General features: G+C 39.0%; 2 protein-coding genes across 7 annotated transcripts; one reads left to right on the plus strand and one right to left on the minus strand.

Moving 5' to 3' along the window:
- Positions 1–2,756: 2,756 nt before the first annotated feature.
- On the minus strand, positions 2,757–16,481 carry LOC137614344 (AP-4 complex subunit sigma-1-like). The gene is made up of 3 exons (XM_068344118.1): positions 16,304–16,481; positions 14,508–14,669; positions 2,757–3,364 (listed from the first exon to the last, which is right to left on the minus strand). The coding sequence occupies exons 2-3, from the start codon at positions 14,643–14,645 to the stop codon at positions 3,071–3,073; spliced, it is 432 nt and encodes a 143-aa protein (XP_068200219.1). The 5' UTR covers positions 14,646–14,669; positions 16,304–16,481; the 3' UTR covers positions 2,757–3,070.
- A 1,280-nt stretch (positions 16,482–17,761) lies between these two features.
- LOC137614341 (striatin-3-like) lies at positions 17,762–97,075 on the plus strand. Of its 6 annotated transcripts, none has more exons than XM_068344111.1 (16): positions 17,762–18,019; positions 28,478–28,581; positions 31,908–32,066; positions 38,480–38,539; positions 39,656–39,776; positions 40,047–40,131; positions 40,434–40,519; positions 46,344–46,425; positions 76,590–76,720; positions 77,538–77,713; positions 77,871–78,040; positions 81,082–81,210; positions 84,216–84,383; positions 84,907–85,076; positions 85,825–85,990; positions 88,104–97,075. In XM_068344111.1, exons 1-16 carry the CDS (start codon positions 17,801–17,803, stop codon positions 88,271–88,273), a joined length of 2,196 nt encoding a protein of 731 aa, XP_068200212.1. In that variant the 5' UTR covers positions 17,762–17,800; the 3' UTR covers positions 88,274–97,075. The 6 variants fall into 6 exon arrangements, with proteins under 6 accessions (XP_068200212.1, XP_068200213.1, XP_068200214.1 ...); XM_068344112.1 differs by having other exon boundaries at positions 40,434–40,516; positions 77,535–77,713; XM_068344116.1 differs by having other exon boundaries at positions 17,764–18,019; positions 77,535–77,713.
- Positions 97,076–144,179: the final 47,104 nt, after the last annotated feature.

A 144,179-nucleotide genomic window follows, 5' to 3' on the forward strand; every position in this document is an offset into this window, starting at 1 on the left:
CTCCAAATTAAAATAAAGAAAAATATTAGTGTCTTCGTTATCCATCAGGCTTTGCCTCCGGGGTTGTATATAGCATTTGAAGACTACATGTCTCTACTACTACTCATTCTTAATGAAGTCTTCCCCGTATACTCATGAATTTGCTTTGTATCTGTACCTTTCCCAAGTTCAAGTTATAACATGCACATGCCTTTAATATGAAGTACTGTATATGAGAATTTTCTATTTACCAGCTGAATACTCAAACTTACAAATAAGCTCTTTCCGCTCGACTCAAACTGCTGTTTATTTTTCTAATTGCCATTTTAATCCAGTATGCCAACCAATTAGAAACCTTTATAATTTGCAGTCAGAGGTATTTTGTGACACCATCTTTTACCTTTGATGCCCATTACTGCATACACCTTCCCCATTCTATACACTCAACCACTGTGCCTTATACTTTGCCAACAATTGTGTTATCACAAAAAAAATGTTCAGTCCTTTGGGCTTCTATATAATTCTAAAATCTTTATACTCTGGATTATACAGTCATCTATGCACTAATACTAGAGATTTCTTTTGCAACTCCTATTACCGATACAATCAGTGAAGAGCTCTGGGCCCCTAATGGAGATAAACATACACACACATATTTATATACTCTGTATAATATATAACTTATAATTAATAGATATATTAGTGGCATCCGATAATCAAAAATAGCATCTCTCAGGAAAATTTATCTTTCTGACATGCCTACCTTTGTCTTCATTCCAAATCTTCTTCTATGCTGTTGAATCATTACTTGTATTTTTATTCTTTATTTATAACAAACGATATTGGTGTCAGAGTACTGATTAATAGGATTAAGGATAAAACAGAGAATGCAATCTTAGAAGTACAGGGTGGTTTTAGAAGAGGTAGGGGTTGTATGAATCAGATTTTTACAATTAGGCAGATATGCGAGAAATATTTAGCTAAAGGTAAGGAGGTGTATGTTGTGTTTATGGATCTGGAGAAAGCGTATGATAAGAGTTGATAGGGAAGCAATGTGGAATGTGATGAGGTTATATGGAGTTGGGGGAAGGTTGTTGCAAGCAGTGAAAAGTTTCTACAAAGGTAGTAAAGCATGTTTGTTCCAACACACAGACTTACCTCGAAACACTTTCATAGGAGTTACCTGGAACCTCCTCTCAAACGACCAGAGGTTTGTGTAGTTTACCCTACTCCCATTTTCTATCATGATACGCCTACCGGAGGAATACGATGGAGTGGTGAATGCTCGAGTGCTTGGACGAGGATTAAAACTGGTAGACGAGAATGACCATGAATGGGAGGTAAATCAGTTGTTGTTTGCGGATGTTATTTTACTGGTTGCAGACGCGGAAGAGAAGCTTGGCCGATTAGTGACAGAATTTGGAAGGGTGTGTGAGAGAAGGAAGTTGAGAGTTAATGTGGGTAAGAGTAAGGTTATGAGCTGTATGAGAAGGGAAGGTGGTGCGAGGTTGAATGTCATGTTGAATGGAGAGTTACTTGAGGAGGTGGATCAGTTTTAAGTAATTGGGGTCTGTTGTTGCAGCAAATGGTGGAGTGGAAGCAGATGTACGTCAGAGAGTGAATGAAGGATGCAAAGTGTTGGGGCCAGTTAAGGTAGTAGTAAAAAATAGAGGGGTGGTCATGAATGTAAAGAGTTCTGTGTGAGAAAGTGATTGTACCAACTGTGATGTATGGATCGGAGTTTTGGGTAATGAAAGTGACGGAGAGACAGAAATTGAATGTGTTTGAGATGAAATGTCTAAGGAGTATGGCTGGTGTATCTCGAGTAGATAGGGTTAGGAACGAAGTAGTGAGGGTGAGAACGGGTGTAGGAAATGAGTTAGCGGCTAGAGTGGATATGAATATGTTGAGGTGGTTTGGCCATGTTGAGAGAATGAAAATTGGCTGTCTGCTAAAGAAGGTGATGAATGCAAGAGTTGATGGGAGAAGTACAAAAGGAAGGCCAAGGTTTGGGTGGATGGATGAAGTGAAGGAAGCTCTGGGTGATAGGATAGATGTGAGAGCGTGCTAGAAATAGGAATGAATGGCGAGCGATTGTGACGCAGTTCCGGTAGGCTCTGCTGCTTCCTCCGGTGCCTTGGAAGACCGTGGAGGTAGGAGCAATAGGGGACTCGGCATTATGAGGCTTCATCTGTGGTGGATAACGGAGGAGGGTGGGCTGTGCCACCCTAGCAGTACCAGCCGAACTCGGTTGAGTCCCTTGTCAGGCTGGGAGGAATGTAGAGAGGAGAGGTCCCCTTTTCTGTTTCATTTGTTTGATGTCGGCTACCCCCAAAAATTGGGGGAAGTGCCTTGGTATATGTATGTATGTATGATATTGGTGTCAATGACCTTCGATGTCAGGATGTCGGAGAACTAAATCAATCAATCTTAGTGGTGCACTTTGGTTTTATAACGACTCACTTATTGTCCTGTGGTAGGACTTTTGAAGATTTACCAGCATTTTATATTACTTCAATTTACACTAGTATGGTACTTCTCTTATAAAGTAATTGCATTATCCTTAAATTTGCCTTGCTAAGAATTTTAGTATTTTCAGTGTTAGACTTTCGTAATTTTTAGAATCAAGGTTAAATCAAGTTGCCATTTCAAGCTTTTATATTATTTGACTTAGCGTGGAGAACTGGCTTTTTACTAAGGAAAATAAAATTTTTAAACAAAGTAAACAAATATATACTTTATTAAAAACAATATAAATATGAAGTAAATAAATACACTTTTAATTGACAGTTCTCATCAATATTAACAATTTACAATATGGTGATAGAAATGAAACTATCATACCTTTGGAGGAAAAATGTTTTTGTGTGACATTTACACAAATAAAGTATTTCAGTGGATCACTTTTCACACAAATTAGAATGTATTTCTTACTACTGTACAGAAAAAATCTGGAAAAAAGTCCACAGGGACACTATTATCACTTAAAGGGAATAATTTACAATTTGCTACACAAGAATGCAGTAATTATGAAAAACATGATTACAAAGTCATTAAAAATTAAAACCACAATTGTCTCATCAATACACTGTTATCTGGACATTGTGTCCAACATCTGGATAGGGCTTAGAGCATTTTTTATAGAAGTTTCAACAACTTCACCATCCACCACCATTTCCTCCAGCACCATGTGAAGTCTATCAATATTGAAAAGAACGTGACGCTCGGAAAACTTCCCAAAGTACCTATGGAGAGCATTCACATAGAGGCTGAGGAACTCGTACACCATGAGTTCATTTTCTGACTTGTCGGCTGCAACGATGAAGAGGCAGGGACCAAACCATCGAAAAATGAGGGTGAAACCTCCATCTTCCAGAAAATGACACTGGAAAAGATAGATAAATATAATTTCTACAGTACTGTAAAAACAATTAGATCACTTCTTAACATACTACAGTACTTTAATTATGAGCTACATGAAAATTGTTACTTGACAAAATTTTGTGACATGATGCATTTTACAAGTAAACATAACATTCTGAATAAATGTACGTAATTTAGTTTAGGCTGGAAATTACATGGAATTACTATCAGGTAGGGGATCTCTTGTATATTGTGTTCAAGCAGGATATACTAGAGTTGGCATTACTTAACTAAGGGACAGACCCTAGATTATCTGATGTCAGGGCCCTGGCCTCAATTAGGTGCCAACCAAAATCCTTAGCAACAACAGACAGATATGAATAAGGATATGTCTGAGGCCTTTGTCCTGCAGTAAACTAGAGATAGTTGCATTTGTTGTTTTTGTGTGCACACACGCACACTAATTAGTTCCATGATACCACTAAAACCGATGTTCGACTTGTCAGATTTTTGCCCTTTAATTGAATTAGAAGTTCCCTATACAGTACATACAGTATATTGAGCATAAAAAAGTACTTAAAATCTTTCATTTTTCAATATTAAACTTACCCGATGATCATATAGCTGCAACTCTGTTGCTCGACAGAAAAAACCTACGGGCGGAATACGCCAGCGATCGCTATACAGGTGGGGGTGTACATCAACAGCGCCATCTGTCAAAGGTACTCAAGTACTCGATGTCAACAAAGAACCAATTTTTCCTCTGTCGTGCCAATGGCAGGACCTACTAAATACGCCGTCCCTAACTGGATTTGTTTTCACAACGATTTGGTGAAGTACACTATTCCAGTTTTGAGCTTTCGCTATGCAGGGGTTTTATCTTCATTTCAAAACTTGAATTCGTTTTCGATAGATTTAATTATGGTGACGAAGAGAGTATGGACTCTCTTTCACTTTTAAATGGCCGACCCTTCCCTTAGACGGAAGTGTGTTTAGGTTTTTGGTAATTTTGCTTAACACGTTATAGATCCATTTATTTATATCTCTCCGCCTTTTTAGGCCTCTTCGGTTAACTTTCCAATTATTATAAACTTATAAAAATAAATTTTTATGTTTGTTTATATGCGACCTTTCCTAATAGTAGGCGGTCCTAACTTGGAACCGAAGTTAATTAACATTGAGCCCGTTTTATCGTATTTAACCTTTAAAGAATTTAATATTTTTTTTATTTTAATGTTTTATGGAAGAATTTCTTTGATAGTCTCGTACTGTTTTCAAAGATGAACTAACGTTTAGTTTTTAGTCTCCGCAGTTGTTGACGTTCAGAACGTTCAACTTGCGCTCTATCGTTACGATAGAGAGAGAGTGTATCACGGTTTCACTTTGCAGTAGAGTAAACCGATTCTAGCGTTTCGTTCATTCTTTCTTAGCTTAAAGAGTTTAAATTCTAAATAAAGGAACTTTTTATTTGGGAAACCTTTCAGTTTTTTCCTTTAGCAAATAACATGTTTTAACGATATATAATTGGGCTCTTCTCTCAGGTGCTAATTCAAGAGAGAAGAGAGAGAGAGATAGAGACGGAGGGAGAGAGAGGAGAATAAACGTTTCGTTCAAGCGGGTAACGTTGTTCTCGTTTTTTACTCTTCTCCCTAGTCGTTGTAGGGGAAGAAGGTAAAACGTTTCTAGGGTTTTATTCTTGTTCCCAGGCTTTATGCGGTGAGAGATTGTAAACGTAGTTTATTTGATCTAGTGTTTAGTCTCTTTTCCAGCCACTGAATTCTTTATCTTTATTTATGTTTTTCTGTTGCATTGTAAAACTGTTTTCGCAATGACTACCTTTTAATGAAGGATAGGATTGCGTGTTTCAGGTAGAAATCAGTTAAAGTTTCGATTTCAGTGAAATAAGTGCAAACAGAAAATCAAAAGTGATAAAGTGATATGCGCAAAGTGTTACAGTGTTGCGTCCGAGGGTTCGTCTGTTCGTGCCAGTTGTTCACCTAGTCCGGGACCTCTTACAAGCTCCCAAGCCCAGGGGAGAAGTAATGTCGAACGACTTATGGGTTCCACAGGCCTTGATCGACGAACAGACGTTTTTCCCTCCGTGGTTTCGGGCGTATCTACACACGTTTGCCGACGTGAGATCGCCCCACCCACACAAAGACGAGAGAGCCCATTTATTCCTCGTCTGCGGAAGAGGTTTCTCGTAAGAAACCATGGACCAAATCTCGCAGCTTTTAAGTGCAAGTCGGTCCCTTCCGCGCAAGTCCAACGGCCTAGGTGTAGCCACTGGGTCAGTTCGGACTCGCTGCAGTCATCCGACGACTGCACACCTCCCAAGAGAGGCAAGGTGGTACCGCAACAGGCAGTAACTCCGTCTGTTGCCGCACCAGCTGTTTTAGACCCTCAGTCACGACGGACAGTAGCTCCGTCTGTTGCCGTTTTTTGTAGACCCTAAGTGGTCTTTACTGCAGTCTATGCAGACTCAGTTACCTGCGGTTATGCAGGATTTTCGTGCGGAGAAGGTTGACACTGCTCTCGTTAGCCTACAACCTGCCACTGTTGTGCACCCAGCTCACGCTGAGGCTGCCTGCTCCCACACTCCGGCTGCGGAGAGCTCCACCTCCGATGCGCAATCGACCCTGCCAGACGCATGTTAACGTTAGCCGACGTGCGGCTCCCTCCGTTAACATGCGTGAGCTACCGCATCAGCAGTGGGAAGGTGGAGTCAAGCTGCCGTGTTTTGACGCGATGCGTTAGTTTCCGCAACCCACGGCAGTCCCCACCACGCACCACCACTCCGCTTTGGTTGTTGTCTGCTCCCACACTCCGACTGCGGAGAAGGTTGACGATGCACCCGTTTGCCTACAACCTGCCACGGTTGTGCGCCCAGCATGGCTGCCTGCTCCCACACTCTTGTTGTGAGAGCTCCTCCACCCATGCGCAGTCGACCCTGCCAGACGCATGCTGACTCCCACAGACACACGGAGCACTCCGTTGCCGTGCGTGAGCTACCACAAGCTGCCGTGTTTTGACACGGTGTGTCAGCCTCCGCAACCCACTGTGGTTACCGCCACTCACCCGCAGCAGACTAGTCAGTCAGGAGTTGAGGCTTCCCCACACAGCTTTGGTTGTTGCCAGCTCACAGACTGTCAAGCAGTTACATGACGTTGCCTTCTGGTCTGCTACTAATGCACCAGTGCTGTATGTCCTCACGCACCTGTTGTGGTTGACAGTTCAGTTTTTGACAGTTCACAGACTGTCAAGCAGTTACATAACGTTGCCTTCTGGTCTGCTGCTTTTGCACCAGTGAGACCCTCACTGAGATAACCTAGCTTTTCTCGGACATGGTTCCTGTAGATGAGAAAGTGCTGTTCTCCCTCCTTCTGATATTCCTTTGAGGACTCTGTCATTTTGAGAGGAGCCTTAAGCTGCTTAACCTCCTATGGACTTTAATTAAAGCATAACAAGGCTTCCAGGGATGGTAAATGGTTCCGCTTCAGTCGCTAACCCCGTCTTGCCACACCTGCTCCCATAGACCCTAATGGGCTTTGTTGCAAGACATGCAGTCCAAGCTTGTGTCCTTGTTAGAGGATTTTTTACGGAGAAGAACCTTCTAGCCAACAACCTTCCTACCGGTTGGTTGTACGCCCTGTTGACGCTGAGGTATCCTACTCACGTCCGCCAGTTGAGATGGTTCCTCCACCGGTGCGACCCAGTGTGGGTTGCCAGTCGCACGTTGACGTTAAGCGACTCTCGGAGGTGGTTGTGGACGTTCAGTGTGTCACTAGGAAGATGTTCAACAACCAGCAGAGATGACTTGTTGTCACGCAGTGCGGCAATCTCAGCAACCCTGTAGGGGGTTGACTGCACAACCCAGACAGTCTACACAGTTTCGGGTTGACGCTGTACTTCCTCGCGTCCCCATGGTTGACAGTTCACAGACTGTGCAGCAATACCATGATCTTGTGTCCGGCTCCGTCACGTATCCACCAGTGCGACCGCATTCAGCGAGTCAGACGTTGCCCACTCCGTTGCCGTTTCCTCATCAGTTTCGGATGAGGAACCCTCTGATGAGGACATTGCTGAACAAGACGATCAACCCCCAGCCCTGCTATCCATCCAGAAGATGCTGAAGAAGGAACACTGCCCTGTCAGGCTGTGGATGAGTCTGGTTAGGACACTGTCATCCGTGGTTCAATTTGTGTCACTTGGAAGACTACACCTCCGTCCTCTTCTGTATCATCTAGCTTTTCACTGGAAAAGGACTAGACGCTAGAAGCGGTCTCGATCCCGGTTTCCGGAAAGATAAAGTCTGGTCTGACTTGGTGAAAGGACTTTATCAACCTTTGAAAGGGTCTTCCCCTGACTGTTCAGACTCCCAACCACGTTCTCTTCTCGGACGCATCGGACGTAGGCTGGGGTGCGACATTAGGCGGTAGGGAATGCTCGGGATTATGGAACTCGAGTCAAAGGACAATGCATTTCAACTGCAAGAAGCTTCTGGCAGTACGTCTGACCTGGAAAAGCTTCAGGTCTCTCCTTCAAGGCAAAGTGGTGGAGGTGAACACGGTCAACACCCTGCTTTGACGTACATCTCCAAGCAAGGAGGGACCTACTCTCTGACATGGTACGAGTTCGCAAGAGACCTCCTCTCCTGTTCAACAGGTCTAGACTTTTCACTAGTAACGAGGTTCATCCAAGGCAACTCGAATGTCATAGCAGATTGTCTCAGTAGGAAGGGACAAATAATTCCAACATATTGGACCCTCCACAAGGATGTATGCAAGAGACTTTGGGCCACCTGGGGCCAGCCAACCATAGATCTCTTCGCAACCTCGATGACCTAGAGGCTCCCAATACTTTGCTCACCTATCCCGGACCCAGCAGTAGTTCATATAGATGCCTTTCTACTAGATTGGTCACATCTAGATCTATATGCATTCCCTCCGTTCTAGATTGTCAACAAGGTACTGCAGAAGTTCGCCTCTCACGAAGGGACAAAGTTGACGCTAGTTGCTTCCCTCTGGCCCGCGAGAGAATAACTCACCGAGGTGCTTCGATGGCTAGTAGACGTTCCCAGAACACTTCCCCTAAGGGTGGACCTGCTACGTCTGCCACGCGTAAAGAAGGTACTCCAAGGCCTCCACGCTCTTCGTCTGACTGCCTTCAGAATATCGAAAGACTCTCGAGAACTAGAGATTTTTCGAAGGAGGCAACCAGAGCGATTGCTAGAGCAAGGAGAACTTCCACCCTTAGAGTCTACCAATCGAAGTGGGAAATCTTCCGAAACTGGTGCAAGTCAGTATCCGTATCCTCGACCAGTACCTCTGTAACTCAAATAGCTGACTTCCTCTTATATCTGAGGAAAGAACGATCTCTTTCAGCTCCCACTATCAAGGGTTACAGAAGCATGTTGGCATCAGTCTTCCGTCACAGAGGCTTAGATCTTTCCAACAATAAAGATCTACAGGACCTCCTTAAGTCTTTTGAGACCACGAAGGAGCGTCGTTTGGTTACACCTGGTTGGAATTTAGACGTGGTTCTAAGATTCCTTATGTCAGACAGGTTCGAACCACTTCAATCAGCCTCCCTGAAAGATCTCACCTTTAAGACTCTTTTCCTGATATGCTTAACCACAGCTAAAAGAGTCAGTGAGATTCATGCCTTCAGCAGGAACATCGGATTCTCATCCGAAACGGCTACATGTTCTACAACTTGGTTTTCTAGCCAAACACGAGCTGCCTTCTCGGCCTTGACCAATATCGTTCGATATTCCAAACTTATCGTATGGTTGGAAATGAACTAGAAAGAGTATTATGTCCTGTAAGAGCTCTTAAGTTCTATTTTAAAAACCTTTACGAAGCCCGTCTGAAGCTTTATGGTGTTCAGTTAAGAATCCATCTTTGCCTATGTCAGAGAATTCTTTATCCTATTTAATCAGACTGTTAATACGAGAAGCTCATTCCCTTCTGAATGAGGAAGACCAAGCTTGGCTGAAGGTAAGGACTCACGAAGTTAGAGCTGTCACAACTTCCGTGGCCTTTGAACAAAATAGATCTCTGCAAAGTATATTCAACGCAACCTATTGGAAAAGCAAATCAGTGTTCGCGTCTTTTATCTTAAGAATGTCCAGTCTCTTTACGAGAACTGCTACACTCTGGGACCATTCGTAGCAACGAGTGCAGTAGTGGTGGGGGCTCCACCACTACAATTCCCTAATTCCAGAACCTTTTTAATCTTTCTCTTGAAATATTTTTGGGTTGTCCGGAAGGCTAAGAAGCCTTTCGCATCCTACTTGATTTGGCGGGTGGTCAAAATCATTTCTTGAGAAGCGCCTAGATTAGAGGTTTTGATGAGGACCTTTAGTATGGGTTGCAACCCTTCATACTTCAGCTCCTAGGAGTCGCTCAGCATCCTATGAGGATCGCGAGGCTCAGTAAGGAAGACGTACTTAAAAAGGCAGAGTAATTGTTCAAGTCGTCTTCCTTACCAGGTACTTATTTATTTAATGCTTGTTATTTTGAATAACTGCTAAAATGAAATACGGAATACTTAGCTCATAATAATGTCAACATGTAATGCTGGTCTCTACCCACCCCCCTGGGTGTGAACCAGCTATATGATCATCGGGTAAGTTTAATATTGAAAAATGTTATTTTCCTTAGTAAAATAAATTTTTGAATATACTTACCCGATGATCATAAATTAAAGGACCCACCCTTCCTCCCCAATAGAGACCCAGTGGACAGAGGAGAAAATTGGTTCTTTGTTGACATCGAGTACTTGAGTACCTTTGACAGATGGCGCTGTTGATGTACACCCCCACCTGTATAGCGATCGCTGGCGTATTCCGCCCGTAGGTTTTTTCTGTCGAGCAACAGAGTTGCAGCTATATGATCATCGGGTAAGTATATTCAAAAATTTATTTTACTAAGGAAAATAAAATTTTATAGGAACCAGGTACCTATGACGTAAAGTCGAAACCAGTGTATGTTGAACCTAGATAATAGAGGTATTGCTTTACAGTACTGTATGTTAAAATATAAATACCACATATGCAGTACAGTACACTGTGTACCTGTTTATAGAATATATACATGAAAAAAATTAATTTTTCTTCCTTTGCAAACACGAGTCCTTCAAAATATGGGAATTGTCTTCAGCAGAGAAGAAACTCGCACTGATATAGAGAAAAATAAGTGACAAGTGCAAGCGACTAATTCCGCCCACTCCTGTCAAAGATTCTTCACTTTTGACCTTCAACTCAGGACTGACGTGGTAGTTGAGGTGGGAAGTTTATCTATAAAATACTATGGTCAGTATAACAAGGAGGAAGAAAATTACAATACTTTTAAAATTTATTATTTGTTCCTACTCTTATACAAAACTTTCGTCCTTTAAAATGTCGACTTGCTTATTTGTGGGTAGGAAGTACCTCTAGAACCAAACTGGCTGGTTCTATTTTTTCCTGGTCTCATATGGTAGCGAGGTAGATGACCCCCATAATCTCCTATCAGTCTATCTTAGAGATGAGTAGGCTACTAGGTCCTGGCCAGTACTTGATTACACTGTATACCTGGTATTCGAGGTATCTGTTGATGAAGTTAACTTTCGCCCTGCAGGCAAGATGCAATCTGGAATGAAATACCTTGTGCAAGATGGCCAATGATTAGGTATTCATTCCACCATCTTCTCCCTTGTAAAGGGAGGATGGGGGAGAAATACTTCTTATAAATATATTTTAATAAGAATGGTCCCAAGAAATGTAACTTACCATCATGTTACTGTATGAATGCTTCATTGCCAAGTGAGGGGAATGGAAAGAAGCAGAAGAGCCAGTCACTCTACCTTTCCTCCAGACTTATATTAAACACGTCATAAACACTATAGCTGCCACCACAGGCACTGAATAGAAGGTTGTTTGGCACATGTCTGACTGCAAGATTCTTTTGGGTCTAAAGTGGGATTAATACTCCTAACTTCAAGAGCTCTTGTCCATGCTGGTACCTCAATCCCTTCAAAGGTTGAAGAGTATGCTCTTTGATGATTATCTCACGAACCTAAAAAGACTGTTCATGAAACCTCTTTATCAGTTCCAAAATTTTCAAGTCCTCTTCAGATAGCATAACAGCCTACTCGAAAAACAAAAACCTCTTGCCTTGATTACCACCTGACGCTTCATGAAGCATGGGGATGAATAAGGTTTCGCATCTGGAGTATGTGTCGAGGAGTTTGAGTTTGGTTACAAACTCGGGTCCAAACTAAGAAACCCTCTACCCCTCTGGGATAAACAAGAGTCTGTGCAACTGGGCTATTCTCTTTGCTAAAACTACTGCTAGGAAAAAGATAGTATTAGGAGTCAGAACTCTGTCTGATGATCATCTCAACAGCTCATATTAGGCACGAGTAAGAGACTTGGGAATACGTGTTGATTCCCACTCCGCTAGCCTGAGGTCCAAGGGTGGGAAAGACTACTAGAAGCTCTTCACAAGAATAAAGCTGCAACTCCCACAAGGAGGAGAGGTTTTGCTCTTTAGTTGAAAGACAATGCTGAGCAACAGCCTTCCACAGTCGTGACTAAGAAGAGCTTCTTGGCTAAGGTCGACGCTTAAGTCAGTAATCTGCACCAAATAGGCTAACAGATTAGGATATCACTCGGCTTATGGCCATCGGGGAGCAACCAGGTTCATCTGAAACATGACTATTCCAAAACCTGATTGCTGTACAAAATGGCTCAGGTGAGAGAGTTTGATAACTGTTCTCCCGTCCTCAGTAGACTTCTCCATTATTATAACTTGCTAAGCTACAACGCTAGTTGGAAAAGTAGGATGCTATAAGTCCAAGGGCTCCAACAGGGAAAAATAGCCCAGTGAGGAAAGGAAATAAACTACAAGAGAAGTAATGAACAAATAAATTATTTTAAGAACAGTAACATTAAAATAAATCTTTCATATATGAATTATAAAAACTGCCAAAAATATAAGAGGAAGAGAAATAATATAGAATAGTATGCCTAAATGTAACCTCAAGTAAGAGAACTCTACCCCCAAGACAGTGGAAGACCGTGGTAGAGAGGGTATGGCACTACCCAACACTATAAAACAATGGTTTGATTTTAGAGTGTCCTTCTCCTAGCAAGCTCAAGTTTCTTCTACCCTTACCAAGAGGAAAGTAGCCTCTGAATAATTAAACTGCAGTAGTTAACCCCTTGAGTGAAGAATTGAGAGTTGACTGTAGAAGCACAATCGTTTCCAACATTCCTTCACCTATGCAACAATGCTGAGGCATTTGTTGTTATTGAAGGATAGATACAAACTTTGTCAGTCTGCATGCAAGGGGCGGGATAATGGTCCAGAAAAGGTACAGTACAGTAATGAGTACATGTCTCAAAGGACACTCTCCTCCTAACTTAGCTTGACCCCATTCCCTGCCAGGTTTCCCAAAACAGTATCAGGCATCCCCTTACTGATGGTTGCAGTAGAAACAGGGATACTCCAACATAGGCATCCACTTCTACCTTTTCTCTGCCTCTCTTACTGAACTGGCTAGGTTGGCTTCCTTGAAAGGGCTGTAGTTGCACAGGATCTTATTGATGGAAGATACAGGTGGCACTGTTTGAAGTCTAGGGAAGGTGCCTTCAGATGGTTACAGGTGGTCTTGATTGGGAGTCTTGGAGGGAAAGTTCCCTCTAATGAAAGATGCAGGTGGTCCTGATTGGTGTCTATGGAAGGTTCCTTCTGATAGAAGATACAGATAGTACTGATCATGGGCTAGGTTAGGTTCCTTCTGATGGAAAATACAGGTGATCCTGGTCAGGGTCTAGGAAAGGTCAAGGTGATCTTTAACCTCACCCATCCTGCAGGCATGGCTACACCTGAAGATTTGTCCACCAACACTCTAACAGTGAGAGCCCTTGAAGGAGACTGGAGACTGTGGTGGTTCAGGGAGTACTGTGAAAAAGATCTTCACTAATCCATTTCCGCCTGCATATAACTCCTCGGCAAGAGTATCGTGGACCTACACACTGAAGTGCGCTGGAGCATCGGTACTATCACTGGACCACTAAGTTTGAGAATCATGACATCAGGGCATCCCTCTGCTCCAGTTGAGCAAGAAGTTTGTGGCTGGTTTGATGAAAAGGATCACAGTGCACCAGACAGCATGAGTCTGCTGTATTTTTTCAAAGAGTCAGGAGTTGATAACCCCGTCATCTTTTTGAAGTATGTTACGGCTACCGACTGACTGGAGGGTGGCCATGGCATGAAATCTCCATGGCAGCCAACTCAGAAACCAAAAAGGGCATGAGGTCTGTCCAAGGGAATAGGAAGAGGTGTTGTCGCAGTAAACTCTGTCCGTAGAACCTTACGGCCATAAGTGCGAGGAGATAATCTTGTTGGACCAACTACAGTATAAGAGAGAGTTCCTAGGACCAACTACAGTGTAAGAGTACTTAGATATACAGATCTGACTAACAACTCTCTGGCATTGTCATGAGTGTTGCTAAGAATGACGCAGGAAAAGACATAGTCTGCCCGGTCTTCAAAGAATACACCTGAACTAATGCAAGGCCATGCTCTAGACTTGAAAAAAGGGAAAAATTGTGAACAATCATGCCCCCTTGTTGTAGAGTGAGTGGCTCTATTGCCAGATTAGCCATAAACTGATGCAGTGTCCAGCCTACAATCCTATTTCTGCTATGTTCCATTATTCACACTAATCCAATATCAACCATTCAAACTAGAAAGTATGATAAAAAGATTAAACAGCCTTTTATAGGACACAACAGTATGACCATACTCGTTACAGCCGAAGACAAAAGTGAAGAGTCATTGACAGGAGATTGGTCGGGGTTACTCGCCCGAACTCACCACCTGGCATCAACTACTTCACTAACAATTTCAAAGGCCATTCTAGCTCCAATGAAGACAATTCCCATATTCCTAAGGATAATAGGTTTGTATATGCATAGGAACAAAAAATATACAGGATATATCTATATATACAGTATATATCTATAGATACTGTACAGTATATACAGGCTATATTTAAAATTACACCTGGAGCAACAGCAGAGAGCTTTTCATAAGAAAAATTACAGTTTAAATGACAATTGGCAACTTTTGATAATCTTTTTTTTTAATTAGATTTCTTAAAGAGCTACTTACGGAATCTCTATCACTATTCAAGCATTTGCCAACGACTCTTGCTTCGTTTGTTGTCCGTACACTTTGATGTGTGTGTACAAAATAATGAGAGAATTGTACATTTCCTTCTTTGGATGTTATGAGTAAATACTGCATCATTTTGGATACTGGTATAAAATTGCTCTGCAAATGGAAACAAAAAGTTTAGATCTTCAAAATAATAAATAAAATGATCTTAATAGATAATAGATATTGTCTTAAGCTACACTCCACCACTTAATATAAAATCACAGACATAAGGCATGTGGAAAATAAATACAGTACCCTATCTACTGTACCGTAGCTTATATTATAATACTGCTTAATACTGTATTTACAGAAAACTGCACTCTCATATACTCCATTACCTAAATTTTTAGATTTTTTTTTTTTTTTGCTTATAATGCATGCAGCAATATGTGAGAAAATAAAACCAAATCTTTAGCTATATTTGGTTACCTGAATTGAGACATCAACTTAAATCAGTGGATAAGAAAAACAAAATCTAATGAATTATATATTAATTCCTACAGGAACTATAACTTACAAACCTATTTTAATTTTTGTGACCTAATAAGCCTATAAACTAGATATGAAAGAGGCTATATTATCTTGAGCTTTCTTTAACTAACATAAATGCATGATATGAAAGAGATTGTGGTAAATCTTTATGCGTGCACTGTCCAATCTTACCGAACCGTCACTAGTAGACATTGGACCCTCACGTTTAACCTACAGAGGGGTGTCTTTCTTCTTAGGAAGGGCCACTGTGTTCTTACTCATAGTAAATAAAAGTAGTCGAAGTACATAAAAGTAGTCATAATTCATAGAAGTACTCATAGTACGTAGAAGTAGATTATACCAAAACTTTGAATGTATCATCTAAAAACCTTTCTAACCTATTCTTCGAAGTTGAAACATTTCAACCTTGCCCATTAAACTTAAGAATAACTTCAAAAGAAGCCTTTGTATATCAGCGGCCAGTTCCTCACGCCTTCATTAAAAATGGACATCAACTAACCTAAACTTTCCCCCCTAACCTAACCTACAAGCCGTGTCCTTACATACTTACCTAACGGGGGTGGGGGAGCTAACACGTCCGTGCGACCCCGTTACACTGCAGTATTCTTAGTTAGACATAATAATACATACAGGTGGCCGCTATCATACATAGACCCCTTTCATAATATTGTATATTAGACCAAGATCATTTTTTTACCATTGAGAAAATCAACTGGACAAGTCTTAAGAAAGTATTACGATATTACCTGCCTAGAGATTAAGACGTATGCAATAGAGTATAGATTACCTGCTAGTCATATTTAAGGGTAGTAACCAAAAACAGTATTATAATTCTGGTCAAGGAAACATTTACTAATGAAAATACTGTTATTTCTAAAGGAAAATTACCGTTTTCTTCGAAAATTACAATTAATTTGGGGGTTAATAAATAGTTAGTGAGATATACCCAATTATGTCGGCTGATAATGGGGTCAACCCATTTGGTTATGGGGTTTAGGGTGGGAAAAATATATTGGAGAAAACCTAATGGTAAAACAAACTTCATGAAGATCATTATTTTCTACATGAAAAAAAAATGTATTTTCTATTGAAAACAATTTCCCTGACCAGATTATAATTTTACCTCAAAAACATATCTTTCTGTCATGACAAGGTAAATTATACAGTATAGCAGAAACTTGTCTAATGCAGTATGGCACTTCAACAATTATTACCATAATTAAACAGATACAAGACAATATAAGAACTTATAGAACCTTTGTTATAAACGCAACGAGTTACTATTTCCGACGCAGGATCCTGCGTATATTTGTAATCGTTGTTGTCGTCGTATATTGATAGTATTTGATATCGTCGTAAGTTGTAAACAAACTTCAACCCATTTCATTCAGATGTTGGGCGGAGAGATTCGCCTTTCCATCGGCACCTCCTTGATTTTCTTCTTTATTCTAATTCTTTTACTTTCTACTCTCTTTTTTCCACATCTGATAAATATATTCTTTTCTTTTTTTTCTACTCCTTCTTTCTTGAACAGCACGTTTCCTATCATCATCATCTTTTCTCCTTCGTACGGCTGCTGTAATTGTATTATTTTCCTTCTTATCACATGGGACTTCGAGATAAGGGGTAACTAACCTATCATTCAAGTGAGCCGTGGAACGCGCTTTGTCGCACGGCTTACGTAAACATAAAATTATAAAACGATATTTTATCCAGTATTGTTTAGTGTCGTTACCATTGATGAAAATTCAACGAAAGACTGATCTAACGATAATGAAAGTAAAATGACATAATCGGATAAAGTACAGGGGTAACTAACCTATCCTTCATTGGATCTTGCATTAACGTTTAAGCACTAGATTGGAATATAATATCCAATATTGTCTGGGACCATTAGAAAATTAAATTAAATAAAAAAGTAATTTTGTTACACTAATGAATGTAAAATTGTTAAATATATAAGGCCTTAAAAAACTTCGGCGCACTTGCGGACCTTTTAGTGTTTTTCGGTGCGTCGTAAGTATACCTTTTTTTTTTTTTTTTTGCAGAGAAGACAACAGTTTATTTGCACCAATGAAAATTTTAATTTTCTTAAATATATTATTAGAAACTAATCTGAAATGTATTTCTTATCCTTTAGTGTAACGGAATTTGGGTAAAAATCCAACATTATGGTCAGAAGTGTCCATCTTCCAAGTTAAACCTTACAGGAAACAGTTCATTGAGCATTAGAGTTCCACCTGATAATAAAGCAATTAGCAATAATTGGATTATCTAAATGATTCTATTTCACAGGTGATTAATATATTGGATGAAAGTGGAACAGGACAGGAATGTGCATAGGTTTAGTGAGACTAACTATACAAAAATTATAGTAAAAATAGTAGCTATAATATTTATTGTTTATAAGAATTACTTTATACATTACTAATACTTATATTAAAATAGAACATAATTGAATATATAACAAAGAACAACTCCGCGTAATTGCTCGTGAGCGCTGCCTTTGCTGTTGACACTGCCCTCTGTTCCCATACTATTTTCCCCCTTCTAAAATTTTCAATATTACGAGATAGAATGCTATAATATAATATTTTAATAATATTCTAAAACAATAAAAAAATTTCTGTTAAATCTCAAGAGAATATAACCCCAAAAGCCGTTGAAAATGGCAAATCCTTCAGAAGACTGCCTCCTTGTGGGACCACGAAGCGAATAAAAGGCAGTATAGTGTTAGTAATGGCTGCCATGGTATGAAACTACCCACAACAATGGAAGAGGCGACCAGTCAAAACCAGCTGGGAGGAGGTAGTGGCTCTCCTGCTGGTGTGGCGGCCAATAGACAGAACCTCGAGGAAGCTAACCAACGTTTGCAATACTCCATCCCGGGGATATTACACTTTATCCAGCACGAATGGGCCAGGTTCGAGATGGAGCGATCCCAGTGGGATCTCGAGAGGGCAGAACTTCAGGTGAGATTTCGTCGCATAAATTACCCTATTGCCATCCCCTTTGCTACGTCATTTCTTCCTCTCTCACCCTTCAGGCCTGAGGAAGGTATTTTCCCCGGAAACCGCGAGTTTTGTGCCGGATATAGACCAAATATGGTGTCGTTGTGGGAAAAGGGTGGGTGTGGGTGGATCTCATTGATTGACGGTGATCAGCTGTTTTTAACAGTGTTGCCATATTCCATTCTATTTTTTTTACATAATGGCTTTAACTGCCTCCGTCCCTCTATGGCGGCAGTTATTAAGATTTTGTGCCGTCCATTTTGCAAATAGTGGAAGCCAAATACCAAATTTAGAGTCTGTCAATGTAGGATGAGACAGGACGTAGTTTGTGAGCCTGCTTGTGTTAGCCTGTGTTTACATTTGTGTCTTTACCATAGATTAACGAATTTTGGTATCTGAAGTTTTTGTTCAATGTTATTTGATGAACAAGTTACTGTTGTAGGCTTTTTGGATATAATGTTGGTATATTTGCTAATATTCTTTAGTATACTGTACTTTCTCTCATAACTTTTACATATATAATTTTCAAACTGGTAACTTTGTTATATATTCCGAGCATTACAATGGTAGCTAACCACTTCATCTTGTGTTTTCCATTCATATTTATGTAACAATTATGTGGAAAACTGGTTTGGGTAGGTAAGCACGGCTGATGCCCCACCAACCAAGTCTTCTTGGGGAGAAGTGACTGGGGCGGGTGCAAGATGCCATAAATAGGCATACAACCTCAGAAACTGTAGCATGTTAACGGTGATATCTTAGGTTAGGATATTTCTCTCTAATTTAGTAAAAGGTCATTGAACTTCCCTATATCAATGCGTGAGGCAACCTGTCCGCTGATCGACAAACCTTCCACCATTTCCTTTTTGGGGGCCTTTGTATATCAGCGGCCAGTTCCTCCCACATGCACCAACTAACCTAATCTTCTCCCCCCCCCAACCTAACCAACAAGCCATGTGCTTATCAACTTACCTAATGGGGGACTAATGCCCTCCTGTGACCCCCCTTACACTGCCGTATTCTTAGCCGGCCCCAATCTTACATACACCCCCCCCCCCCATTTTGTGTCTAGGAAAATGCCTAAACAAGTTATCTGTATAGGTTACTGATTTAACTAGCCAGAAATTGTCGTTATGCTTAAATCATACCGCAACCGGAAGGGAAAATACATATCCTATATATGGTGTGTATTATCGGTAACAATCCTTTAAATGGGAATGATGGTTATTCTCTAGGTTATTCGTCCGTTTTTCTTTCCTGAAGATCCGAATATTGATGTTAAAATTGTTAATATGTTAGACAGGCGTGCCATTTGTAAGTGGAAGGTTACCTTTTGGATATGGCGTAACTTGAGTTCTAATTACCAATTTCAAGTCATTTTGTTTTCTTCTTTTTTTAAAGTATTGCCAATAAGAGCTTTCTCCTGTACAGGTGGTAGTGCAGTTTTGAGGTACACTGTTGCATTACTATAAGGTTTTATACAGCATCTCTTCGTTTCTTGGCATCATGTATTTATCCTACTATACATGCCTTCTGTTATTTTAACTTAGTGTCAAACTTTTTAAGGGCACCAGCCACCCGTTGAGATACTACCGCTAGAGAGATAAGTGGTCTTTTGACTGGCCAGACAGTACTACTTTGGATCTTTCTCTCTGGTTACGGTTGATTTTCCCCTTGCCTGCACACACACACCGAATACTCTGGCCTATTCTTTACATATTCTCCTCTGTCTTTATATACCTGACAATACTGAGATTACCAAACAATTCTAATACACGAAAGGGGTTACTGCACTTGTTAAGGGTAGAAGAGACTCTTTAGCTATGGTAAGCAGCTTTTCTAGGAGATGGACACTTCAAAATCAAACCTTTGTTCTCTATTCTTGGGTGGTGCCATAGCCTCTGTACCATGGTCTTTTCTGGTCTTGGGTTAGAGTTCTTTTGCTTGAGGGTATAATTGGGCACACTATTCTATCTTCTCTTCCTCTTGTTTTGGTGAAGTTTTTATATTATTTTATTGTTGTTAGTCTTCAAATATTTTATTTTCCCTTGTTTCCTTTCCTCACTGGGCTATTTTCCTTTCTGGAGCCCCTGGGCTTATAGCATCCTTCTTTTCCAACTAGGGTTGTAGCTTAGCATGTAATAATAATAATTCTGCAACTGCAGGGTTTGCCCCAGTTGCACCTTGGCACTGAGAATGATCTCCGTGTACCTTACGGACCAAATCCCGTGGATTCAATCCGTAAGCTCTGGTGCATGGCAGCTATTCTGTAACGAGTGCAAATTGTTAGAAATAGCCGGTTAATGAATACCGGTACATTATAAAACTTCATCCTTGAATGAAATTTTGAATTGTGAAGATTTAACCAAATTAGAAAAGATCCCGCAAATAAGTTGATTGTAGAATAAGTAAGATTTAGATCTTGTAACAGCAAAAGATATACAGTACTCTGCATGTTTTTGATTGTAAGTATACAGTAATGTAAAACAGAATATTAATTTTATCCTTATTTTACCAATAGAAAAAATGGCAAAATGTAAACCACCCAACCATTTTTATAAAGCAAATTCAGTGTTGGAGAGAAACTTGACTACAATATTGTACGTTAACCCTTAAAATTCTTACAACATTGCATTCCCCATAAGAAGTGATTGAGGTGTTGGCAGTTTTGGGCATTTTTTTTTCTTAAGGGAATATAATTGTAAAGTGAATAATAATACTTAAAGGAAAATTTGAAGATTTCTACTGTATTCCAGATAATGAGGTATTTATTTGCACATTAATATTTTGTTTTTGATCAATGAAAACTAAAATCGCATACTTGTGGATGTTATGTACTCTCTGTATCTATCAACAGATATGTCCATATTAACTATAGCTGCCTTGTGTTTTAGAAGTGCTTGTGGAGTGTTTAATGTATTGAAAGGTTTATATCTGAAGTAGAACTTGATTCTGCTTTATATCCATCCAGAAGTAATCCATTTCGCTGATATATGGCTCCCCTGACAAAGACATAAATCTACTTAACACCAGCAGGATTTTCTTGACAAATGAATATATCCTTCAGATGTACTTACCAATCCCAGAGTAAGGAATAAGTTGAGCTATGCCAGTGCTTAAATGAAGGCAGGCACCCAGCCGTCCAGGCATACTGTAATATGCAAGGTTAGGATGAAATGAAATTCTCATGTTTTCAGGATAGAAGGCTGGGACGGGGGCAAAGCACCCTTGGTCAGTCTAAAGACTTGTCATAGATTAGGTTAGGTTGGCACACATCCCTGTAAACATCTTAGTTTGTGTTTTATTTGTATTTGCAGTATTGTAATAAATGACACATGAACAATGTATTTGTGTACCGTACGTACATGGCATTTCTGATGGGTATAAAACTCTAAATCGCTGGTTTCCCGTGGGGATCCTCCTTATTTATTATGCATACTGTTAATAGTTTAAAGTTGTATAGAAAGCTTGTAAAAAGTTTGCACAGCCAGTAATCAGTTTGAGAAGAATATGATTCATGTATTTTGTGAGAAATTTAGGTACTGTACCATATATTTCTGCGTAAAAGACACTCCTAAATCCTGTAATTCACCCCTGAAAATTGGGGGTCGTCTTCATTCCAAAATTCAAATCTTGAATTCCAAGTGATGTTTATTGGTAGTCTAGCCTTGGTCTCAGTGTGATAGCAACTCATACATGAAAAGATTCACAATATGAAATGAAATGATAATAAAGGTTATGTATTAATTTTTAGGTATAAATTATTAGCATATACTGTATCTCCATCATAATAAATACAGTAGTCTTTTCGAAGAATAAATCCATGTTAATGAAATCAGCTTTTTTCTATGCAACCCCAGGCTGAGGAAATGTAAATACTGTCAGTTGGTTCTAGCCACCGATATTGAGGATATGCTCACATGCGAAAAATAAAAAGTATTCTTAATATAATTTCCAAAACATATAACAGTTTTCATACAGTTTACAAACTGTTAGTATCATTTGAATGTGTAAATCCGTACATTCGTTCGTTTGTTCGTTCCTTGTGATTGGCGATAAAGTCTAAGAAAAAGTATGGTTTCCCCTTTAGATGGTGTTTAGATAAAACATATGGAATTGCCTTTAATCTCTGGAATTTTTAATACATTCAGTAAAATATTTGTAATATCTTTATCAAAAGCTATTAGCATCATTAGATATCACTTGTCCAGTCCACTTTTCTGCAGGTGTTGGCCTGCATGTGTCGCTTTTATGGTCTTGGGGAGGCCCTTTGCTCTCCTTCTAATGGAAGGAAAGCGGCCATTGACAGACCTCGTCTAGAACTTCCTTGCTTAATTAAGCCCTCAGAAGCCCTAGAAAAGGTCGACGAGCTGATCTCAGCGATAGGATCTCTAAGGGCAGGGAGATCCCCTAGATAATTCCTCTGGCTTTTTTTTTTTTTTTTTTTTTTTTTCTGTCAGTAGTAGTATTACCTCATCTTGGAGGCCTCCCCACCCATTCCTCTTGACCCCATGCTTTCCTCTTTGAATCCAGGCGTTCCTGTGGACCGTTTGGCAGCTCAGCATGTCACTTTTACTGCGATAGGGCCATGAACTTGGAGAATACGGCGATGGCCACTCTTCAGGCCTCTAATCCTTGAAAAATTTCGTTCCGAAAGATCGTCTCCCTGCAGTCCCTTCAATGGGCACTGAAGAGAGAATGATCGCAAGGCAGCAACTCTTCTATCATCAGTTCTGATAGGGGAGATTTCAAGACCTGATCTGGAATGGTGACTGGATGAGACTAACCTTTTAAGGGGCTTTTCTCTACTACTGCTCCAGTAGAACATTGTTTGTTCATGGACACAAAGGAAGGTTGGTGAACTCGCTTTCTACAACACCTAGCATCAAGACAATGGACCATCCAGGAATGTCTATACCATATCAACATGTTGAAGCATTGGACGGTTCTTCTTGTGCTCCCACACTTTTGCCCTCTTTAGACTGGTCAGTCAGTGGTGTTGATGCATGACAGCAGCACTGTAGTTGTATATATAAACAAAAAGGTGGGACTGTTTCTTTGTAGCTTTGCCGACTAGCAGTGGAAATTCACAAGTGGGCAGTGCTGAACTCGGCCACTCTGACAGCTTGCTTTCTTTGTAGCGGACAAGCTGAGCAGGAGCATGCAATCGTTGGGTCAGAATAGTCTTTGCATCTTCAGATAGTGAACAAGATCCTGACTTTGTGGGTTGTCCAACAGTCGACCTATTCGCAACCTTGCTAAATCGGAAACTTCCAATGTACTTCTCACTTGTGCCAGACCCATTAGTAGCGTTCGAGGACACTTTCCAGCACCCTTTGGACGGCCTTAATGTCTATGCTTTTCTGCCATTCTTCATGATAAGGAGTGGCTTGAACCAAATCTGGTCCACTCCTAACCTCATTTTGACGAGTAGCCCTGAATTGGCCCCAAATAGAATGGTACCCGGACCTTCTATTTCTTCTAATAGAGATTCTGAGAGAATTGCCTCCTTTCCCTGCCCTGTTGTGCCAATCACACGTACAGCTATTCCACATCTCGGTGGAATGGCTCCAACGTCACACAAGGAGGTTATCCACAACTTGGTGGAATCACTTCGACATCACAAATGGAGGTTATCCAGCATCTCTCCTCTCCTCTCCTCTCGGGGAAAGGCTTTTTGCGCAAATTTGCATTAGAGATGTGGGGCTACCTCTAGAAATCTTCATCTTCCATGTGTCATGCCAGGTGGGCCATTTTCTGTGATTGGTGTCATGGGGGAGGAGTTTTCCCACTCTGAGTCTTTATTCCATTGATAGCTGAATTTTTACTGTATCTCCGAAGAGAAAAGCTCTGCTCCTCATTACCAGGGAAAGTCTTATCATTCAGCCTTGTGCCAGATCTTTAGGCTGAAAGGAGTTGTATCCTTTTTGTTGGAACTCGCCATGCTTATACGGAATTTTAAGTATAGTAGTTCTGACCTTTGATAGGTAGACTAACTCCCTGGGATGTTACTAAGATCTTGAAATTCCTTTAGAGAGCACCTTATGAAGTGTTGAGGCTTTTCTTAGACAGGACCTTATCCTTAAAACAGTTTTTTTGCTTGCCTTAGCCTCCTCCAAATGAGTTAACGAGCTTTCATGGTCTCTCCTTTAGCATCGCTTATACCGAGTGCTAGAGACAGGACTTTCTCCTTCGTCCCTGAGTTAATGGCAAATACCCAAAATCCGTCAGTTCCCAATTCCAGGTTTTGTTTGTTTCGGGTAGTGAGCTTTTACAGTGGTAATTAAAAAACATGATCAGTTGTTTTTGTGTCCTCTGAGACACAGCTTTGAATGTACACATACACCACCTCACCTGCAGCACCTCTTTGTCCACACAGGGAGAGATAGGAAAGTTATTAACCGTAGAAAGTTGTTAACCATACCCATTCCCCACCCTCACATTCTGCTCAAGGTAGAGCTAGTGTTGTCAGAGAAGTGAGCACAACCCTATCATTCTGTAAGACACTGTAGCGCTGCCATCTTGAAACGGCAGACTACATTTACTGCCCATACCTGCGGGAATTGACCCACAGGTCCCTAGACAACTTTTTGCTGGGACCTATAATGGCTGCATAGCAGCCTCTCTTGGAGCACAACATCGAAACCCTGTCAGGTGGAATTGATTCCCTTGCATGTAATCCCCACTTATCCTGTAGATTTTCTGTTTTATAGTATAGAAATGTCATTCCCCACATGCCTACAATGGGGAGTGTGTTGTAACAAAGCAAGCCCATTGACATATATATGCCTCATTGTTACTACACACAGATTTTCTGCTCTACCTCCTTTATTGCATGGGGCTTGGATCCGCTTGTATTGCTAAACCACCGGTGCGTGAAGTGTAAAAAACCTTAACTCTGCACCACTTACAAAGAGTCCCAAGTTTTTGGTTGCCTGGGATAAGCACCAGCCAGTTGGAATAGGGACTTCCTCCCACTTAATGATGAGAGTTTGTATTTGTGTAGGAACAAATGACAAATTTGGAGTAATTAGCATTTTTTCAAAACTATACAAACCTGAGTCCATTACTCAGTCTTTCCTGCCATCACCTACCCACCAGAAAGTCCCGGTTGCAATCAAAGCGAGTGCTGAGTGAGAAAGTAAGAGACTAAGGAGAATTTAGATTCCTTAAGAATGTTCTCCCTAAAATGTGCCCGGTTGTGTATCCTATTAAAAAGATAGTTGAATTTTATAATTACCAAGTGTCTCAACACTTGATGCTGTAGTCATTTGTGAGGTTTTACAATATACAGTACTGTATAGTTATTTGCATTCCTGTTTTACATTTTGCAAAAACATTTTATATCATCAACAGTTGTTACTAAAATGTTTCTTCAGCCAAGTTTATTCTGTTGTGTAAGAAATATTACTTTGTTGCTATGGTTAGACATTTGTTATCTTGATTGACACCATGATACAGAATATCAGCTCAAGTTTTGTACCTATATTAGTTGGGTGTAGAAGTCTCTTCAAATTTATCATTTTCATTTCTCACCTTTATGGTATCAGTATTAATCTTATCTCGGCACTCCTTGTAGATAGCAAGAGATCAGATAAAAGCTGATAAGATTGTTGGAACGCTTGGTATCTAGAATTAGCTGGCATGGTGTTGTGATTCATGAACTATAAATATAAAACTGATTTATGAATGGACTTTGTCAGTCAATTTTTCTCCATTTTAGATTGAGTTGCATTTAATACCGATTTGAAATTTTAGCAGATAAATAGTTACTTGAACACACAATCAGTTGGTTGCTAATTAGTGATATGCCAAAGTTATTTCTACTGTAGTTCAAGACTAGCGATGAAATTTTCGGGTATATCATAGGAAATGATTTTCCCTCTTTGAAGGTGATTCTTTTATAGTGCTATTTATTATTTTACTTGTCCTTTCCTGAAGTTATTACACACCCTGTGTGCCTTCTGTATCTACTCCACCTACAGACATATGGTACTGTAAAGTATCTGTTATATGTTACACAGGTATTACATTTTTCATAATTCTGGCCATCCTTTGAATACAGATCTTCCCAACCTGTAACATCCTGCACATATTATTATTAGGTATTTGCTAAGCTACAACCCTAGTTGAAAAAGCAGAATACTATAAGCCCAAGGGCTCCAACAGGGAAAATAGCCCAGTGAGGAAAGGAAATAAGGAAACTACAAGAGATGTAATTAACTACTGAAATTCAATATTTTAAGAACAATAACATTAAAATAAATCTTTCATATATAAACTATAAAAACAAAAAAACAAAAAAAAACTATGAGAAATAAGAGAATAGTGTGCCTGAGTGTACCCTCAAGCAAGAGAACTCTACCCCAAGACTGTGAAAGACTGTGGTACAGAGGCTATGGCACTATCCAAGACCAGAGAACAGTTTGATTTTGGAGTGTCCTTCTCCTAGAAGAGCTGCTTACCATAGCTAAAGAGTCATTTCTACCCTTACCAAGAGGAAAGTAGCCACTGAACAATTACATTGCAGTAGTGAACCCCTTGAGTGAAGAAGAACTTTGGTAATCTCAGTGTTGTCAAGTGTATGAGGACAGAGGAGAATATGTAAAGATAGGACAGACTATCCAGTGTATGTGTAGCCAAAAGGAAAATAAACCGCAACCAGAGAGAAAGAATGTAGTACAGTTCTGTCTGGCTAGTCAAAGGACCCAATAACACAGTATCTCAACTGTGTGTTCAGTTAATTCTGACATTCTTCCCTTCTCCATCATAATATTCAATACTGTACTACTACAGATCTTTCCAGTCTGTACCAACCTGTAATTCGTACTACCCTGTATACTCAACGCAGCAAAAAGTGGCATTCTTGACTTTTTCCTTGATTGGCATTTTCATATTACATACCACTTCTGCTACCTTCCTCCACATTCTCCAAGCTGCTTTTATCATATTCTTAAAACATCAGCCTCACATTCTCTCCTGGCTTATATTAGATCACAAGTATCTAAATTGTTCCTCCTGTTTTATAACCAAGCCTATACTTTTATGTAGAGTATGGCTACGCCGTACATATCTTCCTTACTTCTCACCATAACCTCAGTCTCATCCACATTTACCTCCAGCCACCTCTCTCCAAAGTCTCTTACCATTCTATAACCCTTCTCTCTGTAAGTATTCCTCTTTTTCAGTGTTAAGCATTAAATGACTTCAGGAGGTGAACTTGCCATAAAGCGTTCTTTATTCTTCGAAAGATGATCTTACCACAAAGTGCTTCTCGTGCTTTGTAAGATAAACTTGCCTCAGAATGCTTTTCACCCTTTGAAAGATGGACTTGCCACAAAGCACTCTTCATACTTAGGAAGATGAACTTGCCTCAAAGTACTTTTCTTTCTTCAGAAATGAACTTGCCCAGGTGAAGTGACTAGGAAATGTCATACCTTTTCTAAGGTCACTAATAATAATGAAGGATGAAAGATTTCCATTGTCTGGGTTCAGGGGTTAATGGCCAAGATCTTGAATCCAGGTGGCCACGAGTGTACCCCCTTCTTCAGCTCTTTCTTATAAAGGTGATTAGCAGGACGAGAATGGCTTACCTTCCTGTTCTGGAAATTGAGTCCTTTACATTATATTTCAAGCCTCATCCACATGACAAGCCCTAGATGAAGGTCAAAGTGGCTACTCGGGTGTGCTAGTGCGGTGGGGTCTTCCCTGCCACCGGCCAGTAACTACCAAGACCTCATTATAAATCTAGACAGCCAAGTTCCAGCTATGCTGAAAGCATACTCCTCTTTTATAGAGGACTTCCAATTTTATATAGTTAGGAAAAATACAAATTTCTTATATAATTTGCGATTTTTATAATTTATTTTTCTATTTTATACCCCATTCTTCAAATTAATTTATTAGAAATTAACTGAAGTGCTAAAAGGGCCATGGGGTACCAGTGCTTAATGTTGAGCCTAAATCCCGTATTCCATTTCAGCCTTTGAAGTGTGTACTAATAATCCATGGTTAGCTTATTACATTATACTTTGTGGAGATTTGTGAAGACCTATGTATGATAAGTTCCACCTAGTTTCACTGATATTGTTGGTTCTGGTACTGTAGGTACAATCATTGTTTTATCTAACTTTTAATACTGTATTTTAAATAAAAGGTTTTTATGAACCGTTTGTCAATTATTATTATTATTATTATCATTTATATTATTATTATTATTATTATTATTATTATTAAAATTATTATTATTATTATTATTAATATTATTTTTATTATTATTATTATTGTTATTATTATTATTAATATTATTATTATTATTAAAATTGTTATTATTATTATTATCAAAAATTATTATTATTATTCTTATTATTATTCTTATTACTATTATTATTATTATTATTATATTAATTTCTTTTGCAGGCAAAGATAGCGTTTCTCAATGGAGAAAGAAAAGGACAAGAAAATCTAAAAAATGACCTAGTTAGAAGAATAAAAATGTTAGAATATGCTTTAAAACAAGAAAGGTGAGTAGAACTTTAAAAGTTATTTCTTGTGCAATACCACCCAAGTATTTTTTATTTTCTTTCCACCATCTCACATTAGGTTGATGAAACTTTTTTAGGGTAATTCAAGTAATTTTATTTTAATTTGATTTAAAGGGAAACCATTGCAGTTGATTCAATAATGATTATTTTAATGTTCATTCTAACTTAAAGATTATCAGTATTGGTTATACTGTGCTATAAGGAAACCATAAAGGGTTGAAACAGCACATTTCTTTTTAAGGTTTATTTCTTAGAGTTTAGTTTTGTAAAGCTTAACGATCATACTTTTTGATATAGAAATCATAAATATCCCCATCTACTAGATATATATTCTATGGCTGTTAGTTACCTTAAGATAATCCATTAATATACTTGAATATTTTATGACGTTTAATGTATAATCAAAGTATAGTTTGTATTAAAATTAAGGTTATTTGTAAAGAGATATATTTTCAGTGGGACATTTTAATTTAGTTATTAGTTTTCATTTTAGTCGCAATCATGTTAGAATAACAGTTGATTGCAATTGTTTTTTTCTGTTTTTTCTTTCAAATATAAATTAATTATTTAATCTTATATAAAAGAAATTTGATATTGTCAGTTTTTCATTGATACTGCAGTTATGTAATGTACTGTACTGTATTCCCTTTTCCTAAAATCTATGACGGTGTATGCATTTTGCAATAATTTTATTTCTTCTCATTCTATATCATTACCCTATTTACCTTGTAAAAGGTTGCCCTTTCCTCCAACTCCAGCCCCTCTCGTATTGTGTCAGGCACAGCTACAGCATTAATGTCATTATAGATGTTTGACATCATGACATGTTTTTTACTGAGTCATCCAGTAGCTATTTTGTCTGAGTGTACATGTGAGTGTGTGTGTGTGTTATGACAGATCAAAGGTAATGTGAAGCATGTTCTTTTCCCTTCGTACTGTGCTCTTTAAAGTCAATATTAAAGCTTTGTTTTCTCTTGACATCACAACTGCAGGTAGAACATCCCATAAGCCTTGGATCTCCCCCACTCCTGCTCCTGCCTCTTCCCCTCTTGAAGCTGCTGAGCTATTTTGTATTCCCTTGGCATTTGGATCGTTTTAGTCGAGGGAGATAGGGAGATCGCTTTGGGATTTTATCTCTGGGGGGGTGTTTTATTAATCCTCTAAAGATCATATGTTCTTTGCATTGATAGGAGATAATACGGGAGAAACTTGAGATAATTTTATACATTATAAAGATTGTAGTTTTTCTTTTGATGAGTAAAGTACAATAATGCTTTGTAAATTAATTACTACAACTTAGCAATATAAGTCAATAATAGCTTATGTAGCATACGGTATGGTTAGTTTATAAAAAGCAGTAAATGTGAGGTAATGAGGGTTTTTTTTTGCAAGTCAGTATCATTAAAATTGAAGGTTAAAGGTCAGTATGGCTGCTTTACTTCGTTTTTTTCTGGTGTATCTTGTTGAAATGTATTGCAGTCTTGTAAAGAGATTACGGTTACTAGATAATGTCAGTTACTGTTGTAATATATAATGGTCAGATGGTCTAAATTTATTGGGAATTTATTGATTACCTCTGCTAAATTTATGGATTCTTAAAAGTACTTCTCACAATGATGTGAGTTATTGAATTTGCAGTAATTTTAAAAATCTAAGTTGTAAGTTGCGGCCTACTCTTGGATGTACAATATACTAAGGAAGAAAATGAGACTGAAATTGGAGTGTAGAAATTATTATTGTAAATGAATTCAGGTTCTGGGAAAGAAAAGAAGCAAATAGGAAGGATTTAATGAAAATTGTAAACATTCAACTAAAGAAGCGTTTGAATATTTTTGTTGTCCCCTGTACTCCTTTCAAGGGAAATAAATAGTTTGAATAGTTTTGATGTCCCCTGTACTCTTTTTTAAGGGAAATAGATAGCGTTTGAATAGTTTTGATGTCCCCTGTACTCTTTTTTAAGGGAAATAGATAGCGTTTGAATAGTTATGATGTCCCCTGTATTCTTTTTAAGGAATATAAATAGTGTTTGAATAGTTTTGACGTCCACTGTACTCCTTTTAAGGGAAATGAATAGCATTTGAATAGTTTTGTTGTCCCCTGTACTCTTTTTTTCAAGGGAAATGAATAGCATTTGAATAGTTTTGTTGTCCCCTGTACTCTTTTTAAGGGAAGTGAATGCAGTACAGTTTTGTAATGGTAATTGAAGGGATTTTTAATATTATTTATAATTGTAAGCTGGATAATTGAATGAATGAACAAGTTATCATTTATACAGTATATATTCTCTCTCTCTCTCCTCTCTCTCTCTCTCTCTCTCTCCTCTCTCTCTCTCTCTCTCTCTCTCTCTCTCTCTCTCTCTCTCTCTCTCTCTCTCTTTTTTAATATTATTTATAATTGTAAGCTGGATAATTGAATGAATGAACAAGTTATCATTTATACAGTATATATTTCTCTCTCTCTCTCTCTCTCTCCTCTCCTCTCTCTCTCTCTCTCTCTCTCTCTCTCTCTCTCTCTCTTTTTTAATATTATTTATAATTGTAAGCTGGATAATTGAATGAATGAACAAGTTATCATTTATACAGTATATATTTCTCTCTCTCTCTCTCTCTCTCTCTCTCCTCTCTCTCTCTCTCTCTCTCTCTCTCTCTCTTTTTAATATTATTTATAATTGTAAGCTGGATAATTGAATGAATGAACAAGTTATCATTTATACAGTATATATTCTCTCTCTCTCTCTCTCTCTCTCTCTCTCCTCTCTCTCTCTCTCTCTCTCTCTCCCTCTCTCTCTCTCTCTCTCTCTCTCTCTCTCTCTCTCTCTCTCTTTTTTTAATATTATTTATAATTGTAAGCTGGATGATTGAATGAATGAACAAGTTATCATTTATACAGTATATATTCTCTCTCTCTCTCTCTCTCTCTCTCTCTCTCTCTCTCCTCTCTCTCTCTCTCTCTCTCTCTCTTTTTTAATATTATTTATAATTGTAAGCTGGATAATTGAATGAATGAACAAGTTATCATTTATACAGTATATATTCTCTCTCTCTCTCTCTCTCTCTCTCTCTCTCTCTCTCTCTCTCTCTCTCTCTCTCTCTCTCTCTCTCTTTTTTAATATTATTTATAATTGTAAGCTGGATAATTGAATGAATGAACAAGTTATCATTTATACAGTATATATTCTCTCTCTCTCTCTCTCTCCTCTCTCTCTCTCTCTCTCTCCTCTCTCTCTCTCTCTCTCTCTCTCTCTCTCTCTCTCTCTTCTAATATTTACCTGTTGTTTAATCTTTATTGATGTGTTATCTTTTCAGAGCCAAGTATCATAAGTTGAAATATGGCACAGATTTGGTTCAAGGGGATATGAATCCCCCATCCGAAGACGGGGGTGAGGAAGTACGGGTAGACACAGATGCTATTCTCTCAACCAATACAAACGTGTCTTGGAAGCAGTCGAGACAGTTACTGAGACAGTAAGTTTCCTCTTTTCTTCCATATTTGTTCCCACACTAACAAACCTTCCGTTGTTTAAATAGGATATCTCTCTCGACAAAGCTGGAAGGCAGCCAATGGATTGAAAGAAAATGCGAGGTGGCAACCTTACCTTCCCACTGTTGTGGGTCGGTGCGGGTTGGCTGGGGGTACCCCATCCACCTATCTCTACTCACAGCTCACAGAGCTGCCTCACTTTTCTCTTTTGGCTGGTTGAAATTGGACGTGTCCGCTCTCCACCTCTTCCCAAAGCTTGCCATTAGACATATGCGCTTCCTTCCTCTTTTGAAGTGTGAGAGTGCTCCTTCTTTTGACGCTCCCATGCATACCTGTCCTGGTTTTGAAGGTCGCCCTTGCAGACCTTCACATCCTCCGTGAACACAGACCCCCATCTGCTGTGTCCTGACTGTGAGGGGGGGTTGCTGTGAGCAGTTTTTGCCCTGCGACAAGTGTCGGGAGTGGTCGGCCTCCCAGTGGGAGAAGTTCTGGTGGCGCAGGAAGTAGAAAGCTAAGAGAGATCTATCTCCCCCTGAGTCTGCCTTCACAGGGAAAAGAGCTCGGGTTTCTTATTCCCGCAGCCCTGGATCGCTTCCCAAAGCTCCTCCTCGGCCACCTTTCTCTGGGAGTTGGTGAAGGATCTTCACAGCTGTTTGGGAGCCATTTTCCCTTGCAGATGTGCTGCAGGCCTGGCCATCCTTGGGGGTTTCTGCTCCCCTTTGAGGGAAACTTCTGCAACTCCTTCAGTGGGCGCAAGGAGAAAACCTTCCCCTTTGGCAACATCATCTGTCCTGAATCTTTGTGAAGTCCACCTTTCACCCTCTCCTGGCCCTTCCACGTGCGGACGTGATCTCTCTCGTTCGCCCTTAGAGTTGCCTCTTGCTGACAATGTCCTATTTCCTACCTAGGGCGACATCGCCGCCTAACCCTAACATAAACCTAGTTTCTTCCACTAGAGATGGTTCAAGTTCGCATGTGCTGCCCCAGCAAGCTGACGAGGTTAAGCAGAAGGATCCTAGCGAGCACAGTGATCCTCCTATGACAAGCGCTCCACCTGCTCGCCTTTCACTTGGGTGTGTGACGACATCCCGTCCTGTAACAGGATCACCTTTATGAGCTTTACGCTCGCCTGAACCCCGTTTACAAGGTTCAAGAGATTGTTCACAATCTAAGTTCATCCCATGGACATACACATGATAACACTACGCGCGCATGCCATAAAGACTGTAGTTCTTCGCGGCCTAGTCGTAAGTCTTCTAGGACACACCCTTGATCTAGGGCGCACCACTCAAGATCAAGAGCTTCACGCTCGAGCGCAAGTTCCACTTAGCGCTCCTCTAGAGACACACGATCATGATCCTCACTATCATGATCAATATCACAGGCTTTGTGCTGACGATCACGATCCTCACTATCATGATCAATATCACAGGCTTTGTGCTGACGATCACGAGCTTCACGCTCAAAGTCTCACGCTAAGCACTCTCGATCAAGATGATCATGATTGCGAGGCAAGCATTCTGTATCGCAAGCTATCCGCTCACGATCGAAAGGCCGTGACTCTAGAGGCTTACAATCTAAACGTTCTAAACGCTCTAGATTGAGGAGACCCTCTTGTAGAGGACATCATAGATGCCTGCGCTCTCCATTAGCACATGGCGCTACATCTCCTGACCCTCATTCCAATCGACCTCGGACTGGACAAGGAAATGAGATAGACCAACCCTTAGAGAAGCCTCTGTCAAGACTACCTCCAGTGCCTTTCAAAGCCTGGAGTGTTTTTATGAAGCATTTGCCTATGCAACGCCCCTCTATCAGCTCTACTGCATCCAAACGCCTTGGCACCCAGCTAGCAGGCGCCTCTAGCTCTCTTAGAGCACAGTCTTCCACTCTATCTTAGCCACTTCCATTTTGTACTCCAAAGGAAGCATTGTATTACAAGATCCAGAACGATCCTCGTCCTACCCAGACTCTAGACCGTTCCACTGCAGAGACTAGTCTCCTTGAGAGCCTCCTTTTCTACCTCTGAGGTACTCAACATAGAGCGAGGTGCAAGATATGCCATACAGGCTGCTTCGTGGCTCGATCTATGGTTCGGGTCTCTGGGCCACATTGTTCGTTCTGCAGGTCTTTCCAAGGAGACGATCAGATGGTCCTTGGAATCTTTCCTTCTGTCCGGTACCCGGACCTTGGATTTCCTTTCGCACCACGTGGTCAACTTGTGAGCGAATGCAATTCTGAAGCGAAGGGATACAGTGATAGTAAGATTCCACAGGCAAATGCCGAAAGTGGAGGTGATGCCTCTTCGGAACTCGACCCTTAAGGGACCTTCCCTCTTCAATCCCGAAGAGGTGGAATGAGCAGGTGACAGGTGGAGAAACTCCTCCAAGGATTTTCTCCCCATAGAGACATGACTCAAGGTTATCAGTCTTGGCCTTATGGGAGGGCTCTAAGACCACCCAGAGATCAGTCCAGATCTTTTCCGTCCCTCAACATCAAAGACTAAGGTGTCTAAGGAGCCCTTTGAATCCAAGGACCGGAAAGGTGGGAAGTCCTTCAGAACAAGGAAAGGTGGCAGGGGGGGGCGGCCATCTCCCAGGGAGGGTAATCCTTTCATCAGACCACCAGTGGGAGGATGCCTGCAACACCTCTGGCAGAGGTGGCATCATCACGGGTCCAATCCCTGATCGATCGCAGTTGTCAGTTCAGGATATCTCGTCCCTTTCAATATCTCCTCCTCTTCTGACTCGTAATCCAATTCCTCTAAGCTCATGTGCGAAGTGATCAGCAAGGGAGCTGGCCTTCAGGGTCGAAGACCAGACCATGCTGCAGAAGAGCTCTCTCCTAGAGTTCTCGGATAGGTCTCCAGGCTTCTACAGCCGACCTTTTCTGTTGAAAAAAGGTGACTGGAGGATTGAGACCAGTCATAGATCTCTCCCCCCTGAACAAGTTTTTCCTTAAAACTCCATTCAGGAGGGAGATGGCAGACATGGGCATTCAAGTAGTATGACCAATGGCTTCATGTGCACATTGGATCTCCGGGACGCATACTTCCAGATCCCAATCCATTCTTCTTCAAGGAAGTATCTAATGTTCATAAACGAGGGAAGACGCTATTAATTCAAGGTTCTCTGTTTCGGTCTCAACAGCACCCCAGGTCTTCACCAGGGTGTTCAGCCTAATGTCAACATGGGCTCACAAGAACGGCATTCATCTCTTAAGATACCTAGACGACTGGCTAGTTCTGGCAGACTCGAAGATGACCCTTCTTCATCATCAAGACATGCTAGGATCTAGGGATAGTGATCAATCTCAATAAGTCAAAACTGCTTCTATCACAGAGAATAGTGTACCTCGGTATGTTAATAGACAATGTCACACAAAAAGCCTTTCCATCAGACGACAGAATACACAGGCTGAGAGAAGGGGCTCGTCCCTTCCTCAGATGAGAAGACATGCCAGCCTGACAGTGGTTGTGTCTCTTAGGCCATTTAACCTCCCTGATCCGTGTTATTCCCAACGGTCGCCTCAAGGTAAGTTCCGTCCAATGGCATCTCAAGTCCTTGTGGGACCAGCCACCCTAGTACCAATGGGCCAGGAACAACTAACGGCTCTGCAACGGTGGGTGGCAGAAGAGAAGCTCTGCAAGGGCCAAGATCTTCTCATCCCTCCTCTAGATTTGTTACTCTTCACAGACACATCAAAACAAGGATGGGTGGTCACTTGCTGCACCACACGATCTCAGGCCCTTGGTCCGAATCCTAAGGTACCAGCACATAAAGCTCTTAGAAATGAGAGCTTGCTCAACAAGACCAGAGAATCCAAAAGTCTAATGATGACCCTCAAGCTCCGTTATGGCATTATGCAGAGTGGTTCTCGGACCTTCTGTAACTGGTAGTAGATCACCCGAGAGAACTTCCTCCACGTCCAGATATACTCCAATAACCACACGCCAACATCTATCACAAGAACGTCCAGTCTCTTTTGGCTTCACGCCTGAAGACTATCCAGCGTCTCCTCTCACAGAGAGGCCTTTCGCTACAAGCTGTGAAAAGAATGTCCAAACATCTACGCAAGTCCTCCATGGTAGTGTACCAGGCCAAGTGGGTGTCATGGAAGGGGTATCTCTCCCCTCGATACCACTACAGTATTCCTGTAATAGCGAAGTTCCTTATTTACCTTCGAGAGGAAAAACTCCTTTTAGTTTCGGCGGTGAAAGGCTATCACTCGGCCTTAATCCTAGCCTTTAAATTGAATGGAGTAGATCTTTCCTCTTCATTGGAGCTTTCTTGACTTATAGGGAGTTATGAGATCATTTACCCCCAGTCAGAGATTAGACCTCCTTGGAACATGGTTTGCATCCTGAGGTCTCTTAAGGGTCCTCCTTACGAACCACTACGCCATGCAACTGACCGTAAATTCACTTTGAAGACGGTGTTCCTACTCGCCTTAGCGTCAGCAAAGAGAGTTAGTGAACAACATAGTCTCTCGTACGACATCGCCCATTCAAGGGGAAGGCGGGAAGTGACACTCTGCTTCGTCCCTAAGTTTATTGCTAAGACTCAAAATCCATCTGTCACGGATCCTAGATTCGGGGCCTTCCAGATAGCGAGTTTCCGTACTGTAACCAATGACCCAGATCAACTGTTAATTTACCCAGTAAGGGGGTTTGAGGTATTATCTTAAACGTTCTGCAATAACGACTCCAGCTTTCAGCTTTATTTGTAAGCTTGGGCAGAACGAAGAGAGGGGTCACTGAGAACATGATCTCTTCTGGGATTCGTAAAGTCATCGAGTTTGCTCTCCAATAAGACCCTCCTCCAATTCAGCAACCTAGAGCTAATGATGTCAGGGGCATCAGCACATCCCTGGTCTTGAGTAGTTTCTCAAGTGTTACAAGTGGGTGTGTGGAAGCGGCAAACAACCTTCACCGCCCACTATCTCAAAGACGTTACCCACAGAAGGCTCGATACTTTTACTATCAGCTCTTTGGTGGCTGCACAATAAAGGGTTTGATACCTCAAGTTCCTTGGTGGACAAACAGCAGATGGTTGAGGGCATTGTTTACCCAGGCTAAGTCTGGAGTGAATGAGAGTGTCTGGCTCTCCTCTCTTCATTTTCCCTTCTCTTAGGGTACAGCTCCTTGGGTCCACTGCAGACTGGCTTCAAACCTCTGCAGGTAAGAATTACTTCCCTTGTGTATTTGAGTATACATAATAACTAATTATACTGTTCACTTCCCCACTGTTTTCTTGTGATGGATCATTGGGAACGCTCAACTTACCCAGATGTTCAGATGCTATTTTCTACAAACTCCTTTTTCTTTTGCGTAGGCCGCAATAACTCACACATTGTGGTTTATTAGCGAGGTGTTAAGGTGGACCTTAAGATACAATCCAACATTGTTCTAGTGCAACCCGTTTCAATGGCTAGCCAAAAGCCGGATGTCCACCCACCTAAGAGTGAGTCGTCCCATGTAAACAACGGAAGGTTTGTTAGTGTGGGAACAAGTAACAAATTTGGAAATAATTTGTATTTTTCCCTAACTAATACAAACCTTTAGTAAATTACAACAATTGTCCCACCATCACCTGTCCCCCTGAAGTCCTGCCTGCAATAAAAAAGTGAGGCAGTTCTGTGAGCTGTGAGTAGAGATAAGTGGGGGTTAACCCTCAGCACACCCTAGTGACCCACAACAGTGGGAAGGTAGGGTTGCCACCAAACATTTTCTTTTTCTATTGGCTGCTTTCCAGCTTTGCCAAAAGAGATATCCTATGTAAACAACTACAGCTTTATATTAGTTAAGGAAAAATACAGATTTTTTCCAAATTTGTCATATTTTTACACTTACAATAAATATTGAAATTTTAAGTGTTTATTGAGCCTGATTTTTCATTTTGATCTCTCAAGTCTTAAATTTACATGATCCTTAGATATTTGAGTAAAAGTTTGTCAGTTGAGCATTGTGGGATTAGTAAGTTTTTTTTTCTTGATCTGTGTCCTATGACCCTGAAGGTTTGCCTTGATTATAAATCTGGAACATTTTCCTTATAACATTTTTTTAGTTTCCCTCTTAATTTCTTAACTATCAAATTGAAGTTTGCCAAACCGAAGGTTATTTTTTATTTAAGTATCAATTACTTTTGTTATTTATCCCTTTTAATTCCAAATTTGAATTTTTATTTTTTCCTGGCCTTTAGCCTAATGTCAATATAATTTAGTATTTTTCTTTATATTTTCCATTTTTTGTAATCTTTTCTTTGTGGCCTCTTAATACAAACAAGAATAAACTCATGGAATATTTGTCTTCCATTCATGGGGAATTCCTGTTCAATATTGTTAATATGTTTGTTGTACTCCTGATTACTTTTTATTAAATGAAATTATTTTTTTTCAGGTATCTACAAGAAATTGGTTACACGGATACAATTATAGATTTAAGAAGTAATAGAGTAAGGTAAGTTATTTCCTATTTTTTCATTCTGTACTCGCAAACGTGTGGAAAACCTTGAAAGATTGTATGAAATGAAAGTAAAAAATTTTAATAGGCAAAATTAAGATATGGACTGTGTTCAATGATTAAAATTGGGAGTTGTTCTCATATGAAACAAACCCGTGTCCATTGATAGGAATATCTTATCAGTGTAACTGGAGTATGGTTGTTGAAAGTTCTTTATAAGGTGTCAGTAGTTAACAGCGGGGGCGTGAGGAAGCCCTGTGCCCCTGCCAGCACACACCGTTTCAATTTTAGCCGCAGAGATGTACAACACCCTGGTTTATGGTTATGGAAAATGCAAATTGCTTGAAAAGTTTTTGATTTTTTATGTTCTATTTCAAAGTTGTGTGGATTAAATTTTCCTTGGTTTCGTTGTCTTTTATTAGATGGGGTATAAATTTTGCATTTTTTTCTCTGTAATATTTGGAATGTAATTTCTGCATTTGTTTTTCTGCTAAACCTTATTTTAATGATGATGATCTTATCACTAATTTTATTAAGATTTGTTTATGCAATTAACCTGTTTTCATGCTGTTATTCAAGGCATTTACCTTATTAAATGCAGCTTGACAAAGCTAAAAGGGTGATAGAGTACTGCAAGTTGAAAATGCGTGTTGGTAGGGGTTGGTTTACATTAATACTCCTGGAATGGGTCTCAGAACTTTGGTCAATTCCTCGATTCCTTTACTGGCAAGAAGGAGAAGGTTTTGGGACATCAGATACAGAATGGAGACTCGAAATCTTGAAGGAATTGGACTGAAGGGCCGGGACCCCAAGATTCTGAGTCTAGCCAACAACTCAGGAGCGAACCTGAATGATGTGTGCCCAAAGGAGAATATTAAGAGAGATGTCAGTAAGGTAGACAGCTACCTACTTGAATGGATGAGAAAGAATGGGCATAAAAAAATTTGCTCAAGACATTGCTAGCACTATCTCACCAGGGAAGAAAAATGTTAGATTTTATTACATCTTACCAGAGTAGAAAAGTTTAGTAAATAAGATAATTATTTTCACAGTTAATTCATCCCTGCTTAGTTCTTGGTTTTGAAGTCGGTTATTTTAATTTTTTCTTGACAGGTCATTATTAGGCATTTCTGGAGGAGAAAATGAAGAAAACCATAACAACACGCCGGCCATGAATGGGTCCGATACGACGAAGCGACAGCCTGATCCTAACCGATGTTATGTTCAGAAAAAAGTGAGTGAATAATATGAATATTTTCTATAAGTATTTGAGAGAGAGAGAGAGAGAGAGAGAGTGAGAGTGTGAGTGTGAGTGTGTGTGTGTGTGTAATGGAAAATATTTAGATTAGAAAGAAATGTTAAAAGTCTTTTTCATACTGTATTTGTGAAGTAACTTTGATTACTGTAAAGAATTTTAAAATCTGCTTGTGAGTTGACATCTTGACTGAGACATAACTGGAAAATTAAAATTGAATATTTTCATTCACTTTCTATTTTTATGTAGGGACAGCCACCATCTACTTTAGAGGCACAGATTAGAGATGCGGAGAAAGCGGTTATGGACAATTTTGACTTTTTACAGCAAGAAGGTAGGTATTTTTTTCTTCGCTTTAGTTGAAGATTGTCAATGAGTTTAATTTTTTTTGTTTGGTTATGGTTATGGTACAGTAGAGTAATTAATGTTCCTAAACTTACTAAAATTGGGCTTTAATATGATTACCTTGTTAATTCCTGTTGGTCGTGTCGATCCCAAGATTGTGTTAATTTTTACATTGTTCTGTCTTGCATTTTTACGTTTCTTGGTTTTTTACATAAAAAAATGTCTGATTTTTATTCCACTTGATACTGAAGTAATGTTCGCTTGCCATAATTAATTTTTCCTGTTTTACAGGTATGGAGATGGATGATGACGACGATGTAGATGAGCCAGACGAAGATGACGATGTACATAGAATAAAGAGTAATGTAGCAAAGGTGGTAAGCAATCTGTGAACAGTTATTTGGGAGAGTGTTGTAGATTTGATGTACACCATTAATATTTTTTTTTTTTTAATGTCATTTTACTACAATGCAGAGGTTTGAAAATTTTCTTTAGTGGCTGTTTATTGGGAGCAGGAGTGTATATATTCTATAAGATCTTGCCTGTAATTGGTGGTCGCAGGTGCTCTTGATTACTCTCTTGTTTTGTTTCACTAGTGTTTCGCAGCTTCTCTTCCCTGAAGCCATTTTCCTTATTTCCTTGTATATTTAATGCTTATTATGGTATGAAATGAGAGTATGGGTGTTTCTTTATAACAGTCTTCAGAGATGTTCACTAGTCGATGCTAGCTCTATTAGTTATCTGAAATGTTGATTTCTTAGTTATATACAGTATATCTTTCAAGTTCATTATCATATGAAGTAGAATTTTCTATCTGTTGAGGTTGCAGAGGCTAGTTGCGTGTTTCCCAAGTCAGTTGTCTTATCTTTTTCTATCTTGTTTTACCCTGTCACCTCTCAGGAACAGGGAAGAATTCATTAATGTGGTTATAGAATTCCAAGTTAAAACATTACTCCTCTTACTCTTCCCAACACCTCGTTTTAAGATTTCTTTTTGAATTGTGAATCTTTTGAAAGATAGGGCTAGTTAGTGAAAATTTGCATGTTTACTAGGTTTTTTACCTTTTTGTGGTTCATGTCTGCATTATAGTCTCATGATATTACTTAAATTTTTGTTTCTTGCCCTTTAAATCTTAATTATATAATAAAGACATTCGGCTTTTAGTGATGCTTTCAAGGTTTATAAAATATATTTGAAGTCAAGAAAGCTAATACAGTAAAGATTATGTGCATTACTGTTTACCTAATATGTAGTACAGCACAGTAACCTCTTTTAGAACTTTAGATAAGTTAAATTAAATTAGATGATAATAAGGTTGCTTTGGTGTGTGAGGTGTTTGTTAACCTAACCAACTCAAAATATAATAGACCTTTGTTCCTACATTGATACAAACCCTCGTCCTTTATTAAGAGTATGATTTCAGCGAAGCTGGAAACTTCTTTTAAAATTTTATAACTAGGCGTTTGTAGTTACAGGCCGGTGGCTGGGAAGCCCCGTCCCCCCTGCCGTCTCATTGAGTAGCATATTTGACTTAAGCAAGTGATGTGTACGTACATACTCTTGGTGATAGTGAACTTGGCTGATAATTTTTCTATTCATTTTCATTGTGGCTCTCATCGTAGGGGTTGAGTGTAGCAAGAGAAGGAAAAAGAAGCCTAAGCAAGATATTTCTCCTCCAAGATCTTCCATGAAGTTGAATGGTTCTGGTAAACCCCTCTCTCCTTCCTCTCGTACTCAAGCTTCTGAACCCTCTCCTTCAAATCTCCCTAAGTTTAATGACAGAGAAGAACTGTAATCTCCTGCTAGTTCGGAGTGAGCCTGACATAACAACTTGGTGAGAGACAACACCCTAAAGACATTGTGTTCATCCTTAGGGTTGGAGGGCATCTCATCAGAGGAAAAGTTTGTTAGCTTTGGGTACCACTAAATCTAAAGCCATCTCCTGCAGCCCCAGCAGAGGAGAAGACCAATGTCATCCCCTCAGGTCTCCCCGAGACCTTGGAAGGTACTGTTGATGACATTCTAACCTTCCGCAGTTCTCTCGCCAGAAGGTGAATGAGCACTCTTGTCGGCTAAGAGTTGGAAATGCCTTCGGCCTCCCTCTCCACTGAGTCCGATGTCTTCAACCTCATCATCTATGAAGACAAAAAATTCATACCTCAATGAGGCAAAGAGGAGCTAGAACCCGCTGTATTTCCTAAGAAGATTGCCTCCGCAGCGAAAGTTTTCTCACTCCCTTCTTCAAAGATTGTCCTAATCTAAATCATCACGTTCTAGGACAAGAGATTCAGTACGCACGCATGCCATTGCTGTCGAGCTGTCTTTTTTTAGTGCACATTCTTTTGATTAAGTCATCGCAGGTCAGTGACATCCCTGTCTCTTTATGGTTGGAGGTTATTCAGCATCTCCTCCAAAAGAGGGGCTTTTCACAAGGAACTCTGTTTGGACTCTCCCCCTTGACAAACAAATGGTATATTTTCTCATCTTACATAGAGAGAAACTAGTTTCATTGGTGGAAGTCTATCCTCAACTTCGAGCTAAGTCGTTAGGCCATACGGCCTTGACCTCTCTTCACAGTTGGAACTCTCACTACTGATGACTTGAGGAGTTTTGAGCAATCCTCCCCTCTGAGAGACCTAAGACCACCAATTTGAGACAACAAAATCCCTAGCTCTTTGAAAAATAAAGCTCACATGAACCTCCGAGAAGGGCCTCTTGACATGGATCTTGCACTAAAAAGCATTTTATTATTAGCCTTGGCCTTGACTAAATGGTGTAGTGAAATCCACAGGTTGTCTTAAATTTTTATCTAATACTGAGGGTTGGAGGAAAGTCTCCATTTCCTTCGTGCCTGAATTCATAGAGAAGACTCAAATCCCTGCCAATCACAACCATAGATTTTGAGCCCTTTTCTATATCTTCATTCCGGGAAGCAACTGAGGATTCGAATGAATTGCTGCTTTGTCATGTAAGAGCGCTAATATGCTATCTGAAGTGCATAAAGCATTTTAGACCACAGTTCCAAAACCTGTTTATCTGTACAGGTAGGTGTAATAGGAAACTCTCAAAGAATACCAGCTCCTTCTGGCTTCAAAACACATCCAGAGCCTAGAATCATTGAGCAGTTAGTGACACGGCTTGTGCTCAAGAAGTGAGGGAGCTACTCTTAGCCTTCAAAAGGACCCTATCAGTATGGCAAGTTTTGGAGGGACAAGTCCAGAAGTGCCAGACGATCTTCACAGCCCATTACTAAAGGGATTGTGCCCACAAGTCTATCAACATGTTCTCTTTGGGACCTGTGTTAGCTGTTCAACAAGTAGTGTGGTATTTTTAGCTTCTCACAGGACAAGAAACATCATGTCTATAGTAACGTTTGCAGTATCAGTGTAAGTTGAGAGAGAGAATATCTGGCAATTTTACACTTCAGTGGCGAATGAAGTCCAGTTGGGTTCAACACAGATTCACTGGACTCGCTGGTCCCCATGGGACCCGAGCAGATGACGGACCTGAAATGTTGGGTGACAGATGAGAACCTTTGCTGAGAAGTTGACCTCTCTCATCCACTGGAATTGATGCTCTTTTCAGATGTATCAAAAGAAGGGTAGGGCCCCCATCTGCTGCACCACACGACCTCCGGGCACTAGTCCGAGTCCAAAAGATCCTAGCACAGAAACTGTCTGGAGGTGAGGGCAACCTTTTTAGCCCTGCAACAGTTTCATCAGTTCCTGACGGGTCACTCTGTGGTGTTGATGAGCGGTAGTGGCTTACATAAACAAGCAAGACGGTATCTTTTCTCAGCACCTTTGCCATCTTGCAGTGGAGATGCTAAGATGGGCAGAAGACAACTTGGTGTCTTATCAGCTCACTTCATTCCAGGCAAGAGGAATATGCTTGCAGACAACATAAGCAGAGTGACTCAGATAGTGGGTGCCAAATGGTCTTTGAATCATGTAGTAGCCAACAAAGTCCTGACTGTGGGATTCCTCAATATTGGACATGTTTGCAATGTCGCTGAACAATAAGCTCCCGCTGTATTGTTCCCATTTATTGGATCCCCGGGCTCTTTGGCAAGTTGCATTCCAACAACGGTGTGACATCGATGTTTACACCTTTCTCCTGTTTTGCCTGGTGAGAAAGGTGCTCAATAAGGCAAGATCGTCCACCAACTTGGCAATGACCTTCAACTCTGCCATGGCATCATGCAGAATGGTTCCTGGGATTTCTTCAGCTTCTGACAGAAGTCCCGAAAGAACTCCCTGCATGGCACGATCTACTCAGACAACCACTTGTGAACATCTATCACAAAGCTGTAGAGTCCTTATGTTTTCAGGCCTGGAGGTTATCCAGCATCTCCTCACGCAGAGATGATTTTTGCAACGCATGAAGATGATGCCCGGATACCTCTGGGAATCTTCAGTTGCCGTGTACCAGGCTAAGTGGACAGTCTTCTGTGGTTGGTGTCCGGAAGGGGTATCTTTTCTAATGATGCCACTATTCCCGCAGTAGCAGATTTCCTTGTGTATCTTTGGAAGGAAAAGCTCCTCTTGGTCTTGGTGGTCAAAGGTTATCGCTCAGCCTTGAGCCTCGCCTTAGGATTGAAAGGAGTTACACTATTTCTGCATCGTTGAAATTGTCTCTCCTCGTGCAGAGTTTAGAGCTTACTTGTCCTCAGTTGGAAGTTAGACCACCTAATTGGAATGTTGTTCGTTTTCTGTGATCTCTGAAAGGGGTGCCTTACAAACCATTACATCAGGCATCAGCTCTTCACCTGAGCTTAGACTTTTCCTTCTCAATTTGGCCCCGGCCAAGAGAGTAAGTGAACTTCAAGATCATTCTTATGACATCTCCCATTCAGTGGAATGGGGAGAGGTAATACTTGGTTTATTCCCTGAGTTTATTGCCAAAACTTAAAATCCGGGAGTAGCAGATCCTAGATTTGGGTCCTTACAGATTGAGTGTCTGTAATTTAACTGATGATCCGGATCAGTTGCTACTTTGCCCAGTGAAGGCCTTGATGTGCTATATCAAAAGAACTACAGGAGCTTGCCCTCGAATGTCAGCAGTTTTCGTCAGCACGGGAAAGGTCAAGAGAAGGATCACCAAGAACACGATCTCACCGTAGATTCGTAAGGTCATAGACTGGGCCTTGAATCCTGATCTTTCTCAGCAGATGAGGAGACCTAGAGCTCACGATTTTAGGGGCATTGGTAAGTCGCTGGCATTTGAGAAGAACTACTCTGTGGCGCAGGTCCTTAGAGAAAGTCTGTGGAAGCGTTAGACAATCATTATGGTTGATTCAAAGAATCCTACGATTTCTGAGAATTCTTACTTAGAGGAGTCACATTGCAAGTATCACACAATCACACGGATAGGTCAGGCCGCTAAAGCGTGCTGTTACATTGAGTTTTAGCGACGTGTGAGGGTTTTCCCCTTTATGCGTGCGTAGCACGGTTGGAAACCCCCAAGTAAAAAACCATCCAGTTGGTTAGTATTTCCATCTACCTTAGGGTTAAGTCTTCCTAATAAAGAGCGAAAGGGTTTCTATTTAGTGACGGAACAAAAGGCAAATTTAAAGTATTGTCTAATTTTCCTAACGGTACAGACCTTTATACAAATTTGCTCCGCCATCATCAAGGTCTGCCTGCAATCAAAAGTGACGAGACAGCATTGGTGTATGTGTGTGTGTGAGAGAGAGAGCAAGGTAACCAGTTCCCCCCCCCCCCACTAACTATCGGTGGGGTAGTTACATCTTCCTTAAAGATTTATTGCTTGTCTTCCAGCTTCGCCAAAAGTATATTCCTTAATAAAGAGCTCCAGGCTTGTTTTAGGAAAGATAAAGATTATTTAAATTTGATATATTTCTGAGCATTAGATACAGATATTGTTAATCATCCTTTGGCTAATTCAAATTTGGCCTAAATGTTCCCCTCAAAAATAAATCATATCACCCTTGTGTGTTCAAGGCTAGAATTAAGCAAATAAGAATTCACTTTTCATGTCTGTCAGTAATGTTATGAATCAAGAAATCAGTAAATTTATGAATAAAGTTTAGGTAAATTAAAATCAGTAAAGTTATGGATAAAGTTTAGGTAAATTTAAAATCATTAATGTTATGAATCAAGTTTAGGTAAATTAAAAATTAAGTAGCGACGTTGGACCTGTTTTATTTCTGGTTAACTTACACCACTCAACCCATTACAGACTTTAGATGTGGATGATGTCGACGGAGAAACAGAGCTTGATCACGAGTTTCGCTTCCTTCCTGAAATGGAGGATCCCTCTCGTAAGTATCAAGCTTCTTAAACTTTATACCCAGTGATGCTGTGAAGTTGTCCTTTTGCAGTAAGTTTTAAACTGATGTGTGCATATAGGTTTATTATTGTGAGGCTTACAAAGCAGGTTTATGATACATCTTGGATGCATTCCTTCCTGTTATGGCTTGTTGATAAAAAAGTGGATTGTTCCTCTATCATTGGATTGTCAGGATGGGGTGAAATCCGAGCTGTCCGTTGGAAACTCTTTGGGAGATTTGAGAATTGAAGAAAAGGCAAATCCCGTTTGTTACCGTAGTTTGAGTTTTAAACTTTTTGAGTTCTTAATCTTATGATTATTGTTTCCAAGTGTCCTCAGAAATTTATTTTATGCAATATTTTCAAGTTTGTTTTCATGAAATAATCTGTGCTTGACAGTATGTAACCTTCACACATTTTCTTATTTTATATTTAAACCAGTGAATATCACATGTACATAAGTAACTGATCCATTACTGCTTTAGTTCCAGTAATGTTTGTGTAGTTTTGAATTTCAAGATCAGTTCATGATAGGTTTTTTTAAAAACTCGCTGCCACATTCAAGGTTACTTTACCGTATGTTTTGTGCATCAGTTGTAGTGTGTTTTTAGTGTAGTTATTATTGCTTCTTAGTATTTAAAAAGATTGTTGTCATCATGGGGAGTTTGCTGGTAGTTTTTTTATTACCTGGTTAAGATAATTTTGTCAATCTAGTTTTGTATCTTTTGAAATATATAAGTTTCCTGTTTAAATTAAACTGCAAACTGTTTTTTTATTTAGTTATTCTTGGAACTGCCATAACCCTAGTATGTGCAATTATGGAATTCTTCAGTATTATAGGCCTCCAATTGCAAAAATGGAATACTTGGTACAGTATTGGCTAGTTAAACATTTCACTAAGCATATGGGTCAATAAAAGAAGTTTATGCAGATGTCCTTCATAGAAGACTAATTTTAGTAGTTTATATCTCACAAAAAGATATATGGCATAATTATTTTTTTGTGAAAGACCTAGAATCTGATTAATAAATTTGATGAATAACAGAAGGTCCTGTAAAGAATGAGACAATAGAAGAGGTTAGGCACAACGTTTAGGTAATTGTTGAGGTTGTGTGATTGTCAGGAGTACTGTATGATTATGTTGAAAAGGGAAGGTGATGTGCAGAGAGGATTTGATAGTCCTTTTTAACATAATAAACAAAGATGAAGTTGTGGTGCTATAGGAGGTATAGTGTTAGAGTACACCTTGAAAGAGAGAGAAGTGACCATGGAAAAGGTTAGGGGACTAAATGTCAAACTTCATGCCAGGCAAAGCTACTACATTGTCTTTGTAATGAGGCTAATGCAGAGATATGATGCTAAAACCCAAGTAGTTACATTATACATATATGGATCTTGGAAAGCTATTCCCCAGATTACCTAAATAAGCAAAATACTTACAAAATATTGGTTGCTGTTGATCCTAATAGAGACATGGCTTAATATAGTATCCAGTGCAAATTAGTCAAATGAAGGTGAACCCCTTTGGAAACTTTTAACGTGTGAATTTTGGTACGTATGCAACGCTTGATTCCTTCAAGGTAAATGGTGCTGAATAACCACCTAGATCCCCATTGCAGAGCTATAGGGCCCATGCTATAATTTCTGTCTTGCCCAGATCTTTTATTGAAAAAAAAAAGAAGAAATATCTGAACTACATGCAGCTAATTTGCAATTCTAGAAGTTAACCTTGACCTACATTTCACTCTTAGAAAGCTCATCTGGTCCATCTTTCTTTAGTTGCGGCAATAATTTTTTTACAGTCATACCTCATTAGGTTTGCAATTTGTTGCAAGAATTAATTCTTATCAAAATCACCTAGACACCTTCTAAACCCTTACAAGCCACCCTGTATTGCTGTTGATGCATAAAGTTTTTCAAGAGTTACTTTTTCACTTTCCAGCAAAACTACACAGTTTGATTTAGGAAAATGTATTTTTGAAAAAACTCATAAATTACCAACTTAATTCTTCTACAAAAAGTAAAAAGTTACTCGGCATAAGGTATGTCAGTAAGGAGAAAGTGTTTTAAAGTTTTTTGGAGGAGGGAAAAGTCTAATTGGAAAGGGATCTCTGGTAGTGGTATCACTCGCCCCAGTTTTAATACCGACACCCTTTAGGGGTGAGCGAGCTGGATATATTCCTAGAATTCCTTGCAACTTCTTTCTCTGGTATATTTAGCAGTATTTATACCTTTGAAATGTTGCTTTAAGGAGCATTTCACTGGGCGACACTGGTTCCTCGCCCAGAAATAGATTTTTCCTTTGGCAAAATCCCTTTTTAATGCATTTGCCTTTTTTTTTAAGATATTGTCCCCAGGTTTGGTATTCTGGTAAATTGTTGGGTAAAAGTTTGAATTCTCTTAAATTTGTTAATCTGGATTCTAATATTAATCTCACGCTCTTTGATTATCTCATTGAATAAGGTTTGTTTTCTTGTTCAGATCATCCTTTGCAGTTAGATACTGTATAAGCGAACTATATCGTCCTCTTCATAGGATGGGGCGTACAGTCAGTCCTTACAGGCTTGCCTTTAGTTTCATACAATTTAGTACCAGAGTTTTTTTTTTTAGAAGTTCTGTTCCAGCAGTGATCAAATTTTGGAATATCCTTTTTATATATAGTTGAATCTTTGGAACTTCAAAAAATTTTAACTATATGCAAGTAATTGTTTATTGAGTAGGCAGACAAGATTTAATCAAAGTCGCTTGTTTATCATGCCTATTTTTCATTTATATTTCTCAAAATGTTTATATCTTTATCAGTATTAATCATCATCAAATGTTCATGCATCTATTTTTCTTTTTATGGGTTTTGACATGAGTGTCCTGTTTTTATCTCTCTCTCCTGTGGTATGTCATTTTGAATTCTGATCAGGTCCTAAGCCTTCATCTGTCCTCTTTTTCCATTATTACTGGGGCCTTTAATAGATCACTGTCCTGAATCCTGATCATCCTCTTCTCATCATGCGTTCAAGTAATCTTCATCTCATGTTCTCACTTTTCATTTGTGTGATCATATTGTAATATACTCCACTCATTTATCTTAACATTTGAAGGTCAGAACATTTTCAGAATTCTTGATTTTCCTTGTCCATGCTTGTGATTCTGCTGCATAGAATAGTGCAGAACTATTTACCCATCATAATTCTTTGTGCTTTTTTCAATGTGTGTAGTGGTAAGATGTCCTTAGCCTTCCACTTCTCTTCTAGTTATTCCATACTGGTTTGTTTTCCATGCCCTGTGGCACATGGTATTCTGCTTTTCCAATGGTGATGATAAGATTAACTAATGATGTAAATTTAACGCCTCCCCAAATCCCAAGTGTAGGGTTTTGTTTTACCGGTATCCTCGGTCTTCTGAAGTTATTTCTCTTATTTACCCTTATTTTGTTTTTGTATATATTTCTGTCTCTTGAATACCCCCTGCCTAGTAAAATGTTTGTACATTTGCAGTACTATTTCCTTAATGTTTCGTTGTGTATACTATTGCTATATACTTTTGCGTACAATGGCCATTACAGTAATCCTTCGCAATATCGCAGTTCCCCTATCGCTCCTTTGATACTTATGTATAAAATATATTATGGGAAAGTCTGTATTAAGGATCCCTGATTATATCGCAGTTTAATATTTTCAATATTTTAATAATTCTTTTATAATAAGGTATCTTTGGGGCTTTAAAACTAATCAAGTAAATTACCGGTATACCACAAATACTCTTGTAACACTTGGGATTTCACATATTGTGTGAGCTCCAAATTTTCACCCATGAAGATTATTTTATCATTTAGCTTGGGCATCATGCAAGTTCCGTTTTTTGATGCTAAATAATAAACTAATCTTGTATTCTCCCTCTTTATCCCACATTCTTGTTTAATAAGTATAAAAAGCAAAAGAGAATGAGTGATACAAGTATTTTTAGTACTATTGCATACGGCTATAAACAACCGAGTGAAAAACAGCCGTAATGTTATGAATAACCAATTTAGAAAATAACAGTTGTTTTGCGTCCATTTCTGCCATTATGCTACTACCGTAGTTTTGACAAATGCTGCTCAGTAGAATATGGCTGTTATATCACTGTACATATAATTTTTTTCAGTTTATGAGAAGGTAAACAACGGTGCACAAAAACTGCCTAAAGAATTCGAAAAGAAAATCAGATTTCTGCAGCTTTGTAATCAAGCATCGTAAAGTTAATGACTAAAGTTCGAGCATCGATAATGGATGAAATACCTCTAAAATTCAAAATGCCCTTGAAATCAACAGTAAATGCAATGGAAATATATTTTTGCTAGAAACTGTGGTAAAAGAAAAATGATGCTTTGACAAATTCATTTTTTTTTAGCAAGAAAAAAGATATATTTCGATAGTTTTCCTTTACCAGCTGATTTGAAAAACATATACAGTAGTCTCGAAGAGCTTACAAATGTAAACACTGGGAAAGACATTTGTAAAGAAAATCATTTTTCAATATTAATCTTACCCGATGATCATGTAGCTGTCAACTCTGTTGCCCGACAGAAATCTACGGTCGGGATACGCCAGCGATCGCTAAACAGGTGGGGGTGTACACAACAGCGCCATCTGTGAGCAGGTACTCAAGTACTTCTTGTCAACAAGAACTCAATTTTTCCTCTGTCGTGCCACCGGCTAGACCTACTTGGATACGCTGTTGATTCTGGAGTTATTGTTCACGATTTGGTGATGTATTTGCTCTAGAGTTTAGCCTTCGCTATTCAGGAAGCTTTATCATTAGCTTAGCAAGCTTTTGGAATTAATTTGATTTAATTATGGTGACGAAGAGAGTATGGACTCTCTTTCACTTTTAATGGCCGACCCTTCCCTTAGACGGAAGTGTTGGTGCCGAAGAGAGTATAGACTCTCTCTCACTTTTTATACCCACCCTTCCCTTAGACGGAAGTGTGTTTAGGTTTTTGGTAATTTTGCTTAACAAAGTTATAGATTTATTTTATATCTCTCCGCCATTTATAGGCCTCTTCGATTAACTTCCATTTATTATAAACTTATAAAAATTAATTTTTATGTTTGTTTATATGCGACCTTTCCTAATAGTAGGCGGTCCTTACTTGGAACCGAAGTTAATTAACATTGAGCCCGTCATATCGTTTTTCCTGTTAAGAATTTATGCTATTTTAATTTTAATGTTTTTGAAAGAATTTCTTTGATAGTCTCGTACTGTTTTCAAAGTTGAACTAACGTTTTGTTTAGTCTCCGCAGTTGTTGACGTTCAGAACGTTCAACTTGCGCTCTATCGTTACGATAGAGAGAGAGTATTTCACGGTTTCACGTTGCAGTAAGAGTAAACCAATTCTAGCGTTTCGTTCATTCTTTCTTAGCTTAAATGGTTTTAATTCTAATAAAGGAACTTTTTATTTGGGAAACCTTTCAGTTTTTTTCCTTTAACAAATAATATGTTTTAACGATATATATAATTGGGCTCATCTCTCAGGTTCTAAGTCAAGAGAGAGAGAGAGAGAGATAGAGACGGAGGGAGAGAGAGGAGGATAAACGTTTCGTTCAAGCGGGTAACGTTGTTCTCGTTTTTTGCTCTTCTCCCTAGTCGCTATAGGGGAAGAAGGTAAAACGTTTCTAGAGTTTTATTCTTGTTCCCAGGCTTTATGCGGTGAGAGATTTTAAACGTAGTTTATTTGATCTAGTGTTTAGTCTCTTTTCCAGCCACTGAATTCTTTCTCTTTCATTATGTTTTTCTGTTACATTGTAATACTGTTTTCGCAATTACTACCTTTTAATGAAGGATAGGATTGCGTGTTTCAGGTACAAACCACTTAAAGTTTCGAGTTCAGTGAAATAAGTGCAAACAGAAAATCAAAAGTGATAAAGTGATATGCGCAAAGTGTTACAGTGTTGCGTTCGAGGGTTCGTCTGTTCGTGCCAGTTGTTCACCTAGTCCGATACCTCTTACAAGCTCCCAAGCCCAGGGGAGAAGTAATGTCGAAGGACTTATGGGTTCCACAGGCCTTGATCAACGAACAGACGTTTCCCTCCGTGGTTTCGGGTGTATCTACACACGTTGCCGACGTGATCACCCCACCCACACAAAGACGAGAGAGCCCATTTATTCCTCGTCTGCGGAAGAGGTTTCTCGCAGAAACCATGGACCAAATCTTGCAGCTTTTAAGTGCAAGTCGGTCCCTTCCGCGCAAGTCCAACGGCCTAGGTGTAGCCACTGGGTCAGTTCGGACTTGCTGCAGTACGACAACTGCACACCTCCCAAGAGAGGCAAGGTGGTACCGCAACAGGCAGTAACTCCGTCTGTTGCCGCACCAGCGGTTTTAGACCCTCAGTCACAACGGACAGTAGCTCCGTTTGTTGTTGTCTTTCATAGACCCTAGTGGTCCATGCTGCAGACTATACAGTCTCAGCTTGCTCCTTCATGCAGGAGTCTCATGCTGGAAGGTTGACAATGCACCTGTTAACCTACAACCCGCCGAGGTTGTGCGCTCAGCAGATACTGTGGCTGCCTGCTCCCACCCTCCACCTGTGAGAGCTGCACCACCGATGCGCAGTCCACTCTGCCAGACGCATGTTCTTGCTGCACCATCTGCTAACATGCGTGAGCTACCGCATCAGCAGTGGGAAGGTTCTGTAGAGCTGCCGGGTTCCAGCACTATGCGGCATTCTCCGCAGCCCATGCAGCATGCTCTGCATACCTTACAGCATGCTCCGCATACCATGCAGCATGCTCTGCATACCTTACAGCATGCTCCGCATACCATGCAGCATGAGCCGCATACCTTACAGCATGCTCCGCATACCATGCAGCATGAGCCGCATACCTTACAGCATGCTCCGCATACCATACCGCATGCTCCTCATCCCACCGCAGCCCCTCCCACGCTCCAGCACTCTGCTTTTGTTGTTGCCAGCTCCCACACTCCGACTGCGGAGAAGGTTGACGATGCACCCGTGGGCCTACACCTCCCACGGTTGTGCGCCCGGCATGGCTTCCTGCTCTCACACTCTTGTTGTGAGAGCTCCTCCACCCATGCACAAGTCAACCCTGCCAGATGTATGATGACTCCCACACACAGAGCACTCCGTTGCCGTGCGTGAGCTACCACAAGCTGCCGTGTTTTGACACGGTGTGTCAGCCTCCGCAACACACTGTGGTTACCGCCACTCGCCAGCAGCAAACTAGTCAGTCAGGAGTTGAGGCTTCCCCACACAACTTTGGTTGTTGCCAACTCACAAACTGTCATACAGTTACATGACGTTGCCTTCTGGTCTGCTACTTATACACCAGTGCTGTATGTCCTCACGCTCCTGTTGTGGTTGACAGTTCAGTTTTTGACAGTTCACAGACTGTCAAGCAGTTTCATAACGTTGCCTTCTGGTCTGCTGCTTTTGCACCAGTGAAACCCTCACTGAGAGAACCTAGCTTTTCTCGGATATGGTTCCTGTAGATGAGAAAGTGCTGTTCTCCCTCCTTCTGATATTCCCTTGAGGACTCTGTCATTTGGAGAGGAGCCTTAAGCTGCTTAGCCTCCTATGGACTTTTATTTAAGCATAACATGCTTCCAGGGAGGGTAAATGGTTCCGCTTCAGTCGCTAACCCCGTCTGTTGCCACACCTGCTCCCATAGACCTTGGGCTTTGTTGCAAGACATGCAGTCCAAGCTTAGTCCTTGATAGAGGATTTTTTACGGAGTCAGTGTGTCACTGGGAAGACGTTCAACAACCAGCAGAGGTGACTTGTTGTGACGCAGTGCGGCAACCTCAGCAACCCGATAGGAGTTGTCTGTACTACCCAGACAGTCTAGACAGTTTCGGGTTGTCGCTGTACTTCCTCGCTTCCCCATGGTTGACAGTTCACAGACTGTGCAGCAGTACCATGATCTTGTGTCCGGCTCCGTCACTCATCCACCAGTGCGACCGGATTCAGCGAGTCAGACGTTGCCCACTCCGTTGCCGTTTCCTCATCAGTTTCGGATGAGGAACCCTCTGATGAGGACATGGCTGAACGAGAAGATCAATCCCCAGCCCTGCTATCCATCCAGAAGATGCTGAAGAAGGAATACGGCCCTGTCAGGCTGTGGATGAGTCTGGTTAGGACACTGTCATCCGTGGTGCATTTGGTGTCACTTGGAAGACTACACCTCCGTCCTCTTCGGTTTCATCTAGCTCTTCACTGGAAAAGGACAAGACGCTAGAAGCGGTCTCGATCCCGGTTTCCGGAAGATAAGTCTGGTCTAACCTGAGGAAAGGACTTTATCAACCTTTTATAGGGTCTTCCCCTGACTGTTCAGACTCCCAACCACGTTTTCTTCTCAGACGCATCGGACGTAGGCTGGGGTGCGACCTTAGGCGGTAGGGAATGCTCGGGATTATGGAACTCGCGTCAAAGGACAATGCATTTTAACTGCAAGAAGCTTCTGGCAGTAAGTCTGACCTGGAAAAGCTTCAGGTCTCTCCTTCAAGACAAAGTAATGGAGGTCAACACGGACAACTCCCTGCTTTGATGTTCATCTCCTAGCAAGGAGGGACCTACTCTCTGACATGGTGCGAGTTCGCTAGTGACCTCCTCTCCTGTTCAACAGGTCTTGACTTTTCACTAGTAACAAATTTCTTCCAAGGCAACTTGAATGTCTTAGCAGTTTGTCTCAGTAGGAAGGGACAATAATTCCAACATATTGGACCCTCCACAGAGATGTATGCAAGAGACTTTGGGTCACTTGGGGCCATCCAACCATGGATCTCTTCGCAACCTCGATGTCCAAGAGGCTCTCAACAGACCCAGCAGTGGTTCTTTTAGATGCCTTTCTACTAGATTAGTCTCATCTAGATCTATATGCATTCCCTCCGTTCTAGTTTGTCAACAAGGTACTGCAGAAGTTCGCCTCTCACGTTGGGACAAAGTTGACACTAGTTGCTTCCCTCTGGCCCGCGAGAGAATAACTTACCGAGGTACTTCGATGGCTAGTAGACGTTCCCAGAACTCTTCCCCTAAGGGTGGACCTGCTACGTCTGCCACGCGTAAGAAGGTACTCCAAGGCCTCCACGCTCTTCGTCTCACTGCCTTCAGAGTATCGAAAGACTCGAGAACTAGAGGTTTTTCGAAGGAGGCAACCAGAGCGATTGTTAGAGCAAGGAGAACATCCACCCTTAGAGTCTACCAATCGAAGTGGGGAATCTTCCTAAACTGGTGCAAGTCAGTATCCGTATCCTCGACCAGTACCTCTGTAACTCAAATAGCTGACTTCCTCTTATATCTGAGAAAAGAGCGATCTCTTTCAGCTCCCACTTTCAAGGGTTACAGAAGCTTGTTGGCATCAGTCTTCCGTCACAGAGGCTTAGATCTTTTTAACAATAAAGATCTACAGGACCTCATTAAGTCTTTTGAGACCACGAAGGAGCGTCGTTTGGTTACACCTGGTTGGAATTTAGACGTGGTTCTAAGATTCCTTATGTTAGACAGGTTCGAACCACTTCAATCAGCCTCCCTGAAAGATCTCACCTTTAAGACACTTTTCCTGATATGCTTTACCAGCTAAAAGAGTCAGTGAGATTCATGCCTTCAGCAAGAACATCGGATTTTCATCCGAAACGGCTACATGTTCTACATCTTGGTTTTCTAGCCAAACACGAGCTGCCTTCTCGGCCTTGACCAATATCATTCGTTATTCCAAACTTATCGATATGGTTGGAAAGGAACTAGAAAGAGTATTATGTCCTGTAGAGCTCTTAAGTTCTTTTTTAAAAACCTTTATGAGGCCCGTCTGAAGCTTTATGGTGTTCAGTTAAGAATTCATCTTTGCCTATGTCAGAGAATTCTTTATCCTATTATTTTCAGACTGTTAATAAGAGAAGCTCATTCCCTTCTGAATGAGGAAGACCAAGCTTGGCTGAAGGTAAGGACACACGAAGTTAGAGCTATCACAACTTCCGTGACCTTTTAATAAAATAGATCTCTGCAAAATATTTTCGACGCAACCTTTTGGAAAAGCTAATCAGTGTTCGCGTCTTCTATCTTATGAATGTCCAGTCTCTTTACGAGAACTGCTACACTCTGGGACCATTCGTAGCAACGAGTGCAGTAGTGGTGGGGGCTCCACCACTACAATTCCCTAATTCCAGAACCTTTTTAATCTTTTTCTTGAAATATTTCTGGGTTGTCCGGAAGGCTAAGAAGCCTTCCGCATCCTGGTTGATTTGGCGGGTGGTCAAATTCTTTCTTGAGAAGCGCCTAGATTAGAGGTTGTGATGAGGTCCTTTAGTATGGGTTGCAGCCCTTAATACTTCAGCACCTAGGAGTCGCTCAGCATCCTAAGAGGATCGCTAGGCTCAGTAAGGAAGACGTACTTAAAAAGGCAGAGTAATGGTTCAAGTCGACTTCCTTACCAGGTACTTATTTATTTTATGTTTGTTATTTTGAATAACGGCTAAAATAAGATACGGGATACTTAGCTTCTTTGTTAAAATGTATGCTGGTCTCCACCCACCACCCTGGGTGTGAATCAGCTACATGATCATCGGGTAAGATTAATATTGAAAAATGTTATTTTCATTAGTAAAATAAATTTTTGAATATACTTACCCGATGATCATGAATTTAAGGACCCGCCCTTCCTCCCCATAGAGAACCAGTGGACCGAGGAGAAAATTGAGTTCTTGTTGACAAGAAGTACTTGAGTACCTGCTCACAGATGGCGCTGTTGTGTACACCCCCACCTGTTTAGCGATCGCTGGCGTATCCCGACCGTAGATTTCTGTCGGGCAACAGAGTTGACAGCTACATGATCATCGGGTAAGTATATTCAAAAATTTATTTTACTAATGAAAATAACATATTTCCGCCGCTTTGTAATCAAGCATCGTAAATTTACAAACTAAAGTTATCGTGCATTGGTAACAGGGATGAAATGCTTCTAAAATTCGAAATGCCTTTGAAATCAACCGTAAATGAAATGGAAAAATATATTTACTAGAAACTGTGTGGTAAAAGAAAAATGATACTTTGACAAATAAATTTTTTTAGCAAGAAAAAAGATATATTTTGATAGTTTTCCTTGATCAGCTAATTTGGAAAGCATAGACAGTAGTCTCGGAGAGCTTACAAATGTAAACACTGGGAAAGACATTTGTAAAGAAAATCATATTTCCGCCGCTTTGTAATCAAGCATCGTAAATTTACAAACTAAAGTTATCGTGCATTGGTAACAGGGATGAAATGCTTCTAAAATTAAAAATGCCTTTAGAATCAACCATAAATGAAATGGAAAAATATATTTACTAGAAACTATGTGGTAAATGAAAAATGATAATTTGACAAATTTTTTTAGCAAGAAAAAAAAAATATATCTTGATAGTTTTCCTTGATCAGCTAATTTGGAAAGCATAGACAGTAGTCTCGGAGAGCTTACAAATGTAAACACTAGAAAAGACACATTTGCAAAATTACTGCCAGATTTTCTCATACTGCATCAATAACGTTTTAAACAATTCCAGAAGACTGAAATTACTAACAGATATTTGCTCAGAAAGCATTTTATTATATAAAATATTATGCGATTAGTATCATCATTATTATTGGATACAATTAAGTAGAACATTAGTGTTATTAAAATCCTGTTTATTTTAAGTACAGTTTTACTTCTCAGCCAAAATACAATGACATAGTTTGGTCAATGGTATAGCCTGGGTGAGCAGTACATATGCTAAAAAGTGTTCAGATTAAAAAAGAATTCATTTACGTATATGTAAGAATGTGTCTACAGTAAATGTAAATTTGGGCTTAAGTGTTTCAAGAGAGTATAATGCATTTATATGAGTGTTTAGAAGGTTTACAAGAGCTTGAATTTATGAAGAAAATAAAAGATAAGAAGTTTGAAAGGTAATTGAAAAAATATACTGTAGATTTCTGTATCCGCTTCATGGCTTTTCAGCTAATGGAGGTTGGGAGTGGCTGGAACAGAACACCTGCGATAGATGAAGGATTACTGTATATTCAAGATTAATTTCATGCAAAGTATCTGTATTCATGTATTGTAAAAAGAATTATTTTTGGTCAGTTGGATTAATGCCTTAACCTGATAGTTCAAGTTCTTATCTTTGGAGTCTGATATTTGTCAAATTCTTATCTTTGGGAGATCAACCAACCTGGTGGGGTCTATAGGACACGTTCTTATTTTGGGAGTCTGGTATTCGGGTCAAATTCTTAGCCTGGAGTCATTCTGTGATGATTGGTAAATTGAACTCTGTTTTAGGTTCATATTTAGTCCTTTCAACAGCACGAGGCCGAGGCTAATTGGGTGTTTGTTTTTTCTATTTACAGTAGTTACAAAATCTCTCTATTTTCAGTTGTCTCTTGTCTCATTTGGTATAGAATTTAGTTTTTTTTAGTATCTTCTCTTGGATAATTTTTTTTGCCCAATTTGATGTATCCTAATTAATAACTGAATAGAAACCTTGTGGTATTTAGTTTTGCTTTTATTTTTAAAAGGTTTATCACATAAATTCATGACTTGAGTATAGAAGTTTCATCATCATATGGAAGTGAAACTGATCTATTGAACCGGAGTAAAATGTTAAGCTTAATTTTTCAATTCTCATTCACTTCAACTTCCAGAAATCAAAAAACTCATAATGCAACTACAGGGAGCATTTCAAAGCTTATACAGTACTTTATATGGATTCTTCTTCTTCTTCTTTGTCTACATCTTTTCCCACTTCTATGTGGGGTCGATGTTTCTGGTCAGCTTTCTCCATCTACCTCTGTCCCACACCTCATCACTGGTTAATCCCTTTATATGGATAATTTCTTGAAAGCTAGGCTCCTTTTGTGACTGAAAATTTTTGTGACACTCACTTTAGATTACACTTGAATGGTAAGCCTACAGTAATGTATTTTGATACATTTTAGGCATGGGATGCTATGAGCTACAGTCATATCCTTGTGGCAATCACATATTAGGATACTGATCTGCGTACTGCATTGAAGTCATTTGTTTTTCAGTGATTGATTTTTATTGGCCAACATTCGATGTTAGTTGTGACTTTGATTTCCGTATGTACTTCCAGTAATCGAATTGCACTTCCATAAATGGGTAGCGCCATCAGCATGCTGTAATGTATGCAGAAGTAAAGGGCCCTGGGAGCAGGTGGTTAGCACTATCAGGGGACCTCAAGCAGTACACTATGGGCATTACTAATAGTTCTTTGTAGTCTTCTTTTGGCTGTTAGCTGTATTCTTTTCAGCCTTTTACTATATAGGAGGTCCTCAGCTTACAAACATTCGGAGATACAAACAGATCCAACTGAAATCATGTTTTACCCAAAGTTCGTAATGAAATACAGTACTGTAATAAAGGGATTTTAACGAAGGAAAAATCTATTTCTGGGCGAGGAACCTGTGTCGCCCAGTGAAATGCTCCTTATAGCACCAGTTCTAAGGTATAAATACTGCTAGATATACCAGAGAAAAAAGTTGCATGGAATGCCAGGAATAAACCCAGCTCGCTCACTAATTGTCGGTATAGTAACTGGGGCGTGATAGAACCACGACCAGAGGTCCCTCACCAGTTAGTATAATTTAATGCAGGAAGCAATTCGACACTTGCAACATGAAATGGAACTATTTGTTAACATTTTCAGTTGAAAATCGTAGGCATGCAAGTTTGGTAAAGACTACCCTATGCCAAAATTTAAATTTGACTTGTAAATAGCTGAGGACTTTCTTTACCAATTTTTTCACGGCCTTTCCTCTAACTTCTGTTAACTTTAATTATGAATTGTTCCTACACAAATACAAACTAGTGTCCTTTAATGGGACTATGGCTTTAGCGACGGCTTGAACGGCTGTTAAAATTCAACTAGCTAAACTCTCGCTTTTGACTTCTGCTTGTTCAGTTACGGGCAGTACACATAATTGAACAGCCTCTCTAGAATTTGTCAGTTTAAATTTTTTCTTTATATATTTGAAATTACTGGATAAGCATGAAGGCAAAATGTCTTTTTTGAATGACAGAGGAAAAATAAAAGGATATGCAGTTGTTTCCAGAGTAACTTTGAATGCTACCAATTTATTTGCAAACTTGCCTCTAATCTCTGCATCCTTGTTTCTGTTGTGGTTGGTATGGTATGATTGTTCACAGACATCCCCTCACTATGTGTATCTGTATGACTGCCATTTTCATTTTTATGCTCCTCAAAACTTAATTTACATTACTTCAGTCTCTTGGGGTGTGAGGGCCATAGACAATTGTGCTTCTTGAGGGGAAGGCGATTGTCAGTTGTGCCCCCCTTCAACCTCTTCAGGGGACAGTCCGGATCATGCATATTTTAGAGGAAGAAAAAAAAGAAAATAATGATAATCAATAATAACAAAGCCTCCCGAGAGCCTTGTGATGGCGTAGATTACCCGAGACCGAGTGTTCGTGTGTTGATGCTCATGCACTCATTTGCGGGTGCAGTGATCTAGGAGAGACTGCCAAGGCTCCTTTAATAGTGGGCTCGATGGTCATTGATTGGCGTTTCAGCTCTTCTCAAGAATCAAAGACCTCTTGAGGTGCTGAGTGAATTCTCAAATCTCCGATACGGAGAATTCACTGCTGTCCACTCAGTCCAGCAAAATCCTGTCTTCCGCACTCTCAACAGATGAGATTCTACTTACAGTGCAGTCCATCTCCTCTTACAGTCAGCAAACCATTGGGCCAACTAGGTCAAGGAGAGGAGGGATACCATTGTTTCCCCAGCTCTTCAGGTTAGTTGAACAAAAGGCAACATTGATATATAGGAACACCCCTGAGCTTAAGACTACATCTTTTTCCCTAGGGATGCAGACATAACAGGGAAGAAAAGCTAGCCACGGCCCTGTCATCCACTGTGCAGTTCTCTTCAGGGGCCCAGTCCCTTTGAAGGCGGCTTAGTTGAGACCACGCACCTTCTATTTCAGCTTTGAAGAAGCTCTGACTGCCTCCATACCACGATCAGGACTTTCAGCTGCTTCTTTCTCTAAAGAAAGAAGTGGACAGTGCTCCATCCTTGTTGTGATCTGAAAATTGAGGTCAGTCTGGAAAAAGTTGGGTCTTTAGCCTAAGTACAGACAAGCTGATATACACTGCAGTAATAAGTCTTTCCATCATAGGGGTAGTGGTCCCATTCCTGTCTGAGCAAGAACTCCCAGGTCAGCGATGGCAGTAACTGCTGGGACATCTTTCTCCAGAGAAACTTTACCCTCAGGATGGACTGACTAAGCAACCTCTTTTCAGACAAGATTTTTAAAAAAGTATCTCCCCCTTCCAGACAAGGATGAGGAGGAATAGAATGTATGCAAACCCTTTTCTGAATGCGTACACATTCTGACAATGTATTCTATATGTGGATATGGGTTCTTCTAGGACCAATTACTATTTCTCTCGATATGAACCTAACCTAATGCCTGTGACATTTGTATGCTCAAACTGTTATTTGTTGGGAAAGTTAAACCAGCTAGATATTGATTGATAGGGACTTCTTCCCCGTGAGGATGAGTCTCGGTTAAAGGACGATGGTTTGCATTTGTGTGGGATGAATTCACAATTTTTATGGTAATTTTGTAGTTTTTCTAATTAAACAAACCTGAGTCCTTCAAGTTGCACTTCTGCCTCGACCGCCCCACAGCTTGGCCTAAGGTAAAAATAGAAGGTCGAGTTGACTGGCCAGGGATGGGGAGCTTTCCCACCATATGTTGGTTGGTCATAACTACCTTGCTAAATTTTTAACAGCTGTTACAGTCTTTGCTGAAGTCATATTACTATTAAAGGGCTAAGGTTTGTAAATTTAGGAAAAATACAAACTGCTCAAAACATTTCTGATTGCAATTGCTGGGTGTTTACGCCGTAGTTGCACCCTGACAAAGAATAGCCTCCATGAACTAGACTTGTATGGCCCAAATACTCTTCTCATGAAAAATTATTTCTAGTAGCAACACTCACTTGGATTGATAGATTGATGTGCTTAGGGGATATAGTGCTGACTGAAAATTGATTATAGAGCATGAAAATTTCTTTTTTTTTTGTATTCAATGTTGATCATTCACTTGATTATTTTCCATATTAATGGTAGGGAGCTTATTTAGAATATCAAGTAAGATTACAATGTCCAGAAAATCATCATCATGATTAACTATGTAAAATTATTTTAATGGTATTAATTGTTTATGAAAGTACTGCCAAATTTTTTTTATGATGAACACGGCTGTGTTTTATTGGCTTTTACTGTATCATACTTACTTTGTAGAAACCCCCATATGGTTTTAGTAAGACCTCTCCTGTATAGTTAAAGAAAGCTTTGATTTTCTCATCAGTAGACATTTCATTGCATTATAGTTACACAAGCATTTTTAATCAAAAGCATCATGTAGTGTACCCATTTTGCCTTTCAGTCCCAGTGGCATATGGTATGTTATTAGTTTTACTTTGCTTCTCTTCACTCTGGCATTTTCCATTATTGTTGCTTTATTTTTTTCATAAAGGTTCTTGCTTGAATAACGCTCACCTTGCACCTTGTATATTGGTTAATTTCTTTCTCCTACCTAAATTGATCCAACCGAGACAAGCATGTTGAGACCCAAGTTACTGAAAGAATTATTGTATGATTTAAGCAGGGCCAGATGTATCAAGGCAAATTTTTGTTACTGAGGCATGCTAAAAGATGAGAAGTTCTAAGTAACTGTCTTTTAATTGACTTAATCCTCTTAATGCCTATACGATAAATTCCTCAAAACTTCATGTGATAAAAACATGACAGGATGTTGATAATTTAGAAGACATCAAATCAGATTATGGTATACATTCATATTGAATTGTTAGACAGTAATGTACATGGAATGTTTTGAGATTATATTCTGCAGTTATCTATAAAAATGAGATGGGTTATAGTATTTATAGCTCTATTGAATTAGTCGTCTGGTGGGTCCCATTTGATGGTACATGAATGAGAATTAAATTGAACCTTAACTGTGGCTTTATTAAAACAAAGAAATGACAAGAGTGGTTTTTCTCCCAAGATTATTTTTAATAAATCGAATTAGTTTTAATTACACTTGCATAAATATCGGTGAATACTTTCCTAATCAAACTTGGATAATGTTACCAGCTGGATATAAATCCTAGTATAGGTATCTTATGTTTAAACTTTTAATGTTGATTTTAATGCGCAAGCAGCTGTTGGAGGTGTTTACTTACTAAGTAGGGGGACTTCAAATTAAGTTATATAGGTAATTGAAAATTCTTGTTATATTAGATGGCTCAGAATTTATTTTGAGAGTAGGTATTGCTTGACATAGTAATTGAAGTTTTTATATTGAAGATTTGTGGTATGTGTCATTATATATATATATATATATATATATATATATATATATATATATATATATATATATATATATACATACATACATACATACATACATATACACATACATACATATACACATACATATACATACATACATAGGAATACCATTTTTCAAGTTCATTTGTGTAACTGAGCTAGATCAACTACACTCCCATTCTAGTTGCTTGAAACGTTGTTATTCGTTTTTCACTTAGCCTCTACAGTTGTTTGAGATGGGCCAATTTTTTCTTTTTAGGAAACCACAGGTTACAACGATGTTAACTTAATGGTTTTGTTGTTGCAACACAACTCTCATAAAGGAATTGTATTGTTTTTATTTTTTTAACTACTTAATTTTGTGTATGGCCTCTTTGCGTTTTATGTCATTTTCTTTATCCCATTTTTTTCTCACCATTGTTATCTTGTAACTTTTCTTTGGTATTTTATGTTATATTTCTATGTTCATCTTGTCTTATATATTTTTTTATACAGTTTCTTTTTTTCTTCTCTAGTAATTCCTCTCTATTGTTCTTTTGCCATAGATGAAAAAAGCTCTGTAATAAATAATTCAGTACATGAAAGTTTTTGCATAATGCCTGTTAGACTTTAATGAAAAAGATGCTTTTTAATGTTCATTGTTGTTTTAGTATGCTTTTGAAAATAATTCAACTAGTCCCATAGGAAGTATAGCAAATTTTCATAATTAAATCTATTTCCATACCTGCCCATTTCTCATATAGCAACCTTCATTTCTCCCGACATTCATACTGGTTTTCAAATCAAGTGTAGTCTGTCGACGACATAACTGAATCTTGACAGGGAGAACTATAAGAAGGGGTAGAGAAACTCAAGTTTTTCTGTTGGAGGCTCACACCTGAGAGCATAAAGCATATTTATATACAGTAATTAGACTTAACTTGTCAGATTTGATTGGAAAGAAAAAAAAAAAAAGCTAAGTAAGGCAAAATTGTTGTAAACAGATGAAAAGTCTTGTTTGTATCTTGTCTTGTAGAATTCTGTCATTGGCTATTTGTCTAATGATGTTGCCAGAAGTGGAACTTAAGGTCTCAAGTCTTTGAATTAACTCCATGCGATACTATCGGTAGGAGAGTATCTCACATGCCTGAGTTTCAGTATTTCTTCAGTGTCATGCTTTAACTGTGTATAGTTTTTCAAGGGGTAACTTTGTGATTTTTGGCACAAGATTTTCAGTGCCGTATCAATATTAATGTTTAGTGCCTTGCGTTGTTTGTTGGTGGAATGATGAAACAAAAATAAGTTCAGACTATTTCTTCAATAGGATTTCTGTGAGGCCAAAATTATACAATTGCTAAGAAAGTCTTTTCAAACCCCATAATTATAGGACTTCCTTGTATATAAATGTATATACATAAAACTGCTGAGTAACAATGAAGTCAAGAAAATATGACAATACATCAACAACATTTATTACAAGATGTTAGAGAACAAATAAACCTTGTTTGTATACAAACAGCCTAACCCAATAGAATTTTATATCCGACTCCTCTTACAGCCAATATATCATATACAGAATTTATCAAACAGCCCTTGTAGGTAAACAGGTGAATGCAGTTGTAATGACAAAGACAAATAACAATCATGTGGAGAACGCCTTTTGATATTTGTAGATGTCTGTACATGACTTTGTCTGAAACCTAGAAGTAGACAAAAATAAAATCTCAAAGTACTAGTACATGCATGAAATGACTCATTCATGCAAAATATCGTAACGTAACGTAAAGACAATCTCTATATGAATGTGGTCATGTAGGCAAGATATTTCATCGGATTTTTTTCAGCAATAGCAAAAGTTACCTATAATGCTAAGTCTAATAAATGAAGTCTTGTTATTTCATCCTATATGCCACAGCATTTTATCCAATCAATAATTCTAAATGAATATTGTACAGTTGGCCATGACCGAAGCTGACAGCAATGCAGCAAAGTAACTTGTTTACATTACATTTTGTAGCTTTACTTATGTGACCATGTATAAAATTTAATAATCAGAATCTATAACAAATAACTACAGTACATCAGTTTTTATCCCCTGGGGCTCAAAACGCACACAGTGACACACATGGATAAGATGGGCACCAGGGGACATTATACACAACAATACAGACCCCTTCATCACTAACTACCGTTCAGGGAGCTCAGTCACTTTTTGCTGGTATTCGCTTTGAGAGCCACTATGAAACTTGCAAACTACTGCCTTAAACATTCTGTTAGTACAGTAATTAAAAATTGCTCCAAATGAATAAGGTTTACAGTTACTTCATTTATATGACATCTCATCTGTCAAAAGATCATGGACCCTCTGAGTTTTTGTCTTCTAGATTATGAAAATATATTCCTTGTGGAAAATTACATTGTAATATGCCAAGATATTACATTTCAAACTATCATCTTGAGGAGCGTCACTGACAAAGATTTGCCTTGAAAGTAACTCGGCCGAATTTGCTTTGCATACTTCAACAAGAATGTTTGATGTTGATTTTATAAGTTCCACTCCACCCCACCCCCCTTCTCCCTCCTTTACATTATCAGTAAGAATGACTTGAAACTAAAATAAACCGCTGATTTTCCGAGTGCAATGTGAGCTGTTAACAAACATTTATTTTGTGTAAATACAAGATACTTCTTGTATATTAAAAACTTATTTCATGAAGGTTTGGTTAAAATTATCGGATTATGAAATTAAGGTTTCAAAATCCTGTATCTATGGAAAATGTAAATATTATGGGACAGATTCAACTATTTTGGCCTAACTTGTGTATGTGGAATTTTTGAGAAGTTCATGATCTGAAACCAAAGGGGCAGTTGTTCGTTCTTTCTTTCGTTAGAGTTGTTCTTGTTTAAGAAAAAAAATTGCATTTGACTACATGCTTGAGAGGTCAGTGACAGAAGCTGTTTTGTAATGAGCAACTATATGAATAATAATGATAGAGATTATAACACAAATATGACTTTTGAAAAGTCTTTTGTCATTGTACCTAGATAAGTAATTAGATAGGCATTTCTAAGCAAGAGGTTGATAAACTAACTATTATTGGTGGTCTGCCTTTAAACTACATAGGGGATGAAGATAGTTTTAGGTGTATCAGTATGACTTGGGATAAATGTTGATATGCATCAAAGAAGTTTGTTTAGTCATTTGTTACAGATAATTGGAGAACAGAGGACACCTTGAAACTGTTCCGTGCAAGTAACATTATCTGGGACAACACCAAAAAATGTAAACATTTTACATCTTGATTCGTGTTCCTGCTAGTGTCGTCATTCCTTTCCCAAACTAGAACTACTCAAACACTGCAAGGTTGCTTGTATTCTCCCTTCTAGTAACATCTACGGTCATTGCCAGTCTCCATTGTGTTCTGATAACAATGTCTACCCGTTTGTGTGGATGCACTCTAATGGAGCTGAAATTATCCTTGCCAATACAGAAAGCAAGTGATGAAAAGGTGACCATACAGTATAATGTTTTATCATGACTAAAGAATGGCGGAAATGTAATATAGTACAGTATTACAAAAGGATTTTGCTTTGGGAATTACTGTACTCAAGGTGATATAAAGACTAATGTCAAATATTAATATGTTTTGCCCATGTTATGAGAAAGGGACGAAGAACAGTTTGTCATGTTAGCAATAAGTATGGAAGTCAAGGCAATAACGTAGATGCTTGGTAAATCGTCTTGTAATCCGACGTGTGATTTGAGTTTAGGACAGAGAAGAGTGAAGAAAACCTATTTCATATCCTGGAAAAAAACATTTGATGCTGATTCCTAATGAAGGTTGATTTTATATGGCTCTACAAGTTTCCTGTTGTACCGTGGTGTTGATGTCCTATTTGGGGTTGTATCTTCTGATCGTATCCTTGATATTTACTGGTAAGGCATTTTTGCCCTTAAAATCAATGATATTCAAATGCTCTTGGTTAATAATGAACGTTGATGATCTTAACATATTGTTATATTCTGTGAACTTGAAAGCAACAAAGAGCATTAGCTGGATATTGAGTGAATGAAATACAAGCATGTTCATTGTAGCATAAACAATTTAACCTTTATAGGTTGCCGCCACTAGCGTTCTTTGTATAACCTAACTGAAATACACTAGAGGAACTCTGCAACAGTCTACATGCTTAAGTTAGTCAAGGTTGAAGTTTTCACACTGGTGTGTGGTTATGTTGGTTATTGTTTCATGAATATTTCTCTTTTTTCCTTTTTGATATTTCTGCTTTATTGTCCAATTTTTATATTTAAGCTCAAGGTGTATAGAAACAGGAGAATAGACATTGACATCAGGATATAAAATTCCAGAAAATAGGGGAATTTCTAATTTCAATTTCGTTTTCTATATTGGTATCCTAAAAACTTTTAGTGGCCTCTTTACTAGTTTTTTTTTTCCCCTGAGCCTTAGACACGCGAGGATAGAAAATTCTTTGCTCTTTTAATCGTATTCTTTTGTCATGAAATGCCAGTATGTACTGCATTAGTCAAATGTAGATACGTGTTAGTTTATGTAGCTGCTTTAACATGCTCGTACCACATTTGGTTTCTTTAGCAATACAAGGCCTGCTTTTGAGTTTTATATAAGCATAATATTGAAATGGGGAATGAATTTTTCACAAACTCTTTAAAAGGGTCACCCATTATGTAATTTACCTCATTATTTTATGATTGAAATTTTGCTTTTTTGTTTTACTTCACTAGGATTTTCAATGTAAATTTATGTAATAGAAATGGTGTCATGAAGTGATGTTTGACATGGCTTCTCGTACTGTGGCTACCAAATTACCTTGTAAATATTTCCTTTCATATATGTACTGTTACTCATGTCAATAGATGGCGTTATACCATGGTATTCTTACTAGTAGATGTCATTATATCGTGGTACTCTTCTCAATATATGGCGTTGTTATGAAAAAGGGAGCTTGGAGGCCTGTTTTTGGAATCCTTGGAAATGAGATAAGAATTACTTTGTGGGGAGAATTTGTCAGGAATAATTTAGTATTAAGATATCAGAAAGCTTTGATAAAATCTTACTGCAAATATGGTAGATAACAATTGTGAGTGATTCAAATGTCTACAATTTGTCTTGCATGTGTTTGGTTTGTCCATAGTTAGTTCCTTTAGAGGAGATTATTTCATATCCGATTCACAAAGCAGAAATGTGAATGGAATGCAATTTTCACACATCCCAGAATATTTACTCATGAATGAAACCAGCATTTCTCTCCTGTGATACTGCTCCTTCACCAGTCTTGTCCTTTCACCATTTTTATCTAAACTTTTTTTCTTTCTTTACCAGAGGCACTTTATTGCTTCTTTTGTCCATTTTAGTTTTTGATTAGCTTTTATTTACTAGTTGATGTTCTTAGTCATTCCAGTTTTCTATTCTTTGTTGTCCCGTGTTCTCCAATCTCTTACCAACATCTGTTTGAATTCTTTTATCAAGTTTTTCACTTTCAACTTCTTTTGCTGCACTTTAGTTTTTCATTTCAAGTTTGCAAATAATATTGCATCCACTTTTTTTTTCTTTTACCATTGTTGCCATTGATTTATAATTGTATTTTCTTCATCCTACAGTAACTTCATTTTCCAATTTTTCCCAAAGTTGATCTTTGTTTTCTAATTCTCCTTCCATTGCCATCCTATTACAATATCCGACTGCATTAATCTACTTTCTTTATATCTGTCATTTGGTATTTTTAATGCCTTTCCTTTTATCCAGTCTTCCTCTTCATTAAATTTCCTATCTTAGCCTTGCTCTTTCTAGTGTTTTGAACCCAATTTTCCAATCTTCGGCTTTAAATAAACTGTCATGACCAAACTAAAAGTTGCCTTTTGTAGCCTGAGAGCATGTTATTCCTCTGGGATGTGTCATTACATCAACGTAATTTTGGACTGTTGCTCCCTTTTATTTGATTAGATTTTAACTTCATTTATAATTTAAAAGTACCATTTTGCCTAATATTGTAATTGAATTGAAATTTGGTAATAATAGCAAGCAGTCTGTCCTTGGAGATTAACAGGGTAAGAGTTGCTTATGTAAATAGTTTAGGAAAAGAATGAAAAATTGTTGCGAAGGATTCTCTTATTTTTTTTATCAATATTTAATGAAAGAAATTGGTAGTCTTTTTCTCTTGGGTTAGTTTCTTTAACCATAATTTCAACCTTCATGGAAATTGATGTTGCTGTTTTACTTGTGAGTGGGTCCATGTAATAGATGTAATCCTGATTGTTCAATGTTTGATATGTCGGGAAAAGAAATATAATTATGAAAATGTGAATGATTTAACATATTCTTTACAGAATTAAGAACCTGTGCATTGAGATTTGCTTGTGTATTTCATTATGGTTCTTTATTAAACAGTATTAGAATGACTTTATCCCTTTTTTTATTTTATGTTTGAAAATCACTTTATTTTTCTGTGCTTTAAATTAGTCCTTCGTATAGTTTGACATGTTGGAGGATGGGTAGAGTAGTTGTATTGAGTGTGATGAATCTTAGTTGCTTATTATTATTCTGTGGAGTTCACCACTATGGTTTATTTTGATGTGATGTGGCGTGGTGCCTGTCCATCCATGGTGATGTGGATTACGTCGTGTAGTGCACCTGATGGGCGGGCACAGAGCCTCCTGGACGGGCCCAAAGCGGAGGCCGGAGTTTGAGGGTGAGGAGGAGGGAATGGATGGCATTGAGGAGGAAGTGGTGGATGGGGGTATTTCCTCATTAGGAGGAGGAGGGTGGGCATGCCCACCCCCAGCACTGGAGGCTTTGAAAGCCAGGTACCGGGCAGCGGTTGGGGCGAGGGGGAACCCTTCCTCGCCTCAACACACACCCCCTTCCCCACTCACCACTGCCACCCCTACCACCACCACAACCACCACCACTGCCCTCACCAGTAAGTTGCACCAATGTGTCTTATTTTCCATCCGACCACGTCCTCTCACTCCTCTTGCGGCTGGCTGCTTGAAGCATAGAAAGAAGAATTTTGTAGAGCCTCTACGTAACTGTACTGTACATTGTAGATGCTGTATGAGCATTGCAAATGTAGATCATGGACGTTTGACGCGGAACTATTTTTACGTATTTCTTAAAATGAGTCGCTTATAGAGTGAAATCGAGTCATTCTGTTCACTATCAACCTGGGAAGCACACATGTTCTATTTTCACCAATATGTTAAAGGGCTAATTTTGTTTGTTATGAAATTTACTTTGATTTTTTTAAGAGTTAGAAAGTCGAGTAATTACTTGTATATGAGGTCATAGAAAAGTATACAGTAGTTTGATTTCAAGTTTTTATTTATTTTTTTTTTTTTTTTTTTTTACATATAATGGAATAAAAGATGAGGGAAATCTTGAAGATTTGGGTATTTAATCATAAAGTATTTCTCCTAGTTGAAGGATTTAACTTTCAATAGACTTTATTTTCGTAATATCCAATCCTTTTTTGGAATGATATTTTTGTTGTTCCAGCGCAGGAAAATATTGAGGTTACAGTCACTTAAATCTTCATATTTCATTTTAATTACAGTACTATACTATTTACGTACTTATATTTTAATCACAGTACTGTATTGGAACGTACGTATAAAATTTCTAGTGCAAATGTTAGAGGGGATTTTATTTTTTAAATAGCTGAGAGGCAGTAATGTAGGTTACTTTCTATTTATGATACAGAATGACTCTATAAACCACATCATTCTTAATAATTTTGAAGTTAAGTATTTTTAAAAGTACTTGACAAGTGTCATAGTATCACAGTATTCAGGACGTAGTTACAGCATTCTTTGAACAAATGTTGAAGATGGCTTTATGAACCTTTTTCAACGTAGCAGCAGTGAATGGTGAGTGCGAGGAGATGTGGTCAAATTTTTGAAAGTTGGTTGTGCTCCTATTTTTATCATCATTATTTCGTGGTGGTGCTGGTGGTTGCTGCAGTTAATTCTATCATGTTTAGTTACGCATAGATATCTTCCGTTGCTTATGTTGGTACATGGGGCTCTGTTTATACCTTTTTTGGAAGTATCCCACCATATTCTAGGTTCTATTTTCTCTGAATTTTTTTTGTATTTCAAGGTTTTATGCATTAAATACATACACATTGTCTTTCAGTCCTTAGCGAGATCACTCTTGTTTATTTACTAAGTTTTTTTTTTTTTGTCTTCCCTTTACGTAAGAATTTTACATCACGTTTCGTATACTGTACAGTAAAACCTCATTATCTGCAGTCAATGTTTTCTGTGGATTTCCAAGGATAATTGGTGATATAAACTCCTAAGGTTTTTTTAGCACTTGTGAATACACTTTCAAGATGTCTAATTGTACTTGGTTTATACAATGTAAAGTACCTTACTGCAGTGAATGTACTGTACTGTAATAATATAACACACTTTCAAGAAGTCTGTTTGTACTTAGTTTATATATAAAATACCCTACTGCAGTGAATGTACTGTACTGTACTGTAATATAGTAGCGGATATAGCCGCAATCCTACATATCTGGTGTAACACTCGAATGTTACATTTCCCTACAAGAGGCTAGGGAGGAGGGAGGGTCTTTGAGATCACATTGCTCGTCCCTAAAAATAGGTTTTTTCTTCATCCACACCTTGTTTTTGCAGGGGATTATAGTGCTGTGCTTTCTCCAAGGACTAATATCAGTGATAACATAGATAATTCGTTTACCATAAAGGACGAACATCTACAGCCTAACAATCCTCCAATACGTGCATGCATGGATGAGAAGTAAAACTAACAAGTCTCAAGTTAGACACTCTCCTCCTAAGGGAAATGCACCAGGAAGAAGCTAGATGCCTGCCATGGTGCTTCTGCTAAGGGACCTCATCTGATTTCCCCTCTTAGGTGCCACAAACTATCCTAGTACCATGTAAACATGTTATCTTGCTTAGACACTATATTCGCAGATAAACCTGTAAAGTGCTGTATGTCTTTAGTTGTCTGTGACAGTAAATTATCCATCAGAAAGACAGTCCATGCCTTCCCTGCCGACTGTTAGTTTGTGATTGGGGAAGAGCCTTACAGTCCATCAAATATGTCATGTTTGTTGAAAATTCCCTTTTGCATACATAGGAGAGAAAATCCGGCCGTAAAAGTTGTAGGTCAGAAAGAAGGACGCGAAGATATTCCATCTCCCTGCTGTGATAAAGTAGCATTGACTGAAGAGGTTGTAAGATTTGGCTCAGATGCTAGAGCAGAGGATACCGCTGGCGTTCGGCCATTGAGGAGTGCTGGTTCAAGACATCCATTTTCACTGCCTGAAAATTCACTTTCAGAACTATGTGTACTGGGAGCTTGTGCTTCTCTTTTGTTGCAAATAGGTCCTCTTGGAGATCTGTGATAATCTCTATGATCTCTTGGAAGCAGCTTTGATCAAAAGTCCACTCTGTCCAAGGTTCTCTCCCTATCCAGGGTATCCACTGCCACTTAGAGACTTGAAAGTTGGAATGGGGAGAGGAAGAGATCCCTTTCTTGAAGGAACTTTATAAGGGGGGCTGACACTGTTTTGAAAATTCTCAAGAAAGATCCTCCTCCTTAAAAAGCAAAATGCAGTCTAGTTGTCGATTAAGATATTGATATGAGAACTCCTTCCTAGATGTGTGGAAAATTGCCAGCATCACTGTCTCTTTCTCTGAAATAAAAGTGAAAGGAATAAGTTATTTATATTTAATCATAATCTTAGATAATTATATTTGGATAAAGAATGTTATTTCAGGTTGAAAAGTAATGGAGTTAGCCAAATTGGCACTTTAACATTTTTACAAAAAAAATTTTTTAAAGTTGTCATAACATGAAATATGTTGAACTTTACTCTAGTGTATATTGATTTTCTATATCAAAATTAAACACCAAAGCCAAATCCACCGTAAATTTCCATTTTACAGGCTGTTCGCTTGTTTACTTGAATAACGATATCAAGGTAGACCTTTTTTTCTGATAGCAGTGATCGATTTGCCATCGAAAAATTTGATCAGTAAAGCAGAGCGTACTTCATGCCCTCATGTTATGATATTTTTAAAGAGCATTCTTGTAAAAATTTTAGGGTGCAAATTTTTTTTTACTAACATATAGCTATTGAAAATTATTTCTTTAACAAACAAACGCTTACGTAGTCTGTAGGGATAGGTTAGAAATACCAGTGGGCTATGTTCGCTGAAGTACGAAACTAGTTTTGATATTTACTCGTAGTAAAACACTGGAAAGGAAATGTGTTTAAAATTTTATGATGTAAATTCTATTATACAAAAGAATTTAGTGGGAAATATTAAATACAGTAAAAATGAATAATGATATGGGATGAGGAAGGGAATGAATATAAGGAATAAGGGTGAAAGGGAGAATATAGATAAGAATGTATAAATAACAGAAAGGCAAGGGAAATGCAGAAGAACAGGAAAATACATTTTTGCTTTGGCATTGAATAAAATTGATACAGATATGATATAGTTAGAAATACTGAATGAAAAAAGTGTGGAAGAGATTACAGTAAGGGTACAGAATAAGGATTTAACTAGATGGAAATGAACAGAAAAAATATGTGAATAACAGAAAGGAAAAGGATATGACATAAGAATGAGGGAGAACTTTTAGCCTTTGGGCTAACATTCCCTTCACTTCAAACCTAACATAACATCTTACTTAACCGACTGGTGATGTAATGGCGCACGGTTTAAAAATTCAGCCTGGTCTTTCCCGTTTATTGGCCACAGCTAAGCGAATTTTCAGCGTATATTTTTTATAATGGTATCAATAATTCAGCAGCGTATAAGGAGGTTTTACTGTAGTCGTTCTATGAAGTTCATCTTTAAAGATGTTGAGCTATCCTGTTTAATACATTATTTACATCCCTCTGTCCTAGAAAAAAAAATATTTTACTCATTGTTTATTTGTTTTTTCTACGAAATTTTCCTTTATCCTTTTCTATTGGTGAAATAAACGGCATATTCCAGTAAACAAAGCCCCATTCTTTGCCTTGTATGAGTTAATCAGTAGCATGCACTACTCTTGAACTTGAGGCATAGCCATTTTAAAGCATAGCACAAACTACTTTCTGTTGATCGTATTGAATTATTCTTAGAAGGTGCAACTTATGGTGTTCTTACAATTATACTTTATACTGTACCCTGTTTGGAATGCATTCACTTATTGTTGTTATTGTCATTATCTCGATTATTTAGACGGTAAAATATACTGGGCTTTATCTCTTTTTGGTGCTGGTGGTATATTGCCTCCTATAGATCAGTTCTGCTCCTTCAGTTGCAAGCATTTTCTTTGTATATGCTTCAGCTTGGCATGTACTAGACCCTTACATGGTTTGTTGCAAGAGTTCATGCTGGCAACTTGTGCAATGGCTCCAGAACATTTGAAAAGTCATCTAAAATCTTGAATTACTTTGCCTCCTGTGTAGCTAATCATGTAAGGGTTGATATAAACATTTTTTTTTTTTTTGTCTGTACTCAAGTTGCAGATTCATTTTAAAGCCTTAGATGTGATTACCATATGAGGAGTAAACCATTTGAATTATCAATATATTTACAGTCATAACTTTCAGTTGACATCCCTGAATGAGTGTTGTATTTTTATTTTAAGATATAATTTTATTAATTGAACCGTAGATGTAAAATGTGATCATTGAGGAATCTTGGATTCCTTTTGTGTTTTATATCTTGCAATTCCTTTACCTGTTTAAGAGAACTATGAGATAATGAAATAGAATGCTTGATTTTGTGGGTTTTAGAAGTCAAGAAACCCACTTCTTAATTATCTTTATATTTGGTAATTGCATAATGTGGACAGAGAAGGTTACAGCTGGTATAAAGTTTGCCAATTCATTGCTTTAGGGTATTGAAACTAAAATACTCATCTAAGTATTAGCTTTGGGACTTGGAAAATAATTATTTGAAAATTTCTGATTCATTGCGGTTGGACTTAAGTAATCATTAAAGAATTTCATACAATGTTTATTAATTGCTGTGGGACACTAAAAGTAGTTGATTTACATAGATGATTCATTGCTCTTGGTTGTTGAAAATAATGATTAGAAAATTACATAATGGATCCGTTTGTTGTATGCCATTCAATATATTGGTTTGAGGGTTGCATTTTGTAAATCACACCGAGTCATTGTAGATCAGTTTTAGGGGTGTATTTTATAGGCCCTTTATTTAGAAAATTACTTTGTTGGAAGTTATCATTTGATGTATTGTAATTTAAGGTTGATTTTGATACATTGTGATCTTTGTTGTGAAAGATTGTTTGTATTTGTTGGTGGGGGATGAGGATAACAATGACTTTGTGATATATCTTTGTCTTATGGTTACTATTACTGTAGAACCCCTGGAAGCAAATATTTTGACACATATTAGAGAATTACTCAAAACAGTATTGCTATGAAAAAATTGCAGCTGTATTGGATCCTTTTTTGATTGTCAGTTGAAACATGTTTCCATTGAATAGTATTTTTTATTTACACTTGTGCTTCATTTTTTATGATATTTCTTTAAAGTAATACTCTACTAATGCTGTAACCTTCTTGTGCACATCAGAATTAGGTTTCTATCTCTGTATAGCTTAATACTTTATCCCGGCCATACCACAAATTGTAATTTTAAAATATAAAATATAAACAGTTTATTACTGATAAAGCTTATAGCATATTAGAGTGAATTGTCTTTTGTTAACTATTATAACACTTTTACCACTATTTGCAGCTGGTGTTTTGGGGTTTGGTCCAGGGTCCCGGAGGTATGTAGGTGGCCCGGGTGGAGAGGAGGATGCCTTGGAGGGGTTAGGAGAACTAGCTCAGCTGACGGTGACCAATGAGGCAGATGCTTCCTATGACGTGAGTGTTTTATCCTTGGCTGGACATTAATTTTTCCTCAGTAATAAGGAACATTCTTTATCGTTCATCAGTGCTGTAATGTAGCTTGGGATCGACCACGTTGGGATTGTTTGTACTCCTTTGGGAGAATTTTTTCATTTTTGGAATATTTGATACAGCACACTTTTCAATTAAGTTATCTTTGTTGCTCTTCTTTGTCCAATCAAACCCTTTTTGTTCTATTATGGTTCACAATTTTGCAATTAATTTGTGCTCCACATTAGACTGGTCTTGGCTAAAAAATTTGGTTTATTTACAATTCTTGTCTACTTAACTATATGGCAGGTCTACAGTTATAATATTTCTGCAGAAAATTGATTTTAACTGAATTGAGGATTCATTTGATTTTTACTTGTTAATTTTAAAGACCTGAATGGCTGAAAGTGTCCCAATCCTTGGCATAAATTCCATTAAAATGCTTTCAATGGGAGCCAAGAAATTTATAATAGCTAGATTGTGTTGTTTGCATTTCTTTAACTTGTCTTTAATACCTTGGAATTCTCATCCTGGCTCCTGCAATAATCCATCTTATGATATATTGCTTTGTTGACAAGGTCTCTGATATTGTATGGCATCTAATTACTCCATCTGCTATATAATGATGGTTTTATTGGTCGTTTTCTTGATACATAAGAGGTATTGTAATTTTTGAATAAAGCTCTAATTCACAGGTTTGCAGAATAGAAATTTGTGTAAAGGATATCAGGATTATAAATACTGGTCTAGTTTGTTTTAGTTTCTAATCATGTACTGCCTTGCTCATTACTACTTCAAGCAGATCTCCTCAACCAAAGAAAACTTCCGAAAAACCTGGACTGCCAAGTATACCTTACGATCACATTTCGACGGTGTACGTGCTCTCTGTTTCCACCCAACTGAACAGACGTTAATCACTGCATCGGAGGATGCTACGCTCAAACTATGGAACCTTCAGAAAACTGTACCAGCTAAGAAGTAGGTTCATTCTTGTATTTTTTTTTTTTATACTATAGCTCACAAAAGTAGTAGTTTTTTTTTTTTTAATACATAAAATGCACTATTGTTATAAGTCTTATTTAGAATAAAAGTCAATTCTCTCAGCCTTTCACATTATGTTGTACTAACTTTTCAGATCCGCGTCTTTGGATGTTGAACCGGTATATACTTTTCGTGGTCATTTAGGGGCTGTTTTATGCCTAGCCATAAACGGCGATGGCGAAAAATGTTACTCTGGAGGTATTGATGGTACTATACGCATCTGGAATATTCCTTCGTCTAATATAGATCCCTACGATTCTTACGGTAAGCCATAAAGATGTTAAAGTTGATTGATAGATTTACAGTACTGTTTATAATGCTAAGAAAAAATAATTAGAATTGATAGTAACGAAAAGGGATTTGGGTTGTAGTCTGTGGGTTCAGTTGATGTTATGAGAACTATGTACTCTTTGTATCAAAGCTTTGGTTTGTATCATAGCTGTATTGGTTATGTATACTATGCTATTTAGTGCTTTTACATAATTTTATGAAATTTAGAATTTTTAGTTGTTGAGGCATGAAAATAATTTCTTGTTTCCCCGACAGCTTTTCCTAGTTTTTAGGGATCATTACAAAGTTAAATTCTGAAGTCATGTTTATCTGAAAGTGGTATACATTATTAGTATCTTTGTTTATACAGTATTAGTTTCTTTGTTTGAAGTTACCGTATGTTAAACTTTAATTTACAACCATATGTGATATATACTTTGTTTTTTAACTTTTTCTATCTTCTTGGGAAAGGTAATTTTTTGCCACTTGCTAATACTCATAAAAGTACTTCAAATCTAAGGTAGAATTCTTTAATAATAGGATTATTAAGCTTGTTGTGGTTATGTAAAAAAAAAAAAAAAAAAATTCAGACTACCTACTTGAAACAATTAACATTTTGGTTTTAATTATGTACACTAACGAAGGAACTGTTGAGCGACTTGTACTGTACAAGTTACTAAGAGAGACCCTAGAGAAATCTCAAGATATCTGTGTGCTAATATCCCCCCAGATCCTTAATAGGTTTTCATGGGTTGGGGGCATGAGAGACCAACTGCTTTATACCAAATCATTATTTATTCCTGAGTAGTTACCCCTAATAGATTAGCTGGACTTGCCGCTTTTTCTCCCGTTCCATTTTCTTCTCTTCTGTGATGATGGACAAAAATACATTTTGGAATACGGATTAGATTACTCTTAGAATGCGATTGAGGGGGAGGTTGCTTACATGCTTCCTCACTCAAAGAATTCAATTACAGGTAGCTGACATGGTGGAGTAAAAAAAAAAAGAATTGTCAAACTGTGCTCTTTAACTCTTGGTCCCATGCTCATGGACTGATGACCTTGAAAGCACTGTGGTTAAGTGTATATCTAAGAAGTTCTAAAAGAACATTCAGCATATGTGACAACCCCATTCATCCCATTGACAACCAGTGCATGAATCCCGTCTCCCTTAGAATCCTTTCTAAAGTTTCAAAGAACATACCAAATTCATAAGTAACCTTAGATCCAAGTGAGAGGAAATCAGAATAAAAAAAATTGTTTAAAACCACATAAAACTCCATTATATTTGGACCATCTTCTCAGGACTGGATATTGGTTTAGTGTTTTGAGGGTAGTTTGTAGCGCTACGGCCAAGCGTCCTAATTTGCTTATTATCGCTCCGACTGTTATCTTGTATAGAATAAAAGCATTTGGAAATGGTCTACGGATCTTAAATATGTTGTGTAAGGGGGGGTCCGGGGGGGCGCAGCCCCCCTGGTTAAGGACACGGCTTTTAGCATAGGTTAGGTGGGTTTTTTAAGTTAGCTTCTCCCGTCGTACTCGTAGGTAAGGAAACTGTTGTGAAAAGGGGGGTCCAGGGGCGAAGCCCCCCTGGGTAAGGATACGGCTATTAGCATAGGTTAGGTGGGTTCTTTAAGTTAGCTTCTCCCGCCAAAATCTTTTTTAGAACGACGGCCACAGTTCAGAATATTCCCGTTTTCTACGGGATCTGGCCGTCACCCTACAAAGGCTCCGGGTTTTGATATTGAAAACAGGTAAAAAAAAAAAATAGAACAAAAATAGTTGAGACTTGAGAAGTGTCCTTTATTGAGATATCCATTAGAGGATGGCTAATAAAAGACGATGTATAAATTTGTGTAAAAATTTTGCCATACTAGATAATGTAAATATTACAATTAGTAGACACAACAACATGAATATTGAGCAAGAGAGTGTTATATTACTGTGAGGGGAAGAACATAATTACAGTGCAACAAAAATAGATTCCCACCTAAAAAGGATATGACATTGATAGAAAAAAATATGATTTTTGAATTGTAAGAAATGATGAAGATGTATCAGTTAAAGTTGGTGACAAAAATAAAATTAAAAGGAAGAAAAATTTCCTACCCTTAATAGCATATTTAAGATTTTAGGATAAAATTGGAAATCAGACCGTATGTTCTTTTAATACCTTACATTATAAACACTGCAGCTAATATGGTCATATAGCATCAGTTGTGGTCAAAACCACCATGCTTAATAAAGGTTTTTATGCATATATAGTACTGAACTTAATATCTAAACAATTAAAAACAGGTATAACTATTAGAGAACAAACTTTGAAGAGTTGCATTTTCAGTGACTTCTCAAAAAAATTTCTGCATAAAATAGTTGATAAAATTTAGAGAAAAATAGCATTAAGAAGAGTGATGAGTATGTGTATGAAATTGATATATTCAAAGAATTTAGAAATTCATAAGAATATATCATAACCCAAATTTTTATGAGATTCACAATACCTTGTCAACCATGAAGAAATTGAACAAATGTGCTTGATAGAAAACAATGAGGAACAGTTGCTATATAACATCACCAAAACAAATACATGTACTGACAAATCTAATATATCTGTAAGACTAAGAGCATTCCAGCCTCAGAAAAAGAGGTGAAATTTCTCCAACCACATTCAAAACAAGTTATAAATTGTGATTGGTTTTCAAATACTTTATGCTGCCTCAAACCTGTGATGTGCAGCATATTTTTAACATGGCTTTAAAAAACCTAAATATTTGTGCCACAACAGTGTGCTTTGAAGACAAAAGCAGTCATGTTTCATGATGTATTGATATAAAACTAGCTATGATTTTTAATTCAAAAGGAGAGACTGTCTGGTGTCTACCAATCTAACATTAAAATTTTATATTATGTACATAAAAGCTGAAAGCAGAAATGCATTGAAACTCATAGAAAAGAAGCTATCTCACAACTTGGTGAGTTGATTGATAAACCCCTGATTTTACTATACAAAGCAACTGTTCTATCTCTTTTAGACTTTGGAAGCGAACACTGCTCGTCATCAGAACCCGCATTTAAAACCTTTGATCCCATCCACAATGAAGAACCTGTAATCTACACTGGAGTGTTCAAGTCCTCTCCAAATAAATCTGTACAAGATGAAGGTGGTGAAACTCCTTTCTCTTTTTATATAAACCAAGTAGTCATGCAAAGTGCAATAAAGAATCAAGCGTGGTGTGCCAACTGAAGCATTCTAGTTAATAGGACGAGTGCACTATAGTTATCACAAAGAAGGTCTTTGCCCCGTCCTTTTTGTCATACAGTAGTTGCACCCACATTTAGCTTACATTATCTACACCCCTTATAGCCTTTCTTCCATCTTTTACTTCATAATGCCAATGTGCTGGAAGTTCTCAGTTGCACCCAAGTGGCGAGTGGACTACACAGCACCTGAGCCCAGCCATATTTCCCAATTTCAATGAATTATATCAAATTGATAGTCAAATCTATATTTTTTTTAACATCATGAACCACCCTTGTCAATTTGTGCTAATAGAATTTTTATCAATGTAAACCTAACTCTTCCTGCAGTACTAGAATTTCTTCCTCTCTGGATTAAGCATATACAGTACAGTACTTGGTACATTCCTGTAAACACTATATAGTACATTCCTATAAACACTATTTCTACTACCATCTTCCAAAAATTACTATTACCATCTTCCAAAAATTAACCATACATTATACAATACAGTATCTCCAAGCATAATAAGCAATATACAAGAGAGCATACAAGATGTATGGGCCTACATTACGGTATTAATAACAGATGTAAATCTAGAAGATTATGAAAAACACGCCACCACAAAGATATGCAATTTTCAGTGACTTTACAAAGAGTTCTGGAAACCCTTCAAACTACTGTCATAGAAATCATTGTATTTCCACTCCACTGATATTTATATTACTTTTTCTGGAAGATCAATTATATCAACGTTTGCTTCTAAAACTAAGAAATTATCTGTACTTTTCTTCAAATAGACTTAGGCTTCTAGTAAAGTAATGAGACAATTCAATAGTTAATGGCAATAAACCAATGGCTTGGTTAAGCTGTACTGCCTTTGGAAGATCTTTTGATTAAAGATATCGCAGCTAAAACACTTTTACTTTTGGTGCTGGCGTCACCTAAATGCAATATCTGTCAAGGTAGGCTTTGAGGAGTTACATAAAGAAGATTAAATTTTTATCTCTTGTGCCTTCTTTCAGAGATGAAAAATTATTTTAAGGCTAGGGGTTTCCCATAATTCTACTGATTTTCTTCTTTGGAAAAAGATGGTTAGCATTACATCAGAAAATATTTTTATTTATCCAGTAGGGGCTGTTCAGCATTATTTGGACAAGGCTATGGTCATTAGAGGTGGTGCTCCTAATTCGTGTTGATGGCTTTAAGTTCTAAAACCTCTTTTGTCCAAAAAGGACTTATTCTTTTTATGTTTGGGTATGGCAGCTCACAAGGAGTGTTAGTGTTCATGATATTAGAAGTTGACTTGCATCTTTTAATTTTCACAGTAATCCCACCCTCCTCCCCACTGACTTGTGGTGGCAAGAGGAAAGAGAATAGTTTTCACTTTGAAACTGAAGACAGACTACAGTATATGGCTTGGCCAGGCCATTTGTTTGTTTATATTAACTGCCAGATTCTCTCATTGTTTTAGTAGAGGACTAAGTTTACTGGGCAGAAAGAATACTGGATTTATTTTAGTTATAAGGGTAAAGGTCTTTATAACCAGGCTTCCAGAGACATGCCACAAATAATTTCTTTCAACATTTTTATTCTACAAATTGTATGAAACTGGCACGAAGATTTAAATATGTTGGATTCTTGGACATGTAAGCATCATATGAGGTAGAGATGCTGATAAAGTACCCTAAGCTACAGTTACAGTACGTTGACTAAGTTTAATGTACTGTACTGGTTCCTACCAAGGATCTATTACACTGTAAAATTTATCAATATAAATGGCCAGCTTTGCTGATTAATGAACTTCATAATAAAATATTGGCACTGATTATAACAATATTTGGATTGTGGAGTGTCTGATTTCAAAAAGAAAACCACGTTGAAATAATGCCCTATCCTTGAGTGGGTCATACTTGTTTCACCCAATGCTATTTAATGAATTAATCTTTCAACCCAATCCAGGATGAAAGCAGTGCAGACGTTTTTACAAATGTTTCTTGAAAATTTCAGAAACTAATACATTTTAGATTTTAGTGATTAAATTTTTAAGGAGTTTATATATGTTACCCTAGGTTTGATAAAGGAATTGGCAATATTGTTTACGTTTAGGAGAGCCTTTAGTATGTTGAGAAACATAACTCATTTATCTGGTAAAAGTATTTTTTTAACTTTATAAATTTTAGGGAATAGTTTGAGGGTATAATATGTATGTATAGGTAGAATTCCATTACTTCACCCTGGGTCAGTCTTAAAGCTTTTTGCAAGAATACGAGGCAGCTGTACTTTTTTAACGCAGTAAATGGACATAGTGTATAGTCTTATCAACGACGTAGCCTGGCCGAGCAGTAGATAAGTTAGTGCGTATCCAGATTTTAATTTGTCCATTCATGTATAGATAAGGATGTTTACAGTAAAATTAAGTTTTAGGTTGAAAAGTGTGCAGCATTGAGAGAATGGTTTTTAAGATTGTTAGAAGTGTTTATATTACGTTAGATTTATAAAGAAGATAAAAAGGTATAAAAAATTTCAAAAATAATTTAGAAAAAAATATATACTATAGATATGTATCTAGTTAATATTTTTTCAGTTATCGCGGCCGGCCGTGGAACAGAACACGAGATAGCTAACGGATTACTGTATTAATCTACCGTATAAATATTTGTGTGATTAAAAATATTAATTTATAATTGGGAGAAGGATAGTTAGGGTATGGTAGTTAAGTCAGTTAAATGACTACTGTATTTTTGATGGCCTCTGGCTGACTTTTTTTTTTTTTTTTTTTTTTTTTTTTTTTCAAAGTAAAATTAGATTTCTTCATGATGCATAAGGAATTATAGTGCATTAAATTATTTTATGAAATAAATGTTTACTTTTGTGCTACCCTGGAGATTTTGATGACCGTGGTGAAAGACGGTTTTTTCATTCCAGAACCCATTGTAGTTGGAGGCACGTTATCGGGTCATACTGATGCAGTTTGGGGCCTGACATTCCATTCACAGCGTAATCACCTCCTTTCGTGTGCGGCGGATTCGACTGTTAGGCTGTGGTCAACAGATGCACGTTCCCCTCTCCTATCCACTTACGCTGTTGAGAAAGGTAATTCTGAGTTGGTATTATAAGTTTTTTTTTCTTTTGGTAATGAAAGATATCAATATAATTTTATTTTTGAGGTTATATTCTCTGTTACAGTTGGTGTTAACCCTTTTACCCCCAAAGGACGTACTGGTACGTTTCACAAAACTCATCCCTTTACCCCCATGGACATACCGGTACGTCCTTGCAAAAAAATTCTATTTATATTTTTTTTTTTATATTTTTGATAATTTTTTGAGAAACTTCAGGCATTTTCCAAGAGATTGAGACCAACCTGACCTGTCTATGATGAAAATTAAGGCTGTTAGAGCAATTTGAAAAAAATATACTGCAAAATGTGCTTGAAAAAAGATAACCCCTGGGGGTTAATGGTTGGAAAATTCCAAATAGCCTGGGGGTAAAAGGGTTAAAGGGTATATATTTTATTTTTTGATTGCGTACAGTATTTTATTTTTTGATTGCGTACAGTATTTTATATCATTGTCTGTTTATAATTTCTGTTACTAACAATACTTTATTTTTTCAGATGGTGTTCCCACATCTGTAGACTTTGTTTACGAGTCCACAAACCAGTTTGTTTGCAGCTTTAACACAGCAAACTGTGTCATATTTGATATAGAGACGGGAAAGCCTGTTACTCGTCTTGACACGGAGCCAGACCAGGGCAGCAATTCTCTGAATAGACAAATTAATAGAGTAAGTATTCTGTAACTCATTTTCTCACCAACCGCTAACTATAGTATCAATTATATTTCTACTCAAGTTATGTTTGATGGTAAATATTTTCTCAATAGGTCTATAGTAACTTCTTTTTTGAGCTGTGTGTATTGTATTTAAAAGATTAAAGATAGACTGTTGTATTGCAAAAGAAGAACTGCTTTTAGAATAATTAGCTAGATTTATTATTGATTCATAAGTGAAGAGCTTGAAAAATAGTATCGTTATGTATGAATGTAGTCTGTTAAATCATTATCCGTTCGATAAAGATTATTGGAAGACATATTTTGAATAGGATTTTAGAAAAAAAAAAATCGTAAATCTGGGGCCAGATTAAGTAGTTTTGTTGATCTGTCAGGTCTTCAATATCAATTTTCTCATTGGATATTGTTTTGTTAGCCAAATGTTTTGGAGTGATTTGGAGTAGTGGAGATATTAGAATCGGTATGTGAGAGTTATTCCATGTTGCTATTGATGGAATGTTAATAAAAGCCAACACGGGGACTAGAGAGTTTTTTTATTAGTCTTGCATTATGATAATGGTTTTGAACTAGGAATGTCTGCAACATAGTTCTAGTTTAAGGCTGTAGACTGTTGACAGTAAGGTTGCATTGCCTTGCAGGAAGAAATGTCTAAAAAATGTAGCATTATACAGTATACTTAAAAGCAACATCAATCTAGGAAAAATAAAACAATACTGTGCTAAGCAAGTACCTTAATCCAACAGGTTGTGTCCCATCCCACCTTACCCTTAACCATTACCGGTCATGAAGATCGCCACATCCGATTTTGGGATAACAACAGTGGTCGTTTGGTGCAGTCGATGGTTGCTCACCTGGACTCTGTTACATCTCTAGCCGTTGACCCTAATGGTCTTTACCTCCTCTCGGGCAGTAAGTGTTAATGTCTCTTTTGTAATTATGTTGACTGTTCATAATGAATGCTGCTAATTACAGTCGTAAACATTTTGAATATTGATAATCAGGAAAATTTTGAATTGAAAAACCAGTGACCATGATTTTAGGATATGGTGACTTGGTTATGCAAGGTAGGGAATTTATTGCTTGCTAGGATCGCCTGAATATTTTGAATCTATAAAATTGTTGACACTTTATATTGGAAAAAATCATAATCTCACTTTTAGATTATTATAACCTAATCTAATGCAAAAGAACCAATTTGAATAGTACTCCTTCCTTATCCTTTGATTAGTAGAGGTGTCATATATTTTCTTAGTGTTTTTCAAGAGGATTTGGAGGAGTTTAGAAGAGGAGAAGAGGTTAATATATAATTAGGCTCAATGAAAAGTTAGTAAATTTGAAACAATTTAATGTTTCTCAATCTGATAAAGCAGAAGTGTTGGTGGATGATTTCTTTATAAATATTTTTAAGGATCCTTTTCACTGTTGTGGCAAGTGGAAGTTTCATGACTTGTCCCAAATTTTTATCTTACTAGAACACTGAGTGATAAGATAACATGTTGGTGTCATGTTTTACCATTGTAACTTGGAAAAATAGAAATACTTTTTCTGACAAACTTTCCAATAATAAATCTTGAAGAAATACCACATGCACAATATGCCACTTACATTTTTAATTATTTTAGACTTTAATTTTTATTGATCCCAGGTATTGAATAATTGAAGTAACTTCTTTAAATAAGATGTAATTCATTCATCCAAGAAAAGACCTTACAACCCAGTCCTCTGATAGTTCAGAATGTTAATTCATGGGTCTGTCTAAATCCTGTAGCCTATTAAATACAGTAACGATAAAAGCTTCAAGAATAAGATACAAAAATGTCAATTTTATGCAATTTGTTCCTTGGTTCATTTCCAAGAGAAAGAAATTTAATTATTTTTTTTAATTCTATATTATTGACAAAAGAAAGGCTAGTAATCTCTCGGTTTGTTTATCTCGCAAATTTAATAATTCAAGCTTCAGTCCCTAAGATACAATATCCCAAATATGTCTATCAAGAGCAGATTTGTTCTCCTTTTATTTGTAAGTACAGTACACAACATAGTTGTAAATTCTTTGGGTTTAGCACTGCAATAAAAATTCATTGGACAAAGTAGCAAAATTGCTGATCTTCCATATATGCTTTTACAGCATGTTATTGTTTTGAAAATACTGTACATCAATTGTGCTAGAACTTGAAACACAAATGCTAGACAAGGTCACTGTGCTGGATGCAGAGCGAGTCTTTAGTCACCCACACTCAGCAGTTAGTTCTGGAGTTAAATCAGATAAATTTTTATTTTCCGTAATTTTTCAATACTTATTAATTACAGACCTCGTGTCAGCCACATCAACTTGGTGATTTAGTAAAATTGTGATAATTTATATCTGATAATCCACATGGGCTTATCAGTAACTAAAACAATCTCCATCAAATATGTATTTGAACTGTTCCCCGCTAGACATGATGAGTTTTTCTCTATTTTTTAATTACTTTGATTAGAAAATTTAGCTGGCTACTAAGATATTCATTTTCTAAATGTAATATAAATGAATTTAGTCATTATACTTCTTGTTTCTTATGGTCAGTACAGTATGTTCATTGAGGTGAAAAGAGTTTTAAAGCTAATATTTGCCTTGGAAAGTTAGGAACACTTGTTTTAGGTTTCCGTGAATGGTTAGTTTACAGACTAAACTTTTTGGTTTTAAGTAATATTTATTCATATTTTTAAGGATTATGTAGGGGAGTTAATCACACAAATACAGTAAAGTACAAATTACCCCTCATAGTTTTACATTGTTCAGTTGAGATTCAGAAAACAAATGAGAGAATCTTTTACTCATTTTCAAAGCGGAATTGCTGCAAGCAGATTTCTTTAAATTCATAATTATTTTTAGCCTTCATAATCTATGTCAGATGTGTTATGTTTCAGTGATAGTTTACTCATTGCACAGTTTTATTTGAATCAGTTACTGAGTACAGTATTTATATTTAAAGATATTTTCAGCATTTTCTAATTATTGCATTTTACTTGAATTTTGCAGGCCATGACTGTAGTATTCGTTTATGGCAGCTAGATAGTAAGCAGTGTGTCCAGGAAATCACAGCCCATCGGAAGAAGTTTGACGAGAGCATATTCGATGTGGCTTTCCATCCTAGCAAACCATTCATCGCTAGTGCAGGAGCCGATGCCCTTGCCAAAGTGTTTGTTTGATTACAGACTCTTCACACATGGCACTGTCCTAAAATCCAACCCTTATGAAACTTAAAAATAAAAAAAGAATGGTGGAGCAGATTCCAGGGTTACTGAATTCTCTGAGTGCCTAAGGCACAAATCAAGGAGAATGAGACATGAATTTAGCAGTGATGACACTGATAAGTGTAATCAGTTTTAATTTAATTGACATCAGCTTCGTCGTCATTGAAAATAAAAGATCAAAATTGGAAACTGAATCTGAGGAAGTGCCCTTTTGGCCATCAAATTTCTCTTTAATAAAGGGATTTTGAACGTGTCCCTACTAACAAAAGTTCTTCAAGTGATATATGTAATATGAATATGAGATTTTATAAAAAGTAAAATCTATTTTTTAATATAAACCCATCAGTTCATCTATAGGTTACTTCATTAACACTTAATGATACAGTAACACAAACTAAATTCTGAGTATGGAGTATTTCAAAGAACACTCAGGTAGATGGTTAGTAGTGTCATGCTTTAAGTAACCATGTAAACAATAAACGGTAATCCGTTTATTGTAGATGGCGGAGGAAGAACCATTTGGCGCTTTAGTATCCCAGAAATATTTTTGTATATATGGGTGATCAGTGGAGGGTTGGTATCCCGGAATCAGCTCAAGCCATAATACTCCATCTGTAGCATATTCCACTCTAGAATCGATGTGGCTACAGATTTTACGGACGCAAGGATTTTGTAAATCCTCAATGGTGGTGAAATTATGTGCCCCCATTAGAAAAAATCCCAGCAATAGAGTTGGTGGTAAGTTAATCTGGTTTGTGGTACACTATTACCATTGCCTCAGTGATGCAAGAAGATAATGATGAGTGATGGAAAAGTGCTGTGGACCCTGTGCATTTCCGTTGTGTTGCAGGAACTACAGGGATGCAACAACTGACTCTATTTGTGCTTGGGGCCTCCTTAATATCAGCCGAGGCAACAATGATCGCTGGCTGGCTGTCTTAATCAGGCCAATACAATGCTCGACTAGTCTTTAAAAATGGGTTAACATGGAGTTTCCCTGTCTGGCTTGCACACAGACTCCAATCATGGGATGGTTTACATTCTTTATATTTATCTGTAAATATGACAATTTACTTCTTGCTCATCTTAGTAGCCATATGTATATACCAAATATTGTATGGAAAATAATTCTAATGTTTGAAAGAAAAAACAAAATTACCAAGTTCACAAAGGGTAATGAAGCCCTTTGTACATTGTATTACCATCTTTATAATCTTTTACTCCCACAGCATCCTTAAACCAATCAGAGTGTTTAGGTGTCCCTGTTGATTTATGGTGTCCTGTTGACCAGGATATAGCCTTGAGGTTTTCCCCCCTCTCATTATTAAAATGGTTCACATTGTTGTACCCTCAAGCAAGCAAGTTCTGTATGATTTACTCTTAATTTGTTGAGTAGTAGTTGAAAATACAAATCTAAATTGCTTTCACATGAGTGTGTTAAAAGTTACAAAATCCTTTGATAACCATCATTCTAGATTCTAAACTTAATCTCCTTTTTAAGGATGTGAAATAGGTAAACAAACTAGCAAATTAGGAAGTTCCGTAAAGGTAGTTTAGACTGACGTAAACTCATGCTGTAGAGAGCAGATTGCTTGATATCTGAAAAGTTTGAGACCTAGGTGATGCGCATTGAAACTTTGCTAGCTTTGTCACACTCAAGTTTTTACATTAAGCTAACAGACTTGAAGGAATTTTATATCACTTGTGTAATAATTTGTATATTTTAGAAACTTTATTTTAAACTGATACATTATTTTCCAACCAAAATTTGGCTAAATCTACTACCCTCATTACAGTCTTAACATTACATTTCTTTCATTTTTTTGTGATGATATCAGAGATTTCAATACAACTGCAAATTATACTATTCTTTTCAGAGAGATGGATCATAAAAGTTTATGTGCAAAAAGTAAATAGGTGGGGAGGTTATGTACTTAAAAAAACTTTCTTGATGGAATGGCAATATTTCACCTCATCAAATTTTTGGTGTAATTGAGAGGTTAACAAATATTGACATGGTTGAGCCTGACCTCATTTTATCTATATTCTACAAAAACTAAATTTATTTTAATGGATGTCTCTTGGGTTTTCTTTGAGTGATCCTATTTTCCCACTTGTCTTTTCTACAAAGGTTCATTCTTTTAAAGTTTTGTTTTTCCATTTATTTATTAATTTTATTTGCTATCTGGGTTATACAAGATTATGCAAAGCTTGTGCATTTTTACCCACATGTGAGAGGTTTTTCATGGTCATGAATAATCAGCTAGTTAATGTAAATAAATTTTTAATTGGGGGTGTTAAAATATTCTTATTAATTGCTTATTTTAAAATATGCACAAAATCTGCAGGTTAAACAAAGAGGAAGTAAGGATTCGGGGGCTATATATGATATTTACGTAATTTAATTAATTTAAAACTGGGCGTTAAAGGTAGTTCAGGTGTGGGATTGTTAAATTGTTATTGTTAAATTTTTTTATGAAGGAAAATAATTTAATTTATCGTTGGCTGGACCATTTATGACGGCTTTGTGTTTTGGACTTGATTAATTGTACTTCTGGTAAATTGGTGACGGCTTTAATAGTGTGTTAATAATGTACAACTTTTTGCTTACTAAAGTGATTTTCTTTAACTTAATGTCATCCTTAGATACTCTCTTCCCTCTCTTTTCCTATTTAATTCGGTTTGGTGGGCTTTCAAGCATCTTGAGATTTAAATGCTTTGGATGTTGATAGTTAAAATCATTGGAGGTTTAAAGGAGAATAGGTGAGGACTTCATAAGTTAATTATAGGGGTTTGTTTGGAAAGGTTAAGGTTATAATTTACTATTAATTATAAAAAGTCACCAAAGTTTGGTGTCAATTTTCATGAAATATACCACTGACTGTATCTCCATGAAAAAAGTTATTGATAATTTATAATTATCTTAGCCTTGTATTTCGAGTGCATAAGGATCTAGTGAAAAGATTAAAGAACCTACAATCTGCTTATCCAGTATTTATAGACAAAACCACAATCTTGTAGAGATTGCTGCTGATTTTAAGTTGACTTCGTTGGACAACAGAATAGGGAGCAGAAGTTTAGGGGTCGTCTTTTTTTTTTTTTTTTTTTTTTTTTTTTTTTTTTTTCCTGAAGATGCATAGTAGAAAGCCCATTGGGATTTGAATGACCAGTTAGACTAGCTGATTATGAGTCTTTTAAATTAAAAGTTTCACCTAAGATGCTTTAGCCTCCATCTTTTAGATAATTATATGGCACCAACTTTTTTTTTCTCCTGATATCCAACAAACTTCAAGGATTAATTTGTTGGTTTGGTAGGTGAAAAGGGGAACTACCTATAAATAGTTTAGGGGATAGGAAAATAGAACGACATTAAACCAAGACATCCTTATTTGATGATGATTTTGATGCAATGAAATTTACCGTTCTGTATTGCTGGAGCACATAATTACTAAATTATAGTCTGCGGTAGGATTAAGAATTGATGACTGCTTCCTGTAGAAATTTTAAATGCATTTTATTATTAAAATCATAAGGTTCGAACAAAACTGTAGCACCCTTAAATTTTCCTTGAAAGACCTTAGAGCACTTGCAGAAACTATCCCCCTTCACTTTGCTATTTTTAAATTTTAAAGTACAGTACACCATCTTTTGCACAAGCCCATTCTCTGTAAATTATCTGAAATTTCTGTGGTGAGATTGCTTGTGGAATTTTACGAGCCTGAATTATCAACATTGCAGTTTTTGTCATTCTTATCGCTATTGCCTCTGTAGGTGGTTTCCTTGGACATTTACAGATATGCAAATCATATTTTTCAGAACTATTTTTGTAATGCAGGTATTATATTGCACTATGATGTTTATATAAAACCATCTCTCACATTTTGAATTATCTGGTTTGTAGGTAGCTCACAAGTATTTTTTTTTTTTTAATGTACACTACAGAGCTTCTTTTCTTTTAAACTCTTGGATTCCCCTCAATGGATATATGTTTCCCTTGACCAACGTGTAAATAATGATATATGAAAAGACAGTTGTAAACTATTGCTGCCATGTCTTGGAATAATGCAAATAAGCAGGCAAGAGGTCATATGTATATATCGTATTACAGTATGTACAAATGTTTTTATTTTTAGCCATGTATGGTCATTCATGTATATATGTAAATGGGTATATTAAGTGACCCATACTTTAGAATCTTTGACAAATAAGAAATCACTAGTGAGTTGTTGACATCCTAAAGTAACATGACCCTTTTAGAGCGTAGAGGTCTCTCTCTCTCTCTCTCATCAAATTCTTTGAAGATTTACAAAGTGTTTCGGGGATTCCCATTGGTGTACGATGTTTTGTGTATTTGTTGGATTTATATTTTTAATTGGCATCCGTTGTATAAAAGGTATATTCTGCAATGCTTCAAATGGAATATATTGGTTTCTGATTTCATCACAGATTGTTGAAAGCAATTCTTTTCAGTTTTCCCCCATTCTTCTCATGAACTTTTGGACATCTTTTTCATTTATACGGATTTCCCCATTACTGGCCGGGGTTCCTTCTTCCAAAGCTTGTCATTAGATATGTAAACCCCCATGTTAATTTATATTAGAATTATTGATAAGTACTTCTCTTACCTATACATGCTTATTAAGTAAAGTGTTGAACTTTTTCTAACAACGTGAAAAGCGTGAACGTACGAGGGAGCTGTAAATTAATATAAATACTGTATCTGGTATGTGTAATTTATTAATATTATTTTCTTTTTATGAAGCAACAGAAGGTCCAGGAATGGTGCCTCCTCATGATACTCCTTCCTATATATATTTTTTTTTTTACTTATACTCAATGACTGACACTTGTGATCCAAATGGCAGTACTAGGTTTTAGTGCTGGGTGTTAATAGTATCAGTTACCAGGATGTAATTTGCTTTTTATATTCGAGTGTTCATGTGAATGTATAAATGAAGTGTAACAATGTCACTTACGTACGCCTGGAGACATGGAAAACTATATAAGGCAAACTTAAGCAACCTTGAATGATAATTGAAGCTCGTTTTCTCAGTTTACTAGAAATACTTGGTCGCCTTTACTTTTAGGAGGTATTACTTGGTCAACTATGGAATTGATATGTTATTCCATTGCATACTTTGTTCCCCAGAAGCTGATATAAGCAAAACAAGTCAGGAATTTTTTAAAAATAAGTTGTCTGCAGTAATGTAGCTGTTTGGTGATGTCATATTCATCTCTGAAGCCTTAATTTCTAGGTAAATTTCACGCCACTGTGATAAGGATTGCAAAGACCTGTCGTGTAAGAATTGATGTGGGAATTTACTCTAGGTCATATCACAGTATTTATAATAGTAACCAAGTAAAAGCTTGTTCACTTGAATGATGCTGTCATGGATCTGTTTTACATGGTCATCTATAATTTCAACTGAAAGAGGTTTTGCTGTTCCAGAGGGGGTGGCTGTTTTATTCCAAGCTTCTATTGAAAGTTCCCGCTTTGTTTTAAATATTCTAAATAAGGGAAGTTAGTCACTATATACAAAAGAATTTTTTCATTTAGTAAATTCTTTATACTAAGTTAAATTTGTTTTTTTATATAAACAGCTTTCACTTGTGACTAGCAAATAACATGTTTTAGAAGTTGGCTTGACAAACTAAACAGTTCATGAATTTATTTTATATTCATTATCGTGATGGAAACAAGTATTTGCCCTACAAGACAAATCCTTTGTACTTTATCCATTATACTCAAAACATTGGGGTTTGCAAGGCTCAATCCAGTATTGGTCTCATTTTTCTGTCACAGGCGGAAAAGATGAAGGTAAATGATAGTAGACCAGCATTTATGTTACACAAATGAGTGCCTATAGTTATTAGTGTGTTACAAGCTAACTTGCAGTTTTGATGATACTCGGTTTGAATAAAGGAAGTGCTGTTTACTTGTAAGAGTAATTGGTCAAGGAATGTGTGCTATAGCCTGTGATTTCTTTAGTAAGTAGAAACAGTATGTTGGCAATATATCGTCTTTGCTATTGAAGCTCTTCATATATTTTGCTGTGGGATTCTGCTTATAATGCTCATAACTTCAATGTCATTAGGTGATAGTAAATATTTGGTAAATTTTTATTTACAAGTTTTTCTAGGGAGAATCGTCACATTAGATTTTGAAAGAAAATACTAAACGCATGTATTGGGTGATATGGCTAATTTTTTTAAGCAGAATAGTGTGTAAGTAATTTTTCTCTTTTGCAAGACTTTTCCATTGGGGTACTGTAGATACTTTATAGTCTTTTAGTAATTTCTTAGATCTTCCCAATTTTTTGTTCCACCTTTAGGAAATACACCATGTATAACAGTATCTGTGCATCTTCACTTCAATACAATATTTTACCTGGATCATAAATTTTATCACAATATAAAAGTTTCTTCATTGTTGTTTTTACTACCATATAGTATACTGTTATTTATTCTTTAGCCAATTAATTATGCTTACTTTCAAAGCAAAAAAAAAAAAGTCAAAATATTAGAAATTCTTATATTACTAAACAAGAATTAGATTTTAGTAACTTCATGTTGAATTACTATGTGGTAGATTAGAGGATTCCATAATTTTTAAATCCACAGGTGTTTCTTGTTTCCAGATTATAAAGACTTTATTGTGGATTCAGACAATTTAGTTAGCAAATTTTTGCCATAATGAAGTGTTTCGTAAACTTCAATTTGCCTTTAAATCAAACATTTATGGCCATGTGAAGACAGTAGGTATGCATTATGTAAATGAAAAGAATAAAACAATTTTGTTGCAAATCCATGCCTTATAAGACCCATTTTGTGACAAACACTGGTGCAGTGTAAACTGTTTTGTTTACTTGGATCAATTATTTGTTCTGGAATTATATTTGAAAGCTTCCCTTGTTTTAGAGAAAGGTGATATTACTGTCCAGAAGTGTACCACTTTTGTGAGGCTTCCTTTACCCTTAGCAGTCTGCCTTGAAATCAATAGATTATAGTTGTATCTGATGGAAATCTTCTGTTGACTCTTGGTTTATAGTTAGGTTATTAACTCCAGTAACAGGTGGTGCAATATTGATTTCTCTACATTAAGGCAACTGTCATGAATAGTTAGGTTTTCCGTAAAGTTGATTGAAGTGCACTTTAATTTTGTCAGTGTGGTCTCGGTCATTTCTTTGATAAATCAGGTAGCCATCTTGGGATTTTAATAGACTTCTAGGATGTAAGTTCTGCTTTGTATGAATGTTTTCTCTACAATCTCCTGGTAATTGTTGCCTTACTCCGAGGTGAACCACTAGAAGCTCTGATGCCTGTGTGTTTTGTGTGTATGTTCCTACAATTTTTTCTACTTCACTGATTGTGTATTGTTTCAAACTCATCTTTTTAGCCTTACAGATACACTGCTTTTATGCATGCATACCATTGTATAGTTTTGTATACATAAATATATTATTTTCTGCCAGGATTGAGAATTGGAATGAGTTGCAACTTATTTTTGGTAGCATTTTCCATAGAATTCAAGGTTGAGCCTTGGTATGTCTCGCATGAAAGCAATGTCATTGTTCGTGTGAATTGAATTGTGTAACATGATTGATACTATACTTTTGTTTCTTTATGCTACTTACCATGTTAATTTATTATAGAGATATTTTAAGTGTTTGATTACTTTTTATATTTTTTGTACATAATGTATATTAATGATTAGTTAATGAGCAAACATTTAGTGTGGAATACCGTGGAGTGATATTTGGTCTTGAATTTTATCTTTTGAGAAACTGATCCTATTATGTGTGAGTCAGTAATTTGAGAATCTCAGATCATTGTCAATTGCAGCTCATCATCATCATCACGACGATTTTTCCGTTCCTCATGCTGTTAATCGTTGAAAGTTAGAACTTATTACAGAAACAGTTATCTTTAAAGTAAACTTCCCTTTGAATCTGAGGCAAGCAGTAGTATTTTTTACATGTATGCCTGCAGTTCAAAAGATTTTACCGTGTTATTCATCGCCAGACTCATAAATATTTTTTGAAATGTCACTCTTCCCCCATATTCATTGGTCAGTGAATGTCATGTGGCAATGGAACACTGTCCTTGTATCCTATATTTCTGTGTGTTTCTTTGCTTCTCTTTAATCATTTGGTGAGTAATAATTCATAGGTAATCCAGTTGACTGATGCACCATTTAGTGTCGTATGAGATGAGTAGTTTGAGCACTTGTATGTTACGTATTTCTTTTTATACATGGTTTAAAGCACACTTTCCTTCAAGGAAATGTTCTTTATGTTGATGAATATTTATATAATGTAGCAATATATTTATCTCCTATATTTAGGTGATTTGTTTCTTACTTGGGAGGCACCTATTTCTGGATCCTATTTTGCCGAGTGGCGAGCCATCTTGAATCTTGAGGGTCTTGATGCTTCAAGTTCAGATTCCCTCGCCATCTCATCTCTCCTGTACGTAGCCTTGTACATGTGTAATAGAAAAAAAAGAAAAACAGTAGGTCTGGACTATTAGCTTGTTTTGTGGAATTCAGTTACACTTACTGATGCTTTATTGGTTTTTTCTGCCATATTTTTTAGGATGGAGTAACGAGAGTTCATTGTCTCCAGGACCTGCATATGCAAGTTCTACGAAAGAACTTTTTATTTCTCACAAATTGTATTTATTTTAGTTCAGGACTACTGCTTGTATCTTAGTGACAGTAAATAATGTAAGAGAAAACAAACTTTGTGTATTTTAGAATCTGTGTTTGATTTGCCTTGACTTGGTATAATTTTTATGGATGTTTTAGCAGCACATGACCTCTTGAAATTGTTTTTGTGTTGCTCAAAATATGACTATTAGAATACGGTACATGAAATCTTTGTTTCCTTTTTGGTATGATTTTTCTTTTATACATACACTACTGTATTGTCATCAAAGAAGGCTCAGACTGTATAATGTCAAAAAACTACTACAGTAATAAATTTTTTCCGCAGAAATTTTACACAGCTAGTGGTTAAAATTTTTCCAGATGATGGCAGGATATATACAGACAAAAGACAAGTCGGGAATATTGGACACACGAGGACAGTCCTCATGTTATTAAAGTGGGCTTGATGAGACCACATTGAGCCGTTGAAGTATTTGTTCTTGATTAAATAAACAAAGTTGAGCAGTAATAGAGGCCAAAGGAAACATGGAAATCAAGATCCTTGAAGCAGTGGAGCAGACCTTAAAGGGATGTTCCACTTGCAGTGTAGCATATTAAGTCGGTAGTGAAGTGGTAACTACCTACGGGTCTTCTCAATAAATTTATTTTATCCCTTTAAAGAATTATGGAGCCAAGTATTTTTTCACATTTAAAGAAATCTTCAACTGATTATTATAGTCCTTTTAAGAGGCTTAAAGTTTACTCATGAGTTCCAGAGGCAAGTGATAGGACAATGTCTTAGACACCAGTCATACAGTGTACATATGATTAGTAACCAATCAATCTCTACCCAAGCAATGGTTGTTAATGACTTGCCTAGTAAACTTATAGGCTACACTCATCTGTAGCACAGTGTTTGTTAGGTTTGCCTGTGATTTTTGGCAAGAGAGGAGCGTCAATGGAATTACAAAGTTTTACAGTATTGATCTGACCAAACACTACCCCTGTTCACTGCAGGACCAACATCCTTCAAAGATGAAAATATAGTATGTACTGCTTGGCCATGGTGTGTGTACTTGTTCACTGGCAAAGTAGAAAATCTGTCTACATACTCGGTTGAACCTTTTTGCTCAAGTTTTTGTTTGTTTCAGTCCAGTCCAATAACATAGTCATGATGAGCAGCAAAATTAGAATTAAATAAAAAAAAAAGTCAATAAAATATATTTGCTACACTTGCGAAGAATTGCAAGGGAACCCACGTAATGATTTTACTTTGAACTGCCTGATGCCTATGAATTAACTATGAAAAGTAAAAGTACACAAGAATGGACTACAAAACGGATTTTGAGCGAAGCGAAAAATCTATTTTCGGCTAGTAAAAGTACACAAGAATGGACTACAAATGGTTTTAACAGTTGTTATTTTTTCTTTAAAAATTTATCCATGCAGAAAACATTTCATATTGAGCAAAACCAGAAAATCAAGTCATTCTGTATTTAAAACTGTTAACATGTTACTTCTGGAATTGTGTGCCTAATAATATAGTCATTCATTCCTAGCAACATTTATGAGCAATACAACGAGAAAGTTTGTTCGTTGCATTCTCTTGTGTAACATTTTATCAAGTTTTCTGGGTTTAATATTATAACTCATTGCACTAACATGCAGAATTTCGATTATGTATAAATATCTTGTACACTAGCCTAGTAATTTTGTGTGAATATTTTGTCAACGGTATTGAGACTAGCTCTTTGGAAATTTTAAATAGTTCTCAAATAATTCGTTTCAATGCTCAATATGTTGGCCTAGCGCTGTATAAAATAAGGTACGGTACTGATAAAATATGGTTTTAAAAGTGCCTTTTGGTGAAATATCAGTAGTTAGGGATTATCTTAAGTTGCTGTCATTCAGCGACAAAATCTCGCATTCTGAAAAATCTTTGAGAGGCTATCGGCTATCATATTCTTTTCTCTTTTATGAACTATCTTCGGATTATAATTTTGTAATTCTAAACTCCAACATATGAGATGTTTGTTCTGATTCTTTAATCTCGCCATATAAACTAACATTGTCATCAGTATACACAGTTAAAACAGGACTATTATTATTACTTGCTAAGCTGCAACCCTAATTGGAAAAGCAGGATGCTATAATCCTAAGGGCTCCAACAAGGAAAAGTAGCACAGTGAGGAAAGGAAAAAAAGAAAAGTACATTCATACGTACATAATTCTCATTATTGCAAGGATGAAACTAAACTAAACTAAATTCCTTCTCAATAGTTGAATAATTTTCCTGAACTAAATTGTTTCTTTGAATAGTATGCAACAAGACGACTAGTATGCCAGTATCACTGGTAGTGATCGCTTACTTAGGTTCCTTGTTAAAATCAGGTAACAGGTAGTACTAGCTCATTAATCATTATGGCCTTAGATTTATTGGAAGCTGCTATACACTAGTCACCAGACCCAAAACCGCATCCCTTCTAAGAAAGATTATTCATGGGATTACTCATGAAAAATTGGCTAAAAATCTCCAGAAATAAAAAAAAAATCCATTCTGAGAAATCCCAAGGCCTGCTTTTTAGTCACTGGAATTGTATTCCCATTCTGGGACATCTTTATGACCTTAACAAGTGATAGAGGATTTCCAAAATTCACATTTCCTTAGATTTAGAACAAGGTTATTTTTTTTTTAAGGGATTTGGCTAAATTTTGTAAATGTTCTTCAATCTCCAGTTTCTGAGGATGTCAAGAACATCAATATGCACAACACAATTATCAATACCATTTTAATATTATCAATTCATTTTGGAAAGTACTGGCTGCTGCTTCAAACCAAAGAGGCATAACTCTAGGTTCATAGCTACTGAACGATGTTATAAAAGCAGATATTTTCCTGGTTCATTTACTCAGATTGTTTGATATGATATTTTCTGGCATCCTCACATCTAAGGTCATTCACACCGACCATTTACTTATAGGTAGTTGCTAATAACATTTGGCCAAAACAATCTTGGAAATTAATTTGGCGTTAGCAATTCTATCAAACCAATCGCTAATCTTGGGATGGCAAAAATTACTTTTCTTAGTTAAACTTTATACTTTAATGAAATCAATGCTCAGCCCATCTTAAACATCTTCCTTATTTTCACCAGGACTAGCCTACAGGATAATTCCATTCAATCTGTCCGAGGAACTATCAAATCATTACCTAGCATATACTTAATTTCCTGTTGTACTAAATTTGCTTTCTCTTTGCTCAAATAGTATGGACTTAAAGTTATATGTGTCCTGCAACTCAATATCATGCTCTAAAAGATTAGGCCTAATTAAACTTAGTTTATCACTAACAGTTAACGGATAATTCGAAAAAAAGCTAAATATATTTTTCAAGTGTTTCTTTTTTAAGCTAGGGTTAAATGACTTGAAAAGTTTAAATGACTTGAAAAGGTTAAGCACATCAGTTTTTCTTGAAACTAATTTCCCTCTGCAACACAGTTACTACAGGCCCTGTAAGTTAATTATATTTCTTAAGCCCCTACCCATATCAATTAGATAATTTAAATTTCGTTTTTAAGACACGAAAAGTCCCTAAGGACATATAAGATAATGAAGTTTCTTCTTTCTTAATAAATACTAATACTTAACACACCACCCTCCCGGAAATTTCTTTTTTGGTTTGAAATCATATTTCCTTTTGGTTTCTCTTTACTTTCTCTCGGTTTCTATTGCTATCCACCAAGCTTTTATTAAAATTTCTTTGTAATTCCCTAAATTTTGTATGGACACATTTCTAAAGATTCTTTTAGCGGTGTGACAAAATAACCCCAAAGGACTAAATCCTGTAGCGTCATTAGTCACCACTAAGGTTAACAAGACAGAGAAGGTAGCTATCTTCCCAGTCATGTTCAAAGATACTACCCATTTAACGTTTAATGGAAATGTTCAATAATTCCTTGCGACCCGGGATGATACGGTGTAGAAGTTACAAGTTTGACAGGCCTACCTAGCTCTTAAATCACTATCACCATTTTTTTTTCTTTTTTTTTTTGAGGGCCGTCATTTCAACTCTTGTTTAGCTTCTCTGATATAGTTTTTTTCTTTTTTATTAGCTGGGCCTCTTATATTTTCTTATATGCTACTTGATAAGAATGAAAGTGACTTCCTTACAGCTTATGAAGTAAATAGTTGGGTATACCATAATAAAGAATGTTATAGGAGTCTAGTCTTTTGATTCCTTGATATTTAAGTATGATACTTTAATTCCGAGCCAAATATTTGGACCATATAATTTTTTCTCTTTGCCATCTTGTGTTTTATCCATTTCTGATCATGAATATTTGGGGAAACCATCCATTCATAGGTTTTCCAAACCCCAACTTATGAAAAAAATTAGGCATAAGGGGAAACCCGAGTTTTGGGGTGGGGAAACATTCTCAATTATTTTCAATTGTGGCTAAATTAAATTCTGAATGTGATTTTTTTTACTGATAAGACCACTCCTGTATTCTGTATTTAAGCCATTGTTTTAAGAATATTTATAACAAAACAAACATAAAAAGGAGAATCAGGTTTATACATCGCCTATACGTTGCTATACAGCTACTGTGTATTCTTTTTGGACTTTTGACTCAAGGTAGTTTTTTTATATATATAAAATCAATTATCAGGAACTCAAAATTCTCAATCTCATTTCACAAAATTAATGACTACGATAGAACCAACAATAAAAATACATAAAAATCATGTTATATGCGTTTCTCACGACTAAAAAAAGAAAGGTGATTACTGAAGGAAAATTCTGCAATTGATAAACATTTGAATGATCTCTAAAAGATATAAGAAATAAAAAATTCTTCTCAGTCAGTCGTCTACTTAAAAAAAAATTCTAGGATGAAATAAAAAAAAAAAAACATCATCAGCTAGAGAGTTTGAACAATATACCTTGCGTAAAGTGAATCGTTCGCCAACAGTACCCCATAAATTAGAGGAACCTTCTCACCTTATGCATTTTTAGCGGGAAATATCTGGCGCCTCATTGGCTGGTTCTTTCTCAGCTCTGATTGGTGTTTGTATGGGACGTCATGCAATCATATTTTATGAATGAATTTAACTGGGTGGGAGTGAAGAGCTTATACTTATTGCAGATAAATAATGACTAGAAAATGGCAACTTTCATGGATTTAAACTTAAAATCTCTATTAATTAAGTTATAAATATATAACGGTCTTGTTGAAGGTTGTAGATTAAATAAATACGTCATATTCGAAACAATATTTAACTGTGATCTGGCTACGATGTTAAATGTGTGAAGTTGTAGTAAGCCAATCACAGCTTAGGAAGGTTTGACCAATCAGAGGACTGGAATCTATCGCCACGAAAGAGTCACTACTTGGAAAGCCTGAACGAATTCCCTTAAAATCATATTTAAACGCTTTAGTTATGGGGAATGGACCTGAAGATTTTTATTTTTTAACGGATTAAGGATATATTTTCTTCAAGATGTATAGAAACAGTACCTTATAAAATACTTTAACAACATATTTTATTAGAAGTATAATTTCCGACTACCAAATCATCTATATTGAGAAATTACGTCTCTGTGACGTCATAAGTAGTAGGATGAACTTTACACCTTGGCTTTGCTTCTATTTGCTGGTTTTAGACTAGTATTATTATATCGAGCTTAAATGATGAAGTAACTTACTTAACTTTATTTAAGTATAAAGTAAATAATTGAACAAATAATTACCAAAATCAGTTTATTAGTATATATGTCGTCATAAAGGATAAGGGTATAATACCAGCAGTGTATACATATTTCAAGCAAATGACTTGAAAACCGCAAATTTATGGAAATACTCAAAAAACAACAACAATCTGGTAAGCAACAAAACAAAAGGATCATAAATATCATTGTTGTATGTATGTTCTAGAGCGTTTTAACAAATATCTCGCGTGAATTTAACATATGTCGAGGAACCGTCTACGGTCTCACCTTGTACATTTCCATATCGGGAAATATCTGGTGTCCTATTGGCTGAATCGTCCTCTGCTGTGATTGGTGGTTATATGTGACGTCATACAATATCTTATTTTATGAATGAATTCAACTAGGTAGAGGTAAAATACCTATGGTTATTGTAGATAAATTAAGACTTATAAAATACAATTATTATGAATTTTTTTTCAAAATATTATCAATTTATTAATCAATTAGATAATGAATCTTGTCCAAATGCGTATGCTGAATAAATACGTCATTTTCGAAGGAATGATTAACTCTGTTCTGGCTACAATGCCAGATGTGTGTGAATTTGTAAACAAAGGCAACAACCAATCACAGATGAGAATATACAGCCAATCAGAGGGCTGGAATATTCCACCAAGACAGAGTTCCGGGGACTTTGAGTTGCTGTTTGAAAAAAAAAAAAAAAAAAAAAAAAAAAAAAAAAAAAAAAAAAAAAAAAAAAATATATATATATATATATATATATATATATATATATATATATATATATATATATATATATATATATATATATATATATATATATATATATATATATATATAGAGAGAGAGAGAGAGAGAGAGAGAGAGAGAGAGAGAGAGAGAGAGAGAGAGAGAGAGAGAGAGAGAATGCCTGTTTTAATATAATGTTTTATCAAAGGGATACATTCTAATTACCAAATAATATGTGTTATTAGGGAGATTACGTCTTTGTGACGTCATTAGAAATACGATGAACTGCACAACTTGTCTAATTGACTGATTAATTCTGCTTGCTGATTTGAGATAGGTATTAAAGTAACATGTGTCTATATACTCGATATTCTAATAAATACTATCGATAGTATACAAAAATGAAAATGGTTTCTTTTCGCACTGTCAGTTTTGTCTAGTTTTGATGGATAAAATTTTGCATGGTTTATTATGTTAAAAAAAGGAAGAGGAAACTTGTCTAATGTAAGTGAAAGTTTACAAAAATAAACATGGTTTTCTTTCTCACTGTTAGTTTTGCTAGATTTCGGTTGATACATTTTTGTGAAGCTATAATGTTTATATTTTGAGTGACACATAAGTGTATGGGGAACCAAATTCTTCAATTGTTTAGGCCATCTAAAGGGCTTAATCCGGTCCTGCAAATCCTCATCAATCCCCCTTCCTTACTACAGAGATCCCATCCTCCCCACCCCGCGCCCGATTCCACTTCCGCTTCTCCACCCACACTGGTCGCTATTTATATGCAGCTGCAATATCAAATCAGTCTATCACATCCCTTGGAACCTCTGTGCCCTAAAGGACCTACAAAATTTCTTTTATCATATATATCCCTAAGTAATTAGATCATCACAGAGCGTAATCCTGTTTAATTGTCTAGTCCACATGATCGAAGCAATTCGAAAACAATAGTGTCCAACTTCTGAAGTTTTTTTTTTTTTTTTTTTTTTTTTTTTTTTTTTTTTTTTTTTTTTTTTTTTTTTTTTTTGCCTAAAACCCTTAATATCTTCAGTCCTTCGGATGTCTAGTGGGAGCTTGTTATACAATCTTGGAGCCACAAATTTGAAAGCTCTAAAACCTACAGTAGAGGTAGCTTACATCTTGGCTCCAATAACTTAAAACCATCTGTAGGCCAGGGTAGGACACATTTTATCTAAGTGGGTCCTGCTGTAAGCTAACTATTCTCGTACCGACACGATTTGTAGCAATTCTCTTTAATACTTGGAAGTCGGTCTATGCTGAACTTCTGATAACTCAATGAATAATTGCACGTATCTTAAAATCTAAAACCTACTAGGTTAGACAGTCAGTGCAATTCAATTGGGACACATATAATCCTTTCTTGGGGTAGGACACATTTTATCAATCTCCCTCCCCTGTTTAGTATGTTTTGTAATTTCTTAGATTGGCTTTGGGTAGGTTGCAATAGATAAAGTTACAGTAGTCAAACCTGGTAATACCACAGTTAATCACAAGTTTCTTCGCAGAATAATTATCCAGATACTTTCTATTTTATTTTACAAAAGCAACGTTTCTAAAGATACTTATTACATTATTCATTCGAGCACCTAGAGACAAATCACAGTCAAGTGATACACATAGGTCACGGATTCTCATTAACGGTGCATCATATCCAACCTTTGCTCTTTACCTTTGCAGCTGGGTTGCCATTCGTACGATAATTATCGTACATATACGATTATTTTAGGTCCAGTACGATGTACGATACATACCTTAGGTATATACATATGTGTGGTATGTGTGTTTAACTAAACAATTATACTCAAATATTTTGAAATAAGTCAATCATAAACTCCTTAATAATTATATTGAAAACTGTGTACGATAATTTTGGTTGAAAAACGACAATTTTAAGGCTCATGTACGATAATCCAGTCGAAATAATCTGGCAACAGTACTTTGCAGATCCACGCAAGAGATAATTTCCCGTTATGATGTAGTTTTAATGTCACTTATATTCCAACTTAAAAACACTACTATTTTTATTTCGAAAATTAACGAGAACTGAGAGAGAGAGAGAGAGAGAGAGAGAGAGAGAGAGAGAGAGAGAGAGAGAGAGAGAGAGAGAGAGAGAGAGAGAGAGAGAGAGAGAGAGAGAGAGAGAGAGAGGGTATTTCATCAAAGTTTGTGCCATTTTATTTCCTAGTATTATCACATTTTTGGATGTGAGATGAAAATAACTCTAAGTGTTCTCTCTATGTTAATTAGGGTATATAATCTCCCTTACCCATTGATTACAAGAATTATTGGAAAATTGGGAATTTTTTAAGGTTTTTGGGAAATTTTAACAGAATTTTCGGGGAAGTCTAGGAAAACCGATCTGGCAACACTGTCTGTTTAGAAGGTGTTTGCGGTAGATTGAGTGTTTGGGTGCAATTTTTGTTTCAAATTAATATTAAGATAAGGTTTTTCTTAATATGTAATAGTTTGATTGATATTCAAATGATTTTACAGCTAAACTGGTCATTTATTTGTGTAAAACTAATCTGAAAAGAAGTGTATTATATGGCCTAGGCTAATATTTTTTTCGAGACCTAGCAACTTCAAGGTAAGTTAGGCCTGCACTTAGACTACGCTTGGAAAATATAGATTCACGTATGGCGTATATTGGAATTAATTATGAATATTTAGGAAGGAGGTAAAGCAGAGACCTAATCAAATAATGCCGTATTATTGTCAGATAGTTTCCAAAATTAAACATTTTTGGTAAAATTACAGTTTCAGCCAAATTCTGTTAATATATATATATATATATATATATATATATATATATATATATATATATATATATATATATATATATATATATATATATATATGAGTAAAATCAGAGAAGCTCTCTAACATAAACACACTGAGTAAAATAAGAGAAGCTCTCTAACTACCTAACCTACCAATGTCTTACCCTCACTTAACCTACCCTTATTTTACCTATTCTTACCTTATATCACCCATCCTTACCTTCCCTGCCCTTGTCTTACCTTATGTACACATATATTAACTACCCTTACTTAACTTTAACTCACCTAACCTCACAGTAACCTTTAAGTAACCTAACCCTTAACTTATCTTGCCATACCTTTCTTACTCATACCTTACCTTTTCTTATCTTAGCTCCTCATATCTTACCTTATCTACCCTTAATTTATCAGAACTTACAATACTGTACTTACTTTTGCCTTTATACTCCTACCTTAACTGATGTTACCTTATCTACTCTTGCCATTCCTTCCCTACCCCTATGTTACTTTACCTTACCTTAGTTAACCTACCATTACGTTAGCTTACCCTACGTTACCTTAGCTAACCTTCCCTTGCTTTACCTAAGCTAATCTTACCTTACCTTACCAACCATAGAATGTTATATTTGAGCTTTTAACTTGGTGCAGCAAATATAGAATGAAAGTAAGGGATGTACCATAGCATTTCATTCCTTAAACTTTTCTACAAGCTCCCCTAATTCCCACCTGGGCTTGTGTGATCCACAACCTAAGCTGATCTACAGCTTTGTTTAAAGTTAGATAAAAGAAAAGATTAAACTGACTTATATAGGAAGCTTGGGCTTAATTTACTGGTCAAAACACCTCCAACTTACCTTATACATTTCTTGATTCAATTTTATAAGGCAGGTTTTACATACTATGAAAATATAAGTAAACTAGTATTATAAAGTGAAGGCTACTAACAAATTAGGGAAAATTTACAGTTTCATCCATTATGGGAAATCTATTTTAATAATATATTTCCCGAGTAAAGCAAGTCTTTTGTAGTATTTCTGTAAAATATTATCTGTCGCAAATGCCTAGTTCTTTATATATCGACGATCAAACTCACGCTACTCATGTCTTCCTCCCAGATTTTTTCTAAGTCTATTGTTATTGTTGACTGTGTCTTGTATTTGCTTAAATGGGCCCTGTAACCACTATAATCCGCAGACAAACTAGTCCACTATAAAGTCTTACACGTTTGGCCAATCACAGCGCCTATCCACTATGACGTCATACATGTTTGGCCAATCACAGCGTGACAATACAACAGCGCCACAATACATCTTTCCCATGCATTTCATTTCGTTCTTAGAAATGGAGGCAGTAGCAAGCACGTCATCTCATGTTGCACAAGAAGTTGAAATTCCATCTTCTTGTCCTGACTGTTTCCTAACTTGCAATGAATTTGTTGTAAGTTATTCGGGGATTATTGAAAACCTAGTGGATTTGTGCCAGAGAGACAATTTAATTTTACAAAATCAAAATTGGCCTGCATGTCAAGGAACCTTCCCAACGGCTTCACGTTTTCCTCAAAGCAGCAACACATCTTGATGAACCAACAGTTTAAGGTAAGCTTCATTAATTTATAGAGTATATTATAATGGTGATAGTATAACGATGTATGCAGCAGTACCATCACTTTGGATTTGGTTTGATGGATGTGTTAGGTAGTGGCTGTAAGGGGGGGGGGGTGGCCTCGCAGGGGTAGGCCTAGGTAGGGGTACAGGGCCCTAGGTTAGGTGGTTGTATTAGGTTCGGTAGTGTCCCAAAATTCACTGTCGCCTTAAGGGGGGGTCGCAGGGGGGGCGGAGCCCCCCCCCCCTCGGTAGGCCTAGGTAGGGGTACAGGGCCCCTAGGTAGGGGTACAGAGCCCCTAGGCTAGGTTAGGTGGGTTTATTAGGTTCAGTAGTGCCCTGAAAATCACTGTGGCCTTAAGGGGGGGTCGCAGGGGGGGCGGAGCCCCCTCCCGGTAGGGCTAGATAGGGGTATAGGGGGAGGGGTGGTGGAAGGATAAGTATTCATTTATTGCAAATATCATTTGACGCCCCCCCCCCCCCCAAAACCCCGGTTCCCACCTGGTGTCCCCCATAATTGTTGGGATGAAGTAGGGTCTTTCTGCATTCTAGAACAACTTAGTAAATCTCTAAATCGGATGGTTTGTGGTCAAAATAAACGTTAAATTCGTTGGAACTACACTATTACTGATGCAACAAATATATTTTTATTCCAGTTTCCCCATAATGGATGAAACTGTAAATTTACCCAAATTAGTTTCAGAAGACTCACCAATCATGATTATGTTGTGTTTATAGAAATTCTGCTTAAGTAAAATATGGTTAAAAGATTATTTTGTGAAACTATTAATTGTTGATTCTAGTAGGCTACTGGTTTTGGTGATGTTGACTTAAATAGATAGAAAAATAATTATTATTGTCAAGTTGAACATTTTGCTTAACCATATATGCAGTAAAAAGGACAATGGTATGATATCTTATTATCATGGTAAATAAGAATGTACCCTAAGATACGGCTATGTACAAATATGTGTTTGTATGCTTTTGTATCATTCAATGAAAATGTGAACAGCAAGGGCATTTCCAAAGCTTATATTGATATTTGGGAAGGTGGTGGTGTCTTATTGCTCAGCGGTATTTGTGATTGCTTATGGCAGTTCTTTTCATTTTCTCTGATCTAGTTATTATCTAACAATTAGAACAATATAGTTGAATTGTGAATTTTTTTTAAGTTCCCTCATGTTTTCCCATTTTTGCAACCTTGTCTTTGGTTCCACTATGTACCATGTCAAGATTGTTTCTTAAAGGAAAGGGATATAACATCTGAGTTTTGCCAAAAATGCTGATTCATACAAGTTTTCCCAACACTTTTAGACTTTCAAGTTAATCAGTGGTTTTATAGCCATATAATAAAGGTAATTATTAAAACTACTTTCAAGGAAAGGCTTCATTCAGAGGTGAGGCTAAAACTGCTTAGAGAATCATTTCCATTAGGCATGACCATATCACCTTGACTTGATTAAAAAAACGTTGATTAAATGCAGGTCTCATTGCATGGAAGTTACAATGAATTCTTGCCAAGATTAAGCAGGTATTATGGGGCTCGTCATAGGCTGGCAATCAAGTGAATAAATCAAAGTTTGGGAGGAAAAAACTGTTATGGATGACAAACTTTTTCTTGTGTTGATGTATGGTGGCATAGAGCAGGAGACCTAAAACTTTTTATTGGTTCCACTTTGGGATTAACTAAGGGATAGTGCTATTCTTGTGACAAAGAAAGAGCATTTTATTAAGCTGTAGTGAGTAATTCAAAATAGAGTGCTGATACATAATTGGCCAATGATGGGTATATGTAGCCTAAATCTGTTAATCACTTAGATCTCTGTATATCCTGATACAGGCACATATAACCACAACATCGAGAGTCTATGATTAATGTAGATATTTTCACCATTGGGGCGTAAAAGGTAACGTTTTAACTAACACTCTCTATACTGCATATGTTTATTCACCAGGTAAAAATATCTTTTAATACCAAGTTTTATGCCAAATATTTTTTCGTGATTCTTATAGTTATACAAATTCATTCATTTAGCAGCACAAGAGGAACAAACAGCCCCACAGCTTCCTATTGGATCTATTGGAAGCAACTACATTATACCTTCACGTAACCATAGCAAATGGATGCCAATTAATAATCCCCATGGCTCCAGAAAGATGTCTTCGACCTCGTAGACTTGGGTAAGAAGTAATTTAAGTTTTCTACATGTGTCAATGTTTGAGTTACAGGTTTGTATGTGAAACCCTTAAAGGGAGTGAAAGGGCTATTCCAGGTGAGGAGAGAGAGAGAGAGAGAGAGAGAGAGAGAGAGAGAGAGGAGAGAGAGAGAGAGAGAGAGAGAGAGAGAGAGAGAGAGAGATCACCACTCACAAGTTCTCTACAAATCATGACTTCCTTTTCAACACAGGTCTCCACCAGCTCCATCACGGCTTGAACAGTCTCTGTGTAACCAGACACTACAGGATTCGTCTTCTACTCACTTGTTTGATACCACACAGTCAGACTCTTCACGATTGTATCTCTTGTGCTGGTCCTTCAGTGATTTTCAGGTACAGAATGTCTTACATCTTCTTCGTTCCAGCTTTATCAGTGAAAAAGGAACCTATGATAATTTTCATTGCTTGCATGGGCTACAAGAACTTCCCTTCAAAAGCACTAAGGTTTCTTTGAGGTTTTCCCTTCAAGTTTTGTCCTCTCAGGAACATTCCAGTTATGTTCTCTCAAGACAAAATTCCATACACTTGTTCCTTGCACTTGCTTTCTATAATCCTTGTTTCCCGTGGGATTGGGTGAGAGCAAAGATCAGGAACATTACAATTGGGAACAAAATGTAATCTGGAACTGTGATCAGGAACTTGTTTTTTAGGTGATTGTTATTTTTGAGTCACCAGGGAACTAGCACTTATTACTTATTATTGGTTCCCTCTCAATGCTTCTGACCTAAATATCTTCCAACTCACTAGAATCATTTAACACTCGAGATCTTCTAACATGTAGACACTGTTTCATGACCTAGATCTTCACATGCTCAGAGCCCAATCCACCATATATCTTTCTGTGATCTGAGATTTTACCAGACACCAAGATATTCCCACACTTTTTGCGATAGGTGTTAAAACTAGTACCGTAACTTCTCAGATCCAATCACAGCATGCGTACAAACATTAAGTTGCCACATCATGCAAACATGGAGTTGCCACATCATGCAATCAAGGTTGTTGGCAAGGATCCTCTCATGATTTGCTTTGTGCCGTATGATGCCAAGCTCTCCTGTTTGCTCTCCAAAGGCTAAGGCACATAGTGCATCTTAGTCTTGGAGAGCATGAGAGCAAAAAGTAGTTCAGTCGTCGAAGGAGACCAGTCAACGTTCGATAATCCCTTTTTCCTCTACAGGGGATCGCCCAGTTCGATTTGTGGACCAGCTGGAAAATATTTCAAAGAGATATTGGAATCCTCAGAGAATGTTAAGAGAATACTCAGCCCAATGGTACCCAACTTAAGTTTGTTACTTACTAAGGTAGATATCTTCAAAACTAATCTATCACTAAGGTCACTGCAAATATTTGTGAATTATCAACGAGACTTGTTTCATTGACAAAGAGGCCATTTCCTCACAGGTGGATCCCCAGTGATTGCTCCAGTACTTCCTGAAGTGTTACTAGTCAGCAAATAGCATTTCCCTTACCTTCTGGATTTGTTAGAGCTGCAGGATAATCCTCGTTGCAAGAAATCCACCTGAGTATCCTATTCATCTTGGTGATATGATCCATGAAAAACCCACAAACTTTTCAGCCTTCCAGTAATTCATATAACATGGCTACTTGGTTACTTTAGAAAATTTCCAAGTGGTTTTGTAAATCACTTGATAGTGTTGATGAACAGCAATGCTTTTGTTTGTGAGTTACGTCAACAAAAGGGCTCGTTTCACAGACCCTTAGCGAGCAGGTGTACTTTTGGGAAGTAGACAACATGGTAGAACTGTTTGGAATGTTCATCTAGGAAGAAGGACTGTTTGAGCATAAACACTAAGTTGACTGGGTCTCAGTTTAAGGGTCAGTTGTGATCTGTACATCATTGCTTGGCAAAGAGGCTTCTAACTTCAGGTTTTCACTATCACTCGATTGGTTCACCATTCAGTTGGACAAGAAACTTCAAGTATACTGCTCCCCAGCCTCAGTCTGTTTGCAGTGTTTAAGGAAGCCTTCCAAAATCACTGTAAATTCTAGATGCTTCCTCCCTTCTGATCATTTTCCCATTTTACCAATTACTCTGCAATTGGTTGAAGACATCAAGGCTTGGTATGACTAATAGCTGCCAAGTGGCCAGACGTCGAAGGGTATCAAGGTCAGATGTTTTCTTCTTCATTCACCAGGAAAGCTCCTCATACTTCATAGTTAAGGATACTGCTCAACCCCTCCGTGAATTAGGAGTTTGCTGTTAGGATTTAGAGCATTGATGTATACAACTTCAAGCTCTTCTGCATCTCTTTTTTCAATATTAAACTTAGCCGGTGATTATATAAGCTGCAACTCTGTTGCTCGACAGAAAACTCTACGTTCAAAATACGCCAGCGATCGCTATGCAGGTAGGGGGTGTACATCAACAGCGCCATCTGTCTAGCAGGTACTCAGTACTCAATGTAAACACAGAACCAATTTTCTCTCTGTCGGGCTACCGGCAAGACCTACTAATACGCTGTTACTAACTGGATTTGTTTTCACAACTATTTGGTGAAGTACACTATTCTAGTTTTGAGCTTTCACTATGCAGGTGTTTTATCTTCATCTCAAAACTTGAACTCGTTTTGGATAGATTTAATTAGGGTGACAAAGAGAGTATGGACTCTCTTTCATTTTTAAATGGCCGACCCTTCCCTTAGACGGAAGTGTGTTTAGGTTTTTAGTAATTTTGCTTAACACGTTATAGATCTATATATTTTATATCTCTCCGCCTTTATTAGGCCTCTTCGATTAACTTTCCATTTATTATAAACATATAAAGATAATTTTTATGTTTTGTTTATATGCGACCTTTCCTGATAGTAGGCGGTCCTAACTTGGAACCGAAGTTAATCAACGTTGAGCCCGTTATATCGTATTTAGCCTTTAAAGAATTTAAAACTTTTTAAATTTAATGTTTTATGAAAGAATTTCTTTGATAGTCTTCGTACTGTTTTCAAAGATGAACTAACGTTTAGTTTTTTAGACTACGCAGTTGTTGACGTTCAGGACGTTCAACATGCGCTCTATCGTTACGATAGAGAGAGAGTGTATCACGGTTTCACTTGCAGTAAGAGTAAATCGATTCTGACGTTTTATTCATTCTTTCTTAGCTTTAATGTTTTAAATTCTAAATTAAAGGAACTTTTTATTGGAAAACCGTTCAGTTTTTTTCCTTTAGTCAAATAACATGTTTTTTTGACGATATATAATTGGGCTCTTCTCTTAGGTGCGAAATCAAGAGAGAAAGAGAGAGAGAGATAGAGACGGAGGGAGAGAGAGGAGAGAAAACGTTCCGTTCAAGCGGGTAATGTTGTTCTCGTGTTACTCTCGTCCCTAGTCGCTGTACGGGGAAGAATGTAAAACGTTTCTAGGGTTTTATTCTTGTCCCCAGGCTATGTGCGGTGAGAGATTGTAAACGTAGTTTATTTGAACTAGTGTTTAGTCTCTTTCCCAGCCACTGAATTTTTTATCTTTATATATGTTTTCTGTTTTTTGCTAGTATTAATGAGCTGCATTATACGACTGATTTCGCAATTACTACCTTTTTATGAGGGTAGAATTGCGTGTTTCAGGTAGAAATCAGTAAAAGTTTCGATTTCAGTGAAATAAGTGCAAAACAGAAAATCGAAGTGATAAAGTGATATGCGCAAAGTGTTACAGTGTTGCGTCCGAGGGTTCGTCTGTTCGTGCCTGTCGTTCACCTAGTCCGGGACCTCTTGCAAGCTCCCAAGCCCAGGGGAGAAGTAATGTCGAACGACTTATGGGTTCGTCAGGCCTTGATCAACGAACAGACGTTTTCCCTCCGTGGTTTCGGGCGTATCTACCCAAGATCGCCCCACCCACACAAAGACGAGAGAGCCCATTTATTTCTCGTCTGCGGAAGAGTTTTCTCGTAAGAAACCATGGACCAAGGTCTCGCAGCTTATTAAGCGCAAGTCGGTCCCTTCCGCGCAAGTCCAACGGCCCAGTTGTAGCCACTGGGTCAGTTCGGACTCGCTGCAGTCTTCCGACGACTGCTCACCTCCTAAGAGAGGCAAAGCGGTACCGCATCAGGCAGTCACTCCGTCTGTTGCCGCACCTGCTCCTGTAGACCCTAAGTGGTCTTTGCTGCAGACCATGCAGTCTCAGTTAACGTCATTGATGCGGGACTTTCGTGCGGAGAAGGTTGACACTGCACCAACCTCTAGCCTACAACCAACCACGGTTGTGCGTCCTGTGGACGCTGAGGCGACCTTCTGCCGCACTCCAGCTGAGAGAGTCCCGCCACCCATGCGTTCCAGTGTACCCTGCCAGCCGCATGTTGACGTTCAGTAACGTACGGAACCTTCCGTTGACGTTCGCGAGGTACAACAACAGTCTAAGTTGTTTTGTTTTGACGCGGTGCGTCAACCTCCGCATTCTAGAGTTGTTTTGACTGCTCAGTATAGACAGTCAAAGCAGTCTCGAGTGAACACTGTATGTCCTCACGCACCTGTTGTGGTTGACAGTTCAGTTGTTGACAGTTCACAGACTGTCAAGCAGTTACATGACGTTGCCTTCTGGTCTGCTACTAATGCACCAGTGAGAGACTCACTGAGGTAACCTAGCTTTTATCGAACAAGGTTCCTGTAGATGAGAAAGTGCTGTTCTCCCTCCTACTGATATTCCCTTGAGGACTCTGTCATTTGGAGAGGAGCCTTAAGCTGCTTAGCCTCCTATGGACTTTAATTAAATCATGATGATTTTTTTAAGGATCTTCGTCCGGATCTTGTAACTGCTGCTCCTCGTTCGCCTAAACGTCAGAACTTGCACTAGGCCTAGCTACTTCGAAGCCGTTGTTTTTAAGCTAGTGCTCTCTCGCTCTCCTAGAGAGCGTTACGTTGGCTAGGCGACTGGTTTTTGCACCAGGAGGAGTTTTAGGGATACAGCCTTTGATTTCCCTTCTTTTAAACTGGCTTATAGAGCGAGAGTCTGATAGGACTCGAGAGAAGTTCTCTGCTTGGGAGTTCATGCCTCTGCCCAGATAGACTTCTCAATTCTGGTAGACTCGCCCTGGCGCCTAGCCAGGAGACGCTCCAAGTTGTTTACAGGTCAACTTCTCAACTTTTGTCGAGCCTTTGAAGTTTTGCTGTACTATTATGTCACACATAACAAGGCTTTCAGGGATGGTAAATGGTTCCGCCTCAGTCACTAACCCCGTCTGTTGCCACACCTGCTCCCGTAGACCCTAAATGGGCTTTGCTGCAAGACATGCAGTCCAAGCTTGCGTCCTTGATAGAGGACTTAATTGCGGAGAAGAACCTTCTGGCCAACAACCTTCCAACCGGTTGGTTGTGCGCCCTGTTGACGCTGAGGTAACCTACTCGCGTCTGCCAGTTGAGGTGGTTCCTCCTTCTGGCCAACAACCTTCCAACCGGTCGGTTGTGTGCCCTGTTGACGCTGAGGTAACCTACTCGCGTCTGCCAGTTGAGGTGGTTCCTCCACCGATGCGACCCAGTGTGGGTTGCCAGTCGCACGTTGACGTTAAGCGACGCTCGGAGGTGGTTGTTGACGTTCAGGACGTTCAACAACCAGCAGAGGTAACTTGTTGTGACGCAGTGCGTCAACCTCAGCAACCCGGTAGGGTGTTGACTGCACAACCCAGACAGTCTAGACAGTTTCGGGTTGACGCTGTACTTCCTCGCGCACCCATGGTTGTTGACAGTTCACAGACTGTGCAGCAGTTCCATGATATTGCGTCCGGCTCCGTCACGCATCCACCAGTGCGACCGGATTCAGCGAGTCAGACGTTGCCCACTCCATTGCCGTTTCCTCATCAGTTTCGGATGAGGAACCCTCTGATGAGGACGTTGCTGAACAAGACGATCAGCCCCCAGCCCTGCTATCCATCCAGAAGATGCTGAAGAAGGAACGCTGCCCAGTCAGGCTGTGGATGAGTCTGGTAGGGACACTGTCATCCGTGGATCAATTTGTGTCACTAGGAAGACTACACCTCCGTCCTCTTCTATACCATCTAGCTTTTCACTGGAAAAAGGACAAGACGCTAGAAGCGGTCTCGATCCCGGTTTCCGGAAAGATAAAGTCTTGTCTGACTTGGTGAAAGGACTATATCAACCTTAGAGAGGGTCTTCCCCTGACTGTTCAGACTCCCAACCACGTTCTCTTCTCGGACGCATCGGACGTAGGCTGGGGTGCGACATTAGACGGTCGGGAATGCTCGGGATTATGGAACTCGAGTCAAAGGACAATGCATTTCAACTGCAAGGAGCTACTGGCAGTAAGTCTGACCTGGAAAAGCTTCAGGTCTCTCCTTCAAGGCAAAGTGGTGGAGGTGAACTCGGACAACACCACGGCTTTGGCGTACATCTCCAAGCAAGGAGGGACCTACTCTCTGACATTGTACGAGATCGCAAGGGACCTCCTCACCTGGTCAAAAGGTCTAGACATATCACTAGTAACGAGGTTCATCCAAGGCAACTTGAATGTCATGGCAGATTGTCTCAGTCGGAAGGGACAAATAATTCCAACAGAATGGACCCTCCACAAGGATGTATGCAAGAGACTTTGGGCCACCTGGGGCCAGCCAACCATAGATCTCTTCGCAACCTCGATGACCAAGAGGCTCCCAATATTTTGCTCACCAATCCCGGACCCAGCAGCAGTTCATATAGATGCCTTTCTACTAGATTGGTCGCATCTAGATCTATATGCATTCCCTCCGTTCAAGATTGTCAACAAGGTACTGCAGAAGTTCGCCTCTCACGAAGGGACAAGGTTGACGCTAGTTGCTTCCCTCTGGCCCGCGAGAGAATGGTTCACCGAGGTACTTCGATGGCTAGTAGACGTTCCCAGAACACTTCCACTAAGGGTGGACCTTCTACGTCAGCCACGCGTAAAGAAGGTACACCAAGGCCTCCACGCTCTTCGTCTGACTGCCTTCAGACTATCGAAAGACTTTCGAGAGCTAGAGGCTTTTCGAAGGAGGCAGCCAGAGCGATTGCTAGAGCAAGGAGAACATCCACCCTTAGAGTCTACCAATCGAAGTGGGAAATCTTCCGAAACTGGTGCAAGTCAGTATCCGTATCCTCGACCAGTACCTCTGTAACTCAAATAGCTGACTTCCTCTTATATCTGAGGAAAGAACGATCTCTTTCAGCTCCCACTATCAAGGGTTACAGAAGCATGTTGGCATCAGTCTTCCGTCACAGAGGCTTAGATCTTTCCAACAATAAAGATCTACAGGACCTCCTTAAGTCTTTTGAGACCACGAAGGAGCGTCGTTTGGTTACACCTGGTTGGAATTTAGACGTGGTACTAAGATTCCTTATGTCAGACAGGTTCGAACCGCTACAATCAGCCTCCCTGAAAGATCTCACCTTAAAGACTCTTTTCCTGGTATGCTTAGCCACAGCTAAAAGAGTCAGTGAGATTCATGCCTTCAGCAAGAACATCGGATTCTCATCCGAAACGGCTACATGTTCTACAACTTGGTTTTCTAGCCAAACACGAGCTGCCTTCTCGGCCTTGGCCAATATCGTTCGATATTCCAAACTTATCGTATGGTTGGAAATGAACTAGAAAGAGTCTTATGTCCTGTAAGAGCTCTTAAGTTCTATTTAAAAACCTTTACGAGGCCCGTCTGAAGCTTTATGGTGTTCAGTTAAGAAACCATCTTTGCCTATGTCAAAGAATGCTTTATCCTATTTTATCAGACTGTTAATACGAGAAGCTCATTCCCATCTGAATGAGGAAGACCAAGCTTTGCTGAAGGTAAGGACACACGAAGTTAGAGCTGTCGCAACTTCCGTGGCCTTTAAACAAAATAGACCTCTGCAAAGTATAATCGACGCAACCTATTGGAAAAGCAAGTCAGTGTTCGCGTCTTTTTATCTTAAGAATGTCCAGTCTCTTTACGAGAACTGCTACACTCTGGGACCATTCGTAGCAACGAGTGCAGTAGTGGGTGAGGGCTCAACCACTACAATTCCCTAATTCCATAACCTTTTTAATCTTTCTCTTGAAATGTTTTATTATTGTTTTTGGGTTGTCCGGAAGGCTAAGAAGCCTTTCGCATCCTACTTGATTTGGCGGGTGGTCAAAGTCATTTCTTGAGAAGCGCCTAGATTAGAGGTTTTGATGAGGTCCTGTTGTATGGGTTGCAACCCTTGATACTTCAGATCCTAGGGGTCGCTCAGCATCCTAAGAGGATCGCGAGGCTCCGTAAGGAAGACGTACTTAAAAAGGCAGAGTAATTGTTCAAGTCGACTTTCTTACCAGGTACTTATTTATTTTATGTTTGTTATTTTGAGTAACTGCTAAAATGAAATACAAAATACTTAGCTCATAATAATGTAAACAAGTAATGCTGGTCTCTACCCACCCCCTTGGGTGTGAATCAGCTTATATAATCACCGGCTAAGTTTAATATTGAAAAATGTTATTTTTATTAATAAAATAAATTTTTGAATATACTTACCCGGTGATTATATATTAAAGGACCCTCCCTTCCTCCCCAATAGAGACCCAGTGGACCGAGGAGAAAATTGGTTCTGTGTTTACATTGGGTACTGAGTACCTGCTAGACAGATGGCGCTGTTGATGTACACCCCCTACCTGCATAGCGATCGCTGGCGTATTTTGAACGTAGAGTTTTCTGTCGAGCAACAGAGTTGCAGCTTATATAATCACCGGGTAAGTATATTCAAAAATTTATTTTATTAATAAAAATAACATTTTCTACTTACACCGGGTCTCACTCTTACTACTTCATTCGTAACCCTATCCAATCGAGATACACCAGCCACACTCGTCAGACACTTCATCTTGAAAACATTAAATTTCTGTCTGTCATCTTTATTTCCCGACAAGTCCAAAACAACCATGGCGACATCACACATCCCTGTCTCAGCCCCACTTCCACTTGAAGCCACTCACTCACTTCATACCCTATCCTAACACATTTTACTGCTTATGTATTAAACACTTCACTTCTTGCAACAACCCTCCACTAATTCTTTATAACCTTATCACATTCTACATCGCATCCCTATCAACACTTATTATAATCTATCTCCAGATCCATAAATGCAAAATATACCTCTTTACCTTTTGTTGATAACTAAAAGAATGTTTGGAAGATTGAAAGACGTGCACGTGTTTAGGGGTATGGCTAACGGTATGTCTGATCATTTTTTGGTGGAAGGAAAATTGGTTGTAGCAAAAGAGTGGGGGAATAGAGTAGGTGGATGTAAAAGGGAGCTAGTGAGGGTTGAAGAGCTAATAAAACCTGGGGTAAAAAGTAAATATCAGGAAAGGTTGAAAATGGCATATGACGAGGTGAGAGTAAGAGAAACTGGTAATTTAGAGGAGGAGTGGAAGTTAGCAAAAGAAAATTTTGTTGGGATTGCAAGTGATGTATGTGGCAAGAAGGTTGTTGGAGGCAGCATGAGGAAGGGCAGTGAATGGTGGAATGAAGGAGTGAAGGTAAAAGTGGAAGAGAAAAAGAGGGCTTTTGAAGAATGGCTGCAGAGTAATAGTATAGAGAAGTATGAAAAATATAGAGAGAAAAAGGTGGAAGTAAAGCGCAAGGTACGTGAGGCAAAGAGGGCAGCTGACCTGAGGTGGGGTCAGGGATTGGGTCAGTCATATGAAGAGAATAAGAAGAAGTTTTGGAAAGAAGTGAAGAGAGTAAGAAAGGCCGGCACAAGAATTGAAGAGACAGTGAAAGATGGAAATGGAAGGTTGTTTAAAGGAGAGGAGGCAAGGAAAAGGTGGGCGGAATATTTTGAAAGTTTGCTGAATGTTGAGGATGATAGGGAGGCAGAGATAATTGCTGTTCCAGGTGTTGAGGTGCCAGTGATGGGAGATGAGAATGAGAGAGAGATTACAATAGAGGAAGTGAGGAGAGCACTAGATGGAACGAGAGTAGGAAAAGCATCTGGTATGGATGGTGTGAAAGCTGAGATGTTGAAGGAAGGGGGTGTGACTGTAATTGAATGGTTGGTGAGATTGTTTAATGTGTGTTTTGTGTTGTCAATGGTACCAGTAGATTGGGTCTGTGCATGTATTGTACCACTATATAAGGGTAAGGGAGATGTGCATGAGTGTTGTAATTCAAGAGGTATTAGTTTGTTGAGTGTAGTTGGAAAAGTGTATGGTAGAATACTGATTAATAGGATTAAGGATAAAACAGAGAATGCAATCTGGGAAGTACAGGGGGGTTTTAGAAGAGGTAGGGGTTGTATGAATCAGATTTTTACAGTTAGGCAGATATGCGAGAAATATTTAGCAAAAGGTAAGGAGGTGTATGTTGCGTTTATGGATCTGGAGAAAGCATATGATAGAGTTGATAGGGAAGCAATGTGGAATGTGATGAGGTTATATGGAGTTGGTGGAAGGTTGTTGCAAGCAGTGAAAAGTTTCTACAAAGGTAGTAAAGCATGTGTTAGAATAGGAAATGAAGTGAGCGATTGGTTTCCGGTGAGAGTGGGGCTGAGACAGGGATGTGTGATGTCGCCGTGGTTGTTTAACTTGTATGTTGATGGAGTGGTGAGAGAGGTGAATGCTCGAGTGCTTGGACGAGGATTAAAACTGGTAGACGAGAATGATCATGAATGGGAGGTAAATCAGTTGTTGTTTGCGGATGATACTGTACTGGTAGCAGACACAGAAGAGAAGCTTGACCGACTAGTGACAGAATTTGGAAGGGTGTGTGAGAGAAGGAAGTTGAGAGTTAATGTGGGTAAGAGTAAGGTTATGAGATGTACGAGAAGGGAAGGTGGTGCAAGGTTGAATGTCATGTTGAATGGAGAGTTACTTGAGGAGGTGGATCAGTTTAAGTACTTGGGGTCTGTTGTTGCAGCAAATGGTGGAGTGGAAGCAGATGTACGTCAGAGAGTGAATGAAGGTTGCAAAGTGTTGGGGGCAGTTAAGGGAGTAGTAAAAAATAGAGGGTTGGGCATGAATGTAAAGAGAGTTCTATATGAGAAAGTGATTGTACCAACTGTGATGTATGGATCGGAGTTGTGGGGAATGAAAGTGATGGAGAGACAGAAATTGAATGTGTTTGAGATGAAGTGTCTGAGGAGTATGGCTGGTGTATCTCGAGTAGATAGGGTCAGGAACGAGGTGGTGAGGGTGAGAACGGGTGTAAGAAATGAGTTAGCGGCTAGAGTGGATATGAATGTGTTGAGGTGGTTTGGCCATGTTGAGAGAATGGAAAATGGCTGTCTGCTAAAGAAGGTGATGAATGCAAGAGTTGATGGGAGAAGTACAAGAGGAAGGCCAAGGTTTGGGTGGATGGATGGTGTGAAGAAAGCTCTGGGTGATAGGAGGATAGATGTGAGAGAGGCAAGAGAGCGTGCTAGAAATAGGAATGAATGGCGAGCGATTGTGACGCAGTTCCGGTAGGCCCTGCTGCTTCCTCCGGTGCCTTAGATGACCGCGGAGGTAGCAGCAGTAGGGGACTCAGCAGTATGAAGCTTCATCTGTGGTGGAAATGTGGGAGGTTGGGCTGTGGCACCCTAGCAGTACCAGCTGAACTCGGCTGAGTCCCTGGTTAGGCTGGAGGAACATAGAGAGTAGAGGTCCCCTTTTTTGTTTTGTTCTTGTTGATGTCGGCTACCCCCCAAAATTGGGGGAAGTGCCTTTGGTATATGGATGGACCTTTTGTTGAATATTTCTTGCATACTGTATCTGTTTTAGCTGTAAAAATCTGATTCATACAGTAAATCCCTTACTTCTTCTAAAGCCACCCTACACTTCCAAAATTGCATCCTCCATTTTATCCTTAAACCTGTTCATCAACACTCTACCATATGTTTTTGCAACCCCCCAACAAACTAATACCCCTTGAATTATAACACTCATGCACTTCTCCCTTACCTTTGCATTGCAGAACAATAAACTCACACACCCAGTCCACTGGCACCATTGACAACATAAAACATATATAAAACAATCTCATCAACCATTCCACCACAGTCACACCCCTTTCCTGTAATATTTCAACCCTCACACCATCCATACCAGGTGCATTTCCTGTTCCTTCCTTCCTTCCTTCCTTCCTGGAACAGCAATTATATTGGCCTTCCTTTTATCCTCCCCATTCTGCAACCTTTCAAAATATTCAGTCCACCTCTTTGTCACATCATCTCCTTTCAAGAACCTTCCATTTTCATCTTTCATTATCTCTTTACTCTTCAATCCACTCTTCCTTACTCTCTTCATTTATTTCCAAAACTTCTTCCCCCTTTTTCTTTTCATACGAACTACCTAATCCCTGACCCCACTTCCAGTCAGGCGCCCTCTTTGCCTCAGCCTCCTTACGTTTTACTTCCACATTTTCTCTCCATCTTTCATAATTTTATATACTATTAATCTGGAGCCATTCTTTAAATGCCCTCTTTTTCTTTTCCACCTTCATCTTCACACCCTCATTCCACCACTAGCTACTCTTCCTCACAATACCTCCAACAATCTTCTTACCAAGAGTAGTACTCCTAAAATCCTGTTTAAAGAATAGGGTTGATATGAAAGCACCAATGTCTTATCATACATGGCTACTACTATAGATTTGGATAATAATCCAAGCTGAACATTGACTCTCTTTTTTTTTTTTTTTCAACGAACTTGTTATTAGCATTGTTCTTCCTTCAGATGTTTTTGTTGAAGAACATCACAGTATGGTAAATTCTAAGTTTCAAGTGTGCTATACTGATCTCGAAAGTATGAAGTTGAATATACCTGTTATTTTAATGGTTAATCTTTAAAAGTGACTCAATTTATCAATTGAATTATTAGGAATCAGGTTATGACTTAAAGGTGAAGACCATTTGGAGTAAAGATGTTTTACTTTTCTTTCAGATGTGTTTATTGACCTCCACATTTGAAAATCAAATGGAGACGCTGGTAAACAAAAAACATTCAAGTGGGCAACGCGATTCCCAAAAGAATATGCAAAAGAGATGGAAGCTAAAGGAATGTTGGTGGCACAAGATTAAATTGCTATCCATATCAAAGATGATACCAGGGATGGAGGCATCAGTCTAAAGATAAGTTTAAATTTCCGTTATTTAAGTTTTTTTCTTCAGAAATTTATATCGAATTTAGGTTACTGAATAGATAATGAATATCTATGGAAGGTAGCTTATGTACAGTGTACAATATAGTATTGTACATAAACTATCTGAAAATGTCCAGTATTGCAGAAATTCTCTTGAAACTGAGATTATTTTCAGTAGTCAGATTTTGTCATTATACATTATTAGTTTTATGATTATATACCATCAGGTTATTCTAGAAATACAAATATTTCTCAAAAGGTAAATTCTCAAATAACATTATCAATGATGCAGTAGCTAATGTAAGGTTACATAGTATAATTTCGTGGGAATACAGTACTGCCGATTTTAAACACGACCTTAGGGCCATAGAATGCCACTTTTGTTAACCTGTAGTATGATATTTGTTGGATAGTTATTGTAATATTGCCTTGGAACTCATGAAACTTAAGCAAACAAGAATAATATTGATTATTTGTAAGTTTAGTATTTCACTTCCTATATGCCCAAATCTTGAGTTGTTCATAAATTAAATTGGACCTTGGACCCCTTGTTTAATGTTTAAGAGAAGTTCAACTGCTTGATTACTATGACAGGGTATATTTGATTGAATATTGAATGTTTTCTTCTAGTACTGAACTATAATTATTTCTGTCGATATTTCTTTCGATAAACTAAAACTTCCTGGTTCAATGGAAAATAACACAAGCCAATCAATTTACTAAATCTTTTTAAGGGACTTGCTACATAAACATTATCATTTTACTTAACAGTGAATGTTTGCAAGTTGTATTATCTATATCATGTTTAAACAGAAATGATATAGTCTCCAGTAAAGGTTTTGAATGTATTGTACAATTTTAAATATTAAACTTAGCCGGTGAATATATAATAGCTGACGTCTCCGACGGCTCGACAGAATTCAAAAACTCGCGAGCGATCGCCATGAAGGTAGCGGGTGTGCCCACCAGCGCCGACTATCGGCCAGATACCGCATATACATGTAAACAGCTCCAGTTCTTCTCTGTCGGTTTCATCGACAAGTCGATTCCACTCGCTATTATGACCTCGAGTTTTCTACCCAATTGGTGAAGTACTTGGTTTTGGTTTTATTGCTTTCGCTGTGTTGGATTATTCAATACTATCCTCAAAAGAAATTCTTTTGAAAGGAGAGTAAAAGTGTTTTGCCCTTGCTTTTATCTCTGGTTTTTTTCCATAGAGTAAAAATGGCCGACCCTTCCCTTAGTGTACGGAAGTGTGTTTTAGGCTTTTAGCAATTATCTTATCACGTTATAAATTGTTGTTGTTAATTATAGATTTTCCTCTATATATTTTATATCTCACCCGCCTTTATTAGGCCTCTTCGATTAGCTTTCCATTTATACTAAACATCAATATAAATTTTAATGTTTTGTTTATATGCGGCCTTACCTATTCCTCCCCTAGTCCGAGAGTAGGCGGTCCTAACTTGGAAACCGAAGTTAAACAACGTTGAGCCCATTCAACTTTTATTTTCGTTAAGTTTAAATCATTTGCTCTGTAAGAGTTATTAAATGAATATTATTTAGTAGATATTTTATGAAAGATTTTCTTTGAATAGTCTTCGTGCTGTTTCAAAGATGAACTAACGTTTGGTTTATTTATGCTACGCAGTTTGCGCTCTATCGTTACGATAGAGAAAGAGAGAATCACGGTTTCACTTTGCAGAAAGAGTAAATCGATTTTGACGTTTTGTTCATTCTTCTTTCAAACTGAAATGTTTTAAATACTAATTTAAAGGAACTTGTTAATTTTCAATTTCTTAGTCCTTTCAGTTTTTTCCTTTGGTCAAATAACCTGTTTTCTGGGCTCGAACCTGTGCCGCCCAGTGAATAAGCTCCATTTAGCACTTATTCCTAGGTAATTTACTGCTAAATATACCAGAGAAAAAATGTAAAGGAGTGCTAGGTTAACTAGCTCGCTCACCTATTGGTGTCGGTATAAAATTGGGCGTATAATCCAGAGGTCCCGCACTATTTAGATTCATCCACGACAGAAACCCCAATAGAGGAGAGCCGTTCAACCTCACTCGGTACTACTAACAATGCATCCGCTCAGAACCCAACTCCTTTTAGCACGTCTTGTGTGTAACCCGCTTTTTTGTTGTGCTCTCGTTTTTTCGCTTATTTTCTTTGGATTATGGCTTCTTCGTCGGTTTCCCTGGAGACACCGTCTAAGTTAAGTACCAAGCTGTGTTTTGCTGTGTTTTGAGCATCCTAGATCGTCTAATATTTGAATTATAGGAGTGTATTCTCTTCGTTCATACCGATCTTGCTTGATTCCATTTACAGTTGGTACTCCTGTTTTGAGAGCTTTTAGTTTCACTCGCGGTGTTACTATATGTATTATTTTTATTATTAAATTTTATTTGTTATTATGGATATTCATTATTTAGCGTTTAGAACCCTCGTGGTTCAAATTTTGGGCCGATATCATTTACGTATCGTTATGGCTGCCGACCTTCGTGCTAGGCGGCAATGTTATTTTTTAAGCCATCAGGTGTGTCTTTTGTGATTTAATTATTATGTTGCATGCCTTGCCCAAAAATTTTTATGTGTTTATTTTATATTATCAACGCTATTACTATTATAATGAATATTGTGCTATTACTCCGTTTGATCTGCCTGGTTGGGGATCGTCAGTTGGTAGCCCTGCTGCTCCGTATCACGTGATCCTCCCCCATGCTCCCCCTCTCGCTAGGTGGGTGGCTAGGCTTCTCTCCCCCTCTCCCCTAGGGGACCGTTGCCTTCCCTCCTTGTAGAGGGGGTAGTTCAGTGTTTATGGACTTTGTCCTCCGGGTGTCCCGGCGGGTTCGGCTCTGTCTAGTCTGGTTGGCCACTGGTCAACAGAGTTGGATCCCGGTGCACCCTATTTTATATTCACTTATCACACTGGTTTATGTTATATGAAACCCTCTGGGTTCCGTTGGCGGTTCTTATCTACAGCTCCGCCCCCCTATTTAATTTATAACAGTTCCTATGATGATTATATGACAGATCACTACCCCGGAGTTCCTATACGAATTGGTTTTGGATACTTTTATTTCCCGGCCCGGGGCTTAGCCTCGCCCCGGGAAATCAGACACCCTGTGTCTTAAATTTTTGTTGTTGCATCCTTTTTTATACTCCCGGCTTGACCGGAATGGATGGCTATACTTTAGTCTTAAGCTAGACTTTTGTTTAGGCCGGGTCCTCCGGACCCGCCCCTACTTAAGAATATTACAGTTAAGCCCTAATCTTGTGTTAGGCTTATGTTAGGCCCGGGTCCTCCGGACCCGCCCCTACTTAAGAGAATTACAGTTTCTCATATACTATTTACTTTAGTCTTAAGCTAGACTTATGTTTAGGCCGGGTCCTCCGGACCCGCCCCTACTTAAGAATATTACAGTTAAGCCCTAATCTTGTGTTAGGCTTATGTTAGGCCCGGGTCCCCCGGACCCGCCCCTACTTAAGAGAATTACAGTTTCTCATATACTATTTACTTTAGTCTTAAGCTAGACTTATGTTTAGGCCGGGTCCTCCGGACCCGCCCCTACTTAAGAATATTACAGTTAAGCCCTAATCTTGTGTTAGGCTTATGTTAGGCCCGGGTCCTCCGGACCCGCCCCTACTTAAGAGAATTACAGTTTCTCATATACTATTTACTTTAGTCTTAAGCTAGACTTATGTTTAGGCCGGGTCCTCCGGACCCGCCCCTACTTAAGAATATTACAGTTAAGCCCTAATCTTGTGTTAGGCTTATGTTAGGCCCGGGTCCTCCGGACCCGCCCCTACTTAAGAGAATTACAGTTTCTCATATACTATTCTTTTTATAGATGGTGCATTGTCAGACGACAGCCTGTGCAGCTGTTCTACATCAGCCCTGCGGCCATACCGTCTGTCGGTCTCACGCCCTCTGCGGTGTGCAGCTGGAGGATGTCGTGGTATGGCACCCGGATAACTGTGTGGTCTGTTTTGACCTCGTTACCACCCTTGGATCTGACTCGGTGAGTCCCGTTGGCTATGTTGCCTTCTTATTTATCTTACCTTTTTTGGCATACATACACTATTTAGTAAGATATCTATGGTCTTGAAGGACCACTGGGAGTCTGCCCTTTTATAATTCCCACTATTATTTCAGGCATCCCCGGAGCAAAAGTCTGCGGCTCGGGCCACACTGAAAGTGTGGGTTGGTGGTTTTGCCCGGAACGTGAAGTCCAAGCGGCCGTACGTCCTCTCCGAGGACTACTGTTCCCTGATTTACCCCAACGCCAAGTCTTCAGCCGCTGTGGCTAGGCATGTTGCAGCTCCCATCATTGCCCACATTGATGCCACCATAGCGGGGTTTATTGATCCAGAGCAGGATCCGTCGGACGCCCCCGGAGATCTAGAAGACAATGTTGCCTCCATGAACCTTGACGTGGAACCCATGTTATTGGATGATCCAGATACAGGTAGGGTGGTAAGTGAGGCAGGTGTTTCTGGCGCTGAGATTCCTATCCTCAGCCCCTCTCTTTCTTCTTCTTCTGATCGCTCTTCCTTCCATGGTTTTTCTGGGGACCGTGATTCGTCCCAACGATCACACCCGGTTCCCCCCAAGAATAAGTCTAGAACCTTACCTAAAGTTCATAAGCCTCATAAGGCTTCTCATGGTTCTAAACAGAATACAAACCTGTCATCTAAGGCTTCTGGCTCCTCCTCTAAGTCTCGCGACCCGGGAGTTCATTCCGCCACACCTGCTGCTAGCCCGGGCCTTTCCGAATCAGCCATGCTTCGCATCGTGTCGGAGATGCAGGCTAAGTTTGTATCAGAGATACAGTCTAAGATGGACACGATGTTCTCTAACATCGGTCAGAGACTTGGGGCATTAGAGCAAGGTGCTCCGGAGCGGGTCCAAAGCTCTCTCATCCCGGATGCCTCTAAGCTCCCGCAGTTTGCCAAAAACAACCCTTGGCGTATGGCTCTTCATTCCCCGTTCTCAGACGGAATGTTAACTTTGGAGGGTCTTGGCACTCGTCCCCTAGAGGACTTTGAATTCTTTCCTCCTGGTCTGGCATTTCCATTTCATGGTTATGCCAGGCTTACCGAGGAAGCTTTGGTTCGGTTAGACAAGGTCCCCAAGGAGACAGTCATCTTCCCAAAAGAGCAGGCCCAATCTGTGTGGGCCAGATTCCTGAATGACATCGGCTGCACCAACACTATGTTGACGCCTTATAAGAGCTCTTTTACAATGTTCCTAATGGACAAAAACACCGTGACTCCATGTGTCAATAAGGTAGCAGAGCTTGCCTTCCAATATGCTCTGGAGGAGAAGCCCTTGCCTCCCATCCGAGAGGTGGATCCAATCTCCCTCCTTCTTCCTTCAGGCATTGAGTGTTGGGATAACATTTACCTCTGGAAAGCTAGCAACAGACTGTGCTTCGGTAATGTTTAGTGAGCGGCTTCCCCGTCTCCCGGAATCCCTCATTAAACAGGAGTATGATTCTCGCCTACGCGTTGGCCGTACTCTGAACCTGGCCACTTCCACGGAGTCGATAGCCTTGACTTACGATACTGAGAGTATTTTTAAATCTCTCAACAAGGCTACGTTGCAGTCATTATACTACGACCTGTATGACTTCGCTACTGCTAAACGCAAGTGTCGCAAACATGTCCTGGCAGAGGCGACTATTAGGCATGAACCTAATAAGCTGATCCGGTCCTCCTGTTGGGGTTCAAACCTCTTCCCTGAGGACCTTGTAGAGGAAGTCTTGGCGGAGGCCACTAGAGTCAACCAGAGCCTTAAAGCCCGTTGGGGTTTGACTCCTAAACGTAAATCTGACCCTGCAAATTACCAAGCCCGGGGTAGGAAGAAGCTCCGTCCATATACTTCCACCCAGTTCAGGCAACAGCAGACTGGTTCGCCCATTTTCCGGCTGCCTCTTCCCCCATCTCCTGTTGCCCCGGCACAGCCTTCCACCTCTCAGGCTCCTTCGGACGACTATGTCACCGTTCTGCTTCCTAAGAGCCAGCTTTCTGGTGCCTCCGCCACTTCTCCTGCCTTTAACCAGTCGTATGAGGCTCATAGCTCTTCCCAGAGTTATGGTAGAGGTAGAGGCTACCACCGTGGTTCTAACCAGAACAAAGGCAGGGGAAGAGCTTTTCGCAGAGGAAAGAACTTCCGAGGCGGACGTGGAGGCAACTCCTCAAACCAATACTGAGGTGCAGCAGGTAGGGGGGAGGCTCTATGCCTTCCGCAACAAATGGAGGTTCAGTCCCTGGGCGTTCAGTATCATCTCCAAGGGACTGGGGTGGAGTTGGATTCAAGGACCTCCTCCTCCGAACAAATTTCGTCAACATTCCACTCCGGACCTGGTCGAATTTGTCCAGGATCTTTTACAAAAGAACGCCGTACAAGAAACGAAACACCTGAAGTTTCAAGGTCGGCTGTTCAGTGTCCCGAAGAAGGATTCAGACAAGAGAAGAGTGATTCTAGACCTATCCCTTCTCAACTTGTCCATTCAATGCGACAAGTTTCGAATGCTTACCGTCTCGCAGGTGCGGACCTTACTTCCCCGTGGGGCCGTCACCACCTCTATCGATCTTACAGACGCCTATTATCACGTCCCGATAGCGAGACACTTCCGTCCGTACCTAGGCTTTCGCTTAGGGGACAAAAGTTACTCCTTCAAGGTGATGCCTTTCGGGCTCAACATCGCCCCAAGGATCTTCACAAAGTTAGCAGAAGTCGCTGTTCAGGAACTCAGGAATCAAGGGATTCAAGTAGTAGCCTATCTGGACGACTGGCTCATTTGGTCAGACACCTCCCAAAATTGCCTAAAAGCCACTCACAAAGTCATCCATTATCTTCAATCTCTAGGCTTCCAGATCAACTTCAAGAAGTCCCGTCTTCTTCCAAAATCGAAGTTCCAATGGCTCGGCCTGCAATGGGATCTTATATCTCATACTCTGTGTCTTCCCAGACCCAAGAGGTTAGAGATTGCAAGGAACACCAAACGCTTTCTCAAAGACAAAGTAAGTTCCAGACGACTCCAAGAGAGGATTCTGGGGTCCCTTCAGTTTGCCTCAGTGACGGATCTTCTTCTGAAGGCAAAATTGAAAGATATCAATCGTGTCTGGCGTTCGAGGGCGAACCGTAAGCTCCGGGACAGGAAAGTCCGCCTTCCTCCCATTCTACGGGAAAGACTTCTTCCTTGGACAAGAGCAAACAGTCTGTCAAAGTCAGTTCCCCTTCGATTTCCGCCTCCGAAATTAATCACTCATACGGACGCATCCTTATCAGGTTGGGGCGGTTATTCTCAGCTCAAGAAAGTTCAAGGTCTTTGGACTCCCTTGTTCCGCCAATTTCACATCAATGTGCTAGAGGCCATGGCAGTTCTTCTAACCCTGAAACGTCTTGCTCTTCCCAAGAAACAACACCTTCGTCTGGTCCTCGACAGCGAAGTGGTGGTCCGCTGCCTCAACAGAGGCGGGTCAAAGTCAGGGCCTCTGAACCATGTTCTAGTAGCCATATTCAACCTAGCAGCCTTGAACCGTTGGCATCTTTCAGCTGTCCACCTGGCGGGAGTCCGGAATGTAGTGGCAGACGCCCTGTCCCGGACCTCCCCTCTAGAATCGGAATGGTCACTCGATCTAAAGTCATTTCGGTGGATTCTCTCTCAGGTTCCCGGTCTCCAAGTGGACCTCTTCGCCACGGAATCCAACCACAAATTGAGAGTATATGTGGCTCCCAATCTAGACCCTCAGGCTTACGCCACAGACGCCATGTCACAGAATTGGGACACCTGGGAAAAGATTTATCTCTTTCCCCCGGTGAATCTTTTGCTGAAAGTTCTAGACAAACTGAGATCCTTCAAGGGACAAGTAGCCTTGGTCGCACCCAACTGGCCCAAGAGCAACTGGTATCCTCTCCTGCGAGAGTTGAGACTATACCCTCACCCGATACCCAATCCGGTTAGTACAAACACGCGTTGTGTACGCTTTCTCAAACATTCAGAGCGCCCTAACTTTATGGACTTTATGAAGTTTGCGGCTATGCATGGTGCCAATATTGATCCTCAAAACACCTTGTTCCTAGAATCGGATAAACGGGATTCCACCATCCGCCAGTATGACTCTGCAGTTAAAAAGTTGGCAAAATTTTTAATAGACTCAGACGTGAACTGTATGAACTTGAACCTTACAGTCACTTTCTTTAGATCTTTATTAGAATCAGGTCTGGCAGCCAATACTATCACCACTATTAAATCGGCTCTGAAAAAGATCTTCCTAGTGGGTTTTAACATAGACTTAACCGACTCTTTGTTAGCTTCAATTCCGAAAGCTTGTGCCAGACTGAAACCGGTTACTCGTCCTACTCCGGTGACCTGGTTCCTTAATGACGTACTCAGATTGGCTTCTGATACCATTAACAGTTCTTGTGATTACATTCCCCTTCTCAGGAAAACACTTTTCCTGGTGAGCTTGGCTTCCGGGGCAAGAATTTCTGAATTGGCAGCCTTGTCGAGAGACCCGGGTCATATTGACTTCCTGCCTTCGGGAGAGGTCCTTCTTTCTCCTAACAAATTCTTTTTGGCTAAGAACGAAGACCCTCAAAACAGATGGTCTTCCTGGAAAATTGTTCCCCTCACGCAAGATCCGTCTCTGTGCCCTGTTACTACTCTTAGGTCTTATTTATCCCGGACCTCCTCTAACTCCTCGGGGCCTCTATTCGTTAGAGAACAAGGCGGTACCATTACTATTAAAGGGATCAGGCAACAAATCTTGTATTTTATTAAACAAGCTAACCCTGACTCTTTTCCTCTTGCTCATGATATCAGGGCGGTTGCTACCTCGGTGAACTTCTTTCACCACATGAATTTTACAGACCTTTCCAGGTATACAGGGTGGAAATCACCGTCAGTGTTCAAGAAACACTACCTTAAACATTTGGAAGCCCTAAAATTTTCTACAGTAGCCGCAGGGAGCGTAGTTACTCCCAAGTAACTCACAGGTTAATGCCTTGACTCTTTATCTCTCCCTCTTACCTGCCTCATTTATACCCTATTGTATTCGTTGGTCTCGCACCTGAATACTGTTATTATATTTGTAAATTTTATACTCCTGAGTATCTGTATATATTATCTCTCACGGCATTATTATACCTACCTTATTGGATTTATGTTCATATTTAAGATACCCTTATAATTGTTTTTTGGTACTCATCTCTGATTAAAAGCATCCTGTATTTCCCTTACGCTTATGTTTTTTCCTTTATTTTGCAAGTTTGGTGACATTTTCTCTTGTATAGATTCACTGGGCGGCACAGGTTCGAGCCCAGAAAAGGGATTTTGACGTAGGAAAAATCTATTTCTGGGCGAAGGACCTGTGCCGCCCAGTGAACCCTCCCAGCTCCTCTCCCTTGGAGTCCCCAAACTTTGGGTGCTAAGGAGTTGGGTTCTGAGCGGATGCATTGTTAGTAGTACCGAGTGAGGTTGAACGGCTCTCCTCTATTGGGGTTTCTGTTGTGGATGAATCTAAATAGTGCGGGACCTCTGGATTATACGCCCAATTTTATACCGACACCAATAGGTGAGCGAGCTAGTTAACCTAGCACTCCTTTACATTTTTTCTCTGGTATATTTAGCAGTAAATTACCTAGGAATAAGTGCTAAATGGAGCTTATTCACTGGGCGGCACAGGTCCTTCGCCCAGAAATAGATTTTTCCTACGTCAAAATCCCTTTATTGACGAAAGGTGAGTGGGCTTTTCTCTTCGGTGTGAAATCAAGAGAGAGAGAGACGGAGAGAGAGAGAGGAAGAGAGAACGTTCCGATCTTTATTCTCGTCCCAAGCGAGTAACGTTGTTCTCGAGTCAGTTTTTTTTACTCTCGTCCCAAGTCTCTGTACGGGGAGAAAGGATAAAACGTTTTTAGTTTTTATTCTCGTCCCAAGGCACTGTACGGTGAGAGATTGAAAACGTAGTTTTTAATGAACTAGTGTTTAGTCTCCTCCCCAGTCACTGATCCTTTTATCTTTATATATTTCCGTTTTATTCGATATATATGTTTACTGTTTTTTGCTTGTATTAATGTGCTTACATTATACGACTTATTTCGCAATTATAACCTTTTGATGTAGGGGAGAATTGCGTGCTTCCGGTAGAAATCAGTTTTATTCATGCCTAATGTGAAATTATTGAAAAATTCGATTTCAGTGAAGTAAGTGCAAAAACAGAAAATCGTAGTGATAAAGTGATAATTGCGCAAAGTGTTTTTTAGTGTTGCGACCGAGGGTTCGTCTGTTCGTGCTTGTCGTTCACCTAGTCCGATACCTCTTTCAGGCTCCCATGCTCCAGGGAGAAGTAATGTCGTTGGACTTATGGGGACGAGAGGCTTTAACCAACGAACAAACGTTCCCTCTATGGTATCGGGCGTGTCTAGCAAGATCGCCCCTACCATAAGACGAGCGAGGCTGTTTTTCTCCTCGTCATCCGAAGGCTTCTCGCAAAAGAAATCTTGGAGCAAAGTTTCTAGACCCTTAAAGCGGAAGTCAGTCCATTCAGGACAGGTCCAGCGTCCTGGCTGTAGCCATGGGGACAGCTCTGACCCTTTACAGTCGTCGGAAGACGATTCGCCTATTAAACGCAAGCGTAACACGGGGTCCGAGGGTCGCGGTAAAGGCAATGTTTTGCCAACACAGACGTTACCGTCGTCTCGGCCCGTCCCGACTCCTGTTGATCCTAAATGGGTTGTCCTGCAGGACATGCAGACTAAGCTTGCCTCCCTTATGGAGAAGTATGACGTTGAGCAGGTTCACGATAAACCTTCGCTTTCGAGTTGCTGTTACACTAAACGAGACTCTGGCCGTCAGCCGCCCAAATGAGCATTTACTCGTCCGTTTGACGTTATGAAACGTGATGTCGGTAGTTTGTCACGTCAGTCACGTGACTTGCATCCTTACTCGCTGCAGTCCCGTGTTGACTTTCAGCCGCTGCCGCGGCCTCGTGTTGACGTTCAGCCGCTGCCGCAATCTTGTGTTGACGTTCAGGACGCTCGCCAACCAGCTACAGTTGCCTTGTTTTGACGTTGAACGTCAAGCACCGCAGTCCAGAGTTGTTTTAACTGCTCTATCTAGGCAGTCAAGGCAGTCTCGACTTGACGTCGAGCGTCCTCCCGCACCTGTTGTTGTTGCTGGTCAGTCCTTTAAGCAGTTACATGACGTAGCGTCCTTGACTGCTACTGATGCTCCTTTGCGTGTGGACTCTGCTTGTCAAGCATTGCCACCACGGCAGGTCTCTCCCTTGCTTGAGACTGCAATTGTCGGACGAGGTTCCTTCAGATGAAGAAGTTGCTGATCCCCCTCCTACTGATATTCCCTTGGGGACTCTGTCAGACGGAGAGGAGCCTAAAGCTGCTCAGCCCTCTATGGACTTTAAATAAATCATGCTGATTTTTAAGGATCTTTGTCCAGATCATTTTGTAACTGCTGCTCCTCGTTCGCCTAAACGTCAGAGTTTACACTAGGCCTAGCTACTTCAAAGCCGTTGTTTTCTAAGCTAGTGGTCTCTCGCTCTTCTAAGAGAGCTTTACGTTTGCTAGGCGACTGGTTGATCACCAGGAGGAGTTTGGGGGAGACAGCTTTTGCTTTCCCTCCTTTTAAACTGGCTTATAGAGCGAGCGTCTGGTATGACACGGGAGAAGTTCTCGGCTTGGGAGTTCCTGCCTCTGCCCAGATAGACTTCTCAAGCCTCATAGACTCTCCCTGGCGCCTGGCCATGAGACGCTCCAAGATTTTATGGTCGGCTTCAGAGCTAGACCATCTCCTGTTAGGAGTTTTTCGAGCGTTTGAAGTTTTGCTGTACAATTATGTCATGCATAAACAAGGCTATCAGGGATGGCTCCAATGATCTGACAGCCACGTTCTCTGCAGGAACAAGACTATCAGGGATGGCTCCAATGATCTGGCAGCCACGTTCACTGCAGGAGTACGTAAGATGCAAGTGCGCTCAATGTGTTCATTGTCAAGACAAATTTCACGATGAAGTCTACCTAGCTGTCTTGACAGCATTAATGGAAGGCGACTGGATGGTCTCTCTCGACCTTCAGGATGCATACTTCCACATCCCGATTCATCCAAACTTTCAACTACATCTGAGGTTTGTGGACGGGAAAGTAATGTACCACTGTCGAGCACTGTACTCCGACCTCATTCCTGCTCCTCTTGTTTTTACAAGGCCATTGCAAAATGTAGCAAGCTTTCTACATTTTTTGAGGATTCAGAGCCTCCCTTTATTTTGATGACTGGCTAATCAGGGCGTTCGTCATTATATCGCTGTCTGGAGAGCCTCTAATGGACATTAGACCTAACCAAGGAGCTAGGTCTCATAGTGAACGTAGAGAAGTCGTAACTTACAGTATCCCATCCCAGACTATTCTTTTTTTGGGAATGCAGATACAGTGTCTGATTTTTCGACCCTTTTCGTCTCCCGCAAGAATGGAACAAGCTCTGTTAAAAGTCCTTCACTTGCAAGAGAAAAACAGTTGCTCTGTAAGAGTTTGAACTAGCCTCGTGGGAACTCTTTCATCGCTGGAGTAGTTCACTCTCTGGGGAGACTCAACCTATGCCCTTTCCTATTTCACCAAAACATTGGAACAAGGAGAAGGGCTTAGTGAGTATCTCTTTCCCAATCTCCAACTCAGTCTAGACATGTCTGACTTGGTGGGGCAGCAACATCAGACTTCGAGAAGGTCTTTCTCTTGCGATCAAGAACCCAAACCATGTGTTGTTTTCAGATGCAGCGGATTTGGGTTAGGGAGCTCCACTGGACAGTCTGGAAGGCTCGGTTCTTTGATCCACGGATCAGAAGGAACTCCTTTTAAGGCAGTAACATCTCTCCTTTGGTGAGATTTGTGCAGAAATGAATGTCTTGGCGGACGGCCTCAGCAGAAGAGGACAAGTCTTCTCCATGGAGTGGACGTTGCATAAGACTGTGTGCGAGAAGCTATGGATGACATGGGGTCTACCCACCATAGATCTTTTTGCTACTCTCTCTGACAAAGAAGCTCTCGACTTACTGCTTTCCAGTTCCAGATCCAGAGGCAGCTCACATAGACGCTTTCCTGCTGGACTGGTCTCACCTGGACGTTTATGCCTTTCCACCTTTCAAGATCCTAGACAAGGTGCTGCAGAAGTTCACCTCTCACGAAGGGACCAGGTTGACATTGGTTGCTCCACTCTGGCCCGCGAGAGAGTGAGTAACAGAGGTACTTCAATGGCTGGTAGACATTCCAAGGAGTCTACCTTTAAGGATGGATCTCTTACGGCAGCCACGTAAGGAGTCTTCATCAAAGCCTCCCCGCGCTTCGTCTGACTGCCTTCAGACTATCGAAAGACTCTCAAGAGCTAGAGGATTTTCGAAGGAGGCAGCCAGAACGATTGCGAGAGCTAGGAGAGCATCTACCATCAAGGTCTATCAGTCGAAGTGGGAAGTCTTTAGAGACTGGTGCAAGTCATCATCCATTTCCTCTTCCAGTACCTCTGTAGCCCAAATTGCAGACTTTCTCCTACATCTGAGAAATGTTCGCTCCCTCTCAGCGCCCACTATTAAGGGCTACAGGAGCATGTTGGCGTCTGTGTTCAGACATAGAGGCTTAGATCTGTCCAATAATCAAGATCTCCAAGATCTCCTTAAGTCCTTCGAGACCTCTAAGGAGCGTCGTATGGCAACTCCTGGATGGAACTTAGACGTGGTCCTAAGGTTCCTAATGTCCGACAGGTTTGAGCCATTACATTCAGCCTCCCTGAAGGATCTCACCCTCAAGACGCTTTTCTTAGTGTGCTTGGCTTCGGCTAAAAGGGTCAGTGAGATCCATGCCTTCAGTAGGAACATCGGCTTTTCTACAGATAAAGCCACATGTTCACTTCAGCTTGGTTTTCTTGGCCAAAAATGAACTGCCTTCTCGTCCTTGGCCTAAGTCATTTGATATACCTTGCCTGTCAGAGATCGTAGGCAACGAGCTTGAAAGAGTGCTGTGTCCAGTGAGAGCTCTGAAGTTTTATTTAGCTCGGACTAAATCCTTACGAGGTGGATCTAAGGCTTTGTGGTGCTCAGTTAAGAAGCCTTCATTGCCTATGTCAAAGAATGCTTTGTCATATTTTATTAGATTTTTAATCCGAGAGGCTCATTCTCACTTGAGTGAAAAAGAGCGTTGCATGCTTAAGGTTAAGACGCACGAAGTAAGAGCTATAGCAACTTCTGTGGCCTTTAAGCAAAACAGATCTCTGCGAAGTATTATGGACGCGACCGTTTGGAGAAGCAAGTCGGTATTCGCGTCATTTTACTTAAAAGATGTCCAGACTCTTTATGAGGACTGCTACACACTGGGTCCATTCGTTACAGCGAGTGCAGTAGTGGGTAAGGGTTCTACCACTACATTCCCTTAATTCCAATTTCCTTTTAATCTTCTCTTGAAATGTTTTTTAATTGGGTTGTACGGAAGGCTAAGAAGCCTTTCGCATCCTTTTTGATTTGGCGGGTGGTCAAATGTCATTTTTTGAGAGCGCCCAGATTAAGGGTTTTGATGAGGTCCTGTTGTATGGGTTGTCGCCCTAGATACTTCAGCTCCTGGGAGTCTTTCAGCATCCTAAGAGGATGGCTGGGCTTCGTGAGGAAAGCGGACTAACAAGGCAGAGTAATCGTTAGAGTCAGCTTCCTTACCAGGTACCTATATTTATTTGGGTTTGGTTATGATATAACTGTCAAAAACTCTAAGCATATACGCCGTAAACTGTATTAATACTGGTCTCTACCCACCACCATGGGTGTGAATCAGCTATTATATATTCACCGGCTAAGTTTAATATTTAAAAATGATATTTTGATTATAAAATAAATTTTTGAATATACTTACCCGGTGAATATATAAATTAAAGGCCCCCCCTTCCTCCCCGATAGAGACCCAGCGGGATGAGAAGAACTGGAGCTGTTTACATGTATATGCGGTATCTGGCCGATAGTCGGCGCTGGTGGGCACACCCGCTACCTTCATGGCGATCGCTCGCGAGTTTTTGAATTCTGTCGAGCCGTCGGAGACGTCAGCTATTATATATTCACCGGGTAAGTATATTCAAAAATTTATTTTATAATCAAAATATCATATTTACTTAATATTTAGTGCAGAGATTATAAGAAAAATTTACCGTGTTCCATGCCTCTGTCATACGTAGATTTTATTATTCCGGAAAAAAAGATAATTTAAATCTTCAGGATAGAATGGAGTTCTACTTCATGTTGTATTCATATAAATTATATCTTATCAAGAGTGATATTGAAGGTACCAAGCAAAGTGTTGAAAATATCGTTGTATGATAACTCTTAACTAAGAAATTTGCTCTACAGTACTACTTTTTCTGATAAGAATGTACAGTATAACTAGTTCTCAGTCATCACAAGAAGTTTCTTCTAGAGACATAATTTTCTAAGAATCCGGTGCAAGAATCTTAATCTAGAGTCAATCATCTTTATACTTATGTACTGTGTTAAAAAAGGAAGAAGGATATACTGTATCAAATAGAATAGTAACTGAGTCAGGTTATTAAATTTTTTCCAAAATAATCTCAATGTTAGATGTTTTAACAAAAGTTCTTCATAAGACTGGTCCCTATGGCTTACAGTATATTGAGGGGAAGATATTTATATTAAGTCGGATTACTAGAGCTTTGTTAGTATTTGGCTTGAGTAGGTAGTTATGAAATTGTTTAAGCCCAACATTAAAATGCATTGTAAATTGAATTTTACATGGGCTCATCCTTTTCAGTAAATGAATGATATTAGATGTTTTTATATATAAGATATAAACGTCAGAAAATCATCTTAGGTTCGTCTACAAATAATAATCACGTTACAGTACCTATTTGTAATTGTGTGTTCGAGTGCAATTTTACTGACAAGAACTTACTAATCTTGTAATTCTCAAGGTGAGTAAATCAAAGCATGGTCAGGGAATAAAATAATCACAAAGGGCTTCTTGGAATATAATCCTCCGAAGCGGTAAAAATTCTACATTTTAAGTCAGTGTTTAACAGGAATGTTGGGAGCTTCCCTGTCAAATTATTTGAAGATAAGTTTATAAGTATGGCTAAAATCACCTATAGAATTACTTGGTAATCTCTTAAAATATCTCCTTGAATGATGAATGATAAACTATTTTTAGGAGTAGTTGAATATTGGTAGTATTAGTCGAAAGAGGACTTTTTACACACACAAACACACACACACGCACACTATATGTATGTAGATATCTGTATATAATATATATGTGTGTGGGAAAAGATGCAGACAAAGAAGAAGAAGATATAAATGTTATATGATAAAGTAACTGTATTTCAGGTTTCAGTAATTCAGCTACCAATTATATATACTGTACGTAATAAGGTTAATCCATACGGGTTGTAAATAAGTTTATTTAAAAATTGTGATAGTAGAAGTAAATAACCAGTCTAGACAATATGTTTACTTATTCACGATCACTTTTCTTACATTTTCAAATGGGCATAATTGAGATCTACTTCGAAGAAAACCTTGCAAGTGGTTATCAATTCTGAACTTTGAAAGTTATTATGTACATAAAGGTTACATAAACAAATCAGTTGAATATTGAACTCTAGTATTTGCATAACTTAGATCTTTTAAATATTAAACTTAGCCGGTGAATATATAATAGCTGACGTCTCGGACGGCTCGACAGAAACACAAAAACTCGCGAGCGATCGCCATGAAGGTTGCGGGTTTGCCCACCAGCGCCAACTATCGGCCAGATACTGCATATACTTGTAAACAGCTCCAGTTCTTCTCGGTCGGTCTTATCGACAAGTTGATTCCGCTCGCTGTTGACCTGGAGTTTTCGTCATTTTTGGTGAAGTACTTCTTTTTGGTTGTTTTGAGCTTTCGCTGTGACGGGTGTTTTTCTCTTCAATTAAAACTCTTGAACCCTTTTTTGGCTAGTGTTTATTGTTGATGACTTTGGATTTGTTTTGGATTTTCTTTGACTGTTCAATATGGCTGACCCTTCTCCTATCCCTGGACCTAAATTTCGCAAATGTAATGCTAGGGATTGTAACAAACGTCTTCCCAAGGCCTCTCTCGACCCACATACCGTGTGTTCTAATTGCCGGGGTAAAACCTGCCAATTAGGAGATCGGTGTGATGAGTGCGTGGTCTTGTCGGAATTCGACTGGCTTGAATTTGATAAATATTCTCGTAAGCTGGAGAGAGATAGGGTGAGGAGAAGCTCCTCTAGGTCGTTGGAATTTTCCTCCTCCCATGCCCCTGAACCTAATCCTTCCCCTGTAGTAGTTGTTCCTGAACCCTCTACTAGCACTCATGAACCGTCCATGCGGGATATGTTGCTTGCCATTCAAGCTTTAGGCGAGAAAGTTGAGTCCTTAGCATCGGACCGTAACCAACTCATGTCAGATGTGAATTTATTGAAGTGTCAGAGTGCCAAATCAGAAAATCGTGGTGATAAAGTGATAAGTGCGCAAAGTGTTTTTAGTGTTGCGACCGAGGGTTCGTCTGTTCGTGCTTGTCGCTCCCCTAGTCCGAGACCTCTTTCAGGCTCCCCTGCACCAGGGAGAAGTAATGTCGTAGGACTTAAGGGGACGAGAGGCTTTAACCAACGTACAGACGTTCCCTCTTTGGTATCGGGCGTTTCTCGTCAAGATCGCCCCTACCATAAGACGAGCGAGGCAGTTTTCTCCTCGTCATCCGAAGGCTTCTCGCAAAAGAAACCTTGGCGCAAGGTTTCTAGACCCTTGAAGCGGAAGTCAGTCCCTTCAGGACAGGTCCAGCGTCCTGGCTGTAGCCATTGGGACAGCTCTGACCCTTTGCAGTCGTCGGAAGACTGTTCGCCTATTAAACGTAAGCGTAACACGGGCTCCGAGAGTCTCAGTAAAGGCAATGTTTTGCCGACACAGACGTTACCATCGTCTCGGCCCGTCCCGACTCCCGTTGATCCTAAATGGGTTGTCCTGCAGGATATGCAGACTAAGCTTGCCTCCCTTATGGAGGAGTATACCGTTGAGCAGGTTCACGATGATCCTAGCCGTTACGCTGATCGAGACTCTGGCCGTCAGCCGCCCAAACGAGCTTTTACTCGTCCTTTTGACGTTATGAAACGTGATGTCGGTAGTTTGTCACGTCAGTCACGTGACTTGGATCCTCACTCGCTGCAGTCCCGTGTTGACTTTCAGCCGCTGCCGCAGCCTCGTGTTGACGTTCAGCCGCTGCCGCAGTCTCGTGTTGACGTTCAGGACGTTCGCCAACCAGCTCAGTTGCCTCGACTTGACGTTGAGCGTCAAGCACCGCAGTCAAGGGTTGTTTTGACTGCTCAATCTAGGCAGTCAAGGCAGTTCCGACGTGACGTCGAGCGTCCATCAACTCCTGTTGTTGTTGTTGGTCAGTCCTTTCAGCAGCGGCATGACGTCGCTTCCTCGACTGCTACTGCTGCTCCTTTGCTTGTGGACATTGCCTGTCAAGCATTGCCGCCGCGGCAGGTCTCTCCTTTTCATGAGACTCGACAATTGTCGGACGAGGTTCCTTCAGATGAGGATGTTGCTGATCCTCCGCCTACTGATATTCCTTTGGGCATTTTATCAGACGGAGAAGAGCCTAAAGCTGCTCAACCCTCTATGGACTTTAAGAAAATCATGATGATTTTTAAGGATCTTTTCCCAGACCATTTTGTAACTTCTGCTCCTCGTTCGCCTCCGTCAGAGTTTGCGCTAGGCCTAGCTGCTTCGAAGCCTTCTTTTACTAAGCTAGTGCTCTCTCGCTCTTCTAAGAGGGCTTTACGTTTGCTAGGCGACTGGTTGATTACCAGGAGGAGTTTGGGGAAGACGGCCATTGCTTTCCCTCCTTTTAAACTAGCTTCTAGAGCGAGCGTCTGGTATGACACGGGAGAAGTTCTCGGCTTGGGACTCCCTGCCTCTGCCCAGGGAGACTTCTCAAGCCTCGTAGACTCTCCCCGTCGCCTGGCCATGAGACGCTCTAAAGTTTGTTGGTCCTCCTCGGACCTTGACCATCTCCTTAAAGGGGTTTACAGGGCCTTCAAAGTTTTTAACTTCTTATATTGGTCTCTAGGAGCATTAAGCAGGAAGATCTCGTCGGCCGACCAGGATGTTTCCGTGCTTATTATGTCCTGCATGGACAAAGCCATCCGTGATGGCTCCAATGAACTCGCCGCTACCTTTACGGCTGGAGTCCTGAAGAAGAGGGAGACTTTGCTCGTTCCTTTCGGCAGGAGTGACTCCCTGTCAAAGGTCGGAGCTTCTCTTTGCCCCCTTGTCATCTGCCTTGTTTCCTCAACAGTTGATCAAGGATATTGCGGCTTCGCTGGTGCAGAAGGATACACACGATCTGATGGCTACTTCTGCTCGCAAGGGTGCTCCTTCATCGTCTTATGTCGTAAGACCCAAGATCGATACCCCAGCGACTAGGTTTATCCCGCCCTTTCGTGGCAGAGCCCCCAGCAGGGGAGGCGCTCGTGCCGACGGTAAAAGAGGCAAGAGGAGAGGATCCAAGTCCTCCCGTGGCAGAGTCTGACTGCCCACGTCCTCAGACAGCGGTAGGGGCCAGACTGAACAGCTTCTGGCAGGCCTGGGAGAAGAGGGGTGCAGACCAAGAGTCTGTGTTGTTGCTCAAGGAGGGGTACAAAATACCTTTTGTACGCAGACCTCCTCTAGTAACAGTTCCTTTAGACCTCTCTCCCAGGTATCGAGAGGAGTCAAGGAGACAAGCTCTACATCAGCAGGTTTCTCTGTTGCTAGAGAAGGGAGCGGTGGTGAAAGTCTCGGACCTTCAATCGCCGGGATTTTACAACCGTCTCTTCCTAGTCCCAAAGCATACAGGAGGTTGGAGGCCAGTGCTGGACGTCAGTGCGCTCAACGTTTTTGTTGTAAAAACAAAATTTACGATGGAGACCACGAAGTCCGTCCTAGCAGCGGTCAGAGAGGGAGACTGGATGGTCTCTCTCGACCTGCAGGATGCGTACTTCCACATTCCTATACACCCAGATTCTCAACCGTATCTGAGGTTTGTTTACAGGAATGTGGTGTACCAGTTCCGAGCACTGTGCTTCGGCCTCAGCCCTGCTCCTCTCGTGTTTACGAGGCTCATGAGGAATGTGGCAAAATTCCTTCATTTATCGGGAATTCGAGCCTCCCTGTACCTGGATGACTGGCTTCTCAGAGCATCGTCCCGTCATCGCTGTCTGCAGGACCTTCAATGGACGTTGGGTCTGGCAAAGGAGTTGGGACTGTTGGTGAACTTAGAAAAGTCTCAACTGAATCCCTCCCAGACGATTCTCTATTTGGGGATGGAGATTCGCAGTCTAGTTTTTCGGGCTTTTCCGTCTGCCACCAGGATAGAGCAAGCCCTGCTCAAAGTCCGCCTCATGCTGAAAAAAGACCGTTGCTCAGTGAGAAGTTGGATGAGCCTCTTAGGGACTCTGTCATCCCTGGAGCAATTTATCTCACTAGGGAGACTTCACCTTCGCCCTCTCCAGTTCCATCTAGACTTCCATTGGAACAAGAGCAAGACTTTGGAAGCTGTGTCAATCCCGATCTCCGAGCCAGTAAAAACGTGCCTGAACTGGTGGGACAGCAACATAAGTCTGCAAGAGGGCCTATCCCTGGCGGTCAAGAACCCAAACCACGTGTTGTTCTCAGACGCGTTGGATTTGGGTTGGGGAGCGACTCTGGACGGTCTGGAATGTTAGGGTCTTTGGACGTCGGATCAGAGGAGCATGCACATCAACTGCAAGGAGCTGTTGGCGGTTCACTTGGCCTTGACGAGTTTCGAGAGCATTCTACGAAACAAAGTGGTAGAAGTCAATTCGGACAACACCACAGCCTTGGCGTACATCTCCAAGCAAGGAGGCACTCACTCCCACACACTGTTCGTCATCGCAAGGGACCTCCTCATCTGGTCAAAAAATCAAGGCATCTCCCTGTTGACAAGATTCATCCAGGGGGACTTGAACGTCTTGGCGGACTGTCTCAGTCGGAGAGGTCAGGTGATCCCCACAGAATGG

This window comes from Palaemon carinicauda, chromosome 20 (assembly GCF_036898095.1).
Source record: "Palaemon carinicauda isolate YSFRI2023 chromosome 20, ASM3689809v2, whole genome shotgun sequence".
NCBI lineage: Eukaryota > Metazoa > Arthropoda > Malacostraca > Decapoda > Palaemonidae > Palaemon > Palaemon carinicauda.

Bases quoted from the DNA above. Each gene is read 5' to 3' on its own strand.
- LOC137614341 (XM_068344116.1), top strand. From the start codon at position 17,801: ATGAAACTACCCACAACAATGGAAGAGGCGACCAGTCAAAACCAGCTG. The intron at 77,714-77,870 runs GTAGGTTCATTC...CTAACTTTTCAG, and splicing joins AAAACTGTACCAGCTAAGAA to ATCCGCGTCTTTGGATGTTG. The intron at 84,384-84,906 runs GTAATTCTGAGT...TTATTTTTTCAG, and splicing joins CACTTACGCTGTTGAGAAAG to ATGGTGTTCCCACATCTGTA.
- LOC137614344 (XM_068344118.1), bottom strand. From the start codon at position 14,645: ATGATGCAGTATTTACTCATAACATCCAAAGAAGGAAATGTACAATTC. The intron at 3,365-14,507 runs GTAAGTAGCTCT...TATCTTTTCCAG, and splicing joins TGAATAGTGATAGAGATTCC to TGTCATTTTCTGGAAGATGG.